This window comes from Hylobates moloch, unplaced genomic scaffold (genome assembly GCF_009828535.3).
Source record: "Hylobates moloch isolate HMO894 unplaced genomic scaffold, HMol_V3 SCAFFOLD_13, whole genome shotgun sequence".
In the NCBI taxonomy this organism is placed as follows: domain Eukaryota; kingdom Metazoa; phylum Chordata; class Mammalia; order Primates; family Hylobatidae; genus Hylobates; species Hylobates moloch.
Genome location: NW_026652288.1, coordinates 45569081 through 45713259, shown reverse-complemented (window position 1 = coordinate 45713259; position 144179 = coordinate 45569081).

The following is a 144179-nucleotide window of genomic DNA, read 5'->3' as shown; positions in this document are numbered from 1 at the left end:
GCCTGACCAACATGACAAAACTGTGTCTCTACTAAAAATACAAAAATTAGTAGGATGTGGTGGCCGGTGCGTGTAATCCCAGCTACTCGGGGGACTAAGGCACAAGAATTGCTTGGACCCAGGAGGTGGAAGTTGTAGTGAGCCGAGATCATGCCACTGCACTCTAACCTGGGTGACATCAAGAGACTCCATTGCAAAAAAAAAAAAAAATCCATTCCAAATGGGAGAAATTGACCACAACAAAGGGGCTGGAGACTCCATGCAAGTCCAAAATCCATCAGGGCAGTAAAGTTACAAAATGATCTCCTTTGACTTCTTGTCTTGCATCCAGGTCACACTGTTGCAAGAGGTAGGTTCTCATGGTCTTGGGCAGCTCTGCTCCTGTGTCTTTGCAGGGTACAGTCTCCTTCCCAGCTGCTTTCACAGGCTGCTGTTGAGTATCTGTGGCTTTTTCAGATGTCCAGTGCAAGCTGTCAGTGGATCTACCATTCTGGGCTCTAGAGGATGGTGGCCCTCTTCTCACAACTCCACTAGACAGTGCCCCAGTGGGGACTCTGCATGGGGGCTCACACCCCACATTTCCCTTCCACACTGCCATAGCAGAGGTTCTCCATGAGGGCCCCGCTCCTGCAGCAAACTTCTGCCTAGACACACAGGCATTTCCACACATACTTTGAAATCTAGGTGGAGGTTCCCAAACCTCTATTTTGACTTCTGTGCACCTGCAGGCTCAATACCATGCAGAAGCTGCCAAGGCTCGGGACTTGCACCCTCTGAAGCTATAGCTCAAACTGTACCATGGACCCTTTAGCCATGGCTGGAGCAGCTGGGACACAGGACACCAAGTCCCCTAGGATGAACACAGCAGGTGGACCCTGGGCCCGGCCCAGGAGACCATATTTTCCTCCTAGGCCTCCAGGCCTTTGATGAGACGGCTGCCGCAAAGGTCTCTGACATGCCCTGGAGACATTTTTCTCATTGTCTTGGTGATTAACATTTGGTTCCTCATTACTTATGCAAATTTCTGCAGCTCCCTTGTGTTTCTCCTCAGAAAATGTTTTTTTCTTTTCTATTGCATCATCAGGCTGCAAATTTTCCCAACTTTCTGCTCTGTTTACTGAATGCCTTTAACAGCCCAAGTCAACTCTTGAATACTTTGCTGCTTAGAAATTTCTTCCACCAGATATCCTAAATAATCTCCCTCAAGTTCAAAGTTTCATAAATCTCTAGGGAAGGGGTAAAATGCCACCAGTTCCTTTGCTAGAACATAGCAAGAGTCACCTTTACCCCAGTTCCCACCAAGTTCCTCATCTCCATCTGCAACCACTTCGGCCTGGATTTTATTGTCTATATCATTATCACCTTTTTGGTCAAAGCCATTCAACAAGTCTCTAGGAAGTTCCAAACATTCCCATATTTTCCTGTCTTCTTCTGATCCCTCCAAACTGTTCCAACCTCTGTTCGTTTTCACACTCCTGATAAAGATATACATGAGACTGGGTAATTTATAAATCAAAAGAGGTTTAATGGACTCACAATTACATATGACTGGGGAGGACTCACAATCATGGTGAGAGGTGAAAGGCACATTTTACATGGTTCCTGACAAGAGAGAATGAGAACCAAGTGAAATGGGTTTCCCCTTATAAAACCATCAGATCTCATGAGATTTACCAAGAGAACAGTATGGGGGAAACCGCTCCCATGATTCAATTATTTCCCACTGGGTCCCTCACACAACACCTAGGAGTTATGGGAGCTGCAATTCAAGATGAGATTTGGGTGGGGACACAGCCAAACCATATCAAATCCCTTTGACCAAGAGGCATCTAACAGATACTTGAACACCTCCTGATAGTAACTTTAGTTCAATGAGCTTGCCCTGTCCTTACATTTCTGGATAGGCCTAGTCTTTAGAATGTTATTATTTCTATCTTTTATTAAACCTGTGTCTCAAAAAGCCATTGTGTGACCCTAGTTCTTTCCTTAATCACACATAATATTAACTAACTGTCTTACCCAATGGACTGGCAACTATTAGTTGGCAGCTATTTTGTCTAATTTCTCCTCAAAATGTTGTTTCTTCTTTGCATAGTAGTAATAGTTAATATTTCTGAGAGCTAAATACATTCCTGACAATATTCTAAATGTTATGCATGGTTTAGTTCATACACTTCTCCAGTGATCCTTCATGTTTAGCACATACTATCAATGTCCTAGGTTAACAGTGAAGCAAGTGGGTATGGAGAAGTGGAATAACCCTTCCTAGCTTCCCTGGGTGGTACGGAGGTAGAGTCAGGATCCAGCCCCAGGCCTTTCTAACTGTTGAGAAAGCATCAATTACTAGTGGGATGCATTGCTACTTAAAATAGTCTCAGCTATGTTGTAGGATTTTCATAATTTGTATTAAATTTCTTGAAATATGCTGTAGTTAATAAAAAGTCCCTCTTAAAATGTAGTATACCAGTAAAGAAACAGTTCTTCAGAAGTGGCCTGATGCCACAGAGTAAAGTGAACCTATTATCTGCCTTGGCAGTTAGGTAGTAGTGCTCTGTAACCTAAGTTTGTACTGCACTTTTTTCTTAAGTAGATTCATTGTGCAGGAGGCTCATTCTGAAAGGATGTTCAAGTGAGAACCCTAGGATCTTATTCTGTAAACTTCTGTCAACAATTGTAGCTTCTATTTTTTAACTTATATAATTGCTTGATTATGTTTTCCATTTATTTTTGAAGCAATATGGAAATTTACATTCATACCTATTAAAGTTTCTGGTGCTGTGGAGAGCTACTGAGATATATTATAATTTGAGGTTTATTCCTCAATGTGTTGGCTGTTTTTCCTGGGAATAGTTAATGTACAAATTTTAGTATTTCATTTACATTTATAATTATACATATTCATTATAAGAAGTTAGGGTATCTTTAAAAATAATTCTGCCTCTGAATTCCCAATACTCTGTGTGTATGGGTATAAACCCACCACATTATTTCTGCATGTTTCCCTTTTTCTATATCAGAGCATCATGTGGCCATTTGTTAGAGGAAATTGTTTCTGGTATCTGACATATTGCCAACTAGTGTTTAGTTTCTAGTTATCAAATATTGCATCTCTTTTGCGTTTTCATAAGTATTTCATAGAGGAAATGAGTAATCTAGTATCAGGTAATATTATATTGTCATCCAACCCACAGAGTGCTAGAAAATATTCACAAACTATGCATCTGACAAAGGACTAATATCCAGAATCCACGAGGAACTCAAACAGAACAGCAAGAAAAAAACAATAATGTCATTGAACTAGGCAAAGGACATAAATAGACAATTATCAAAAGAGGATATACAAACAGTCAACAAAAAAATTAAAAAAAGCTCAACATCACTAATTATCATGTAAATGCAAATGAAAACCACAATGAGATGCCACCTTACTCCTGCAAGAATGGCCATAAAAAAAGTTGTTGTGGATCTGGTGAAAAGGGAACACTTCTACACTGCTGGTGGCAATGTAAACTAATACAACCACTATGAAAAACAGTGTAGAGATTCCTTAAAGAACTAAAAGCAGAATTACTATTTGATCCAGCAGTCCCACTACTGGGTAGCTATGCAAAGGAAAAGAAGGTATTATAGGAAAAAAGACACATGCACATGCATGTTTATAGCAGCACAATTCACAATTGCAAAGATATGGAAGTAACCTAAGTGCCCATCAACCAATGACTGAATAAAGAAAATGTGGTATATATACACCATGGAATATTACTCAGCCATAAAAAGGAATGAAATAATGTCTTTTGCAACAACTTGCATGGAGGCCATTATTCTAAGTGAGGTAACTCAGGAATGGAAAATCAATATTGTATGTTCTCACTTATAAGTGGGAGCTAAGCTATGAGGATACAAAGGCATAGGAATGATATAGTGGGCTTTGGGGGCACAGTCAGGGTAGGAGGAGAGGAAGGTGAGGGATAAAAGACTACGTATTGGGTTCAGTGTACACTACCTAAGTGACAGGTGCACCAAAATCCCAGAAGTCACCACTAAAGAACTTATCCATGTAACCAAAAACCACTTGTACCCCAAAAACTATTGAAATGGAAAATAAAATTAGATTGAAAAAATATTGTCATCTTGATCAGAAACCCTTGCCATTAATAAAAAAGAAACGAAATAGTTGCTAATTTAAGTATAAGCTGGCATAGAGCTGAGTTCTTAGATCTATGGTGTGTATCACTGTAATAGAGCCTTTTCATGGCGGAGTTGTCATTGTTTAGTACAGTAGTTATATCAGCTACTAAGCTATCTTTGGAAACCTGGTGGTAGCAATTACCACAGAGATCTAGATCTAACCCACAGAACTTCAAGTTGTTCACCAAATGCTAGGTCCTTTGGTCAGGTCCGGAGACCAAAAAAATGGGTCATAGTAATGCCTGGGATGATTGAATTATGAGAGAAAGGCTCACAGTAAGTAATCTGTACACACAACTGCCACTGACAGAAGAAAGCAAGTCACTGTCATCTACTGATTAATAACTGTCAGAATTATTGGACACTGGAAATGCACACAGAGTCTTTTTTTTCTTATGGTCATTCAACAAAAGGGGTTAAATAACAATCAAAAGATTCTTCTGGTACATATAAAATCAAAGAGAATATTTAAGGATCTTGGAAAAAACAGAAGTAAAGCATTAACATGGAGATGGTAAGTTTAGTGTACAATCCCTCGTTTGTGATTAAAAAAATACTAAAAAACTCTAAAAATTGAAAAAAAATTAATACCTCATTTAGAAGCAAACTCTGCTCTTACCTGGAAAACTGACTATTTTACTGCAGAAATATGAATATGTTTGATTACATAGCACTCATAGAGATCCTGCTGGGGTTGGTACATAATATATGGTATTTGGACTATTTTGGCCATCTAAAATCTGAAAATACATGATGCTAAATGTATCTAACACTAAAAGATTTTGGAAAAAAGATTATAAACCTCTACTTAAAGTCCTTCAGCTAAGAGTCCTTTTAAGTTAAGAGAACTTGCAGGACTTTTTTTCTACTGTACAGATAACTTTGCCAATGGAAATAGAAAACTCCAAGTTAGTTTGCCAGGGATTTTTCCACTCTGAGTAGTGAATATGTAATACCCAGTTGGACATCTGTTCTCTTTGAATGTTGGTTCTTTGGTTTTCAGTCTGTTTAGATATATTCATATTATATTCAGTGCCTGTGCTAGATATGTCCATTAATAGGCCCATCCTCCACCCTTGTAATCCCTTGCCTAGAAACCATGAGGTGTATATGTGACCCACAGCTGTCCACAGCTAATTGGGCCAGTAGCTGTCAACTGGTCTGAGATGAAAGAGGCAGTGATTTGGCCTGACTCAAAAAGATGAGCTGGGTCTCTCCTTTTCTCTTTGGAATTTAGATGATCAGAAATGATGCCATGAGATATATTAAAGGCCGTGGAGATTGAATCCAGAGGGAGCTAGAGTTATGAGGAGGGAGACATTGTGAGGGGCATTAGAGAGGAGAGCAAGTAACAGTTACGTAGAGAGATATAGTTATTTAATGAGAGAAAAAAAGGAGCCCCAAGAGAAAAATAGATCAATTCATTGGTGGGGCTCTCCTGACTTTGGTACTTTTTCCAGTACCAGTTCTAGTCCCATGTATCTGCATAATTTGTTCCTTTTGATTGCAATAGCTTGAATGAGTCTCCATTCTTTGCAACTGAAAGAGACCTAACAAAAATTGTGGCACAGCTTTAATATACTAACACTGCCTGATTTTGCTTAACTTAGGAGTTAATGTTGCATTAGGAAAAAAATTGGAGCTTATTAATTAGAGTTTTATTTTTAATTGGGGGTAAACCCACAACCTATGGTAAATATTGATTCAATTATTTTACTCTAGGAAGGCAATCTCATTTTCCCATCTAATTTCCAAGTGTCTGAAAATATTATTTGAAGTTATGTGCAGCCATATGTCTGAGATTTAGTTCATGGAACATGTGCGGAAGTGATAAATGCTGATTAAAGTCAGAAAACACCTTTCTCTTTCCCTTTCTGGTGCCTGGATGCTAATGCCAGGGTGACCTCAGAAACCAGAAGATGATGATGTCACTGTCTCCATCAGCCTGGATGTCTGAATAAATGAGTGGAGCAGGGACTTCCCCCACCCCCATGCCTAGAGCTTTCCATATTTGGCTCTCAAGTAAGTGTGAAATCAATGTCTGTTGTGTTTCTTTATTTTATCCATTAGGATGTTAATAAGAAATCTCCTTTAACGTCTAAGTACAGAAAATACTTTCTAATTTTACTATTATCTAGCTTGCATTTCCTTTTGAAAATATACGTGGAAGATGTATCTTCAAAAATTGGATAAATATCCTGCTTAAATATATGCACCTTGCATTCCTTATTTTACTAATTTATTTGTACACCTTTCACAAATAAGATATTTTACTGTTTCCTGTAGAAGTGATTGCAGTTTCTTGAGAAACTTTGTTTATTCACATTTAGGTGTGTGAGTCATTCTAGTATTTAGTTGCTAAGGATATTCAAGAGGAAAGGGATGATTCTTTTCCGTACATAATACATACATGATACCAAAGGTGTGTGAAAGGCTCTGACAGTTCCTAGAGCCTGATAATAACTTTTAAATATCTTATACCATTTTAAAGTTCAGGCTTATGTCATTTTTAGTGATTACAACTAAGGTAGAATAGCCTTACATTTATAGTAAAACTGCTTCTTAAACATACACTTTCAGCCAAGTATGGGGGAGTTATGCCTCTAATCCTAGCACTTTGAGAGGCTGAAAGTGAGGGGATCACTTGAGCTCAGGACTTCAAGGCCATCGTGGGGAACATAGCGAGACTCTGTCTCTACAAAAATTAGCTGGGTATGGTGGCTTGCACCTGTGGTTCCCGCTCCTCAGGCGGCTGAGGTGGGAGGATCACTTGAGCCCAGGAGTCCCAGGCTCCCAGGCTACAGTGAGTTAGGAAAGTGCCACAGCGCTCCAACCTGGGTGACAGAGCAAGACTATGACCAAAAAAAAGTACACTTTTATTCTTTCAATTAAAAATTCGTCCATTGCCTGATAACTGAAAGTTGATTTTGCAAACATACAAGTTAGATTGTGCTTTACTAGGAAAAGGTAGCAAAATTTCAAGAAGTCACCACAAGGACCTGCTGGAGTTTTTCTCCTAAGGGTCTGAGATACTCTGCTGCTTTGTTTCTTGCTTCCCTTCCTGATAAAACACAGTGTTTGGTTGCTATGCTTTACTTCAGCAGCATGTTAGCGTCATACCTTCACAGAAGAGAAAATTCATAGTTTACAATGCATTTTCACTGTGAAACGTATCTGATGGTACAAAACCAATCCTTCTAAACCTTTGGGTCAATTTCCCCGCCAAAAATGTTATTTTAGTTTTACGTAAAGTGAAACCCACATATTACCATGGCTTCTTGTATTTCTCTGACTGCTTTACATTTCACCCCCTGGAAGGGCTTTCCGTGCATCTGAAATACATAGATTTCTCTATGGAATTCCTTTTGAGACCATAAAAAATGTTAAGTGAATTTATTTGTTGAGGATTCCCATCATTAACTTTTCTCTGTTCAGAAAAGTGCCCATTTGTTCCAACTTACTGTCATTTCTCGGGTGTAAACAGGTATTTATCCAAGAACAAACACTTTTCCCAAAATAGAATCAATCTTAGGACCTTAGAAGTCACCTTTTTCAGTATCCATCCAATGATTAAATTCAGCTGTAATATAAGGATGCTTTAAGGCCTTTCTGAGGCAAACCATTTTACCTTTAGACAGTATTATCTGTTACGTGATATGTGGACATTACCAGAGTTGGCCACAGATTTTCTTTAAATATTTAAATTTTCTCATGTCTTAGAGGAAAAAAACTGTAGAAATTAAAATTGCATACACATTTGTGTGAGTCCAAAATAATATTATATATTGCCATATACGTTGTGAGAAAACTTCCTTTTTTGTAGTTTTGCAATATATTCCTATTCAAGAAATTTGATATGTCCAAATTACTCTTTAAAATTGTCTACCTTTCCTCCCTATGTAATGTGGTAAAGCAGCAAGACAGGTATAAAGATCAAAGAGTCTAGAATGAAAGGTAATTTTCTATGCCATTTCTGCTGCTTGCCAACTCTGGAAACTCAGCCTCTCTGAGCCTCAGTTTATCCTCATGTAAATGGTAAGAATAATAACATTAATATAGATCTTCTTTATGTCTCAGGTTAACTGTATGTATCTAGTTGAATTTTGAAATACTTTGTAAAATGTGAAACCACATATTTTCTTTAATTATGTTTATTAAAGAAGCAAATGTATTTCTAAGGTACATACCATGGAATTGATTCACATGAGGCAAAGAAGCATGCTTAGTTGGCCAATATTTTTCACATTGCATATGAGAATGTTGTAACTCATTAAAAATTTATATTGTATTTTTCAAAATCATGTGTAACCTGAGTAACATAGCCATGCTATAATTCATAATATATGAGACATTTAAAATGACCTTCTCGTCTTACATTATTGTCCCAGAAGCTCATTTTGGAATGTGTGGAGACTAGACAAAAACCAATTATTGGACCATGTCAGTTAATTGATTTTATATCTGGTGGGGAGTGCAGGAGATTGGGGTTAGTCATTTTAGGAAAGTGGTAAATGTCACAATTTCTGGGATAAGCAAAGGGAAACACATGTGAACAGTTATTTAAAGAGCTCCATCTCAGCCTTAATTTCCTAGAACTGTAGCTTGAGACAGAACTTATATGCTAAAACTGTATTGGGGCTTATTACCTGTCAAGGCAAAAGCCAGAAAAAACAAAAACAAAAACAAACAAAAAAACAACTACAGAAAAGGGGAATTGAGACAAGAAAGAAGGGAAAACTGAGACATGGTGTTGCATTGCCAAGCTGGCCTCAGCTTCTCAAGAAAACACAATTGGTTCCTGGGTCATACATGAAGCCTCCAGAGAGGAAGAAGGAAAATATACTTGCTTGCTCCTGTTCCTTCTTGTCTGTCATTGGTCGAAGTCTGACCCACAACATGTTAACTCATCTGCACATCTGGGTTATTTGACAAGGATTCTCTGGGCAGCTGTTGAGGAAACCACAGTCTCTGTGGTCGAGAAGATCAGATCTCACCTCTGAGGAGGCTGGGGCTGAAGTGTTGTTAGGAGATGAAGTGGTTGCAGGGGTTGCAGTGGTTGCCAGGGCTTTATGACCACGAGCAGAGCTTGGGTAGTCACTGGGGTTCTCCAGACAACCAGGAAGAAAGCACGCGGCAGAGGCCTGGATGGGAGGTGGAGGTGTCAGTTGGATTTGGTATAAGTCTGCCCTAGCCCACCTGCATGACAAGAATTACACAGTTTGTCTTATTAGATAGGAAAATGCAATAAACTTTCTCAAACCCATATGCCTAACTCAGCTCATCTACTTAGAGGAATTGTAACCTAGGAAGCAAGTAGCTTTTGGTTCCCTACCAACTACATACCATACTTACAAAAAATCATTTATACAAATGACTCTGCATGTTGTAAATGACCAAGATCATTATCATCTAATTGCAATCATTATCATTATCTAATGGTATTTCTGAAAGGGACCACCTGCCCATTTCTAAGCAGATGCACAAGTGATGGATTGATAACTAAATCATTACATTAGGGTACATTTAAATAGATTAAAAATTTGATTTGGAATTAGACCAAGGTATGCCTGCACTACTTTCCTTAATAGAAACATATTTAGAAAAAGACATAATTTTAGGGCTGTTGGAATTTTTAAATAGTTTTTCTAAAAATTTGTTTGTTAAAACTTTTATGTAGCTGAGATGACATAAGAAAATGTATTGCAATAAAAAAACTATGTTAATTTCGACTGGAAAAAGTGGCATACATAGAGACTGAGAAAGTAAATCAAGAAATAGAGCATATTAGCAAATACATTAAAAGTGAAGCTTTACTGTAGGAAAATATTTGCTATCAACACATAGCTGCACTCTGAGGGAGATAAAGATATACTGTATTGAAAGACAAAGAAGGATAAGGACTAGCTAGCTGGATCATTATTGGAAAGTCAACAAACCAAACATTCAGGGGCTAGCCTAATGACATAGCTGCTGACTTGAGAAAAATTAATCCTTCTTTAAAATATTTGATTAAATTGCACAAATGAGAGTCCAACTTAATCAAACCAAATAAATTCTTTCTTGAGCAGCATAAATTACGCTTTTCCTGCCTCGGCGCACATGCTCACAGGCTGTTGACTGGCCGTTTTAGAGTGCAGCACTGCATTTAACTGCTGCGTCATGCCTAATGGAAAATGTACTCAGCAAGAGGGTTATTCCATTGAATTTTGGAAGCAGTTAGGAACACTAATAGCCTCTTATTTTTCAAACATGCTTAATGATATAATGAATATAAAATAATTCCCTCTACAAATCAACATGACCTTTTTATAACAAAAGAGGAACAAAAGGATCCATTACTTTACAGAAATTCTCGTCTACAGCAGATGTTCCATTGAATTCTATCCTCAGGATTCTATAAAAAGTACAGACTGTGAGGTGAAAAAAGGGTTTTTTTCTCTCTCACAAGTTTTAATGTTAAATGAGAGTATGAAAACTAGATGTTCCAAAGAATTGACAGATACTCCATAATAAAAAAACCTTCAAACTCTATAGATATAGAAAACTTAGTAGTAAGTCAATTTTAACATGCACTCTGAAAGCAGTTTTATTAGTAATTTTTAAACAAAAGCCAGGGTTAATATAATTTTCTAATTTATTTATACTCCATGATGAGAAAGCCTCCTATTGTTACAATCTGCTGGATTGTCAAGAACAAAGGAAGACAAACTAAATTTAAAGCAATTTCTCATCAGAAATCTTAAACATTTGAGCAAAACTAATATATGCAGACAACTGGATGGAATTTTCCCATATCAAAATATAGATGACATTTACCATGCATTTGTATATAAGAAAATCTTTAGACACCTAGTGTAACAAATTATCACCATTTGCAAGGAAAATAAGACACTGTGGCATAAAACAAGGGACCAACACTATGAAAACTGATTTGTGCTATAAGCGAGGTATTTGGGATATGAAGTTATCAGATTAATTGGTCCAAATAAAAGTCACAGTAATGATTTTTGGAATTTAGATGATCCTTCAGGCTATTGCTTAGACATTGCTACCTTTCCTACCCATCTTCTGACTTCTGTCACTTCAATACCTTGAACTATACCAGGCTTTAAATTATCTTTGAAGTTACGTGATTTAATCTTTTCTATGAGCTGCAAATCTGCCATATTTGCTTTGACGTGTCCAAAGAGTCATCTTTCTCCTAAAAAGCAAACATAAATTATGATTTTAGGTGAAAGAAGGAGCAAAAGAAGGAATAAAAGGCAGATGAATAAAACTGATTGAGATAATACACATGAGGAAATTAGCACTTTGCAGAAGAGCACATTGGAATGCTCAAAGATGTGAGTTGTTATTATTCATGATTAGATGAAATGAATTCATGCTTCGCAACTTCATTAACTTGTGTTCTAAGAGGCCATTTAAAAAGCATTGTAATAATATTAAATTAAATCTTGTGAATATTTATTAAAGGAATATGTACATTTGAATATACATGTTTGAGTTAAAGTGCATTCACTAAATCACTTTTATTTTTACACCATCAACTGAGAGCTCTCCATGAAAGCTTTTACTCCACGTACTTCATCTCTTCTTCAGGTATTACATCTTCTGCATCATCTTATGCAACCATTCACAGGAAGAACATTGCTACAATGTTTGCATTATCTTTTTGGTTCCACAAGCCAAAAAAAAAACCTTTAAAACCTATGGGTTTGTAAATCCAAGTGGCTTCTGTTAATTCTAATCAATGTATGCATACCATAATCAGAAGATACATGTGTGAAAGAGAAGAAAGTCTATCCTTAGGACACCAGAGAGCAACAATAACAGCAAAATCAATTTAAGCCAGTGAGTTTAAGTATACATACATGTGTGTCTTGGCAGGGGAAATGGGGAGGGAGTATTGTATAGGAGTGTAATCGCACTCATCATAACACATAAAATAAAAGAGAAGCAGCCATTGCATTACCAAACAGAGCAAATGTGCAAGTACCATAGTCATTTGGTTGTCTCTGCAATCTGCAAATCTGATTTGATAACATATATCTAGATTAAATTTTATGTAAATATAATTTTTCTACAAGTTTTTGAGTTCTACTCAAGATACTGTAACAGAATTTCACACTTCATTTAAAAAAAAGCCTTTAAAATATAAAGTGTACATTCAGTCTAGATGCCTATTAAATGTAAGATGCAGAGATGTAGATAGGAGATAGGTAGAGATTTTAGAGAGAGTTTCTGAGAGATTTTTTTTTTTTCCACATTTTAAGCTACTCACTGGGTGACAGTGTCATGTTGAGATTGTCAGTGTTTTGGAAAGGTCATTTTCCAGGTGCTACTGCGCCAGTCCCCTAACTTGTCATAACTGATGTGGTAGTCAGACAGATTTTACCATTTGCTTAAGTGTGTGTTAAATCTTCCATATAATAGGCTGATAGCACCCCGGTTCAAGAGCTTGAGTGTTTGTACTTTTTATTGTTTCTTATCTTTGTGGGCATTTTCTGCTTCCTCAGAGGCTTTTTTTTCCCAAAGTGACTTTTTTTTTTTTTCTTTTTCTTTGGCTTCTTTGACCGTCTTGATAGCATAAAGCTCTTAGTTTGCAATTTATTTCAAGGCCACTGTTGCTACCCTCAGTTACGCCATTTTGTCTGTCTATGTATGTGTGTATGTTTGTTAGAGTGGAGGAGAGGGTGGAGAAGGAGTAGAAATGTGTAACTTATTCTGAAATGAGTTATAGTTTACAAGTATTTTCAAATCTTTGAGAAAATAAATAACTTACAAACTTAATGACCTATTTCATCTATACCTTACCCTCATCTGAACACGTGAGATGGATTTGAAAAGATAAAATACTTCCCCTGACTCTAGAAGAGCAAAAAACTATATGGCACACAACAAACACCTGTCTGATATTGTTGTTGATGACATTTGTCCAGCTAAATAAAGCTTATTTTTTTCAGGCCACGAATATATTTCTCAAATCCTGGAAAAATGAAGAGCAAAAAATAATTCTCTATTCTCCCATCCTCAAAGGCACATGTCTTAAAGTGTAAGTTTTCCTTTAGTGAAAACACAGTAAATGGTATTTCTTGAAAATGATTAGCTGAACAATGTTTGACCATGAAACTATAAGAAAGGTTAAATGTTTTTGTTTGTTTAAGTGATTGATTTAAGAATTTCAGGACACAGTAGGTTGTTTTTGTCATTAAAAAATGTTTCCCAACAAAGCAAGTATGCAAGACTTTAGTTAACTCTTTTTCATATCCACAAACTTCTGTTAAGAAAAGAGTTGGGATACTTTTGTCTATATTTCTCTATTTGAATTCATTTACAACCAGTATTGTCCAAATGTAAGAACAATCTGTTGGCCTACAAGACATCAGACGAATCCTGTAATATTCAATACAAAAAGTTTTTATATTTTTTGAAGCAAAATGTTGCATGCCATGAGATAGAAAGAGACTGTACTTCCAGGACAACTAGCATTCAATTCGATGTCTAGAATTCAGTAAGAATTACATGTATGTTTATTGCAGCACTATTTACAACAGCAAAGTCTTGGAACCAACCCAAATGCCCATCAATGATAGACTGGATAAAGAAAATGTGGCTCACATACACCATGGAATACTATGCAGCCATAAAAAGGAATGAGTTCATGTCCTTTGCGGGGACATGGATGAAGCTGGAAACCATCATCCTCAGCAAACTAACACAGGAACAGAAAACCAAATGCCACATGTTCCCGCTCATAAGTGGGAATTGAGAACACATGGACACAGGTAGGGGAATGTCTCATACTGGGGCCTGTTGGGTGATGCAGGACAAGGGGAGGGAGAGCATTAGGACAAATACCTAACGCATACGGGGCATAAAACCTGGATGATGGGTTGATAAGTGCAGTAAACCACCATGGCCACATGTATACCTATGTAACAAACCTGCACATTCTTCACATGTATCCCAAAACTTAAAGTCAAATGTAAAAAAAAGTAAATGCCTCTAACAAGAAAAAAAAGAATTATGAGTGAGTTATAAACCTTGGTAATGTGTTTTCTGTCCCCAATTCCAGTTTCTTATTATAATGTGCATCCATAGTTCTTATAAGCCTTTTAAAAGAAAGTCCCTATTTTAAAAGTGTAACCTAAAATAGCTCATACCTGAGAAAATGCTTGCTATTGTTTTAAACAAGTAAAGAGAAATGACTCAGCTTATTCTCATTTAGCTAGTATTTTATCCAATAGCTTAAAAATAAAAAAATAATTTTAATAAGATACAGAAAAAGGAGATTTTTTGCCTGAGCGTAATTGGGAACAGAAGAATGGGAAAGCAGAAATAAACAATGCTGAACAAAAGCTAAAGTAGAGAATAGAAGAGGAAAACAAACAGAAAGCTATAGTTCAATTTGGGATTTCATATCACTGTAGAAGAGGTGCATGGCTGCTAAATACCTAAAAATACATGTAATAAAAATGTTTGTTTTTCCATCTGTCCTTGCTCTTCCCTCTCTCTTCATTCATTAAAAATGGAAGACAAACTAGGTAGAAATGCTGCATTACCATGGGGGTCAGCAAAGTCCTGATCATCAAACCTAGCACAGATTGGGGTTATGGGAAGGTTAAGTAGTAAAATGGGAGAAAATTAACTTGTCAGGAAAAGGCTGTGAAGCTGGCTGGTGAAGGTTGTTAGGTCCCTGTGCATGGTTACAGCACACTGACTCAGGTGCACCAAGCAGGGAGAAGGTCACACCCCTTGAGGCTGGATGACAATCGGCCGATTTAGATACTAGCCCTGGGTCATCCTAGTTTTACTAAGTAATATCTCAAACTGGGAGTTGTCTGACAAGGTGTGTATATGAGGATAAATTCCAGTCAAATGCATTCCAGAAACAACTTCTTTTTCTGTTCTGTTAACTGCAGGACATTTGTTTAATTAGATAATGTGCAATGAAATGCAAGAAAATGCCTATTGCTGAATAGTCATGAGAAGAGAAAAAATATTTGCCTTTCTTTTTTAAAACACAGGATGTTAAATTCTCTTTAGTTAAGATGGTAACTTATTTTCATGTTCCATATCTAAATGTATCTCTTTGAAGCACAGAGTAGACTTTTTTAAAGTACAACCTATTAGACTGGCAAAAATGAAGACTTTTACAACATAATATATTTGGTAAGGCTGAGGGAGCTAGGTAGTGTCAAATACTGCTGATGGAAAAGCAAACTGTTACATCACATATGAAACGAAATTTAGCACTACACAGCAAAATTACATGTGAATACAAGATCTCATTTCTAAAAATCTACCCCTAAAATACACTGCAAAAAATACAAAGACAGATAATCATGAAGCTATTCACTGCAGGCTTATTGGTGATAGCAGAAGACTGGAAACAACTCATACGTCCTTAGTAGGGTTCCAGTTGAATAAGCAATGGTACAGTCAAACAAAGGAGCATGCAGTTCTGAAAGAACAGGAGAAATATTTTTATACATTACTGTGCAACTATCTCCAAATTTATTATTAGGTGAAAAAAGCAAAAAGGAGAAGTCATGTATTGTATGCATCTACTAATTTAATAAGGGGGTGAGATTAAAATACACATTTATTTTATCATACTGCAAATAAATCAATATTGAAATACAAAGTTACTGATGGGGAAAGGAGGAGGAAGTGGAAGGGACAGAAATAGAAGTTAGACTTTCCTGAATGTATCTTCTTTTGCAGATTTGATTTTGTCTCTATGTAAATATTTTACATTACTAATTACGTTAAATCTTTAAAATGAAATTCTTAACAAAAAGGAGCAAATGAATCTAACTGCATGGAGGTAGTGACACAACCACACAGGGAAAAGTTATTTCAAGTGACTTTGGGATAACATAGTTTGATTATTTATTCATTATGAGACAGACATACCTGAAAAACAAAACTTTGGGTATAGGAAATTTGGGTATAAAAATTACTTTTATTAATTTTATTGTTGGTATTTATTCTGAGATTATTTGCTACCTTTGTGGAATGGAATATATATTTCATTATGCTGGTATTACTGGGAATTAGTATTTTTAGCATGGGGGAAGGAGACAGGGACACAAGATCAATGAGGTGAGTAAAAACTGTGTAGTTCTGAATTTGCATTTGAAATATCAGAATGAAGGAACTCATACTGCATTTTATCCTAAAAGGAACCAGAGCTTTTAGAGAAACGAAGGATTCTGTTTCTGGAATGAGAAATGTTCAAGATGAGCCTGGAATATCATGCCACGCCAGGAAGTAAAGAGACTTTCAAAACTTGTGGAGTTGTATCAAAAGAACTAAGGTGTAATTTAACGAGTCTTTCACTTGTCAAGATGAATGAATTTATACACGAGTGGAAACAGTAACTGTAATGATTGGAATATATAAAATGTATTAACTTCCATGAATTCATAATAATAATAAAGACAAAATGGATTGGATCAACTTTGTTGGATCCTATAACAATGAATTTTAGCAAAAAGTGACAAAGAAATATATCAAACTGCATTTTCCAAGACAATAGCCACAAGTTCTACCATCTCATGTGATCATACAATGTAAATTTTCATTCTTCCCACTAGGGTGTGTGGTCCGTGCTCCCTCCGTTCAATTTGGTGGACCTGTGATTTTGGTCTGTGATTTCCAAGACTAGGTCATAAAATATGATACAGCTGTTACTCTTAAAAATCAACCACTATGCTGGAGAGTGGAAGTGGACATGTGTAGGTGTTTCAGATGACAAACCCACTTGAAATCTTCCATACAGGTGAGTAAGGATGAGCCTTCAAGATGACTTTGGCCCCAGTCACGGTCTGACTGCAACCATATGAGAAACTCCAAATGTGAATCAACTACCTGAATGCAGAACTGTGAGAGATAATAATAAAATAATTGGTATTGGGTTTTTGTTTGTTTTGTTTTTTGAGATAGGGTCTCCCTCTCTTACCCAGGCTGAAGTGCAGTGAGCAATTATGGCTCACTGTGACTCCCAGGCTCAAGTGGTACTCCCACTTCAGCATCCTGAGTAGCTGGAAGGTACAAGCCACTATGCCTGGCTAATTTTTGTATTTTTTGTAGAGATAGGGTCTTGCTGTGTTACCCAGGCTGTTCTCAAACTCTTGGGCTCAAACAATCTTTCAGCCTCAGCCACTCAAAGTGTTGAGATTATAGACATGAGCCACCACATCTGGCATGGTATTGTTTTAAGGTACTAAGTTTTGGGGTGTGTTAGCCACAGGTAACTGCAATATATTAGGGAAAAATCAAACATTTGTTGTGCTTTTCCTATACAACAAATAAGTGACAAGAAGAAATTTTTAAATCTGTATTTCATCTAATAAATGTAGAAAAATGGTAGAATTTGAATATCATCGTGAATAGATTCAGGCAATGATCACTGCATTAGTCTGTTTTCATGCTACTGTTAAAGATATACTCAAGACTTGGCAATTTATAAAAGGAAGAGGTTTAATTGGACTTACAGTTCCACGTGGCTGGGGAAGCCTCTGAATCTTGGTGGAAGGCAAGGAGGAGCAAGTCCCATCTTACGTGGATGGCAGCAGGCAAAGAGAGAGAGCTTGTGCAGGGTAACTACTCTTTTTAAAACCATCAGATCTCACTATCACAAGAACAGCATGGAAAAGACTTGCCCCCATGATTCAATTACCTCCCACTGGGTCCCTCCCACAACATGTGGGAATTCGAGATGAGATTTTGGTGGGGACACAACCAAATCATATCATTCTGCCTCTGGCCCCTCCCAAATCTCATATCTTCACAGTTCAAAATCAATCACGCCTTCTCAACCGTCCCCTAGAGCCTCAACTAATTTCAGCATTACCTCAAAAGTCCACAGTCCAAAGTCTCATGCAAGACAAGGTAAGTCCCTTCCACCTACGAGTCTGTAAAAGCAAGCTAATTACTTCCTAGATGCAATGGGGGGTACAGGCATTGGATAAATACAGCCACTCCAAATGGGAGAAATTGGACAAAACAAAGGGGGTACAGGCCCCATCCAAGTCCCATATCCATGGGGCAATCAAATCTTAAAGCTACAAAATGATCTATTTTGACTCCGTGTCTCATATCCGGGTCACACTGATGCAAGAGGTGGGTTCCCATGGTCTTGGGCAGCTCCACCCCATGGCTTTGCAGGGTACTGCCTCCCTCCTCCCTCCTGACTGCTTTCATGAGCTGGCATTGAGTGTCTGTAGCTTTTCCAGGCACATGGAGAAGCTGTCAGGGGATCTACAATTCTGGGGTCTGAAGGACTGAAGGCTTTTAACAGCATCCAAGTCATATCTTGAATGCTTTGCTGCATAAAAATTTCTTCCACCAGATACCCTAAAATCATCTTTCTCAAGTTCAAATTTCCACAAATCTCTAGGGTAGTGCAAAATGCCACCAATCTCTTTGCTAAAACATAACAAGAGTCACCTTTGTTCCAGTTCTCAACAAGTTCCTCATCTCCGCCTGAGACCACCTCAGCCTGGATTTCATTGTCTTTATCATTATCAGCATTTTGGTCAAAGCTATTCAACAAGACTCTAGGAAGATCCAACTTTCCCAAGTGTTCCTGTCTTCTTTTGATCCCTCCAAACCTGTTTCAACCTCTGCCTGTTACCCAGTTCCAAAGTTGCTTCCATACTTTTGGGTATCTTTTCAGCAATGCCCCACTCTACTGATAGCAATTTAATGAATTAGTCAGTTTTCACTCTGCTGATTAAGATATACTCGAGATTGGGCAATTCACAAAATAAATAGGTTTAACTGGACATAAAGTTCCACATGGCTGGGGAAGCCTCACAATCATGGCAGAAGGCACAGAAGAGCAAGTCACGTCTTACATGGGTGGCAGCATGCAAAGAGAGAGAGCTTGTACAGGGGAAATCTTCTTTTTAAAACCATCAGATCTCATGAGACTTGTTCACTATCATAAGAACAGCATGGGAAAGACTTGCCCCAGTGATTTAATTACCTCCCACCAGGTCCCTCCCACAACACGTGGGAATTCAAGGTGAGATTTGGGTGGGGATGCAGTCAAACTTTAACATCACAAAAAGAGACAACACAAGGTTACATGGCTCCTGATGGAATTATACATTGCCACCTGTGAAACATCCTATGGGAAATACTGGGGACAGAGCGGCATATTAATTCTGAGACATAATCAGCAAATTTCAGGGCATAAGAAATATTAATAACAAAAGATCTGATCTCTTAAATGAATTTCAAGGGAAGAAAGAGGGAAGAAAACCAGTAGTTTAAAACAGTCATAACCAATTGCAATAGACCTTATTTTTATTCTGATTCAGCAAAATAAGCCTTAAAAATATATGAGATGGAGTATTTGATGATTTAAAGTCATTTTTAGTATTTGAAGAATGGTAATGATATTGTGGTTGTATTACAAAAAGAATCCTTATGTTTGGAAATACATATTGAAATGGTTTGATGTCTAAGATTTGCTGCAGTGTAATCTAGGGCAGGGCAGGAACATAGATGGAGTACAACTGGTCATGTGTTGGTAATGGTGGAAACTGAGTCATGGGCATATGTAGGTGCTTTATATTATTCTTCTTTGATACAAGTTTGAATTTTCTCTCTCTTTTTTTTTCTTTTTTTAATACGGAGTTCCGTTCTTGTCACCCAGGCTGGAGTGCAATGGTGCAATCTCAGCTCACAGCAACCTTTGCCTCCCAGGTTCAAGCAATTCTCCTGCCACTGCCTCCTGAATAGCATGCACCACCATGCCCAGCTAATTTTTTGTATTTTTAATAGAGACGGTGTTTCTGCATGTTGGTCGGACTGGTCTCGCACTCCCGACCTCAGGTGATCCACCTGCCTTGGCCCTCCAAAGTGCTGGGATTACAGGCGTAAGCCACCTTGCCTGGCTTGAATTTTCTCATTATGCAAAATTTAAAATGTGCACTTGAAGTGCTGAATGCTAATCCTGGGTCTGTGATCTCTTGGACAGTCTCTTCATTATCCACATTATGATATGCCCAATTGTTAAACCAGAGTAGGTGAAGTTGGCTATACAAATGCCTAAAGTGATTTCCTACATGGGTAGGGGGGGGACCTCCTAAATATTACATTTCTCCTTCTTCCAGTGATTTCTATCTAATTATAAAACTAAGTTAAGATGAAAAGTCTAGGCATGAAAACAAAATAAAACTAGCAAACAAACGAAAACATTGCTTCAAAACTGAGCAAATTATCAGAAGCAGTATAGTGGGAAGAGTGTATTGCTGGGCTCAGTGAAACAGGATTTTTTTCCAACTAATAAAGTAAGTGACCATAGGCAAGTTATGTAATCCTGTAGCCTCATTTACCTTATTTGTTCAAGTGGACTATTTGTGATACAATGTCTCTAGAATGCAATCCAATCCAGCTCAGCTCAGCTCAGCTTAGTCCAACTCAGCTCAACTCAGTTCAGTCTGGTTTTGTTCTGTTCTATTTTATTTTATAATTTTTTTTGTTTCAAAATACAAATTGCAATAAATAGTTGAGTCCATCCTCCCTAGAAATGGCATTTGCGGGTAGGGGTGTTGGGAGCATTCTTATTCTAAAGAATAATCTCAGGAGGGGCCAGGATGGCCATTTAGAAAGAGATGCGGTCCGTGGTACTCAAGAAGAGAGTGAATTCCACACCTTCAACTGAAATATCCAGGTTCTTGCATTGGGACTGACATAGGCAAACAGCTCAACCCACAGAGAGTGAAGAAAAGCAAGGTATGGCGACAGCACAAGCAGGAGCAGCATGGAGTCGAAGGAACTCCTATCCTCAGCCAAGGGAAGTGATGAGTGATTATATGATCCTGCCCAGGAAACCACACTTCTCCCACGGATCTTTGCAACCAGCAGATAAAGAGATTCCCTCATAAGCCCATGCTACCAGGGTCTTTGGTCAGATACACAGAGCTGTGTGGAGTCCCAGCAGAGCAGCCACTTGGGCACACACAGAGACCCAGGAGTTTAGCATACTCCAGCCCTGGGATTCCCAGCAAGGTGGGAGGCCCACCGGTACATTCTCCTAGGAGGGACACCGAATCTAGCAAGCCAAGGCTGCTGCTTTCAATCAGAGGCCTGCAAATGACCAGTTCGGTTTGAGACTGGGTTAATATTTCTTTTTTTTATGTTTTAGCATCACAAATAAGCAAACCAAGTTCCAGAAACATGGCCAGATCACATTACTAGCAAATCATAGAAGTCAGTCCTTGGTCCTAGAGGGAGGTTTTAAGTCTTCAGGAGCCAATTTAAGAGTATTGTATCCCAGCCAGGGGAGGTGGCCCATGCCTGTAATCCCAGCACTTTGAGAGGCCGAGGCGGGCGGATCACTTGAGGTCAGGAGTTTGAGACCAGCCTGGTCAATATGGTGAAACACCGTCTCTACTAAAAACACAAAAATTAGCCAGCAGTGGTGGTGTGCGCCTGTATTCCCAGCTACTCGGAAGGCTGAGGCAAGAGAATTGCTCGAACCTGGGAGGCAGAGGTTGCAGTGAGCTGAGACCACACCACTGCATTCCAGCCTGGGTGACAAAGCCAGACTCTGCCAACAAAAGAAAAACAAAAAGAGTATCATGTCCCTTTCCCTGAAGCAGATTGAGAAATAAATCAAGTAGTGGCAGATAGAGGAAAAGAGATAATCTTTCTATTGAAAGTTAAATTAGAGCACATGCGCTTGCTAATACTTAATCCCAGCACTGGGCAGATTTGCATGCACAGGACTGGGGCAGGCCTTTCACTCTCATCCCTCCACACTCCACTTCCCTTCATCACCTTCTGTCTAGACTATAGGGCAAACTAAGGAGAAAGCTTGCTCCTGAAAGTAGCTTATGCTCATGATTAAAATAGAGCAGAGGGGATGACCACACCAGGCTTAGCCTTCCCCAGTTTGCCAGTCAGCTTCCTCTAGGGCTGAGTGAGTGAAAGGTCACAGAGAGGATTCCTGATAACTCTAATGTCTCTGCATACACATGGAAGGAAACATCCGGAGTGGGGAAGAATCATTCACCCCTATATTCCCCAGATTAATTTTTCTTTTCACCCATTAAACTCATGCTCAGCCTTCAGAGGAGGAGATGCACAAGTTTCAGGATAATTTTACTCTCATTTTCATGAAGTTGTTCTCCAAATTCCTAAATCAAATTCACTGGATTACCTTGGTATTCCTGGACCACTGTAGAATTTGCCTCTAGAATGCCCTGAAATTGATATGTACATTACATTATGTATATCAACTTTAAGGCCAGTCTCAATCCAAAGTTAAAAATTCATTCTCTGTTTTCTTTCAATTTCCAAATTATGTCCAGCTACATTTTTCAACAGCATGCCAGAGGTTTTTCAATGAGATTTAATGATAAAAAGGAAGAAAGCATTAAATTTCTCTAGTAGCGAGATGCCAACACAATCAGAATATCCTAGATCTGAATATAAAGATTTATAAAGTATTATACAAATCCCAGGACAAAACTGAAGTTCAAAGATGAAATATCTTTTCAAGTTAAAGCCAAAATAAAGTTCAAATAAATTTAAGTTCAGTATCAAATTATTTTCCCCTTTGGAGTTAAACGTTAGAAGTTTAAAATTTATAAATTGTAATTAAGACCTCAAACTATCCTCACAAGTTTATCATTCAGCTTAGTCCTTGTCAGGGCAATTCTGAATGCCTGTATGAAGTTGGTCTTCTTTCAGCAGCTGCCTTCTGAGATGTATATCACAGAAATAGGTGCAATCTCTTCATTTAGGACTTCAAAATTTGTAATGTCAAGTCTCTGATGCACCTGATTTTAAGGAATCCAAAAGATGAATAAGATATAAGAGATTATTATAACATTGACTCCAGGCCTACCAAATTAAAAAAACAATCTCTAGTGCCTATATTAATCATCTCTTGCAAACTATTTTTCCAGAAGCCAGTGTTACCAAAGACCAAAGCAGAGACTCAGTGTTCTCTGAGAAAAGGGGAAAAGGATGCAGATAAATCCAGGCTAGTTGTCTGCAATCCTTAGCCTATACAATTAAATTCCACTGGGATGGATCTTTCCGCAAGAGGCTAATTTAGGCACCACAGATTTGCCTGTCTGGGGTAGGGAGGATCCACCTGAGTATCTTACTTTCTCTCTTAGAGTCATAAAGAGCCACTGCCGTTTTCCCACAAAGTTGAGAAATTTGCATTCTTAAGAGTACCAAATACCAGGTCTTAGCTAAAGTGCCTTTCTGGTCACTCAGAAGTATATTCAAAACCTCCGGATTTCTACTACCTCTAGAACTGGGTAGGGACTGTATGCACTGTCATAGCATCGTCTTTCTTTTAGGAGCAAGTGTTCATTCCTGGGCTACTATTATTGCTGCTATGTCCTTTTATATAAATCATATATAAAAGTTCTCAAAACTTGTTTCCCTGAGAATGTCTCTCATTTTAATTATGATTTTATAATAAAATTATAAATAAAACTAGTGTAGAATCAAAGTGAATTTGTGGACAAGCCTCACAAATCCAAAGCTGATATTGATGTTTTCTCCTTTCTGGGCTTTGAAAATAATTCAAAACATAAAAGCAAGAATAATTTAGGAAGCCTACACAGGCCTGGCACTAACAATTTAAAGGCAGAGCTTCAATAGTACCCTCTGTAAAACTAGAAGAACTCAACACCCTGTCATTCTAAATCAGCAAATATTCTGTCCAACAATGCCTGCAAAGCCTGAAAAGACCTGTAACAACTGAACTTTGCCTTGACCACAACTACTTTCAAAAAGTTGTGTTTGTTCTATATAATGACTGGGTCACCTGTGACTTGCTGAGAGCTTCCTATTTTGTCCCTATTGTTAGGTCCCCAAGGCTACCAATGATTTGACTGAGGCCAGAGTCCTTAATCAAGGCCCACACCCTTTGCCTAAGTCCTGGTATCTAAAAAACCCAGTCATTTACATGTGGACAAAGCTGTTATAACCTATTTTTACCCAATGACATCAAAATATTATGTTCCCAAAGACTTAACATCTCTTCTTTATGTCATAGTATTTAAAAGCTAGTCTCACATGCACACGTATGTTTATTGCAGCACTATTCACAATAGCAAAGACTTGGGACCAACCCAAATGTCCATCAATGATAGAATGGATTAAGAAAATGTGGCACATATACACCATGGAATACTATGCAGCCATAAAAAAGGATGGGTTCATGTACTTTGTAGGGACATGGATGAAGCTAGAAACCATCCTTCTGAGCAAACTATTGCAGGTGTGGAAAACCAAACACCACATGTTCTCACTCATAGGTGGGAAAATTGAACTATGAGAACACTTGGACACAGGGTGGGGAACATCACACACCAGGGCCTGTTGTGGGGTGGGGGAAGGGGGGAGGGATAGCATTAGGAGATATACCTAATGTAAATGATGAGTTAACGGGTGCAGCACACCAACGTGGCACAGGTATACATACGTAACAAACCTGCACGTTGTGCACATGTACCCTAGAACTTAAAGTATAATAATAAAAAAGTAAAAAAAAAATAAAATAAATAAAAACTAGTCTCATATACATCTCAAAAAATAAGACAAAGAAAGGAAAAATAGAATTTCAAAATGCCTAGCCAAAATAGTAAATTCCAAGTCTAGCATTAAATATCTTGGTGGTCCCTCCCAAAGCCTTACCACATGTACATTTGGTCTTGGGTCTCGCTCGTCTGTTTTATTTTTCAGAGCTCCTGGTCCATGCATGAAATGTTGGGGATCTTTAAGGAAGGGAGGGAAATACATAGCATCCCTGTCCCATAGCTAGGTTCTGGATAAATTCAAAAATAAAACAAAGAGACACAGATGAAGTTCAAAAATATCAATTTTATTTTTGGTCAGTGCAAAGTTGGAGACATGCCTTTATATATAAGCAAGTGAGCTTCCTTCATCTTAGAGTTAGACAGAATTACCCACATAGTTACAGATAGGACAGAACTGGCAGCCCTCCTGCCATAGTCAGTTAGAGTGACCAAGAAAGCTTTCTCCCAACTCCCAAGAGGAAGAAGGGCAGAGCTAACCTGAAAATGCTAAATTGGTTCTTTACAAATTTAGCAATTGTATAGTATAAGTCTTTCCCCCGTCCCAGGGAGAATTGAGAAAGGGAATGAAGAGTGTAACACTAATGAACTTTATAACCAAAGAAGGAAAAATTGTAGGGAATAAATATCTCCTCACAACCCCCATCCCTAACAGATCCAAATGCTTGTGATTCCCAAACTTTCTATTATAGAGCAACCATTTTCCAATTCCCAAAGGAAATATTATTGTTTGTGATGTTATTCAGATATATATCTGATATATAAGCAGTTATATTTAAATAGTCTATTATTTCTACTTATGGTATCATGGGCTAAATGTATGTAAAACTACCTACAAGTCTGTCAAAATATGCCTTGTTACTAGACTCAGCTGAGACCATTAAAGTGGTAGTGAAATTCAACAAAACAAAACTGGTCTATATCAAAGTACCTTCACCTTATCCCGAGAATGCCAAGGTGTTAATAATGTTCCCCACAGGGACCAGTGACATTATCACTTTTCTCTTTCCACAGCTTCCAGAATTTTAATAGACGACACCAGTGAGAGGTCATCCATGTGAAAGGCACTTCCCTACAAGTAAGGGGAAATACATATTAATTTTCCTTTTTCGTTCTTTGATGAGACATATTCGTCATACATTTGAGAATGAAAACAAATGAGTGGAAGTTTATTTTTTATGCTGAAATGACCTTCTTCATTTAAATGCTGATGACACTTGGTGGAGCATCCTAATTATACTCGTAGCCAGAAATCAACCACTTGCAACCTTCCTTCTCTGTTTCTTAACAGGGAAAGAAATTATGAGAAATTCATCAGAATGCAGCCAGCAATTATTATTTGACTAAGCCTGTTGATTCTTATTTTTGCCATAGAGGTTCTCTTTCTTATTATTTCAGATCTGTTGCTTATAAAAGGTAATGATTATACAAAAATTATTGGCACTGGGGAGCTGAAGAGCAAATATTGCTAATGAAATAAATAATACATCATTTATTAGAACTGTTCTTTAGGGACTTATACCAATTCTTTACTAGCCTCAACTGCATAATATTTAGCAAACTCTAACAAGTTTCAGGGAGATATATTACCTTGTGACTCAACAAAGTTCCTTAATACACTGCCTATATTAGACAGTATATTAAAAATTAATGGCAGACCAATTTTCTACAATTATACTTTTATCTGGGGAGCAGACTGCCAGGTTTGCACGGTGTTAGTAACTTTTGGCTGTGCATCATTTTTACAATTTCAGTTGACTGAGTTTGCTAATAAATTTTTGTCACACATGGGCATGTTGATAACCACATTTAAATGTGTATAAAACATAAATATTTGAGTATGGATTGAATTTGTCAATGGTGGTAATTTAACAAGGTGACTGTATGGTGAGGATGACACATAGATATACTGCCTATGTGAAGAACTGATTCATATAGCAGCAAAGAGTGATGTTGGAATTCAGTTCTTAAGTGCCAGCTCTTTAAGAGGATAAAAAAGGTGATGGTGAAGAAGGTTGCTGCACCCAAGGTCAAATCTCCTTCCTGAAGAAGTTCACATCTGATGGCTTATCAATGTAGGGATATAGAGACAAGGTCCCCAACTAAGACGGGATAATTATTATATTCAAAATGGTGAAGAAAAAAAACCTTGCCAGCTGAGAATACTTTATCTAGGAAAGTTGTCCTTAAGGAATTAGGTCGAAATAAAAATTTTCTCAGACAAACAAAAGGTGGTGAGTGAAGGGAGTTCATCAACACTAGGCCTGCTTTACTGAAATTGCTAAAGGGAATTCTTTAAGCTGAAACAAAAGGCAGCTAATTAATAAAAAAATATGAAAGTAAAATCTCAAAATGTAATACGTAGTCATACTGAGATTATTTAATACTGTAAAAGTGGTGTTTGAAGAATTTTATCTCTACTATGACAGGTTAAAGATTAAACTATGAAAAACATCTACAGCTACAACAAATAGTTAAATAATACAAATTACCAAAAAAAGGAAAATTTTCACATCAAAATTATAAAATCTGGGGGGTAGAGAATGAGTGTTCATGTGATTAAAGTTACTACTAGCTCAGAGTAGCCTGTTATAAAGACAAAATATTATATGTAAGCCCCTTGATAACCACATATGTTTTTGCAACTGCTATAGGCATTTGCTTTGTGGTTATCATGCACAAAATACAAAACAAAAGGATTCAAAGCTTGCCAGCACAGAAAACCATCAATCCACAAAGGAAGACAGAAAGGGAAAAAGAAATAAGGGACCTATAAAACAACTGAAAACAAATTTCAAAATGGCAGTAGCAAGTCTTTATGTATCAATAATTACCTTGAATATAAACAGATTAAATTCTTTGATCAAAGACATAGAATGACTAAATGAATAAAAAAAATAAGATCCCCTGCCTACAAGAAACTCACTTTATTAGTAAGGACATAGATAGAAAGCAAAGAAACAGAAAAAGGTATTTCACACAAATATAAAACAAAAGAATGCATGGGTACCTATATTTATGTCAAACAAAAAATAATTCAAGTCAAAAATTATAAAAAGAGACAAAGACAGTCATCAATAATAATAAAGCGGTCAGTTAACAAAAAGGACATAACAATTGTAGATATATATGCTCTTGACATCACAATACCTAAATACATAAAGCAGTTAGTAAATAATCTGAGAAGAAAGGTAGACTATGATACAATAACAATACTGGACCCCAATACCCCACTTTCAACAATAGACAGATTATCAAGAAAGAAAATCAATAAGGCAACATTGGATTTGAACAACACTTCAGAACAAATGGAACTAACAGGTATATACAGAACATTCCAGCCAACAACAGCAGAATACACATTCTTCCCAACCACACATGGGGCATTTTCCAAGATGTATCATATGGTGGGCCACAAAACAAGTCTTCACAGTTTTCAGAAAATTGAAATCCTGTCAACCAGTATCTTTTTGGATTGCAATGGCATGGAACTAGAAATCTATAACAGGAGAATTTTGTAAAATTCACAAATATTTGGAAATTAAACTACATGCTTCTAAACAAATTATGGCTCACAAAAAAAATAAAAATGGCAATAAAAAATACCTTGAGACAAACAAAAGTGGAAGCACAACGTACCAAAACTCATGAGATGCAACATAAACATCCCTAGGAGGAAAATTTATAGCATTAAACTCCTAGATCAAGGAAGGACTAAAGACTCAAATAAACAATCTAACATTATATGTAAGGAACTAGAGAAAAAACAACAAACTCAGCCCAAAGTTGGCAGAAGAAATGAAATAACAAAAATCAAAGTAGAAAGAAATGAAAAACAGACTGGAAAAACAATAGAAAAAAATCAACACAACTAGGAGTTGATTTTTGAAAAGATAAAACTGACCTTAGCTAAATCAACTAGGAAAAAAAAGAGAAGACTCAAATAAATAAAATCCTAAATGAAAGTGAGGACATTACATCTAATGTCACAGAAATACAAAACATTATAAGAAACAACTATGAACGGTGATATGCCAAAAAATTTTATAACCTACCAGAAATGGATAAATCCCTAAACACATACAATTTACAAAGACTGAGTCATGAAGAAATGGAAAATCCGAACAGATCAATAATAAGTAAGGAGATTGAATCCATAATAAGAAGTGTCTCATCAAAGAAAAGCCCATGACTGGACAGCTTCACTGCTGTTTTACCAAATATTTAAATAATAAGTAATACCAATTATTCTCAATCTCTTTCAAAAAATTAAAGAAGAGGGAATAGTTCCAAACTCATTTTCTAAGGTCAGCATTACCCTGATACCAAAACCAGACAAGGACACAACAAGAAAAGAAAACTATAAACCAGTATCCCCACTGAATAGAAATGCAAAAATTCTTAATTAAATAATAGCAAACCAATTTTAACAACACATTAAAAGAATCATTCACCATGAGTGAGTGGGATTTATCCCTGGTATTCAAGAATGGTTCAACGTATGTAAAGCAATAAATGTGGTACACCATATTAACAAAATGAAGAATTAGAATGATCGTCTCAATAGATGCAGAAAAATCAATTGACAAAATTCAACATCTTTTTATGGTAACAACTCTCAATAAATTAGATAGAGGAAATGTACTTCAATAAAATGAAGGCCATATATAACAAACTCATGGCTAACAGCATACTTAATAGTGAAAATTTGAAAGCTTTTCTTTTAAGATAAGGAAGAAGGATGGCATCTCACTACTTCTATTGAACTATGTACTGAAAGTCCTAGATAGAGCTATTAATCAAGAAAAAGAATTAAAAATTATACTAATAGGAAAGGAAGAGTGAAATTGTCTCCGTTTGCTGATGACGTGATCTCATATACAGAAAACCCAAAACACTCCACCAAAAAGCTGTTGAAGACTCCACCAAAAACCATTAAAACGGATACATTCAGTAAAAGTGCAAGACACAAAATCAACATACAAAATTAGTGGCATTTCTATGTACTAATAATGAATTATCTAAAAAACTAGGAAAACAATTCCATTTTTGATAATAACAACAAAAAATAAAATACTTAGATGTAAATTTAACCAAGGAGGTGAAAAACCTAGATACTGAAAACTATTAAAAAAAATTGAAAGAAATTGAAGAAAACACAAATAAGTGGAAAAGTTTCCCATGTCTATCGTTTGAAAGAATTAATATTGTTAAAATGTGTATACTACCCAAAGCAATCCACAGATTCAATGTAATCCTTATCAAAATTTCAAATGTATTTTTTCACAAAATTAGGAACAAAAATCTTCAAATTCATATGGAACCACAAAATATCCTGAATAGCCTGAACAACCTTGAGCGAAAAGAACAAAGTTGGAGGCATCACATTCCCTGAATTCAAAACATGTTATGAAGGGATTGTTATCAAAACAACATTGTACTGGCATAAAAGCACACACATTGCCAAGGACAGAAACTCTTAAACTCATGCATTCACAGTCAATAGATTTGCAGCAAAGGTGCCAATAATACACACATGTGAAAAGGAAAATCTCTGATAAATGAAGAAGTTTTCTGAAATGGTATTCAGAAAACTACTTACCAACATGCAGAAGAGTGAAATTGAATATTTATCTCACACTACATACAAAAATCAACTCACAGTGGATTAAAGGCTTAAATATAAGACCTGAAGCCATTAAACTACTGGAAGAAAACACAGGGGGAAAGCTCCATGACATTGGTCTGGGCAATAACTGATTGCCTATGACACTGAAAGCACAGACAATAAAAGCAAAAATAGACAAGTGGGATGACATCAAACTTAAAAGCTACTACACAATGAAGAAAACAATTAACAAAATAGACAACCCACATAATGGGAGAAAATATTTGCAAATAATTTATTGACAGGTGGTTAATATCCAAAACAGCTATTAAATAACCTGATTAAAAATGGGCAAAAGACTTGAATAAACATTTTTAAAAAGAAGACATACAAATGGCCAACAGTACATGACAAAACTCTCAACATCACCAAATCATAAGGAAATGCAAGCTAAAATCATATTCGGATATCACCTCACATCTATTACAATGGCTTTTCTCAGAAAGATGAAGGACAACACAGGTTGGTTAGGAGTCAGAGAAACACTTGTACATTGCTAGTGCAAAAGTAAATTAGCAAAGCCATTATGGATGGTGTTTTCTCTATAAACTAACAATAGAGCTACCATGTGATCCAACAATCCCACTTCTGGGTATACATCCAAAGGAATTGAAAACTGTGTGTCAAAGGGATATCTGCATTCCCATGTTCATTACATTATTCACAATAGTCAATATATGAAATCATCCTAAGTGTCCATCAACAGATGAATGGATTTTAAAATGTGGTACATATACACAATGGAATAATATTCAAGCTCTAAAAACAAGAAAATTCTATCATGTGTAACAACGTGAATGAATCTAGAAGACATTATGCTAGGTGAAATAAGCCAAGCACAGAAAGACAAATAGCACATGATCTCACCTATGTATGAGATCAAAGAATGTTGAACTCATAGAGTAGAGAGTAGAATTACGACTACCAGAGGCAAGGGGGGAGAAGGGGAATGGGGTTTGGGAATGAGAAGTTATTGATGAAAGGGTACAAAGTTTTGACGAACAGGAGGAATAAATTTGAGATCTATTGCACAGGGTGAATATAGTCAGTAATGTACATTTCACAATAACTTAGAGAGTAAATTCCAAATGTCTCACCATAAAAATAAGTGATGAATGTTTAATTAATTAGAATTAATGTTAATTATTCCATATTGTATACATACATCAAAACATCACATTGTACCCCATAAATATATACACTTGTGATTTGTCAAGTTGAAATAATATTTTAAAATATCAATAGCTACAAAATAACAATGTTGTAGTTTTCTCTGTATTAATGTTTATAATTTATTTGAAATTAGCTTTTGTGAATTCTATAATGGAGAAATCTAGATTTAACTCCATATAGATAACCAATTGCTCCTGTAATTCTACTGAATATTTATGTTTCCTCCACTGATTTGAAATGCTAAATCTATTATATTAAAGATATAATATATTAAATCTAAATATATATATTTGAATATAAGAAAAGAAATAATAACTTTTAAGGGCCATCTTGACTCTAGAACTTCCAGTGGGCTCATTTGTGAACTTGATTGGGACTGAATCACAAATCAGTTTATCCGTTTGTCCAATCTTGCTTCCTTTTCCTCCCATCCAGAGGTGCTGATCTCAAGAGCACTCCCTAACTAATGTTCTGCATGCTAATGTCTATATCAATGTCGGCTTCTTGGGGAAGCTAAACTGCAACCGGGTGTCAATACAAAGTTATATTCTGAATCAAATTTTGTACACACACATGCACACGTGCACAACACCTACTCATACATTCATCTGTTGGCTCATGGGGAAGAAAAGAAAGATTTAGGCCTCTCTTATGCATTTTACTGTACCTCTTGAGCAAGAGTAGTGTTGCTATGGATTATCAAATACAGGGATAATTTATTGAGCCCAATCCAGGAGCTTTAGGCCAATACATATGACAATTAATAGTACTGAAAGACAGAAAAGACCAAATTCGCCAGAAGAGTATAAAGAAAATCTGAATAACGTATACTTAACAAAAATATTAAGTTTCTAATTAGAAACTTCTCCACAGACATAGTCCAGATCCAGATGGCTTTCCTGGTAAATTCTAACAAATATGTAAGAACAAAATAATCCCAACCCTACATGAAAGTCTCGAAAAAGTCACAGAGGAGGGAACGCCGCCAACATATTTTATGAAGCTAGAATTATATTGATTCTAAAATTAGACAATAACCCTACATGAAAAAATATTATTTCTTAAAAAATAGGTAATCCTTATCTAAATATTATCAAATTAAACATATGTGCATATAAATATACTTAATTAATATATGTGTTTAATTAAAACACATGTATATGTATATATATTTTTTCATATATATTAATTAATACAAATTAATCCATCTTGACTACTGTCATTTATTCCAGAATTTCTAGGTTAGTTTAACATTGGAAAATTGATCAGTACATTCACCATATTAACAGGATAAAGGATAAATATAAATGATCATGTCAGTAGATGCCCTCTGAAAAACAGATGACTCTATTCAAACCCATTAGTGATAAAAATCTCAACACACCAGGAATAAAGGAATGTCTTAAAACTAATTAAGAGCATCTACAAAAATGCTACAGCTAACGTCGTGCTTAGTAGTAAAAGACTAAATGCTTTTCCATTAACATTGGGAACAAGGCAAGATATCTGCTTTTATCAGTTTTATTTAGCATTTTTCTGGACAGTCTTTACAGTGTAGTAAGACAACAAAGAAAAATAAAAGGCATAAACATTTCTGAGAAAGAAATATAATTTTTCTTATTCAAAATATGGAAATTGGTCTTACATGTGTGTGTTTTAATTTTTTGGGACAGGGTTTCTATTGCCCAGGCTGGACTGCCCCGGCTCAAGCGATCCTCCTACCACAGCCTCGGGAGTAGCTGGGACTACAGGCATGCACGACTATGGCAGATTAGTTTTTTGTATTTTTGTAGAGACGGGGTCTCGGTATGTTACTTCGGATGGTCTTGACAAACTGGACTCAAGTGATCCACCCGCCTCAGCTTAGCAAAGTGCTGGGATTACAGATGTGAGCCACTAATCCTGGCAGCTATTGTTTTAAATATGAGATTTTAATCTTTACCTCTTAACAATTTTGTAGTTTTGAATCTTCATTGAATATCTTCAATTTCTGCCACATTCCTGATTATTTTTTACTTCATTCTTCATCTAATTTTGTTTATTTGGTTGTTTTCCAGCCTTTCTTCCATATCTCTTATTAAACTTTTAAGTTTTTAGTTGAATCGAGCTCTTGTAATTGGTTAACTGATTACAACTGATTGGGACTGAATCACTTGTAATTTAGTTTTCTTGAGAGGTTTTTTTTTGTTTTTTTTTTGTTTTTCAATTTCTTTGAGTTTGGTCAAAGTCTTTTTTATCTATCTTCCTATTTTTTGCCTATTTTGAATCTGAATTTTTGAATTTCTGATTTAGGCATTCATTAAATACCTGCAAATGCATATACAGGTATACTTAGCCCAGGTTCAAGGGCAGGGTTATTTTTTCATCTGCTTTGTGGTTGTTTCCCTTTCAGGAGGGAAGATTTTTCACCAACTGAATTATTTCAATTTTTTAAAAGTTTTTTTTATACAAATAGACTTTTTTTTCTGTTTGTATTTTTTTCTGCACAATTTATGCACCCAAGGGTAAAGGTTTTTTTTTTTTTTTTTTTTTTTTTTGGAAATGGGATGGCATGTTTGGATTTTGCTGTTCTCTTTTGTTTCTGAGACCCTTAATTTCTCCCCTTACTTTCTGCTTTAACTTTATCACCAAATCTTCAAAAGTGCCCTCCAGATCCTATTCACTTCCCTCTTTTCCAGGAAAGTTTCCTTTTCGAATTTGGTACTCCAGATCAGACATACTTTCAAGGTAACTTTTCTATGGCCAGTGCTCAGATAGACCAGGTCCAGGGTCTGTTTTAGAATGTTTGTGTCTATGTTGGGCCTTTGGGTATCTGGATATTATTTGCTCTAGACTCCATCACCCTCTTTTCCATCCAGGCCCTTCACATGCTATCTTATTTCCACAATCTTAGGGAGTGAACTCACAGATATCTTTGCTGGAATATAGGGTTAGCTTCTTTCTTTATATGTAGTTTGAGGATTGTGGCATTCTCTGTGTTCAAGTTATGCCAAATAAGTCAGTTTTGTGTGGTTTCACTTGTTTTTCTTCTTGATTAGTTTGCTTTTGGGAAAAAGTATTGAGAAGCTTTAATCTAAGAAGCTAGCATTATCCTGGGATAACCCAGAAGTACACCCCATTGATTTAGTAAACAATTTCCTATTTATTTATTTATTTATTTATTTATTTATTTATTTACTTATAGAGAGGGTGTCTTGTTCTGTCACCCAGGCTGGAGTACAGTGGTGTCAACTTGGCTCACTGTACCCTCTGCCTTACAGGCTCAAGGGATCCTCCCACCTCAGCCTCCACAGTAGCTAGGACTACAGGCAAGTGCCACCACAGTTGGCTATTTTTAAATTTTTTTGTAGAGATGAGATCTCACTATACTACCCAGGCTGGTCTCAAACTCCTAGACTAAAGAAATCCTCCCACCTTGGCCTCCTAAAATGCTGAGATTACAGTTGGGGTCACCACACCCAGCCCAATTTCCTATTTCTTACATAAGTGTGATTGTTACCTTGTGAAGATAATCATGTAAAATTGCCAGAATAGGGAAAACCTGAAGAGACAGAAAGTAGACCTATGGTAGTCTTGAGCTGGGGCAATGGAGGGATGGGAATTACTCCTGCTGGAGATGGGGTTTCTTTTCTTTTTCTAAAGGAAGAAACTATTTCCCAGAGCAGTTTTAGGTTCACAGCAGAATTGAGAGGAAGGTACAGAGAGTTCTCATAAACTGCCTGCTCCTCATTCATTCCACTTTCCCCACTATCAACGTCCAGCACCAGAGTGATGCATTTATTACAACTGATGAAGTTACACAGACATATCATCATCATCCCAGGCCCACAATTGACATTAGGACTCACTCTCGGTATTGTACATTCTATGATTTTTGATGAATGTGTAATGGCATGTGTCTACCATTATAGTATTATACAAGTGACTTTTACTTCTAAATATCCTCTGTGATCTGCCTGTTAGTTTTCTTTCTGGAGTGAGAAAACTGTTGAAAATTAGACTGTGCTGATTGTTGAACGTCTGTGAATATACCATAAAACAATGAATTGTACCCTTTAAAAGGGTGAACTGTGTAGTATGTGAATTATATCCAGTGAAGCTGTTGAAATATTTTGTGAATATTTTTATCGTTTGGCTGCTTTCATTGTTCACATTTCTGGCTAATTCCCTACTCAGAGTTCCAATTGCCACAAATAATCAACCTTTGACTATTTTGAATCTTTTCATTTTCCCACCTAGTAAATGGGTCCTTGCTTTGCTTGAAAGTTTTTTCCCGTAACCTCTTCCTCTATTGGTTAAGTCATGAGACTAATTCTTCCTCTTTTTTCCCTGATGCAGGTTTGAGAAAGGAAAGAAGGTACTATGGACAAAAAGGCATGCATGTGATAGGCTGAGGTAGAAATTTTGGATAATTTGAAGAGTGGCACCAAGGTTACTATAGGAAATGGAAGGAAAGGGGCTATAATTAAGCATGGCTGTGACTTATGTATCATTTTCATATTATTTGAGAATTGCAAGTATGAATTTGCTTATTTTCAAGTTATTTTAGTTGTAAAACTGTGTTTCTTTAATGATTACTGGACCATTTGTATCACAGCTTCGATATGTTTATAATTTTTGGAGATTTCCTTTAAGAATGGTGGACTTAATGTTTGACCCTCAGCTGAATACTGGGAAAAAAAATTGCTCTAGAGCCAAGCTATTTGTTTTTTTTTTTTCAGTTTTATTAGACAGTTGGAACTGATGTGCAAATGAATAGAGGGCTGTGAAGATGGAGCCAACAGGTTATTAGAATATTGTCAGAACACAAGAGAAACATGTTAGAGACATGGTGCTAATGTCAGAAGCAAAAATCGTAGGAACACTTGCTTTTCTGAAGTGAATGTACCCGCCAGAGAACTACATTCATACAGTGATTTTTTTTGAGTCACAAAGAGAAATTTAAAAAACAAAATTAAAATACTCTCAGGAAGCAGCAAACTTGGCATTTTATTTTTTATTCCAAAATCTATTAACATACACTTTCTTTTAGATGCCTACAGGTGGTTAATACGAGGTATAAAAGAATTAGAAGTCAGCTTCATGATCTTAAACAATTTTCTTAATCTTACTAAATCTTAAGGCTTTTATTTGTAAACTAGAGATTACACTAAAATGTCATGCAGTTATTGGGAGATTTAAATCGGATAATATATCAAAAGCACCTGGCATATAATAGTTGCTAACTGCATTTGCTCCTTCCTCCTTTCCTCTTTATGCGGAATTTCTGCTAAATCTCAAAAAAAGCCGTACATTTACATGTAAATCTTCCTTGGTTGAAAACCACAGGGAAAGATAATTAAGTTTAATCGAAGAGCAGATATAAACACACATTAACAGATGCCCCATTTTATAGTGGCAAAGGCTGACTGCTTTACAAATGCTTGTTATAAAACATGACATTAATCAAGAGGACTAATTTTGGTGCTGATGTGATCTGAAGTGCTTCCACTCTGACTCCACCTAGGGAAAGTAATATCATAAACAGTAGCAACTGGGGCAAATCCCTGTTCTGATCTTACCTGTATTAGCTTTTCTGCCTATGGGAATATGATTAATTTCACTGTGTAACAAAGAGAATAGGATGCTGAGAGAACTTCAAATTTAATTTCTTGATTAGTTAATGTTTCAGCTCTTAGGGTTTTACTTTTATTCAAGTCATTTCTCAAATCAGTCTTTTGCGTGATCTGATCTGGAGCATTCAAATATAAGAAAGCAAAAGCCGTATTTTCAGCACATATTCTCTTAATTCATCAGATAATAAAACTTAATTATATTATAGCATTCTCCACATCATATTGCATTTGGATGTTTACTTGTATATTTGGCCATCCAGACAAATTCCAAGAGGAGATAGATGTTGACACATGATTTCCTCGATGTCTAGAATCAAGCTTGAAATATATGAGGGTCATATATGGAGTCATAGTTGTTCAATATGGCACAAAAATTATCCATAGTTGCTCAATAACATTGTTTGAAAAAAATACTTAGGAAAGTTTTATTTCATATTGATTTATACTTTAAATACTTGGCTGGGCATGGTGGCTTATGCCTGTAATCCCAGAACTTTGGGAGGCTGAGGTACATGGATCACCTGAAGTCAGGAGTTCCAGACCAGCCTGGCCAACATGGTGAAACCTCATCTCTACTAAAAATACAAAAATTAGCCAGGTGTGGTGGTGTACGCCTGTAATCCCAGCTACTTGTGAGGTTGAGGCAGGAGAACTGCTTGAACCCAGGAGGCAGAGGTTGCAGTAAGCTGAGATCCCGCCACTGCATTCCAGCCTGGGCGACAGAGTGAGACTCCATCTCCAAAAAACAAACAAACAAACAAACAAAAAAACTACTCGTCTGACAAAGGGCTAATATCCAGAATCTACAATGAACTCAAACAAATTTACAAGAAAAAAACAACCCCATCAAAAGGTGGGCAAAGGATATGAACAGACACTTCTCAAAAGAAGACATTTATGCAGCCAAAAAACACATGAAAAAATGCTCATCATCACTGGCCATCAGAGAAATGCAAATCAAAACCACAGTGAGATACCATCTCATACCAGTTAGAATGGCCATCATTAAAAAGTCAGGAAACAACAGGTGCTGGAGAGGATGTGGAGAAATAGGAACACTTTTTCACTGTTGGTGGGACTGTAAACTAGTTCAACCATTGTGGAAGTCAGTGTGGCGATTCCTCAGGGATCTAGAACTAGAGATACCATTTTACCCAGCCATCCCATTACTGGGTATATACCCCAAGGATTATAAATCATGCTGCTATAAAGACGCATGCACATGTATGTTTATTGAGGCACTATTCACAATAGCAAAGACTTGGAACCAACCCAAATGTCCAACAATGATAGACTGGATCACCATGATTACTCACCATAGGAAGGTTGATTCATGTCCTCTGTAGGAAATGGACACGAAGGAAACATCACATTCACGGATTTCAGAGGTGGGGGGTAGATATACCTAATGCTAAATGACAAGTTAATGGGTGCAGCACACCAACATGGCACATGTATACATATGTAACAAACATGCATGTTGTGCACATGTACCCTAAAACTTAAAGTATAATACTAATAAAATAAAAAAAAAAACTTAAGTGCCATTTACTTAAGTAAGCATAAGGAATACAAAAAAACAGGAAAGATATTCTGACATAAAGCTTGCATACTAGCTGTGCCCAGAGGACATTATAATATTAAGAGCATAGAATCTAGAAACAGCTCACCTGAGTTTCAAACCCACTTCCCCTATCATAGGAACATTTGCTGTTCTGAAATGAATGTACCAGCCAGAGTGGAGTATGAGCTTGGGCAGATTATCCTACCTCTATTTTTCCTCATATGAAAAATGGGCGTATTAAAAGTAGCCTCCTAAAAAGGTAAGACAGTGCCTACTATGTAGTAAGTGCTAAATTAGAGCTCACTAAATATAGTAAGAAAAAAATAAGCAATTGTAATGAACGGTGGGTTATAAAATGAGGCTTTTGGAGTTTGTAGTAGATGGAATTCTAAGAATAACTCCCAGTGATCCTAATCTCCTCCCCTTAAGTATGAGTGGAGCCTGTTTTTATGATGAGATATCACTGCCCTGGTGATTATGTTATGGTGAAAGGAATTTTTGCATAATTAATTAAGGTTTCTAATCAGTTAATTTTGGATTAAGTAAGAGGGGATAATCTGGAAAACCCAACCTAATTACACAGGCCCTTTAATAGCAGAGTTTTCTCTGGCTGTAGCAAAAGGAGGAAGTTAGAGAGCTTGACAGCTTGAGAAGGGATGGACTTGCAGTTGCTGATTTGAAGGCAGAGCAGGCCACAGGCAGAAGTTCCCTGGCCACTAAGGGTAAGCTCCTGCCTGACAGCCGCTAAGGTAATGGGGACTTCAGTCAAAAAAGTTCAGGCACTGAATTCTGTCAACAACATGAATGAACTTGGAAGCAGATTCTCTGCTGGAACTTCCAGACAAGAGCCCAGCCAGGCCAGTCCACACCTTGACTTACCATGTGAGTCTCTGAAAGGAGAACCCAGTCAAGCCTGCTCAGACTTCTGCCCTGTGGACTGTGAGATAATAAATGAGTGTTATTTTAAGTAGTTGAGTTTGTAGTAACTTGTTACATATCAGCAGAAAAAGAAATAATACAGGATATGATGGAAGCATACAGCACGCTCATCCAACTTCATCTAGGCAGATCCTTAAGTCTTCCTAGAGGCAATTATATGAACCACAGATTTGAAATGATGAGCAAGAGTGAGCAAGGAGAGAGCAGTGGGAGGAAGAACCCAGGATAAGAGATATACAGATGCCTAAATGTGAGAAAAATGCATGCACTGGGGATGGAAACAAGATCATATGACTTCTGAGGTGAGAAGAGTGACAGACTTGCATGCATAGTTTGCCAAATCTAACTGAGCAAGCCGGGAATGGTCTTTTACATTAAATTAGGGCATATACAGTTTATCCTTTATATATTTGTGTGATGTGTATGTACACATATATATATGCAGAAGCAAAAGATGTGTGTGTCACACACACACGCACACGTATCTGTCTTTGGAAAACCATTGAAGGATTTGAATCGCAGGAGAAGAATTTGGTTAGAATTTTCTCATCTTCTTTCCCTGCTGAGAATATCCTATTCACATTTCAAATGCACCCTTTTTTTGTGAAGGTTTTTGTTATACCCAAGGTTCACTTAATGACTTCTTCCTCTGTTATCCCATACTTCTACAGTCTCTCATTCACTGAGCGTACATTGTTTCAGGCATAGTTCTAAGTGCTTTACATATATTAATCCAAGTATTCACCATTATAACCCCATGAAACACGCATACATACCAATCCTCACTCTATTTACACGAATAAAGTGCTGAGTGTGGAAATATTAGGAATGACACAAGTCTTCACAGCAACCTGTGGTAATTCTGTAGATAATAGCCACCTCATCTACATACAGTTATGGCAGATCAGTTAACAAACACGGAGTGCCATTTCATAGCTTATACAGTGCTAATTTCAGAAAAGTTTTGATGAGGCAGTCTAAAAGGAATCACCAGTTAGTATATAATTTCACTCATTAAGTGAATCTGATTTTTTTTAAAAAGTATAATATTTATAAGTTTAATCAAGGTATTGACATGTGAATGTTAGCTCAGAACTCTCCCTCAATAGAACTATACTTTCTCTATTTTCCAATCTCTTCTGAACCTGAAGACATGTTTGCTTATTACCTTAGAGTTTTATTTACATCCAAACTCTCCCTGAAGCTCTTTTGTTTGCTTTTTCCACTGTGAGAATATTTGAGGGTTCTGGTAGTTATTATAGACAGTTCTAATCAAGGCTTCATTGTGCACAATATACACTTGGAAAAATCCACACCTGATTATGCCAAAGCAAGTTGAGGGCTGTTTTTCATTTCACTCAGTTGTGGCATTTTTATTAGGTCCCAGATTGCTTACTTTGCCTTAGACATTTTCTATGTTAATTAAACTCATGATGGTTCCACTGCTTAAATTCTTCCCTTTTAAATAGTTGAATAAAAGAGAAAATGCCTTAGAGTATTTTTGAAACTTTTGTATTTTAGCTGCAATATTAATATGTAATCTCATTTCTTCTTTCTATAATCATTAAAATTCCAGAGAGATAAATATTTGCAGCCCAATTTATAAACTCTTGATTGACAATTGAAAAGTTGCTTTTTGTCAAATAAAAGTGCATCTCTTTAGATGTCAAGAAAATTAGGCACAATACACAAACCTTTTTTGAATATTTCAAAATGATCTCATAAAGGGCCATAATTTTAAAATAAAATTTGGTGTGATGTTGTGTCATTAATATTGACAGGTAAAATTTTACATTTATTTGTAATTAGATGGGTATATTAGGCTCTGCAATAATTTTTTTATATTTAAAAGTAAACACTGATAGTTACAAAACTTTCTTAAAATCCTTGACACCAATTAAAAATTTTTTCCCTTTAGAAATATGACATTGGAGTTTAGAGAGAATACATTTAACATATTGTATTCATTATTAAAACTCTGCCAAGCATCCCTACTCCCTTGCTAAGGACAGCAACTTGTGGCGCCTTCACAGATCTGGAAGTGTTCCTTTTCCTTTTGCTACTATTCCCTTGCAATGTCAGGCTTAGAATAGGATCTAAGTGTCTTGACTCCATGTTTCTAAATCTGAAGACAGAACCATTACATGGCTCTCACATTAATAATTTTTGAGACAAGCAAAGTTGGTTCTACAAATGTAAAGCACGGGGCTGAACACCTGCTGGCCTTGTGTACAATTTTCTAGTGAATCTTAGGTTGACATTTGTGGTACACCAGCCCATAAAATTTGCACCAATAAAGCATTTGGTAAGACTGTCCGTATGTGAAACTGCCTCCTCAGTACTGAGTGACTCTACAAATGAAAAATCATGTAGTGTTTTTGAAATACAAACACCACGTAAGAGTTGATTAGTTTTCACTCCTTTCTCCTCTGCTGAAATCTGTTTGGATAACTAAACTCTCCTTCTCTTAGGTGCAATTTTATACATTGCTTCTAACTTTCTCCCTTTCTTTTATTTGCCAAGATAAAGGCCCTTTTCTTTCAAACCACAGCTCACTATTAGAAAAAATGAATACATTTCCAAAAGAAACAGGGTAGAAAAGCTATTTTTTGTTCTGGAGGCTACAAAGGAAAAGGTTTTGTATTCACCGACTACTGGCTTTAAAAGGTATCTTTTAAATGCATCTCAGTAAATGGGAATTCTGTTTGGCTTGGAAGTGAATACATAAACAAGTAGTGTATGGTTATATATAAAAATACTAAAAGTAACCAAACCTCTGCTAAACAACTCAGAATGAAGAAAAATTTTCCATCATAGTGGCCTTTATTATTCATCTAATCTGCCCATTTTCTATCTTACTTTGAAAGCAGCAAACAGGGATATGTCTTACAGAAATATATTTCTAGAAGTTGAGTATTAAATGATGGTCTGAAGTTCTACTTGTGTACATGGAAAGGACTTAAAAACTTTTATTTGTGTGAAATTGATGAAAAAATGTTGACTGAATGTAGATTATGATCAAGAACTCTGTTAGGAGCTTAGGAAAACACATTATATGTATTGCTTCTGCATTTGAAGAGTTTGGAATCTGCAATAGTAATCTTTTGTAACCTAACAACTTACCATACACGTAGTGGCTTAAAACAACATACAATTATAGTCTCACAGTTTCTGTGAGTCCAGAGTCTAGGCATTACTTAGCTGGGTCCTCTGCTTTGGAATTTTTCACAATACTGCAATCAAGATGTTAGCCAGGGCTGGGTTCTCATTTGAAGATCCACCTGGGGAAGAATCTTCTTCTGAGCTCACATGGTGTTGATGGCAGTCAGTTTCTTGAAAGCTATCAGACTGGGACCTCTGTTTTTTGCTGATTGTTAGCCAGATCCTGTCCTTAGTTTTTTGCTAGGTGGGACTTCCCAACATGTTCATTTTCTGTATAAAGTTATTTAAGTATATATTGCTTATTTGAAGGTATATAAGCTTTGATTATAATTATAATTTTTATTTACATGTCTGTTTCTCTCTCTCTGTCACACACATACACACATACACATCCAAGTATATGCATATGTCTTTATCCTTGTATTTTTTTCTTACCAACTGTGCCTTCCTTAAGGTCTCTGTAGACTACGATATTTTGCATTTTGGGTTTGCAAGTGATTTCTATCTAAGGAGGTTTGTGCATCTACACCTTATGTCATGTGAGCCTCTTCATGTTTGACTCTAGCTTGACTTTCTTAAGAATATCCACAATGAAAAGGTATAACCCAAAGAAAGTAATGGTAAAATTAGGAACTTAAAGGAAATCTCCTAGTTTAACTAGTTGTCCTAGTGTGCTATTAGATTTAAATCATAAAATGCTAGAACTTAGAACTTGTATATGTCTTTTATTTTTCATTTCTATTTTATTCTACAACAATGTTCACTGTAGTCAATCAATTCTTGTCTGCATGGTTAAGTGGGACTTGATGGCTGATTATGAGATACTATACCTAATTTTGCTAGCTAGTGAAGAGTTCTGTTCAGTAATGAGAGTCTTGGAGTTCCTGGGTACATTATCACAGCAGAGAAAAGAGCCAAGAGCCTTATAAAATACAGACCCAAAAAGTGCCACAAGGAACCTCCCTCAAGTTAGCTGGCATTAGATTGTATCAGCTAGAAGGCACTTTTCCCCCCCAATTTACATTATCTCAGGAAGAAGAAAAAATTTTATGCTGAATAAAGTTTTAATTTTTGATGATTCAAGAAATACCATTATTAAAAATGATTCATGAACAGAGTTGTGCCTCCTAAATCTGTGCAATGGAGATGTCAAATTTCCTCACTTTATTAACCATAAATTTGGTATCTGATGAATATTAACAGGCCTTCTTTAATCTAACCATAAAAATATTATTTTTTTCAAAAATGAAATTTGTTTTTTTAAACCATGGAAAGTCCAGGTATAACACAGACCTGTTGAAGAAATCTAGATGACACCAAAACTTCCAAGTGAGAAATTTCAATCAGTAATTTAAATATTTAGTTAACATGATACCAAACATCTGGACATTAGGAAACCTCCAGATGACTGGAAGAAGTATTCATTTTTTATCCATATGTCTTGCTGTTTTGATGACGTACTGATTAACTTTCTTCCCAGCCTACAAATTTGTTTCTTCTATCCTAAAGGAGAACTGAAGGATTGGGTGAGAAAAATTACATTTTTTTTTCTTCGGCTCATTATTAAATTGAACAATGTGAGAGGTTCTGAAGTTTAACAATGTGTGGTTTCCACCATAGTGGATGGGTGTACCTTTAGTAGAGTATTTGACTAGCTTTAACCTGAATGTATAATTTCTCTGCATTCTCCAAATCATCACGAGCTTAATGCAATTTAGTAACCCCAATTCTCCTGCACAGCAGTACATTCCTGTCAGGTTCACACCTCAAGGGAGTTCTCTCTGAGAATGAAGGAGGTGAGCAAAACAAGCACATTCCCAGGTTGTATATATATTTTGAACATCATAGTTTCAAGGGCAATAGGAAAGGCATAAATTACCTAAAAGCATCTGTGACTTTCTATATTTAAGAGCCAAAACCTTATCCATTCAGTCTTATTTTAGTGCTGAAATGTATTTATTTGTGCAGTTTCAAGAACACAATTTATCACTTTTCTTCTGTTGCAGAGTAAGAAAAAAGGCCAATAGATCATCACAGTAAGAGCTGAAACTACTAAATATAGCGATAGAAGCTTTAGTTACTGTTAAGAAAAGTCAGAATAGAAAGAAACAGTGAGAAGTACTATTTTGTATCCTGATTCCTCACAGGTACACTTAAATATTGAGGGTCAGAGATGTGAATCTAAATCTTGTTTCAAATATTTGAAGCATTTTTAAAAGGCAGAAATCTAGTCTGAGAATCGATATGGTTGTGGCAAATTCTACAAAATCTATAATAATCTAATTTCCATGCAGAACATTCTTAATCTGCATAGGACAATATCTAGAAAGTATTATAGAGCATAAACTTTATGAGTGATAAATTTAAAAAAATTAAAAGTCTGCCTCTTACTTTGATTTGTCTTTATGGTAAATGGTAAAAATAGTTTATTTTATGTAAGAAGCTATTGAAAACACCGAGAAAATGTTAAAGTTTGTATGATTTGGTGCTATCTGAGATTTCCAATATAGGATAATAAATGAGTGTTTATATTATTTTTAAAGGACTATGATGGAATACCACTTTTAGAAAGTGGTAATTACCTATGAAATACTATTATGTTTAATTGTTCTGCATTACCCAGCTACTGTTTCCTGACCCTTTGCATATAATTCTTCTCTGTTTCTGTAGGGCATAATGGGATAATTTTATTTTTTTCTTTGTAAGGCTGTAACATAAGCCATTTAATTCAATATAGTTTTGTCAAAATCTGCTGCAGAAAGTGTGCCAGGAGAATGTACTGTCATCGAGAAGTTCCAACCTTAAATATTGGTTTTGCCTCAATTTTTATTCAATCAGAATATTCTTCATATATCATCGGAGGACTTACAATTGGGAAACCCTTTTTATGTTTTTGGTCCAACTTAATAGTTTAGCAAAACATTTTCTAGCTTTATTTTTAAAAAGTATACAGAATAATAATCCTTTCAACAGTACTAAAATTCTTTTGTTCAAGTTTCAAAATCTGGCATGTTTGAGATAATTTTAGGATTTTTGTTTTATAATACTGTATCCTTTTTATCTATATAGTTCATGATTTGATTTTTAATCTCTTAAAATAACTCTATATAAGTATATCTTAAAATAACTAAAGAAAATTAATAAGTGATAATAATACGTTTTCTGAAGAGGGAATACAAATAACAGTAAATATTTTGTAAGTTGCTCAATCTTCTTTAATATTAAAGAGATGCAATTAAAAGTGAGACATCATTTTTTGTTACCTATAGCTTTAGCAAAAATTAAACAAATTAGAGTACTAAATGTTTGCAAGAATGTTGAGAAATAGAAGTACCTAGGTAATTTTAGTGTGAACGTGAATCCACATAACACTTTTGGCATAGAGAGCTATGTATTAAAATGTTGGATATCCATACACTTTAATCTAGGAAATTCACTTATAAAAATTTATTATATTTTAGAATTTTATTCACACAAATACCCCAAAATTATGTATACAAGAATAATTAATACAATAGAAACCAGCAAAAGTCATCTGAGCTTCTATCAACAGAAAAACAGTTAAGATACTGTCCATTGGAGCACTATGCTATTGTGCAGTATATAGATATTTAAAGACATCATATACATTTGTACATGCTCATTTGCACAGTTGGCCACTATTTTGCAAGGTTAAAAATGCAAGTTCCCCAAAGTTAAATATTTATTTTGTGAAAGTATTGCAAAAAGATTTTACATTTTTCTAATTTCTGTTTTATTATTCCTCACTCTTCATGAGATGCTACCTTTTCTTCTCTGACTAGGAGAACTTTTACTTTTGTTTTATAACTTTCTGTTTTATTTGGATTGGGTTTCATAAAATAATTCAAAAACATAAAAGAGGTAGATCAGAATACATATTTTAAACCTTTTATTTTTACCACTAATGACAAGTCAGTATATGGTGTCTTCTGAACACCAGCATAAAGACATTCTGCACACAGTTGAGAAAATAAGAATGAAATCTTGCCTGGAGAAGCAAGTTTGAGAATCATTAGTGTGGGCTTAGATGAAGCCTCCTAAGGTAAATGTGTATACTGAGAAAAGCACACAGACTGAGGGCTATAACATTTAAGCAGTAGATGTAGCAGAGGAGCAGGAAACAGAACCTGACCTTCAATAACTTTTCAACTTATTGAATAAATGAATAAAGAAGTTAACAGGTTTTTACTGAGAACCAGGAAAGATACTTATATGTAATATCAAGAAGGAAGAAATTTTCTAAGGAGTGTCAATCAGTTTAAGTGTTGCAAAGCTAGGTCACCAATGACCTCCACATTGCTTCATTTGTGACCTAACATGGTGGAGGTAGAAACCAGTTTGTGTCAGGTTGAGGAGAAATAAAAAATGAAAAATTGCAGACTGTGAGTTATACATCTTTTAAAATAAATTGGCTTTGAAGGGAAAAATAATAAAGTAGAATGCATAAGGGGTTGTGGGCATAAGAAGTATTTTGTTTAAGACTAATGTTTAGACCTGAGTCACTTAAACAGGAGTGTATTCTGGGATAACATTTGAAAAGAAAAAAAATCTGATAATGACTGAAGGCCTTATCTCTCTAAGACCAAAAAAGAGAAAAGATGGAAAACACCAGGATTCCCAACATTTACGTATTAATGAAGAACAATCCAAATAATAAGATAATATTTTTTCTTCTGTAAAATCTTTTTGCTTATATGTCACCTTCAAGTGTAAAGTTTGTTAATGCTACTTAAGTATAGGTAATTCATGAAGAGTTCTTTTTTTATAAGGAAATGAAAAATTTGTGGTCATATATCCACTGAGAGAAATACTTCCATGCAGCAAATATCATGAAAACATTGTAGTGTAATCTATCAAAAAGATACCTGAATTGCAGGCAAACGTTTTGGTGAGTTTACAATTTTCTGAAAGTTTAAAAGATAATAGTTGGCTGGGTGCAGTGGCTCACGCCTATAATCCCAGCACTTTGGGAAGCCAAGGTGGGCCAAACACTTGAGGTCAGGAGTTCGAGACCAGCCTGGCAAACATGGTGAAACCCCATCTCTACCAAAACATACAGAAAGTAACTGGGTGTAGTGGTGCATGCCTGTGGTTCCAGCTACTCCAGAGGCTGAGGTGGGAGGAACGCTAGAACCTAGGAGATCGAGGCTGCAATGAGCTGAGATTGCGCCACTGCACTCCAGCCTGGGTGACAGAGAGAGATCCCATCTCAAAAAATAAATAAATAAATAAATAAATAATAAAAGTTTAAAATTGTACAAGTTTCTTGAAAGTTTAATAGATAAGATTATCTAGCAATAAATCTGTATTCAATGAAGCTTTAATAAAAAGGAGAGTAGACAACCTTTGTGTGTGCTTAGTTCAAATAAAGTATACATGCTTGAGCTTCAAAGAAAATAAAAAGTAATTATTTTACATTATTTGCACTATGCTTGAAGCAGTGGACTTGAAAGAGGCCAGTCAGCAGAAGCCTGCAGTAGAGGAATACAGGCTTTTTGATTTTATGGCAATGGGTCTATTTTCATGAGATGTGATTTTATGTTAAGAAATGAAATGGTTTGAAATTGATTCTACTGCATGGGAGGAGAGAGGAACATAGCATATGAAGAACACATTTTGCAAATGCTTTCTTTCACCAAAGCCTATGGGAGGGTGAGAGGAGATAATGAACTCTTACCTGAACTCATCTTTCCTTCACTATTTGTAAGATAGAAAATAAAAAATGCAAATGAGAGCAATTTTTCTGCTAGTAACAGCAAGAGGTCATGTTGGGTCAGGTGTTTTATAGAATTGTTAGTCACCATACGTATTTAGGATTGTTCCTTACCTTTTTCTTTCTTCCTGTTAGTGCTATCCTTTCTCCATTTATCTTTTCCTTCTTAAAGATTCCACACGTGAAAAGTGGACTAATGTACCTGGCACCAGGGAAATCAGAAAACTTTTATCAATAAAAATGAAATAGTCCTCTCTTTAACTAATATGATTTATTAGATCTGAAGCTAGATAAACAACTCCTGCTAGAGTTTCCCATGTAGCTCTCTCATTGCTATTGTAATTTATTGAGCTCTCTACTGTACTCTCCTAGTTAATTCTGGTACATTCTCCAACAATTCTGAAAACAACTTAATGCTGCTGTTATGTTTAAGTGTCTGGTGATGTCCATTTTCCTTATGCCTCTTGTAAGGATGTTTGGATTAAGTAGAGAAATGTTACATTATAAAATGGCCACAGTGGACAATAAGATTCTTAAAATTCTTCTTTATAAACCACAAATAAATGGTGGAAGTGGTGAAGAAGAACATTGGTAGAAATTTTATTTATTCTAAATAATACGAACAGGAAAAAAGTTTCTTTTGAAATAACTATAGCAGCTCCTAGTTTCATTATATGACTAATGGCATTGCCTTAACACTGTTGTTAAAAATATATCTTTCTTCAAAATGACAGAGACAAAATTAAATTTGTGTCTTAATAACCCTAGCCTGGTCTAACATTTCATTTAATAACTCCATATAGTGAGATTTAATATTAACAATTCAATGGCACTAACTCAAAATGACATTGTGTCAATTGGTTCTATTTTTAACGACACTGTTTATATGATATTTATGCATATGTTGTCAAGATCAGCACTTGGTAAGTTTTTATTCACTCTTAAAGTCAAGCTGAAGGTCAACCATTTTTGCCCATATTGATTTGTCTACTTCTTGTGCCAAACCTTTTATTAGCTCTATCACAAATTTTGACATTCAATTATATGCTGTGGTTTATTTATCATTAATTAAGAATATGTCCCAATGAGGAATTAAACTATTTAGTATAGTAATCACATAGTAATTTAATTCTCTCAATTACCAACATACTCTGGAAATTCAGCAAAGACTCAGCAAATGCTCAGAGAACTAAAAATATAGGACAGAAGGAAGATTGTCTTATAGACATAGTTTAGACTTTGACTCATGTTGAAAAATCATTTTTCCCAGATTCACAGAAATAAAGAAATTCTAGTATTGGAAATGACTTGAAGTTATATAGTCTAATGTCTCTGGTTGGCAGCGTAACTAAGACGTGGTTGGCTAATCTCTAGTAAGAATGAATTACCACTTCCAAGGCAGTTATGCCTTTTCAGATGGTTCTGACAGCAAGTTTTATTTCAAGCTTAAATTCAGCTCCTTGTAACTTCTACTGACAATATCATCCACTATGGCCATATTCTTGAAAAGAGCTTTTGGGTTCCCATTTGTCTTCTCTTTTCTAGTTTGCTTAATAATTCCTCATATCCCTTCATATATTGGTTAAGATGCTTTTGACTATGAAAAACAGCAAACTCTGACACTAATAAGCTTAAGCAATATGGAAAATTATTATCTCAGATAACAACAAGAGGCAGATGAATTCTAGTGTTGGTTGATTTAGCTACTCAAGGATGGTATCAAACACTCTCATTTTCTTTTCCTTCCTTTCTGTCTCCTATCATCCTTGGTGGTGTCTTCACTATTAGGCTGATAGAAAAATGGCTTCTCACATATCAGACAAGAAAAAGATAGAAAATTATATTTTCTTGTCCATCTTTCTAGAGATTTTTTTCTAGCGTTCTCAGCAGGTTTCATGTCTCATTAGAAAAAAAAAAATTAGGCAACATATCCATGCCTGAAGCAATTCCTGGCAAGAGTGATGAAATTACATATAATTGGTTTAGATAAGTTATCTGGTGTGAAATAGAGTTAACTGCAATTCTATTACACATGGCTACATATGGTTTTTATTTGCTTTTATGTTCTATCTCTTCTTTATGCAGGTGATTACAAACTTATGGATTTTAAACCTTTATATTTTGAAGATTAGCAAGTCACTATTTTATTTTACAACCAAGCTGTACCTAATAGAAAGTCTTGCTGATTCGATGATTAAGGAAAAAAAAAAGGAGGTTCGTTGTGAAATAAAAATGCTGATTTATTTTAAGTAATTTGTACCTACTGTGTCCGGAATTGGTGGGTTCTTGGTCTCACTGACTTCAAGAATGAAGCCGCGGACCCTCACGGTGAGTGTTACAGTTCTTAAAGGCGGCGTGTCCAGAGTTTGTTCCTTCTGATGTTCAGATGTGTTCAGAGTTTCTTCCTTCTGGTGGGTTCGTGGTCTCGCTGGCTCAGGAGTGAAGCTGCAGACCTTCACGGTGAGTGTTACAGCTCTTAAGGCGGCGCATCTGGAGTTGTTCCTTCCTCCCAGTGGGCTCGTTTTCTCGCTGGCTTCAGGAGTGAAGCTGCAGACCTTCACGGTGAGTGTTACAGCTCATAAATGCAGTGTGGACCCAAAGAGTGAGCAGTAGCAAGAGTTATTGCAAAGAGTGAAAGAACAGGCCGGGCGCGGTGGCTCACGCTTGTAATCCCAGCACTTTGGGAGGCCGAGGCGGGCGGATCACGAGGTCAGGAGATCGAGACCACGGTGAAACCCCGTCTCTACTAAAAATACAAAAAAATTAGCCGGGCGTGGTGGCGGGCGCCTGTAGTCCCAGCTACTTGGAGAGGCTGAGGCAGGAGAATGGCGTGAACCCGGGAGGCGGAGCTTGCAGTGAGCCGAGGTTGCGCCACTGCACTCCAGCCTGGGTGACAGAGCGCAAAAAAAAAAAAAAAAAAAAAAAGAGTGAAAGAACAAAGCTTCCACAGTGTGGAAGGGGACAGAGCGGGTTGCCACTGCTGGCTCGGGCAGCCTGCTTTTATTCTCTTTATCTGGCCCCACCCACGTCCTGCTGATTGGTAGAACCGAGTGGTCTGTTTTGACAGGGCGCTGATTGGTGCGTTTACCATCCCTGAGCTAGACATGAAAGTCCTCCACGTCCCCATCAGATCAGTTAGATACAGACTATTGACACAAAGGTTCTCCAAGGCCCCACCAGAGCAGCCAGACACAGAGTGTCGATTGGTGCATCCACAAACCTCGAGCTAGACACAGGGTGCTGATTGGTGTGTTTACAATCCCTGAGCTAGAGATAAAGTTTCTCCACATCTCCATCAGACTCAGGAGCCCAGCTGGCTTCACCCAGTGGATCCCGCACTGGGGCTGCAGGTGGAGCTGCCCGCCAGTCCTGCGCCACGCGCTCACACTCCTCAGCCCTTGGGTGGTTGATGGGACTGGGTGCCTTGGAGCAAGGGGTGGTGCTCGTTGGGGAGGCTCGGGCCGCACAGGAGTCCATGGAGGCGGGGGGAGGCTCAGGCATGGCGGGCTGCAGGTCCTGAGCCCTGCCCCGCAGGAAGGCAGCTAAGGTCGGGTGAGAAATTGAGTGCAGTGCCCGTGGGTCGGCACTGCTGGGGGACCCAGTACACCCTCCGCAGCCGCTGGCCTGGGTGCTAAGCCCCTCACTGCCCAGGGCCGGCAGGGCCGGCCGGCTGCTCCCAATGGGGGGGCCCGCCAAGCCCATGCCCACCCGGAACTCCAGCTGGCTGGCAAGTGCCGCCCTCAGCCCTGGTTCCCGCTCACGCCTCTCCCTGCACACCTCCCTGCAAGCTGAGGGAGCCGGCTCCCACCTTGGGCAGCCCAGAAAGGGGCTCCCACGGTGCAGTGGTGGGCTGAAGGGCTCCTCAAGTGCCACCAAAGTGGGAGCCCAGGCAGAGGAGGCGCCGAGAGCAAGCAAGGGCTGTGAGGACCACCAGCATGCTGTCACCTCTCACTACCTTAGAGTGTATCTTTTTATATTTTGTACTTTGAAAACATTTTAGATTTACATTCAATTTAGTAGATAAAACTCCTACACAATGAGAACCATTTCATATGTTGAAATAAGTTATAATCTTATCTAAAAGTGTAGCTGGTGGTTTTCAAGCAAATATTATAATTTTGTCTCTGTGTTGGGTGACAAATTTTTGTTCTTTTCAAGGTAGCAAATAATGCATTCAGGCTTTTAAAATTTTTTCTTTCTTTCCTATCATGCTTATTTAATGAAAGTAGCAATTTAATATATAATTGGTAAACTAAATAGGCAGGTATTATACTTTTATGCACACAATAATTGTAATGGGATTTACACAATTGCCAAGATAATAGAATCACATTAAACAGGAGCAAAGGAAGACATATGATATTTAAGTTCTTTCCTAATACAGACGGTTGCATACTGAGATAAATTGTCTCAATAAGATATACTAGCTGCATGACAATAATGGAAAATTTCTGATAACACTAGGAGCTCATCGAATACACACACAAACACATTCACTGGAAATCATAAAACCTAAGTAAGAAAAATTATTGAGTTTTTCTTTCATTGCTTAGATAATTACTTAGCTGTCATATAAATATTTAGCAGAGTATACCATTTCAACAGTATACAATATATAATACAGGAAGCATGTTTCTTCTTAACTGTTGGGATAAATTTTTGTTTCATGAATAATTTAATTTATTTATAAAATTACCTTGCACAGAGCACTTCACTGATGGCGACAGGAGACAGACAAATTCTTAGGCAGACAGGGTCGGGTCCCCCAGAAAAACTCAACCTTCAAACCAAAGACAATTTAAAGCCTGAAAACTAAGCTGTCAATCCCAGATAGAGTCCACGACTGAAGCCAGACCTTCTATCCATGTCTTATCCACTCTCTCAACCGGTTCCTTCTGGATGATGCCTTTTAACCAATCAAATGGTGCTTTTTCCAAGAACACCTATGGACCCATCAGCATGCACTTCTCCATTCTAAGGCCATAAAAACCCATACTCAGCCTCACAGAGGGCTACCCACTTTCCTCTTGCAGGGGACAGCGTTCCTTTTGTCACTCAATAAAATTCTTCTCTGTCTTAGTCACTCTCTGGTGTTTGTGTACCTTATTTCTCTTGGTCTTGGGACAAGAACCAGGAACTTACCAAGCTGTGGAAGGTGGGAATGAAAGAGCTGTAATTCTCCCTCCTGCTTGCTGAACTGTGGGAGCAAAAGAGCTGTGATGCTCCTGGCTGTCTCGCCAAGCTGTAGGTGGTGGGAATGAAAGAACTGTAACCCTCCCTCCTGTTTACTGAACTGCGAGAGCAAAAGAGCTATAACACGCCTGGCCGGCTCGCTGAGATGCGGGTGGTGGGAATAAAAAAGCTGTAACCTTCTCTCCCGCTCACCAAACTACAGGAGTAAAAACGTTGCTGGGTGCCACTCCCTCCTGCTCACCGAATTATGGGAGTGAAAAAGTGAAAAGCCACTGGGCACAACTCCCTCCTGCTCGCCTAACTACTGGAGCCACAACATTACTAGGCACCATGGGGCAGGATAAGACCTAGTTCCTAGTCTTCTGATTACATTATTTATAAAACTAATTTTTCTCTCCTGACATTCTACAAAAATACAGAAAATGGATAATAAGCACAGTCCATAAAGACAAATAATTTCAGAGAAGAAACACAACAAACAAGCAATGTAGACCAACTTATGAAAGAAAGAAAACAGAAGGATGAATGGTAAATACCTTAGGTGTTTTTTTATTTTGCTCTGCTAAGGGCTAGTAAGAGAGAAACCAATGAAAATCAACATGTAGAACTGCAGAAAGATTCAGAAAGTGAAGAATCCATATATAGAGATGTGGTATGGATTGGTTGGAAGTGTTTGTGACAAGCTGTCAAAATGGAACTTATTTTCTGCTAAGATCTCAACAGATGAAGAATAAAATAGGAAGTTGGAAAGAATTCTTGCATTCCAAAAGATAAAGCAAACAATGGCACTGACAAGAGTTTTAGCAAAATATCCATCTAATAGATAAAAAAGTATCAAGCATGAAGAGACTGGGACAAAAATCTTTTTGGAGACAATTACAAGAGCACTAGAGAGAGAATGTTGCAACATTTTCCCTTTTCACCCTACATCTCCATGGTTCTGTGGGAAAGAAGGTGGACTTTGTCTCGTACCCCAAGCCTACTGAGAGAACCTTCAGTGGAATTCCATTGAAATCTTGAATTTGATCCCAAGGGCACATGCATTTGAGTTTTACCCATTCCAGAAAAAACTAAAACTTGCTGCACTAAGAATGATGGGAAAGAGAAGTTTCTTTTCTGGGATCTAAATATTTGCTCCCTGGGTGAGCAAGATCCAGCCTCGATCATTTTACAGGGAACCTTAGTCAAGACTGCTTCTTGCTACAGGCAACATAATCTCAGTAGAAAAAGATGCGAATTGTACATACGGATGTAGAAGCTGAAGATTTTGTTTTTATTACCTTTTAGTTGTGTGTGTTTTTTTTAACGTCCAGCCGGAGGAAAGGCACTGGCTTATTGAGGCAAGTGAAGTCAGGCGTTCCCACTGTAGGATCTCTCTAGAACCAACTTCAAGAGGGAATGAATCAGTTTTAAGCATTCTCCAAGCCCAAAGAACAAAAAAGCCTGATGGTAGCAGAGTCTGTTAACTAACACCTTATTACCCCTCTCCACTCTTTCTTCTCTTAGCCCCAACACTGGAGAAATAAAAAATCAGATGGAGTCAGCTGGTGGGAAATAGGAGATGTGCAGGCCTGGGAAAGAGAGAAGCTGAGCAGATGCCTATTTTCCATGTTGGGTGGTTGAGGTCCCTTACTGAAAGGCCACGGGGCTGGGGAAAGAAAAATGCGGCTCTCTCAAGTCAGAAGAAATCTTTTATGATTAAGCTTAATGAACATTTTTATTAGTTAATCAAGATTGTCCTTGGGTCTAAAAGTGACTGAATATTGTTAAAGTTCTGCAATATCCTACATATCTAAAAGAGTATATAAACCATGTGTGACATATCTGTAAATTTAGATAGTAATTATAGAGCAAATGTTGTGTAATCACTATCCAAAATTAAGAAATATAACATGATCAGACCTTAGAAGCAATTTCTTATCTGCATCTTCTCTATCATTGCACTCTGTTACACCAACCCCCCGACATTGGTGGCAGTAATTTTTCTAATTCTCTTTTTAGTTTTACCAGGATTAATTCATTCTTTTTACTGTTGATGGACATTTGAATTGTTTCTAGGTTTTTTTCCTTTTAGAACTGACCTTCCGGTGAACATTTTTTATGCCTCTTTCAATGCACATGCACACTAGTTTCTCTAGGGGTTACATTTGGCATAGAGATTTAGAGTCCTAGGATACACATTTCTCTATCAGAGGTCTCCAATTTAGACTCCCATCACAGTGCACGATAGTTTCTCTTGTCCCATGTGCTCACCAACACTTGTTACTGTCTGAATTGTCAATGTTTGCCAATTTAGTGGGTTAAAAAGGGTATTATCTTGTGGATTTATTTCTTTGATCATCAGTGCAGTTAATCACCTTTTCTTATGTTTTACATTAACCTTTTGGATTTCCTCTTTTCTTATATGCCTGTTCAAATATTTGTTTGTTTTTATTTTAGGCTCTGTCTTTTCCTTGCCAATTTAAAGGAGTTCAGTATGTATTCTGAATACTAGTTTATTTTGTTTATTTTATGTTGTGCAGAAATCTACCTTGTAACTGGCTTTCTGCTCTCTTTGACTTTTGATGAATATAAATTATTTAATTTAATATTTCTTAATTAGACATACGATTCAATTATACATGGAATTAAGCTTAATACATTTCAATGTACCAGTGTTTTTAGTGCTCTGTGTTTCAAGAAATTATCACCTTACCAAGATAATGAAGTTATATTTTATTTTATCTTCAAAATAAAACAAGAGCTTTATAAATTTCCTTTACCCATTTAGGTCATTAATCCTATTGGAATGCATTTTTGTTTATTTTGTGAGATAGAATCCTTTTTCTTTCCTGTTTTTTTTCTTATGGCTAGCTATGCAATTGTCCTGGCACCAATTAATGAAAAACACTGCTTTTCTCTGTTGATCTGCATAATCGCTGCTGTTTTATAACAAGCATCCATAGTGTTGTCTTCCTAGGCTGTATATTCTGTTTCATTAATCTATATAATATCACACTTTAATTAATATAGCTTTACATATGCTTGAAATTTGAAGAAAAATAACCATTTTCTTTTTTATCAATAGCGTCAAGGTTATCCACGACCCTTTATATTTTCATATAAGTCATAGAATTTGTAATATAAGTATAAAATATGTGTAAGTATAATTCTATATATTATAGAATCAGTTTTTCAAGTCCACATTGAAGCATAAAAAAACCTTGCTTTGATTTTCATTTGTATTACAAGTGATCTATTTATCAATTTGAAGAGAATTTACATTTCCTATTACATTTCACATGGAGTCTTCCAATTCATGAAATAAGGCATTCTCTTATTTTCATGTAGATCTGTTTTTTTTTTTTAAATATTATACTTTAGGTTTTAGGGTACATGTGCACAATGTGCAGGTTTGTTACATATGTATCCATGTGCCGTGTTGGTTTGCTGCACCCATTAACTCATCATTTAGCATTAGGTATATCTCCTAATGCTGTCCCTCCCCACTCCCCCCAACGCACAACAGTCCCTGGAGTGTGATGTTCCCCTTCCTGTGTCCATGAGTTCTCATTGTTCAATTCTCACCTATGAGTGAGAACATGCGGTGTTTGGTTTTTTGTCCTTGCGATAGTTTACTGAGAATGATGTAGATCTGTTTTAAGAGTTACTATGGACTGAATTGTGTCCCCTCAATTCATATGTCAAAATCTTAACCCCCTAAGTGACTATATTTGGGGATAAGGCCTTTAGGAGGTAATTAAGGTTAAATAAAGCTATGAAGGTGAGGTCCTAATCCAGAAAGGTTGATGGCCTTATAAGAAGAAAAAAGAAAGATCTCTCTCCCTCTCCCTCTCTTTGCCCATCAGGAGACCACAAAGAAGAGGTGTAGTAAGCACACAGCAAGAATGTGACCACACATAAGCCAAGAGAAGAGGCCTCAGAAAGAAATCTGCCTTGCTGGCACCTTAATCTAGGACTTCCCAGCCTCCAAAAGTGTGAAAAATACTTCAGTATTGTGGTGTTAATGTAAATGACATATACTTAAAAATTCCTTTTTTTTGTTTGTTATGGAAAAATGAAATTGATCTCTATATTTTGATCTTGTATCAATAAACCTTGTTAATCTCTCTTATTAAATGCCAACTACTGATTTATAAATTCTTTTAGAATTTCCTACAGAAACAATGGTATCTATGAATAATGAAAGCTATGGTTTTTTGCAATCTTGATTTTTTTTTTGCCTTAATGTGCAAATAAGGGCCTAATTTAGAAAGTCTGAGGTGGGCTCTCGGAATCTTCATTTCTGACCAATATCCTTGGCTGAATATTGAATGTTTATGAATTTCCAAATCACAGTAATTGGGCTGTAAAGTTCTGATTGGCAGATATTTGTTGATTGACTCACATTGATTGGTTCACCTTTTTTCTTTACAATAATTTCTGAAAAGTTAGATTTATCTCTGGTTCAGCAATGCAACTGGAGGTATCTGGGCCAGGAGGGGCCTCCACTAGGGGACAGAGAGGTGGGTAAGAAACCGTAAACTGGAGATGGGTGGTGACAGTGGAGACTAAGAGTCAGCTTTAAGAACCTAAAGAGCAGAGAGATAGGGAGATCAATGACACAGAGATGAAGATATTTAACAAAATAAATAACAAGAGTTCTTTGCACACTCCAAGCTCACAAGGAGCTATTCTTGAAGCTCTCCTTTGTTTTCTAGGTCAAATATAAACTTCAGCTAATCTGTTAAACCTTCCTCTTTCCCTGAATATCTCCCACACTCAGCTTCTTTAAAAAAAAATGTCAAAGGCCACTCTCAACGTCTTTACTCTTCCACCCGGCACTATAAACTCCATTTACAAAGAATAGTTCAAAGGAGAAACACTTCTTTCGCAAAGGCAAAATGTTTGAAATATAATATGTACATAATAAATGATAGTTAAAGGCCAAGGTAATTTCAGGAGAATAATAGGAATGAAATCATCAAGGAGATAAGAGATATCAACTGAACCGAATTTTAAAACAGGTAGGAATTCAAAATGTAGGAATAAGAAAGCACAGTGTTTATTAGCTAGAGAAGAGGCCGTGTGCAGAGGGCAGTGGACGATGAAGTTTGGGAGTCAGTTTAATCAATTTCAGAGAATCCTAAGACCAAACAAAGGATGAGAATGTAGCCTAGAGAAAGGCAGAGTCCTCTAGGTTTATTTTTGATGGTCAAGTGACACATATGCAACTAAATCTGTCCCTCTTTTGCAGGAAAGAATGAGGAAAGGAAATAATGGAGTAAAAAAAAAACCATTTAGCAAACTATAACTTAAGTACGATGTAAAGAGAACTCAAACTAAAATATCATTAAAAAATAGAACAAAGGAATATGTTTAAAGGAAGTCTAAAAAATTCATCAACATAAAAGTCACTGCTGGAGGAAAAAGTGCCTTCAGATCTTACCTAACACACTTATTTCAAGGAAGGCTCAGATAATAAAATATTCTACAGAATCAGGTCACTAATCAAGAAAGTTTTTTTTTTTTCTTTAGAAAGATTAAAAAAGAAACAGCTAAAGATTTTTGAGATATGTTGTTCTTTTTGGAAAATGTCAGTCCCTGGTTTGTACTCAAGAGGAGTAATTTCAGGAGATTTCTCTGATGTGGTCCTCTAAAATTTTGTCAGGGTGACAATACCTTGTTTATCCCCTGATTAATGTATTACTTTTAAACAACAGCTGGAGATATCTGATGTGTCAGTTCATTTAAATGCTGCCATTTTGCTTTTGTTGGAGATATACAACAATCACCCCCACAGTGCAGTGAGTAAGACTTTGGCAGTTGCTGCTGTACATGTCTGATCAGTCTTCACGCCTTAAGCAGACAAAGAGGGAGGAGGAAAAAAGAAGGAAGAGTTCTTTTTTATCCATATTTTCCAGAGCCCCACTGACAGACTGTGCAATTTCTGATTTATGTTGTGTGAAAAGTGAGCTACAGAATGGCTCACTTCATTTGCAGCATAACGTCTTTGAAAACTGAAAAACAGAAGCATGAGCTCTCAGCAAGTCAGCAACATGGTCTTAAATTTCAGTTGGAATAATCAATTGTTTAAATGTGCAGCAAAAAAAAAAAATATATATATATAGAGAGAGAGAGAGATAATTTCTTATGTTGATAATATTTTACTTTATACATGTGGTTGATTTAGCATATGGTACTCTGGCCTTAAGAATTTATTTCTTCTCTGGACAGTCTTACCTTGGTCAATGTCCCCACCATAGATCTGTTTAGTTGTTAATGTTCAAGGATTTGGAATTCTTGACTCTTTTTCCTACTCATAGCATCTACACCATATATCCCATCTCCCCCAAATTCTCACACTCTTCTGCATCCCATAGATTCTGCTTTATTTTGGCTTTTATTAGCTCTTGTCTAAACAATTTTAATAACCTTTTAACGTGTTTTCAGTCCAGTTTCCCCACAAAAGCCAATTCTTCACAACCACTGATAAGATTTACATGTTCAAAGATGAATGTCATTATTCCACATTTCCTTGGTTAACGTCTTTCAATCTCCACCTTCACTTCCCAGAATTTTTTCTAGGGATGAGTAGAAATAGCATTTATTCACTGTTTTCCAAAACATGGCTTCAGGCTACTTTTCTGACCTCATGATTCTCACAATCACCTACATGGTCTGCTCCCCCTTCCTAAACCTAGAAAATACATTGGATGAGACTCAACATAAATGGTACCTCCTACATGTAACATTCCCATCTTCCCCACATTAAGATTTGATGAGCACTCCCACTCTCTGTTCCTACAGCATTTTAATATATTTCTGTCAGTAGTTTTTATTTCTTTTTTTCTATGATATGACAGTCTTGTCCATTTATAAGACAGATTGTATTTTATTCCAACCTTTCACACCTAATTACCATGAATCACCTTAACAAGAAATCTGGTGCTATCAAAGTGAAAACAAGGAGAAAAACTACTTAAAAAAATTTTTTTTTTATTTTCTCAGGAAGGACCCGTTTATGCTTTATGCTTCTAGTCTTCTGTAAATACCTCAATGTTTTCTATGAATACCCTTCTGTTAAGTATTACCACTGGTTGAAGACTACTGAAATATCCATATTTATACTTTGAGTCCTCAGGAGTTACCAGAAAAGACTAAGCAAGCAACAAAATTGTTAAATGGTTGACTCAAAGCATATTTTTCAAATCTGTTGTTCCTTATAGCTCTGGTTTATCATTATCATAGCACCTGACTGCCACCTTTTATGCATGAGGTGTATTTTACAAATTCCTGCAGAGATCACTGATCCCTTGAGGATTATGTAATGCAGAGCTATCATCTTCTATTCCTTTTAATCACTGTTGTCTACCGACCTACTGACACCTACTAAGCAAAATTTTAGTGCCAGATATCTTTTATTTTCATCCAAGTCTTATCCTCATCCTAGATTAATTCAGTATCTGACTCCTCCTCACTTTGAGTCTTGCACACTTTCAGTTCTACTGGTTTTTATTTCCACTTTACTTTGGGAATCTATATTCAAACCTTGGATACCGACAACACGTAAGAGAAGTCTAACTCAAAATCTTAAACTTTATTCTATGCCTTTAGTCTCCCAATATTTTAACATTCTTAGTTCCTTACACCCTTTACTCACCCCCAATTTTTCTGCTTTCCTGCCTTTTTAAAATTTTCTTAATTAGTCTAGACCCAAAGGTTTCCTTTTTGAACTATTATTTTATCATTACTCTCCAAGTTTTTTATCTCTTCCCTATCATACCTTCTTTATAAAACCACAACCCTGGATTAATACAGCTGTCTGACTTATCTACTCTAGGCAATGGAGGTTTCAACATTTACTGAGTAAAAATTACTGCAACTATGTAATTGGCATGACTACAATTTTGTATTTTCTGTTATCTTCTGTCATGTCTATACTGACAACCCTGTAACAAATCCATAGTCCTTCAATATTCCATTTCCCACAAGAGCTCATGTTCTCTGCTTTTTCTCCCCAGCCCTCCTTATATCTGCATACATTTTTTATTGTAAAAAGACTTTTGAGTCTGTTAGGTGGAAATGCCCTCAGCCTCATGCTTATTATCCTCTTCAGTAAGTATGTCAGTCTTTCAGTTCTTAGCTATTTCCCTTTCCAATTTCAGTGGAAGGAAGATGTCTCCTTCTATCTATGGCTATTTCCTTTTGCTGATCCCTGAAGTTTCTGCCTTTTTATTTTCTTGACTTGTTTATTCATCAGCTTTTCCCTCCTTATCATTAATCTCTTCATATATTTTTCCTTAAAAATACAAAAATGCTCTATGATCATGTCTTCAAAAATACTTTTACATCATCAGTTTCCTTCAGCAACAAAGCAATAAACTTCTTTCTGCTTCACAACTGTCTCTTGAAAAAGTTTTCCCCACTCTCCACATTTTCATCTTGACTCCATGTATCCCCCAAACTACTGCAGTCTAGCTTCTATCTTTATCCATATAGCCTCTATCTTTATGACTCCAACTAAATAATTTTCAATAACAATCTCTTTTTTGCTAAATTCAGTGTAAAATTTTGTACTTTTTTCTTTCTTTACCACTCTAGCATGTGACACTATGGTTCATTTTATTCCTTTTCTTAAGTCTTGCATTGACTGTCTCATTTTCTCTCTCTAAACAATCCTTTTAGTATCTATTTATGCTTCTCTTCTCTTCCACTGTCTTATACATTGGTGTTTTCCAGCATTCTGCCCTTGGCCTCTTCTTTCACTGTCATTGGAATAAGGGAGGAGACCACCTCTCATATTGTCTTATACCCAACTTCTGCCTCCATATTGTCTTATGCCCAATTTCTGACCACCTTACTTAAATAAGACATGCAGACTAGAATAGAGAAAAAAGAATGCAAAGGAATGAACAAAGCCTCCAAGAAATATGGGAGTTCATAACAAAACCAAACCTATAACTGGAGTACCAGAAGGAGATGGGGACAATGGAAACAAGCTGTAAAACACACTTCAGAATATTATCTATGAGAACTTCCCCAATCTAGCAAGACAGGCCAATATGCAAACTCGGGAAATACAGAGAACAACATTAAGATATTCCACAAGAAGATCGACACCAAGACATATAGTCACCTGATTCTCCAAGGTTAAAATGAAGGAAAAACTGTTAAATGCAGCCAGAGAGAAAGGCCAGGTCACCTACAAAGGGAAGCCCATCAGATGAATAGCAGACGACTCAGCAGAAACTCTACAAGCCAGAAGAGACTGGGGGCCAATATTCAACATTCTTGAAGAAAAGAATTTCCAACCTAGAATTTTATATGCAGCCAAACTAAGCTTCATAAGCAAAGGAGAAATAAAGTCCTTTCCAGACAAGCTGATGCTGAGGGATTTCATTACCACCAGACCTGCCTTGCAAGAGCTCCTGAAAGAAACACTAAATATGGAAAGGAAAATCGGTACCAGCCACTGCAAAAACACACCACAATATAAAGACCAATGACACTATGAAGAAACTGCATCAACTAGTGTGCAAAATAACCAAATAGCATCATGAAGGCAGGATCAAATTCACACATAACAATAGTAATCTTAAATGTAAATGGACTAAATGCCCCAATAAAAAGACATACACTGGCAAATTGGATAAGAATTCAAGACCCATTTGTGTTCTGTATTCAGGAGACCCATCTCATGTGCAGAGACACACACAGGCTCAAAATAAAGGGATGGAGGAAATTTTACCAAGCAAATGGAAAGCAAAAAAAAAGGAGGGGTTCCCATCCTAGTCTCTGATAAAACAGACTTTAAACCAACAGAGATTAAAAAAAAAAAATACAAAAAGGGCATTACATAATGGTGAAGGGAAAAATTCAACTAGAAGAGCTAACTATTCTGAAAATATATACACCCAATACTGGAGCATCCAGATTCATAAAACAAGTTCTTAGAGACCTACAAAGAGACTTAGACTCCCATATAATAACACCCCACTATCAGTATTACACATATCAATGAGAGAAAATTAACAAGGATATTCAGAACTTGAACTTGGCTCTGGATCAAGTGGACCTAGTAGACATCTACAGAACTCTCTAACCAAGATCAACAGAATATACGTTCTTCTCAGTGCCACATGGCACTTATTCTAAACTCAACCACATAATTGGAAGTAAAACACTTCTCAGCTAATGCAAAAGAACTGAAATTATAACAGTCTCTCAGGTCACAGTGCAATGAAATTAGAATTCAGGATTAAAAAATTCACTCAAAATGATGCAAATCTATGGAAATTAAACCACCTGGTTTTCAATGACCCTTGGTTAAATAATGAAATTAAGGCAGAAATCAAGAAGTTCTTTGAAAGCATTGAGAACAAAGAGACACCATACCAGAATCTCCAGGACACAGCTAAAGCAGTATTAAGAAGGAAATTTATAGCACTAAGCGCCCACATCAAAAAGCCAGAAAGATCTGAAATTGACACCCTAACATCACAATTAAAATAGCTAGAAAGGCAAGAGCAAACAACTTTAAAAGCTAGCAGAAGACAAGAAAAAACTAAGAACAGAGAAGAATTGAAGAGGATCGAGACACGTAAAACCCTCCAACAAACCAACAAATTCAGGAGCTGGTTTTTTGAAAAAACTAACAAAATAGCTAGACAAATAAAGAAGAAAGAGAAGAATGAAATAAACACAATAAAAAATAAAGGAGATATCACCACTGACCCCACAGATACAAACTACCATCAGAGAATACTATAAACAGTTCTATGCAAATAAACTAGAAAATCTAGAAGAAATGGATAAATTCCTGGATGCATACATCCTACAAAGATTAAACCAGGAAGAAGTTGAATCCCTGAATAGACCAATAAAAAGCTCTGAAATTGGGACAGTAATTAATAGCCTACCAATTAAAAAACGCCCAGGACCAGACAGATTCACAGCTGAATTCTACCAGAAATACAAAGAGGAGCTGGTAGCATTCCTTCTGAAATTATTCCAAACAATTGAAAAGGAGGGACTCCTCTCTAACTCATTTAGGAAGCCAGCATCATTCTGATACCAAAACTGGGAAGAGACACAACAAAACAAGAAAACTTCAGGCCAATATCCTGGATGAACATCCATGCAATCCTCAGTAAAATACTGGCTAACTGAATCCAACAGCACATCAAAAAACTTATCTACAACTATCAAGTCATTTTCATCCCTGAGATGCAAGACTAGCTCAACATACACAAATCAATAGACGTAATCCATCACATTAATAGAACCAAAGAAAAAAACCACGATTATCTCAATAGATGCAGAAAAGGCCTTTGACAAAATTCAACAATGCTTCATGCTAAAAACTCTCAATAAATTAGGTATTGATGGGACGTATCTCAAAATAATAAGAGCTATCTATGACAAACCCACAGCCAATATCATACTGAATGGGCAAAAACTGGAAGCATTCCCTTTGAAAACTGGCACAAGACAGGGATGCCCTCTCTCACCACTCCTATTCAACATAGTGCTGGAAGTTCTGGCCAGGGAAATCAGGCAGGAGAAGGAAATAAAGGGTATTCAATTAGGAAAAGAGGAAGTCAAATTGTCCCTGTTTGCAGATGACATGATTGTATATCTAGAAAACCCCATTGTCTCAGCCCAAAATCTCCTTAAGCTGATTAGCAACTTCAGCAAAGTCTCAGGATACAAAATCAATGTACAAACATCACAAGCATTCTTGTACACCAATCACAGACAGAGAGCCAAATCATGAGTGAACTCCCATTCACAATTGCTTCAAAGAGAATCAAATACCTAGGAATCCAACTTACAAGGGATGCGAAGGACCTCTTCAAGGAGAACTACAAACCACTGCTCAATGAAATAAAAGAGGATACAAACAAATGGAAGAACATTCCATGCTCCTGGGTTGGAAGAATCAATATTGTGAAAATGGCCATACTGCCCAAGGTAATTTATAGATTCAATGCCATCCCCATCAAGCTACCAATGACTTTCTTCACAGAATTGGAAAAAACTACTTTAAAGTTCCTATGGAACCAAAAAAGAGCCCGCGTCACCAAGTCAATCCTAAGCCAAAAGAACAAAGCTGGAGGCATCACGCTACCTGACTTCAAACTATACTACAAGGCTATAGTAACCAAAACAGCATGGTACTGGTACCACAACAGAGACATAGATCAATGGAACAGAACAGAGCCCTCAGAAATAATGCCGCATATCTTCAACTATCTGATCTTTGACAAACCTGACAAAAACAAGAAATGGGGAAAGGATTCCCTATTTAACAAATGGTGCTGGGAAAACTGGCTAGCCATATGTAGAAAGCTGAAACTGGATCCCTTCTTTACACCTTATACAAAAATTAATTCAAGATGGATTAAAAACTTACATGTTAGACCTAAAACCATAAAAACCCTAGAAGAAAACCTAGGCAATACCATTCAGGACATAGGTGTGGGCAAGGACTTCATGTCTAAAACACCAAAAGCAATGGCAACAAAAGCCAAAATTGACAAATGGGATCTCATTAAACTAAAGAGCTTCTGCACAGCAAAAGAAACTACCATCAGAGTGAACAGGCAACCTACAGAATGGGAGAAAATTTTTGCAACCTACTCATCTGACAAAGGGCTAATATCCAGAATCTACTATGAACTCAAACAAATTTACAAGAAAAAAACAAACAACCCCATCAAAACGTGGGCGAAGGACATGAACAGACAATTCTCAAAAGAAGACATTTATGCAGCCAAAAAACACATGAAAAAATGCTCATCATCACTGGCCATCAGAGAAATGCAAATCAAAACCACAATGAGATACCATCTCACACCAGTTAGAATGGCAATCATTAAAAAGTCAGGAAACATCAGGTGCTGGAGAGGATGTGGAGAAATAGGAACACTTTTACACTGTTGGTGGGACTGTAAACTAGTTCAGCCATTGTGGAAGTCAGTGTGGCAATTCCTCAGGGATCTAGAACTAGAAATACCATTTGACCCAGCCATCCCATTCCTGGGTATATACCCAAAGGACTATAAATCATGCTGCTATAAAGACACATGCACACGTATATTTATTGCGGCACTATTCACAATAGCAAAGACTTGGAACCAACCTAAATGTCCAACAATGATAGGCTGGATTAAGAAAATGTGGCACATATACACCATGGAATACTATGCAGCCATAAAAAACGATGAGTTCATGTCCTGTGTAGGGACATGGATGAAACTGGAAAACATCATTCTCAGTAAACTATTGCAAGGACAAAAAACCAAACACCGCATGTTCTCACTCATAGGTGGGAATTGAACAATGAGAACTCATGGACACAGGAAGGGGAACATCACACTCCGGGGACTGTTGTGGGGTGGGGGGAGGGGGGAGGGACAGTATTAGGAGATACACCTAATGCTAAATGATGAGTTAATGGGTGCAGCAAACCAACATGGCACATGGATACATATATAACAAACCTGCACGTTGTGCACATGTACCCTAAAACCTAAAGTATAATAATAAAATAAAATAAAATAAAGAAAAGCACAGGAAAATATGCAGGTGAAGCTCCATCAATGAGACTGTACGTTATTGAAGAAAAACAGATTATGAACATTGCTAAGCAAAGTAGGTTTTTTAAATTTAGCAAATATTTCCAACTTACTTGGTTTATAAAATGTTAAAATCTGGTGAATTTTTGCCCCAGTTTCCATGACGAAGCTTACCTTTGTAACAATTTTTACATGGGTATCAAGAAAGAAACAATAATCATCAGAAATAATTCCCACATTACTTCGCTAGAATTATATCAGCCTAGATATTTGTCTTGAGAGATGTACATAACAAAACAGTGGCCTGTGCTTTACAGAAGAGTAAGTTATTGAAATACAAGAGAGGCCAAGAACGGTGGCTCACGTCTGTAATCCCAGCACTTTGGAAGCCTGAGATGGGCAGATCACTTGCGGCCAGGAATTCAAGCCCTGCCTGGCCAACATGCTGAAACCCCGTCTCTACTAAATAATACAAAAATTAGCTTGGCATGGTGGCACATGCCTGTAATCCCAGATACTCTGGAGGATGAGGCATGGGAATCGCTTGAATTTGGGATGCAGAGGTTGCATTGAGCCGAGATTACACTGCTGCACTCCAGTCTGTACAACAGAGAGAGACTCTGTTAAATAAAAAAAAAAAAAAAAAAAAAAAAGGAAAGAACTACAAGAGAGATTAAGAAAAGATTACAAAAGCTCAGAATGCTCCTACCTTACATTGTAAACAAAATCTTAATTGTGAATAGAACGATCAACTGTTTAAACTTTAAAATTTTTAAATTTTGTAGTGTATTGAGTTCAAAATGTTTCTTTAGTTCTGAAGAGAGTAAACATTTATGTTTGGTCTTTTACAGTGATATGTTCCCTGAATTTAGATGATAAATTCATAAATATATTCTCTTACGTCATTTTGTTCAGAAAAGACACCAAAACAAGGATACAGCTCAAAAGGCAGAATATATTCTCAAAGCATTATACAAAAATCAGTATTAGAGATAAATACTTTATGAAACATGTGAGGAAAAGAGTGGCTATAAATTCTTTCTAGGTTCATAGTTTTCATGCTACAAAGCACTTCACTTGTCAAAATGTCTATTAATTACTTGATATCCCCACACATTTGTCACTGAAAAAAAACCTCTTAATAAATAAATGATAGCAATAACAGCATGCAGTTTGGTGTTTGTTTATTTTATGGAGAAATTTGGCATTCCTTTAATCCTTTAATATTTACAATCGTCCTAAAAGGTGTTATCTCACCCTCAGCACCCACCACTCAGCTTCATCTTAAAACATGCCCACAGGAAAATATAGCTTGAACCACAAGTGGGAGATGGCAGCACTGAGGTGCAAACTTAGGTGTGAGCCCCTTATCCTCCACCTTTTCCTTACAAAATGGGTGAAGAGGCTCGTTGTAGTTTAATAAGATGCCAATGAAGTATATAAGAATATAAGAAGTTCATTTTCTGTTACTATAGCCAAAAGTCTGAGATTGGGTAATTTATAAAGAAAATAAATTTATTTTTTACAGTTCTGGAGGTGGGGAAGTCCAAGAACATGGCTGTGGAATCTGATGAGGGCTTTCCTGCCATGTCATAACACAGCAGAAGGCATCACATGAGAAGAAGGAAAGAGCATACCAACTCCTATCTCTCTTCTTCTTACAGAGCCACCAGTCCCATCTTGGTGGCCCCATCCTGATGACCTTATCTAATTTCTATTACCTCCTAAGGACCCCGCCTCCAAATGTCATGAAAACATAAATTTGTAGATTAAGTTTCCAGCGTGTGAAATTTGGAGGATGCATTCAAACTATAGCAGAAAACAAATATGAATCTATACCAAAGATCAAAGTTTAGCCATTGGGATGATTTCATCATTAATACACAAAAAAGCTTGCTGAGCAACACACTGGAGAACTTCACAGACCACCTGCCATCCCTGGCTCACACTTTGGAAAAAGATAGATGGATGATAGAATTGAAGCATCAAAACTTTCTGAAAACAATTCAGAAACTCAAATTATTTTTCTTATTAAAAGGTTGATGACACTCTTTTTTAGAGTAGAGTGATTCTAGGCATTGAGGTTAGCATTTTATTTAAGAAAACAATAAATCTAATTGATAACCTTAGCTAATTAGATTCCTTCATTGGAAATTTGTAAGAATCCTGCACGTTATTAAAACCCATTAGGCAATTGTTTATTTTGGATCTTTGGAATTGTAGCCACACATACAAAGATGAGCAATAAATAATTATTGAATTATTAAAGATGAATTCAAGCTTAAAATAGATATTATATAATGCTTCTCTTTCAACTTGAGAGAAAGTTTATAATGGAAAAAAATGCATCTGCTATTTAAAGTATAGCTCAATAATTGACTTTGAGAGGTAGATATTATTGTGCAAGTTTTTTCCATAAAGACCTACTCTTTAAGATAAAAAGAATAAGGATAGCATAAGACTTTAATATGCATGTGCATATGGCCATTTCTTTGGCTTAATATTTTATGTGCAATTTTGTAGGTATATTACCACATATTTGTTTTACTTGGCTGTGTATTTAGACCCTGCGTTTCATGTGGTTATCTCACCTGTATCTACATCTTCAATATCATGACAGTCCTGGTATATGAGGATAACAGTGAAATCAATCCCACAGTAACCCCACTGTAATTCTGATGTGCTCATTCTAGACTTTTAGTCTCATTCCCCTCTTGTAACACACTCTTGGATCTTAGAGTCATGCACTCAACTATTTGGTGAAGTTGAGATAGATTCACTTTCTATCCTCACGTATTTCCAATCCTTTGCTTTTTTCATGTGAATTACTGACTGTCTCTAAAGATGGATTTGTTCCCTCACTACCCAGCATCCTTTTTTACTTGCTCAAAATCATTAAACTCAGTGTCTTAAATTTGTAACTGCACAAGCTCTCTTACTCGAATGCTCTGAAAGAACAGTATGAAATCCAAATTCTGCATAATGCACTGAGTATATTAATCAATAATAAAAAGGAAGCAAATAAGAAGGAAGAATATGATCATACAAAGAAGTTTCTATGTCAGACTGGATTAGGAGACAAATTCACTGTAGCTGTCATGGCTGAGTTATAATGTAAACTTATTTAAAAATAAATGGGGTGTTGGATCTTCTGAGAAGCAGCTCTTTTTCAGACTTGGGCAATAACTTCCAAGCAATACTCTTGTTATACAATCTTGAAAAATTTCCCCTCACAAAAGAGATAAAAGTAAAGAGAATGGTCCTTAATGAGGTAGTTTCTGATAATTCAGCTATTTCTGGAGCTATTTGAGAGGAGCTATGCAAGACAACAATTTTTGAAGTGGCTATGTTTCCTGGACAGCATTATCTATAAATGTTCCAACATATTCTCATACTTGAAGGTAAGTAGACATTTTGTAGTTAATATATTTTTGTTAAAAAGAGCTGAAAATAATTTCTGTTGGCTTGGTTATTACTGTCAATTAGTTATGGCATCTGTGAGCAAAATAAAGCCCTCCAGCTGTGTTCCTGTCTTAATTCACAGAATTTGGGAATAGTTTGTATTACATAGCATGTGGAAATCAAGGTAATAGATAGGATTAAGTTTGCTAATCAAGCTGACCTTATAATGGAGAGATCATACTGGGTGATCCAGGTGGATCCAATGTAACTGTAAGAGTCTGTGAAAGTGGAAAAGAGTCACAGAATTCAATGTCAGAGTGATATGAGGTAAGAATCAACTAGCCATTGCTGACTCTGAAAATGGAAGCAGGTCACAGCCAATGAATGTTGATTGCCTCTAGAAGTTGGAAAAGTCAAGTAAAAAGAACTTTAGAGCCTCCAGAAGGAATGCAGCCCTGATGACACCTTGACTTTATCCTGGTAAGACCTGTTTCAGATTTCTGATCTCAACAAGTGTAAGATCGTTAAATATGTGTTGGTTTAAGACAATAAATTTGTGGTTAATTTGCTATAGCAGCAATAGAAAAGTAATACATCTTTTCTTTTAAAATTTAAGTGAGGCTTTTACATTGTTTTACATTGTTGGTGGGAATGTAAACTAGTACAAGCATTATGGAAAACAGTGTGGAGATTCTTTAAAGAACTAAAAGTTGATTTATCATTTTATCCAGCAGTCCCACTCCAGGGGACTTATTTCCCAGAGGAAAGTAAGTCATTATACAAAAAAGATACTTGAACATGCATGTTTATAGCAACCATGGAATACTACTTAATCATAAAAAGTAACAAAATAACGACATTCACATCATTATGTGATTCACATGATGTGATTCACGTCATAGAATTGAAGATCATTCTTCTAAGTGAAGTAACTCACAAATGGAAAAACAAACATCATGTGTTCTCACTCATAAGTGGGAGCTAAGCTATGAGTATGCAAAGGTATAAGAATGATACAATGGACTTTGGGGACTCAGGAGAAAGGGTGGGACGAGGAGAAGGATAAAAGACTACACATTGGGTACAGTGTACACTGTTTGGGGGATGGAAGCATCAAAATCTCAGAAATCACAACTGAAGAACTTATTTGTGTACAAAAGCAAATAAATAAGAAATAAAATAAAATTTAAGTGGGAATTTTTATGTTTTCAGATACCATCTACATTTTGCTCAGAATAAAAATATAATACTTTGTGTTATTCCCACCTCCTCTTCCAGACAGCATAGATAAATGGAAAAAATATCCCTGGATTTCAACTACCTGAGTTTCAATCCTACTCATGCCATAGCATTAAAGCCTGCCAGTGCCTCAGTTATCTTATTTGTAAAATGGAACAATAAGAGGTCTTACTTCATAGGGAGGTAATGAGGATCAAATGAGATAATACATGTAAAGAAAAGTACTTGACAAAAAGCAATTGTTCAGTCAATGGAAATTATTATTATTAACCATATCACAGTAAATCAATTATTCATTTTATCTTTTTAATATGTCCAATATCTGTTCCTGCTTTCCATCCCAAGTGTAGATGCTCATCACTTCTCACTGGGATTATGGAAGCAACAGTCTCCATAGGCTAAAGTACAAGTACCATGGCCCCATTCAAGATTCTCCATGACTTAATAGTTTCTTCCCGTTTTTCATTGTTTCAATTCTGACCAAATCTGTTATTGAGTTTTATGTTCTAGTGATATGGAACTGCTTTACCGCATTTGCTTATGCTCAGTCTTTGCCCACATTCTTTGTTTTACTGTCTTTTACTCATTTTTCAAGGTAATGCTAAACATTTCTCTTCTCATTAGTGATTAATGTTTTCTTAGACTCTTTGAGCATCCCCTATCTCTGTCATAAAGTCCTAGGCAAACCTTACTTAGAGTAACAGGCTGTGCAAATTACTTCCAAAATGCCACAAGGTTACAGCCTCCTTAAACACAGGACAGAGCTTTATTCATTTTTGTAGCTGCAGGATATGGCTGAGTCAGACACAAAGTAGGCCATCTGCATATCCATCTATCTCCATCTATCTATTTTCTTGCTAAATTGAATAAACTCTAACAATTCTAAGTGTTTAACAAGGTTGCATTCTCTTAGATCAGAAGTTTAATATCGAGTGGATTCCCATTCTTTGACAACATAAAGTGACAATTGACTACAGGTGTAGAATAATCCTATTTTTTTTAACCAGGAGAAAAAACATCTTCTAACTTATTTATTAAATATTCTCTTCATCACATTTTATGGAGCAAAAACATTGCTATTGGAAAAATTACTGACACTAGACCAGAAGCAATAATAAAACTTGAGCTATGAAGGATGCTTAAAAAAAAACCCTATAATACACTTTTATTATTTCTTAACTTGCTTTAATCTTAATTAGATAATTTTATTCACTCAAAGAAATTATTTATTGTTGGAAAAATTTCTGCTACAAAATGTATTTGAATACCCTGTTGCCTTCAGTAGATACGTCTACATTTCATCTGTAGTTTTGTGTGTACTGTGTTATTGCTTCTCAGTATGAAGCTTATGTGAACTTTTCATACTGAGTCACTAAAACATATCACAAAAATCATGGTTTGGATTAAAATTCCCTCCTAGCGGCAACCTAGAAACAAATGATGGGGGTATGTTATCAACTAATGAGTGGAAGACACTAGACTCCAACTCTGAGGAGGCAGATGTATGGCAGAGAATTGATGGGATGGTCTGGCAAACAGAAGACACAAACATGTGGATCCTGTGTGAGAACTAGGATGATGATGAGAAAAGTCTGAAATAATACCCTTGAAATGTGTATTTTCCTGAAGCTCATTTTACAGTTTGCTTCCAAACTCTATATGTCCACATCTACGAATATTTCAAGGCAATTGACTCACTTGAATTTTTATGTTTTCTTAAGTTTTCCATGAAAAGAGCTGATCAAATAAAGGTCAATGTGCCAATCAAGTGATAGATGAAACTACTGAGTCAAGAAACTATGGTGTGTGAGGAACTGCTGAAATAGTTTAACAGTTGAACTAAAAATTTGTAATGTAAAGAAAAATATTTGGTGTTGGGAGAGAAAAAAAAAAAACAGTTACTTTTAAATATTGGAAAGACTTCCATACAAAAACAGGATTATATATGTTCTTTGCAGTCCTGGAAGGAGCGCAATTCAGAAACAGGGTTAATTCCTAATAAAAAAAAGCAGTAATAATGAGAAATCTTCAAGATTAGGATTTTTTTAATGCTTATGAGCATTCTGTCACTGGAATTAAGTCAATTCTGAAAGACTGCATGTTAGGAATGCGGTCTAGGCCTTCGTAAACTGTGGGGTATGATGTGCTAAATTATCTCTGTCTATGGCTCTTTATTAAACAAGTATATATCAAGCATCTCCTATGCTCAGCCATCATATTGGGACTACAACTTCATATCAATGAGACCCTGTGCCTACCATCAAAAAGCTTATGTCACCATCTCATATGCTGTATTGAAGGTAGGATGGCTACCATCATAACACCCAGAAAATAACAAGTACTGATGAAGATGTGGAAAAATTGAAACCTTTATGCACTTTTGATGGGAGTATAAAATGGTGCAGCCACTATGAAAAACACTATGGAAGTTCCTCAAAGAATTAAAAATAGAGTTACCATATGATTCAGCAATTTTACTTCTGGATATATATACTCAAATGAATTGAAAACAGATAAAATCATATTCATAGCAGAATTATTCACAAAAGCCAAAAACTGGAAGCAACGCAAGCCTTCATCAACAGATGAATAAACAAAGTGTGAATAAAATGGAAGTTATTCAGCCTTAAAAAGAAAATAAATTTTTAAACATTCTACAATATGAATAAACCTCGAGGATAATCCCATCTCAAAAGGACAAACATTGTATGATTCCAATTATATAAGGTACCTAGAGTATTGAAATTCATAGAGAGAGAAGTAAAATAATGGTTACTGGAGGTTGAGGAGGGAAGAGAAATGGGCAGTTATTATTTAATCGGTACAGAATTTTTGTTTGTAAAGATGAAAACGTTCTGGAGATGGATGATGCTGATGGTTGATTAAGAAGGTAATTGATTAAGATGGTGAAATCTAGGTTATGGGTATTTTACCATAATCTTTTAAAAACCTCATTGTCTAATTGTCCTTTTTGTTCTCAGAGTCTCAGATTCAATCTATATATTCAATGGGAATCCCTTGTGGAAATCTCTTATGATTAAACATTTTAAATACTAAATATTAGCCCCACTCCCATTTCATTGTCTTAGTGGCCAGCAACACTAGCCACACATTTACCCAAACTAGAAATCTAAGAATCGACTCTGACACATTCTTCTCTTTTTCCACATCCATCTCCAAGCAGTACTAAGTCCCATTTTTCTGATCTCTTTAATATGTTTCAAATCTCACACTTCCTTCTATCTCAGCAGCTAATTCCTTGTTCAGGTCACCATAATTTGTTGTGTGAGTTAATGTAGTAACCTTTAATTCAACTCTTTACCTACAGACATATCCCACTTTGATTAATTTTTAACACATAGTCAGAGCAATCTTTATAAAATGAACTTCCCTATTTAAATTTCAATTTCTCCCTAGGGACTTCAGAATAAAGTTGAAATAAAGGATAAAGCCTAAAATCTTAGTATTGCCTATGATGTCTGAACTCTCTGGACTCTTACTAATTTCTCTAATCTCTCTCTGCCTTCATCACTTATGCATTCAATCAAGAAATGTTTATAGAGCACTTTGTATATGAAAAGTAATTTGCTAGTTTATGGGGGTAAATGCTAAATAAAATAGTCTGTGGTTTCACAGAACATATGGTCTAGCATGGGATGCAGACATTAATTTCAAAATTACACATATAAATATATAATACAAAAAGTGATGTGTGCTAGGGAGGAAACACAGAGGATGTGTCCGTGTAAAAAATATATCACATATTCTAGGAGTTTGGAAAGGCCTCCCTCTCCAAGGAGGTGATATTTGAGTTGAGATTTCAAGGTTGAGTATCGGTTTTAAGCACAAAATGAGAAAAAAATTTCAACCAGGGAGAAAAACATATGCTCTCTTTTAAGCAAGATGGAGGATAGAGCGTCTAAGGAACTAAAAACAGTGTGAGTTGAGCACAGAGAATGGAGGTACAAATGGAAGCTGGAGAGCTGGATGGATGGCTAGGATTTGATTTTTGCTCTTCAAGCATTCATCCTCCAGTCATTTTGCTGTCTTCTCCCAGCCTTGTTCTCTCGTGTTTGCTCATTACACATTCTGTGGCTTCTGTTGGGGGTATCATTTCTGAGTCTTTACCACTGTTCATCCTTGAGGGGTCAGTTGAAGTCTCTCCTTGTCTGGGATAGGTGCTGTGCTTGTGTATATCCCTTGAGTTGTGTATAACGCTTCCATAGCATTTTCTGTCCTAAAAAGTCCTATTGTTTATTACTAGAACACTAATGCCTTCAGAGAAGAAACAGTACCATTCATCTTTGTATGTCTAGCACCTAGCATCATTTCTAGTGCAGTTTCATCAACAAATATTTATTGAGCGCTTACTTTGGAAAGGTACTAAAATAGGAATTCTGAGGAATACAAAGTTGTGTAAACACTACCTCGAAGGAACTTGATGTTTATTTCAAAAAATATACAACAAAGAACAGCTAGGTTCATACTTTCCTCAGGCCAAATGTGCACAGAGATGACAGATACAAGAGCATCCTTAGACTAACACTTTGAGGGCAAACATATATTACAGTTTAACAAATACATTACATTGTGCCTTCCAAGAAATCGTGTTCACTTTAAGTACCTTCCAACTCTTTTCTCGTTTTAACACTTCTATATTCGATAGAAACTTAAGAGGAAAGTGATAAATCTACAGAAAAAAAACAAGAAAATATTTAAGAACTTTGTTATGTTAACATTCTGTTCAACCGGGCCAATGCCATCTGTCAGAATATTTAACTAAAATATTATACGTTATCTAATTTCTTACTTTTTATTTTTAGATAATTTTCTTTTTTATTTAGAAGTCGAAGTTGTATGTTTATGGTATAACACATGATGCTTTTATATATGTGTACACTGTGGAATGGCTAAATCAAGCCATTTAACAGAGGCATTACCTCACATACTTATGACGCATGACAGATCTATTCAAATTCTTCCTCCTACCTAATAAAATTTTGTGTCTTTTGATACAGTGTGTGGTTTTAAAAGCTTTCTTCATTTTTAACCATATATTTCTATCTATTTTTTTACATTCTTAAATTTAATCTATTCTACATAAAGCTTACTTTAAATTTATATTAGTTTCCTATCCAGAAGTTGTTGTTAACCCTACAACAACAAAATCAATAAGAACATATCGCAGCAACTTTTGGATGACATTCATTAAGTTTGTTTTTTTTGGATGGGATAGACTTTTGCCATGAATACACTCAGAATCCATTCATAATTAAGGATCTCAAAATTTCGATTTTAGCCTTATTTGAATCTGTTGACACCATCCATTTTTATTCAGTTTCTCTGGATTTGCCTTTATCATGAAAACTCTAGATTCTGTATTTTGCTTGAGTAGGTGCAGAATATATGGTAATGATAGAATCCTGTGGAGCAGAAATGATGTTAGATCTCCAAGTATATTTCTATATTTTCTAGCATATGCTCTAGAGAACATTAGCCAACAAGACAAATTATACAGAAGTGTTCTGTATCTTAATATGTTTTGGAAACACTATCGTAGCTCTTTGTTGGAAAGACAATTTTGTTTTAATTTTAAGGCTCTGGTATGACAATCCAAGAGTAAGTAAATTTATTGGCACGGTCCAAAGATATTTTACCATAGATATTATATTTCCAGCAATATCTACTAAACCATGTGGGTAAATTTTATGGACATTTTGGGAAATGCTAATATGGTAAATTCTTTTCACTTAATATATGAATAAAATAATCTGAATTAGTAATTACATAATACCATCATGAAGGTAGTTACTGGCAGAATAAGGAATAAAATCCAGCTCTTCTTCCTCCAAGTCTTGGTTCATGGTCTTTAAGAAAATGATAGAGAGGTATGTGAGTGCATAAACAATCTGTGGAATTCCTAAAATTACTAAGGCTCTGTAAACAAAACAGATGGCTGAGCTAATGCTGTGAATTAACTAAGCTTATGTTAATATCACATTGGATGATTTAAAAAATATATCAGTGAAAACATTTTCTGTTGACATTTAGGCAAGATAGTAAAATAATCCACCTGTAAGACCACATGAGGTTTGTGGTGCATTTTCAGTTTGGCCAAGTAAGTAACTTGGAATTAGGTTCTAAATGGAAAGATAAATCAAATATAATGCATATAATAAGGCTATATTTCAATAAGATATTTGTCAGGGATTTTTTATTTTACTCGAACAAAATAAAGAGAAATGCTATTGGATTGGTTGTGTAATTTGGTGGATTAGCAACTAACTAAAATATACTACTCTGCTCTGATTTAGCACTTGAGGACAATTTGAAGGAAGATTTTTAATGATCTTTTCTTGATCCATTCCTATTCAGTGATTTTATCAGTAAACAGAAAGAAATTATAAAAATTGCTAATGGCATAAAACTCAAAGAAACTGTGAATTAGACAGAAAGCAGAATGTGGGTTTAAGAATTTTTTGACAGGGTAAAACCTGTCAATGTGTTCAATTTGACATGTTGAATTTCAACAAAAATATATATAGGGTTCTGATGATGAGTAGAAAGTAAAGGAAATAAACCAAATACAATATTCTGCAAGCCCAGGATGGGGAAACACATTCACTGATCTTCAGGTCAAGTTGGAGTAGAAAAATTGTGATGAAAGCCATTTAATGTATGGTCCTCCAAGCTTTTAAGGATTGTGGGAGTTCAGAGGCAAAGGGAAGAGGCAGCACGGTGTAATGAAAAGGAAGTAGCCTTCAGAATGAGGAGTCCAGAGTTTGGGATGCATGTTCAAATCACAGTTCCATGTTTACTAGCTATTTGTTCTTGAACAAGTTTCTTTTATATTCAAAATACAAATATTAGGAACTTCATCCTTGTCATTTGTTTTCATTGTCCTCCTTTCCTATTCTACTTACATCCACCATTTTCTTTACTTCTGCTGTATCCTCACACTTTCTCTTTTCCTTCTTCTTCCATCAACTTTCTCTTTCTCTTACTTTTTATTCTTCCAAGTTTTCTTTCAAAATGTCATTTTCCTGTAAGTTCCACATGAACTTAATCTCATGACCTTCCACTTAGGTGATGTCCAAGAATTCTGGGCCCCGGATAGCAGTTCCATTGCCCTATCATTGCTGTGGCTATGGGGTTACCATTATCTTCTAGAACATTCATACTGATGGATCATAGCCCAGAATTTGCAGTGCCAGAGAATGTTCAGTGGAACAGGTAATCACGAAACGGGCAGAGGAAAGGCCAAATATTCAGATCACTATGAATACTATAATAATCTTCATAATGTTCAGAAAATATTCGTCTATATAATTTTCTAACTAAAATAATCTGTTTTTGAATTTAATTGAATGGTTGTTCAGTAACAATTGAGATTATATGATGCTGTTAATTATTCAATAATAATACATCTTAAAAGTAAAATATGTTCTAAAATGAGAATATCAACATTTCTGGATAAACTTTGTCGTGAAGTTATGTATGTATATGCATGTACACTTGTTAGCTTTCTTCTTTTTTAGGAGATCTGAATTTTCATGCGTATTTTCACAAGTGAGTGTGATCACTGGCTTTCTTTTGAGTGCAACAGTATTTGCATTTTGGTAATAGATTATGTTAGCTTTACAAAATACAATAAGATGTTTTTAGATGCTCCTCAATTCTACAGTAGATAGCATTATATCCACCCCTATCCTAATGCCCAGTACCTATGTTCTAAAGAACATAGAAAGAATATTATCTTCTTTACATTTTTATCTGTGCTCTTTAGAAAGTTTGAAAGAAATCACCTGGACAAAATCCTGGCCTTAGATCCCTAAATCTATTGAACAAAAATCCTTGATAGCTTTTTATGATTCTTCTGTTTTGCCTGGTCTGTTTATATTTGTTGCCTGTCCTTCTCAAATATATTACTTATAAATTATACTTAGAACAATTTTTGATTGAAATTAAAATATGTCTAGCTGTTAGCATAGAACTATGTACAATACTCATATATGCAAATCTTTATATTAATGGTTTTAATCCTGTTTATTTTTTCATTTTTTTGTTGCTTTGAATGTTTCTGAAAAATGTTGCATTGAGTCTTCTATTCACTAGAATTAACACTATTTATATATCCAGCATCTAGATCAATATTGAATGTGGCAGGGGGATCTGGCAAGACGGCCAAATAGGAGCAGCTCTGGTTTGCAGCTCCCAGTAAGACCAAGAAAGTCATTGGTGGGAGAGACAAGTTTATGTTAAAATAAACAGAATATTTCATTATTTCAACTGGGCTGAACAGGTCCTTATTTATAACATATCCTATATTTTAATTTTCTAGTAGATTATCATTTGAAACACGAAAATACAATTTAATTGTATCATAACAAAACAACTCTTCCCAAATTTTGTTTGAAATGTATCGCTTCGTAAAACATCAATAATTGCAAAAACAACAACACAAAAATATGATTGCCAAAGTATTATACTGTTCCCCAACTAGCCTGCTCCTAGTACGAGTTTCTTTTAGTAATGCAACTTCTGAATTGCATCCTTGCTGTCTGATATTTCTATAATTATACGACTAACATAAAGAGTGTTATGCAAATGAAATCATGTGAGATATGAGATAGCAGTGGTACATAAAGTTATTATTTACAATGGGTTTATGGCATGTTTATTACAAATGCCTAATTTTTTCCACACTAACCAAGTAAATAAATCATATCACAGTGGTAGGTTGAGAATTACCAGAATAAAATATTACATTAAGAAAACATCACTCTTAGGAAAATCACAGGTTTATGGTTCACGGCCAAAAAGCGAGGGGCAGGGGGTGGCGGGAGGGAAGCCAACACTAGCATATTTGATCAAGGAAGCCCTGCTCCCTCGTCTCTGATTATCTAAAGTTCATTGTTTCTTGAATTCACTTTTGGCTCCTCTTTGGCAGCTTCTAGTTGCCCTGTCCTTTAGGAATGTGCTCTCTTCTAAGCTGTTGTAGCTCTTCTTGACTTGAATTTTCATTTAAAGACAACTATTCAGTCGAATTTGTACATATTATCTTTTACGGACATCCTGTCCCCGTAAAACTAGTTCTTAAACTCTTGAATTGATTTTCAGGTATTTTTGAGTGCCTAGTACACCATGTGCCAGGCACAGTGCTGAATTTTGGGTTTATATTCGTGCAAATAAACATCCCCACAAAAAGAAAAACTTGTGACCTTATGGAGCTTATATTGGATGGGAGGATCCATAAGTTAATAAAAGATTGCATGAATACAGGCTAGGCAGAGTGGCTTACACCTCTAATCCCAGCACTTTGGGAGAGTGTGGTGGGTGGACTGCCTGAAGCCAGGAGTTCGAAACCAGCCCGGCCAACATGACGAAACCCCATCTCTACTAAGAATACAAAATTTCTCCAGGCATGGTGGCACATGCCTGTAATCCCAGCTACTCGGGAAGCTGAGGGAGGAGAATCACTTTAACCCGGGAGGTGGAGGTTGCAGTGAGCCGAGATTGTGCCATTGCACTCCAGCCTGGGCAACAGAGCAAGTCTCCATCTAAAAAAAAAAAACCTTTAAAATATATCTGTGAGGCTAGGAGGGGTGGCTCACGCTTGTAATCCCAGCACTTTGGGAGGCCGAGGCGGGTGGATCACGAGGTCAGGAGATCGAGACCACGGTGAAACCCCCTCTCTACTAAAAAATACAAAAAAAAAATTAGCCGGGCGTGGTGGCGGGCGCCTGTAGTCCCAGCTACTTGGAGAGGCTGAGGCAGGAGAATGGCGTGAACCCGGGAGGCGGAGCTTGCAGTGAGCCGAGATTGTGCCACTGCACTCCAGCTGGGCGACAGAGTGAGACTCCGTCTCAAAATAAATAAATAAATAAATAAAATATATCTGTGGTAGGTGCTACAGAGATGAAGTACATGGTTATGAAAGCATATCATGGGGGAAATTTAGGAGCCTAGGTAAGTGATAATAGTTCTCCCTAAAGAAAGAAAGGCTGAAAAGGAATCTGAAAGAATGGTAGGATTTAACTACGTAAAGCAAGGCTGGTGATTAGAAAAGAACATTCTAGACACAGGCAGCAGCATATTCAAAGCCTCTATGATGCAATCACAGGATACCAAGTAGAGGGAAATGAAAGTAGAACACTGTGGTTGCAGGGCAGAGAGCAAGGGGACTTGTGAGAGGGGCTTGATGACGAGTTAACCAGGTGCAGCACACCAACATGGCACATGTATACATGTGTAACGAACCTGCATGTTGTGCACATGTACCGTAGAACTCAAAGTATATATTAAAAAAAGAATACAAATCGCACAGGTCATGTTAAAGATGTTACTGTTTATCCTAACAGCACTGGAGAGTCTTTGATGAATTCTAAGCAAATGACACTGTATCCTACAAAATTGATTATGGCTACGGTGTTGATAATGGAATAGTTAGACATGTTATCAGTCAATGTAGAAAGTATTGTCAAGATATGTATCTGATACTTCTTGAGCACCGCCCTTTGTGCATTCTCTCTCACATTTCAGCTCTTTGCATCACTCCAGCTGCAGCTGCTTGGCCCCCCTGCTGTTCTACTCCCTGGAGTCTACCAGTCACTCACCTGGGAGGCCCACTCTTCCCCTGTGGCTGCTACTGAACTGCTGAGTCAATGAACCTCATGTTCTGAGTTTCCAGTTTTTCCTGCTAACTCTGGATTTGTATAAAGTATCATGTCACGGGATGTGAGATCTAGCTTTTCAAGTTGCCACCAAAGGGGCCAGATAATATTGCTCTACTGTTTGGAAGTTAACCCTTTGAGAAGCCACTTTGATTATCAGAAAACAAGTGATAGGAGAAAGCCCGTAAATAAATGTTGTCTCTTTCCTCCTCCCTATGGACAATACCTTGACACATTACCTTTGCATGGTATGTCTAGAGATATCTCATGTGGCTGAGCAACGAGCTGCATCTATTTTGTGGCTCGTGATGATGCAGTGGTCAAAATAATAATGCATGATTTTGCATCACTTCGAATCTTTCCCCCTCTTACTTTGCTGTGTCCTCACTCTCCATGCTTTGGAGGTGGCGCCTCAAAAATTAAACATTAGTACTTAATCTTTGTTTCAGGTTCCAACAGGTGAAGGCAGAAAGCTTTTGTAGCATGTGGATGATGATATCCTGGAATAGAGTGATGAGGCAGAGATGGTGTATTAATTTCCTAGGCCTGCCATAATGAAATATAGAAAACTGGGTGGCTTAAAACAACAGAATTGGCTGGGCACGGTGGCTCACGCCTGTAATCCTGGCACTTTGGGAGGCTGAGGTGGGCGGATCATGAGGTCAGGAGATCGAGACCATCCTGGCTATCACAGTGAAACCCCATCTCTACTAAAAAAATACAAAAAATTAGCCAGGCATGATGGCGGGTGCCTGTAGTCCCTGCTACTTGGGAGGCTGAGGCAGGAGAATGGCGTGAACCCAGGAGGCAGAGCTTGCAGTGAGCCGAGATTGTGCCACTGGACTTCAGCCTGGGTGACAGAGCGAGACTCTGTCTCAAAACAAACAAACAAACAAAAAAACCCAAAAAACCCAGAATTTTATCCTCTCACAATTCTGGAGGCTTGATGTCTGAAATCAAGGTGTTGGTGGTGTTAAGCTCTCTCTGAAGGCCCTAGGGAAGAATCCTACTTTGCCTCTTCCTTGTTTCAAGTGGTTGCCGAAAATCCTTGCTGTCTTCGGCTTGTAGAGGTATTCTTCCAATCTTTGTCGCTGTCTCTAATGGCTTTCCCCTTGGGTGTCTGTGTCCAAGTCTCCTCTTCTTACAAGGATACTAGTTACTGGTTTAAGGACTACCCTAATCACATATGATCTTAACTTGATTACATCTTTAAAGTACCTATTTCCAACTAAGGTTACATTCACAGGTTCTGGGTGGACATACATTTTTGGAAGATACTGTTCAACCTAGCATACATGGAAAGATATTCGGAGTTAAACCAGCAGGACTTGTTAATAGATTCAATACTAGGGATGAGGAAACGGATGGAATCATGGATAACTCTTGATGTCTGGCATGTGTAGTGATGTGATTCGTAAAGATGAGGAACCTTGAAGAAAAATCAGGTTTTAGGATGAAGATCCTGAATTAAATTTTAAGCATGTTGTGTTCAAGTCACTTTGAAAGGGCCTGTATGTCCTACCTCTTGTTATTCTCAAGATTCAGCACATAGCAGGTGCTCAGTAATTATTGATGGATAGCCTAACGATGGTGGCAATAATGACAATGATAAAAAAGCTTAAAATTTTTAGCAATTTTAGCCTCGGCTGTTCCTTTTTCAGTATTGACTGCCAGTGCCAACAAGAGGGAATGATATGGTGCTATTACTATGAATGATGATGAGGATGAAACAATATTTACCATTTATTGAGCACTTATTATATTTTTGACTCCATTAAACACTTTACAAACACTATATACAATCTTTAAACAAGCCAGTTTTTAGATGAGACACATGATGTTCACAGCTATTAAGTAACTTATGCAAGTTCAGATAGACAGAGAGTGTTAGAATATTAAACCTATGCTCGTTTTATTGAAAAGCTTTTCTTCATACTGCTGTATGGCTGGAAATGAGGGTGTATTTGGCAAATTGACAGGTTAATCATCTCCCACCTTCCTGCCAGATAAGTATTACTTTGTTTCTATAATTCAGATGTCCAACACACAGTAAATATGAAACATCTTCCTGAAATGTTTATTATATTTAAAGCGTTAAAACATTAGTTTTATTGCAAAATAAGGAAAGTTATATTAATAGTAAAATAATAATATATTAAGTGAAAAATTTTTAGTTTTTCAGATATAACCTAAAATTTCAAAGAAATTTTAGCCTGGTAGCATGCTGTTTATAGTCACATTTCCAGACACCTGTGAATTCTTTTTCACTCTTATCTATCCTTAACTGTAACTTAGTGAAAAACTAGAAAAGCGTGGTATAACACTTAAGAGTTTCTGGATAGTAAGTCTCATTTGAAAAGTTTTTCAGTGGTTGCATTCATCTTTATTTCTTTGAAGTTTTGAATTAGAAACTTCACTGTTTTTTTTTCTCTTCATATGTACTAGTTTCTCATGTAAAAAGGAGTTAATAAAAACAAATTACATTTTGAACATATTATATTCATATGAATTTTTAATCTTTTTAACACATGTCAATTAAACTGTGTCTTACATCACACTTAATGACTCAAAAACACCAATAAATATTTAAAGATATACACCTAATACAATCAGTCTTTTCTCATTAAGCACTGGAACTCTCATGTTCTTACACAGAAACCATTCGGCCATGCTTAGGTACTACCCATGTTTTGAATTGCTCCCTATTCTTGTATAAGTTTGCAAGGATAGAAGAAAAGTCAGCTGTTTTTTTAATTAAGTAGATACTAATCAAAGCGTGGTAGTAACTGAATGTCTTATTTGATGAAAAACACTTTTCTGCCATAAACAAGGGAAACAGATAATAGTTTATTTAAAAAACACAAATTCTCTTGTTTTGGACTTTGCCTTAGGTAACAAAATATGCTAGCTGTACAACAAATGAACAGAAAAGACACTCATATATGGGTATGTGCACATACACAAATCCAAAAAGAGTAAAATATATACGTCATATAACCAGACTCTTTTGGGCCTCCAAACCAAGTACAAATTGGTCTGCACTTATTTCTTTCTATTATTGCAATCAACAGTCAGAAGGATCTAGTTTAATTTCTTCTCCTTTCTCCATACCTATTAGCACAGTGCCCAATTAATAGTAACTTAATAAATATTTATTGAATACATGAACAAATGGCCTTATATTTTTTTGACCCTGGTCACTCTAACCTACTATTATTTAGGTTTACAATAGTATCTACTTCTATTAAGTCATGTGTAATCATCCTGGCCCACGACATCACTGTAGCACAGTGAAAAGGAGTCTGATTGCTCTCATTTTGAATCTCACGACTGGGAGTGAAAATGTGGACAACTTCACTTACCCTTCTGAAAGCTAGATTTTTTCTTCTGCAACATGGAACTCATAAAATTGTTTTAATTTGTTGAGAGATTATATAACTAAAGTGTGTAAACTATTTTGCACATGATACTCTACAAAGATAAACTCCCTTCACTTCTATGTCCTGCAAAGTCAAATCAGAGGATGAGAAATGACTGATGTAGAAAACCCTTTCATGTTTAGACACACACAGAAAGGGTGTCTTAGATAACAGGAGTCCTTAGATAACACTTTGATAATCACTGCTGCATCAAATAGTTACTAGTTTTACAAAAAGCAAAACAAATAATACTACTTAAGAAACTGCAATGTATAAATAACCTTTTTGTGACAGAAACTTTGACCACACATACAAACTGAAAATCATAAGAATCGGATACATGAAGGTACTGTGCACATACAAGAAACTAATCCAGTACAAATTCAGCGCAATTAAATTAAAAAGGTTATTATAAAAAATACTTTTGAAGTCTGACTTTCCTCAAGTACCAAAAAAAGGAGAAAAAAATAAAAATAAATATTTCTTAAACTCTTCCAAAAAATAGAGCTAGTGGGAATATTTCCAAACACAATTTGTGAGGTCAACATCACCTTGACTAAGCCAAACAAACACAACTCAGGAAAAGTAAGGCCAATATCTATAATGGACATTGATGCAAGAATCCTCAGTAAAATGTTAGTAATAGTTTATCGAAAGGATTACACATCATATTCAAGTGGAATTTATTCCTGGCACGTAAAGCTGGTTTAACGTGTGCAAACCAACGAAAGTGATATTTCACATTAACAGAAGAAAAGATAAAAACCACGTGATCATCTCAATTGACACAGCAAAAGCATTTAACAAAATTCACCATGCTTTCTTGATTAAAACTCTCAACAGTTTAGGTGCAGAAGGAAAATTTCTCGATATAATAAGTCATTTATGAAAAACTCACAGCTAACATTAAAATAAATGGGGAAAACTGAAAGCTTTTCCACTAAGATCTGATACAAGGCAAGTTTACCCAGTCAGGTCATTCTATTCAACATAGTACTGATCATACTAGCAAGAGCAATAGGAGAAGAAAGAAATGAAAGGCATCCAAGTTTGAAAGGAAGAAGTAAAATTAGCTCTATTTGCAGATGACATAATTGCATATATAGAAAACTTCAAAGATTTCACATACATAAAAACAAGAAAATCAACAAAACCAAAAGCTTGTTCTTTTAAAAGATCAACAAAGTTGATAAGACTCTAGTTAGACTAAGAAAAAAAGGCAGAAGGCACAAACCACTAATATCAGAGATAAAAGAGGGGCCCTTACAAAAATCCGTGGACATTAAAGGACAATAAAAGAATATTACAAACAACTCTATACCCACAAATATGATAACAAAGATGAAATGGACCAATTCCTTGAAAGACACTCTATCCAACCTCACACATAAGTAATCTGAATAGGTCTATATTCATTAAGGAAGTTAAATTAATAATTAACAATTTTTTAAACACTAAGCAACAGGTCCAGGTGATATCTGGGTCTTTTTGCTCTGCATATAAATTTTAAAATCAGTTTTTTCTTATCCACAAAACAACTTCCTTGGATTTTGATTGGGATTTCTTTGAATTCACAGATCAATTTGCAAAGAGCTAACATGTAGACAGTATTGAGTCTTCCTACCTATGAACATGGAATATCTCTTAATTTATTTAGTTCTTATTTGATTTATTTGATCAGCATTTTGCAGAGTTTTCCGCTAGCTATAATTAAATACTGTTAATAGTTAATCAACATTAACCTTTTATTTCTTTTAAGACAGAGTCTTGGTCCAGCAAAATCATACCTTACTGTAACGTTGAACTCCTGGGCTCAAACAGTTCTCTTGATTCAGCTTCCCAAGTAGTTATGACTATAAACACATGCCACTATGCTGGACTAACTTAAAAAAATTGTAGAAACAGGGTGTCACTATGTTGCCCAGGCCAGTCTTAAACTCCTGGCATCAAGTGATCTTCCTGCCTTGGGCCTCCCGAGTGCTAGGATGGCAGGCATGAGCTACTGTCTCCAACAGCATTAACTGTTTCTCAATCGTCTGATTTATGATAATTTTGTTCTCATTTTATTATTTTCTTTATAGTATTAATTTTTTTGACTCAATACATTTTTAAAATTATGATTTTGATATCCCATATGGGAAAATCAGATAAGCATTACCATGGAGCTAAGATTTATAGGTAAGGGTATGTATTTTTATAGATTTATATGTATATATATATATAATTAAACAATATAAGAATAAGATGAGAAAAAGATTATATGTCAAAAAGTCAATCATTATCATAAGTAAAAACATACCTAATGTTACAGTTTTTTGTGCATTTTTATTTTAATGTGGACTTTCTTTGAAATTTTTTATTTTTTAACTTTTATTTTAGGTTGAGGGGTACATGTGCAGGTTTGTTATAGGTAAATTGCATGTCACAGGGCCTTGGTGTACAGGTTATTTTATCACCCAGGCAATAAGTATAGTACCCAATAGGTAGTTTTTCGATCCTCACCCTCCTCCCCAACCTCCATCCTCAAGTAAGCCCCAGTGTCTGTTGTTACCTTCTTTGGGTCCGTGTGTACTCAATGTGTCCCCCTTATAAGTGAAAACATGTGGTATTTGGTTTTCTGTTCCTGTGTTAGTTTGCTTAGGGGCCTCCAGCTCCATCCATTATGCCACAAAGGATGTAATTTTGTTCCTTTTTATAGCTGTGTAGTATTCTATGGTGTACATGTACCACTGACACAGAGTAGATGGCAAATAAATATTAGTTTGTATTGTTCACAGATGTGAATATCTTAATTCTGACTGCTACAATGAGTGGATATTTGTTAATTGTTAATGTTGATCGTTAATCAACATTAACATTATTTGTTTTAACCCCATCTAAATTAGGATGCTGCCCATCCTGGGTATATATAAGATAGATAGATAGATAGATAGATAGATAGATAGATAGATAGATAGATAGATAGATATAGATAGATAGATAGACAAATAGATAGATCTTAGCTAGTTGATTTCTGTCTGGATGGCTTTTATAGTATGCTAAACTGTGCTTTTCAATTAATATTTATTGAGTGCTTGTGTTTTATGTCAAGTTTTATTTGTGCACTTCCAGCAATATAAACTAATTTATGGATAATTCTGCAATTATATTTTTTATGTAAAATAGATTTTTTATGTAGGGGACAAGATGCTCCAAGCTTTCCATTTTTCTCTTCAACTTATATGAAACAATAATTGAAGTTGATTACCAACACAGATGGGGGAAATTATATTGATTTCCTAGGGCTGCCATGAGAAAGTATCACAAATTGGGTGGCTTAAAAAAACAGAAATTTATTGTCTGTCCCACAGTTCTGGAGGCTAGAGGTCCATAATCAAGGTGTCAGCAAGATCATACTCTCTCTGAAATCTGAAAAGGAGAATCCTTCCTTGCCTCCCTATCTTTTTGTATTATCCAGCAATTCTTAATATTCCTTGGTGTGTTAATACATTCCTAATTAAGTCTCTGCCTGTGTTGTTACCTGGTTATCTTCCTGTGTGATTTTACACTATCTTCCCTCAGTGCCTATCTGTGTTTTTGTCCAAATTTCTCCTTCTTAGAATGACAGCAATCATACTGGATTAAGCCCCTTCCTAATGGCCTTATCTTAATTGCATCTACAAAGACCCTATTCCTAAATAAGGTCACATTCACAGATACCAGGGGTTAGAACTTCAATATGTCTTTTTGGGGGACACGAATCAAGCCATAACACAAATCCTTTTGCCTTACGCAAAAAAAGCTATAACTATCCCTCCTGTTCAGTAAGCATCTCAGCAGAATAATGGAAAAAACACTTTTATAGAAGAAAACTTCATAATTTCTGTGTAGTCATTCTTCATAGGATTATTGATAATTTGGGGAATATTCCAAACAAAAATATAGCCATGCATGTGTGAAGATATTTGTACAAGAATGTCCATCACAGCATCATATTTTATAATATCAAAAAATCAGAAACACTGTCAAGAGTCATTAATAGGGAGTCGGTTGGCCACATTGAGATTCAACCTTCATAAAGTAAAATACTATTTTTGGTCATTTTAATAAATGAAGTATATTTATTACTAGTGATATGGCAAAAAGAATTATAAATTAATAGCTGAAATACAACGATGGATTTCCAATTACCAGGCAATATGTTATGTGCTTACTGTATCACATTTAATCTTCACAATCATCATATGACATAGATGTTCTACTATCTCCATTTTACAGATAGGCAATAGTTAATAAGATTAAGTAATTTACCCAATTACACCCAGTGCTGAGTGGAGCAGACAGTATTTATATCCAGATAGTCCAATTGCAAATCTCAAGAGCATTGTCCCTATGTTGTTAATGATTGAATAGACGCAACAACACATATTAATTTCAGGAAGCAATCATTTAAGGAATACTTTGTATAGTGTGATTCCACCTTGGGGAAAGGTGTGTGCGTGTGTGCGTGTGTGTGTGCGTGTGTGTGTGCGTGTGTGTGTAAAAGGTGAAAGCATGTACAGTGGGGTAGTCAGAAATGGGGATGGGAACTAAAATTACTGAGTAGCACATACCTAAACAATACCAAAACTTTGCAAAGTATAACAGAAAATGCGATTTAACATCCTTCTATGTCTTACCAGGAAATAAAGAGATGTTCTCAGAAAGGGAAAAGGAAATCTTGAAGGTAAGTTTGCAAAGAACCTGTTTATTTACACACAACTCATTTTTCTACTCTGCAGTCCTGGAATAGTTTCTCCAGCATGATCACCTTGGTGTGTGACAGATCTGCTATCACAATTTGCTTCTACAAAAATTACATTTGTATCTGAACGGGAAGCAGAGAGAGACGTTGAGATGCAGGACTGGTAATAGCTAGCTTAGAATAGCTAAGATAATTTTTTGATCTGCCAGGAGAAAGAATGGTGAGGTAGGGCGGGGGGATGTATTTTTGTGCTATCTCTAATATAGAGAGGGCAGACTTGGAAGGATTTATGGCCCTAGACTCACAGAGAAAATAGTATTCACAACTCAAAGTGCTCATTAAGCTGCTGAAGTAAAAAGGGCTTGGGAACTCCTCACATGAGAAGGCAGCAGGATACTGACAGTAACAGTTGGTGGATGAATGTAAGTATTCAACTACTGGGAAGCAAGTGAATCTTTAAAAGGAGGTTCATGATTAGAGCCCAGCAGTTTTGACACACTGTAATCAAGCTGTAAAGAAACACAGCATAGTAAGGGATAAGCTTGTTGAAAGAGTAAAAACCAAGGACACTCAGGTAGAGCTGAGACATAAGCTTTTGGAAAGAGAAAAACACATTAACCAAACTAATTTCAGGCAGCATTGTTTTTACTTGATTCAACTATTTGAATACATTAAACCTTTTCTTAGGGGACTAAAATGAAACTACCTATGGGAATAAAACAAACAAACAAACAACAACAAAAACCAAGGAGAATCACTCCCACATTGGGGAAAATGAGGTAAATCTTTGTGGAAATATAAGTAATAAAGTATTATTACAGTTAATTTTTAAATACTGGCTAATGAATTGTGCTGTGTTAGGTAAGGTATGTTTATTGTCCAATGATTCAATCTAAATTTCTATTTTTGACAAAGAAATAAAAGTATATTTCTGACTATAGAAATAAAGTCATTCCTATATGGCTGAGCTACTACAATTAAAGTCAACTCAGAATAATCATTAACGCTTATTGAGCTTCCAATGCAACAAGCAATATTCTAAGCACTTTTTAATATCCGTTCATGTAGTACTCACGAGAAGCCAAAGGTAAGAACTATTATTAGCTCCTGTTTGAAGAAAAAATGCTGAGGCACAAGCTATCCAAACAATTTACCCAAGATCACAGAGCTAGTACATATGAGAGCCAAGATTGTGACCTGGGAAGTCTGGCCCCAGAATCTGGGCTCTTAGCACTACATTGCATAGCCCCACGAACTGATAAGGTAATTTACAGAGACTTAAATGTTACTGACACATGCTCATCTCCCTTTAATAGCCACATCCTAGAAACACCTCTAAAATAAACAACTATGGTAGTTTAAACATATGTACACAAATTATTTTCTTCTTTTCCTTTCAAGAGATGGAGCTTATCACATTCTCTAGAGCATGCGGTGGACTTATTTCTTTGTTTCTAATAAAATAGATATAAAGAGAGAAAGTAACCATGTGAGACTTCAGAGACGAAGTCAGAAAAGACAGTGTAGCTTCTGCCTTTCTCTCTCTTGGATCACTTGCCCTAGGGAAAGCCAGATGACAACTTATGATGACACTCAAGTAGGCCATGGAGAGGCTGATGTGTGAGGAAGTAAAGAAGCCTCCTGCCAACCGCCATGTGAGTAAGTAATCTTGGACACAATCTCTACAGCCTCAATCACACCTTCAGATGACTGAGGCCTCTATTAACTTCCTAACTGCAACTTCAAAAGACTGCACTCTGCTAGTCTGTTTCTGAATCCCTGAACCACAGACACTATGAGCTAATGAATATTTATGATTTTCAATCGAGACACATTGTTATGTAGCTACTGGTAACTAAAACACACCTATAAAAATAATATTTTAAAGTCATTAGACATTTTTTAGTTATAAAATGTATAATAAGATAAGATAGGATACCTGTTTATAAACTTAAATCTATAAATTCATACATTTTACTTTACTAAAACAAATCAAGATGCACTGAAAACTAAGAAATATGTGTTGCAGAAAGAGGCACAATAAGCCTTAATTCCCTGTGACTTTCATTATATCTATCTGGAAAATCACTTTTTTTTTTAAGAGCTTTTTGTACTAAGAGGACTACTTTCTAAAAAGTTCCTATTCATTTTAAATGTCCATAGATGCTTGCCTATGCATTCTATTGCTTAGGAAAAGCACTCCATGGAGCCAGTTCCACTTGCTGCCTTGAAAGCAAGAAGACCTTCAGGCTGTAATCCCTCACTGACTTTCTAAGAGACCCTGAGCAGCCCATTTACCCTCTCCGCATCTCCACTTGCTTCCTCTGCAAAATTAGGATGCTAATAAGTGCTGAGCTTCCTTATAGGACTGCTGTAAAGGGTAAGGGATAAAAATTCTTAAAAGGTCTTTGAAAATTTGGCATGTCAGATAAATTTAAAACCAGCTTCTCAGTAAACTTCCTGGTGCTTTGCTTAGCATTGCTCTGGCTAACATGACTTTATATTGTTAAAAAAAGAGAGAGAGCTGAATTTCAAACAACGTGCTGCTTTCCTATAATTTTACTGATTATGGAGCATGTCAATTGAACAAATGTGTTAAAGAGTTCTGCACTTAAATATCATCATCATCATAAGAAACATGATGATGACGTTAAAACAAGCCCATTTCTGTTTCCCTGACGTGTTCGTCTTATTAAGATACTTGTTTGATAGGTGTCAAATTAACACCTATCGAGGTCACTGCTGTGATAAGAGGGTGTTTTGCTGTGAGCAGAATGCCAGGTTATAATCTCTTACTAATTACTCCTAAGGATTATATAACTACCCAGGGCTGTAGTATCTTTCACACTTATCCTGGTTGGCAAATTACTTATCTATGGTGCTAGGAAAGTTCACCTGCTATTGAGCCTAAGGAGACCTTAATTAAAATCAGTTGAGTGTATCTGTGTGTCTTTGACGTTAAAAGAAATACACTCGTGAGTTCCCTTTGGAGACTTTGTCTATGCTGCTTCTCACTACCATTTCAGTCAGTATTGACTTTTCTTGATTTTCAAGGAAGCCTCTTATGCTTTCTTTAGAAGGTCTGTACATAGCAATTTTTCTCTTAGTTAAGAAGCTCAAGAGGTTTGGAAGGAAAAAAATTTTAATGGGTATAAGTATCTTTGGAGGCTTCATCCTAAGCTGTACTTCATTTTTGCATTGACTTTTCTCCTTTCCTTTGAAATATGGCAAATTACCCAGGAGTCCCAGATGTGGCTACTTGTGGGGAGCAAATTTTAGCAGGAACAGAGTGGAAGGGAGGTAACCAGTGACATGGCTCCTGAGGTCATTTGGATAAGATATGATGGATGACATAACTTGTCCTGTATGACAGTTTCCTCAATTTTTTTTTGTATTTTAGGTTTACCTTTTACAAAAGGTCAGAAAATTTGAAAGACATTTATCTCCCTAGAATAAAAGGATTAGATGTCACTTCTTAATGTTTATATGGTATAAAGACTTCATTAGTTTATCCAGAAAATATTTATTGGAGACCTAATAGGTGTTGAGTAATTGTGCTCTGAGTAATTGTGCTCCTATTAGGTGTTGTGCTAATTGCTAGGCATACAGTAGTGAACAAAATAGAAACTTTCCTGGCCCTGATGGTGCCTATATACTTATGGGGGAGATAAACATCAGACAAGAAAACGAACTAATAACTGTAAAATCAATAGTTGTATTTAAGCGTTCTCAAGAAAAACAACAGGTAAAGTAACACAAGGACTCTATTTAAGAATGAGTTATCAACAAAGGCCTCATTAAAGAAGTGATATTTGATATTGAGAGGTGAAGCCAGCTGGACTTCCTGGGTCGAATGAGGACTTGGAGAACTTTTCTGTCTAGCTATAAACGTTTGTAAATGCACCAATCAGCACTCAGTGTCTAGCTAAAGGTTTGTAAACACGCCAATCAGCACTCCATAAAAACGGACCAATCAGCACTCTGTAAAATGGACCAATTAGTGCTCTGTAAAATGGACCAATCAGCAGGATGTGGGCGGGGCCAAATAAGGGGATAAAAGCTGGCCTTAGGAGCCAGCAGCAGCAACCAGCTGGGTTCCCCTTCCACGCCTTGGTAGCTTTGTTCTTTTGCTCTTCACAATAAATCTTGCTGCTGCTCACTCATTGGGTCCGTACTACCTTTATGAGCTGTAACACTCACCACTAGGGTCTGCGGCTTCATTCCTGAAGTCAGTGAGACCATGAACCCACCAGGAGGAACAAACAACTCTGGATGCGCCATGTGTAAGAGCTGTAACACTCAGTGTGAAGGTCTGTGGCTTCACTCCTGAAGTCGGCAAGACCACGAACCCACCGGAAGGAAGAAACTCCAGACACATTTGAACATCTGAAGGAACAAACTCCTGACACACCATCTTTAAGAACTGTAACACTCACCGTGAGGGTCTGTGGCTTCATTCTTAAAGTCAGTGAGACCTATAACCCACCGGAAGGAACCAATTCTGGACACAATATGACCATAAAATGTTAGAAGGAGCAGTCCAGAAAAGGAAACAGCATGTGCAAAAGCTCAACGGTGGGAAGGAACTCAGTGCATTCAAGGAAGAAAAAGTAGACCAGTGAGTCTCGAATAGAGTGAATTCAGGGAAGAAGTGCAAGAAATGAAGATGGAGAGTCAAGACAGACCCAGGTGGTGCAAGGCCTTGTAGGTAATTGATAAGGAACTTGGATTTTTATGTAAAGTGCAATGGGGATTTATTAATATGATCTTATTTGCATTTTGAAGACAATTACTCTGGCTTTCGTTAGAGAGTGGATTTCCTTTTCTTTTCTTTTTTTTTGACGGAGTCTTGCTTTTGTCACCCAGGCTGGAGTGCAGTGGTGGAATCTCGGCTCACTGCAACCTTTGCCTCCTGGGTTCAAGTGATTCGCCTGCCTTAGCCTCCTAAGTAGCTGGGATTACAGGCGACCACCACCACACCAGGCTAATTTTTGTACTTTTAGTAGAGATGGGGTTTTGCCATGTTGGCCAGGCCGGTCTCCAACTCCTCACCTCAGGTGATCTGCCTGCCTCAGCCTCCCAAAGTGCTGGAATTACACGCGTGAGCCACTGTGCCCAGCCGAGAGTAAATTTTTGTAGAAAAAGAATGAAGTTATTGGAGTGGTATAAATAAGATGTGATGATGACTTGTATGAGCATCATGGTAGTGACCATAGATGGAAGAGAACGTACAGCACTTTGGGAGGCCGAGGCGGGCGGATCACGAGGTCAGGAGATCGAGACCACGGTGAAACCCCGTCTCTACTAAAAATACAAAAAATTAGCCGGGCGTGGTGGCGGGCGCCTGTAGTCCCAGCTACTCGGAGAGGCTGAGGCAGGAGAATGGCGTGAACCCGGGAGGCGGAGCTTGCAGTGAGCCGAGATTGCGCCACTGCACTCCAGCCTGGGCGACAGAGCGAGACTCCGTCTCAAAAAAAAAAAAAAAAAAAAAGAAAGAAAGTACATATGTTGGAACAAAATGAGTATACCTGGTATACTTAGTATATAAATACTAGATTTCTGGTTTTTAAAAAATGAATGTTCTGGTTATAAAAACTATAATGGAGGACTGGAGAACAGCTATTGTATATGTGGGGAAGTTAAAGATTACATGTTCGGTTTTACAGATGTTGAGTATTGATGCCTTGGGGGCACTTATGTGGAGATTTCAAAGGCAAATTTGACATATAAGTTTGGAATTCTTGTAAGAAGTTGACAGGAGATGTAAATTTGGATGTCATCTCATAGAGATGCTGTAAAATTTAATGAAAAGTGATGACATCAGGAGGGACATAATACAGAGAAAGAAGTGAAGGAATGCAAAATATAGTTCTGAGAAAATTAAAAATTATGATATTATAAGGAAATTGAAAAATTAGCAAAACAAGCTGAGAAGGAGCCCACAAAGGAAGGAAACAAACTGGGAGAGTGTGGTAATGTAATGAAGAACAAAAGCCTGATTAATTGTGTCCAATACTAAGGTAAATCTTAGCAAAATTAAGCACTAAAAATATCCATTAGATTTTTCAAAACAGCGGGTTTGCCCTTTATTAGAGCTGTTACAGCAGATTTATAGGGAGAGAAGCCATAACAGAAGGTAAAGAACTGAAGAAGGCAGGTGTCAGATTACTCTTCAATACAATTTTGTTTTGAAAAAAAAAAAAGAAGAAAGAAAATAAGAAATTAACTGGAAGGAAATGTGGTGTAGGAAAGTTTTTATAAATAAATTAATATGTAATTATTATAGTTTATTTCTTAATTGTTATTTATTTATTTATTTAAAACAATAATTACTGAGTATGTGCATTATGCCAGGCATTTTTTATAGACAGAAAAACAAATTATTTTCAGACAATTAGAGAGGAAATATGTATGCAATATGCTAAATGTATAAAAAAAGTTACACAATTGGAAATTATTTAAAATGTTTCAGCCATTAAAGTGAGATTCAGCAACAAAATTTTCGTTATACTTTTTAATTTTTAAATAGGTGGCCAGTAGTGTGGGGTACAACTGCTGTACAGTTGAGTAAATAATTACAGCCGTAAAATGTGATTGAATTGACAGTTGGGAAATATTTGGGTAAAAACTTTCCTTGTGGTGATGACAAAAATAAATTAATGATAGAAGAGGAACTGTATACTAGATAACCTCTAAGTCTCTTGATTAATTAATTAATTGATAACTTTCTATGATTTATACCTTAAACACAATTTCCAGGCTCAACATTTTAAGTTATTGGAGAGTAATGATAGGAAAAGTGTTATTTTTATAATTTTTTCTTTGGCATTAGTCTAGGTAACATTTCTCAGAATGGGTGCTGACAGCTTAGTCATAAGCTTTGTGGTCCTGAAGAAATATACTCCTCAATCATAGCTTCCAACTATAATTTCTACTGACCATTTCAGAAATTGTAAATAATTCATATGGAAAATGGTTTCGTGCAATCTATACTAATTATTGGGAAAAAATGTCCCATGCCTTGAGACTTTGAGTCAATAGAATCTTTAATGATTTAATTATGGAAATTTTTGAACATATTCAAAGTAGGGAAAATAGTACAATTAACCACCTGTGCTTGTGATTCAATTTCAACAATGAACAACTCATGGCTATTTGTTCTTTCCATACCTCCAGACTGGCTCACTCACTGCCTCAGCCCAGGGTCCTTTCCCATATAGGGCTTTTAATTGGGCTGATTGAGCATATTCACAGTATGCTGTCTGGCTTCCTCTGTAGCAAATGATGCAGAAGGCCAAAAGGGAAGCTGCAATGCTTTTCAGGACAAAGCCTCGAAGTCACATCCTCACTTCTGTTGTTCCAACCATGATTCAGTGTGGCAAGGGGCTGACTACACAAGAGTGTGAACACTGGGAAGGAAATATCACTGAAGGACAAATTGATGGCTAGCTAACACAGTGTATGTGTTTAAGACAATAACTCCCTTTTTAAAATATAATTGCACATATAACTTAAGACTTTAATATCACCAAATATATACATATAGTTCACATTTTCCCAATTTTTAATGGTTTATTCAAATCATAATTAAAATACAGTCATGCATTGCAATCGGTTGAAATGATTAAGTCTCTTTTAATCTCTCTAATTTTTCTTTCTAAATTATTTGTTAAAGAAAGTGAAATATTTGTTTTACAGAGTTTCCCACTTTCTGGGTTGTGTTGATTTCATCCTGATAGAGCATTTGTTCATTAGAGGCTGGGTAAATGCTTGATTAATTCCTTTCCAATATTCAGAGATCTTTCCTTAGCATCCTACATAAGTCACCAGTAGAATTTTACAAAATTCTATCACAGGCTCCTGGATTTAGGGATATTTGATGTGTTTCAATCCATTTCAGTTATTTTCTTATTAATGATACAAGTATACCATCTTTGGCCAGTAAAAGCCCTTTTAATTGATCCTTGAATCTTTTGCAAGTGACTCCAGTTGTCTTGACAATTTTCTTTTCTTCTAGCATAAAAAAATTTTCTAGGTTTATCTTATATATTAGCTGGCCCAGACATAGAAACAAACATGTCTCTACTAATCCCTAGTTTCTTTTTGTGAGTGTGGTCAACAAATAATGTATTTTTAAAAGCAAATTATGTGTTCATATAGTTATTTGAAATTCAATTTAATATTTAAAGTTTTTTATTTATTTAATTTTATATCAAATTTCATTTTTGGGGGTGAAAGATCTTGGTTCTAACTACAATAACTATACATTAACTATATTAGCGTATTTATTATACATATATACACATATACATAGTTTCAAAGAATAATGCTAATAATAATATGATTATGAAAATAGTATGTTTTTTGCAGTTATTTTTATCCTAGGATCCGTCTGCAAGTATATGCAATCAAATTACTATACATAAAGTCACTTGAGATAAATCCTTGGCATACAGTCATATTAGTTTATTTCATTTTACCTTTGAGTTTTAGGTATTATTTTTATAAATTTGATTTTGTTTTATTATTATAAAACATTTACATGGTTCTAAATGTGTATTCAGAGAAGTTGCCTTCTTCACCTGTTCCCACCTTCCAAATATAGGAATTTTTTTAAAGATTTTGGCTTATCCTTCTATCATTTAAAATACTTGAGAAAAAAGTATATATTTTCTAGATCCTTGAGGAATTGTCACACAGTCTTCCACCATGGTTGAACTAATTTACATCCCACCAACAGTGTAAAAGTGTTCGTATTTCTTCACAATGTCTCCAATATCTGTTGTTTCCTGACTTTTTAATGATCGCCATTCTAACTGGGGTGAGATGGTATCTCATTGTGGTTTTGATTTGCAGTTCTCTGATGACTAGTGATGATAAGCATTTTTTCATATGTCTGCTAGCTGCATAAATGTCATCTTTTGAGAAATACCTGTTCATATCCTTTGCCCACTTTTTGATGGGGTTGTTTTTTTCTTGTAAATTTAAGTTCTTTGTAGATTCTGGATACTAGCCCTTTGTCAGATGGATAGATAGATTGCAAAAATTTTCTCCCATTCTGTACATTGCCTGTTCACGCTGATGATAGTTTCTTTTGCTGTGCAGAAGCTCTTTAGTTTAATTAGATCCCATTTGTCTATTTTGGCTGTTGTTGCCCTTGCTTTTGGTGTTTTAGCCATGAAGTCTTTGCCCATGCCTATGTCCTGAATGGTATTGCCTAGATTTTCTTCTAGGATTTTTATGATGTTAGGTCTTACATTTAAGTCTTTAATCCATCTTGAGTTAATTTTTGTATAAGGTGTAAGGAAGGGATCCAGTTTCAGCTTTCTACATATAGCTAGCCAGTTTTCCCAGCACCATTTATTAAATAGGGAATCCTTTCCCCAGTGCTTGTTTTTGTCAGGTTTGTCAAAGATCAGATGGTTGTAGATGTGTGGTGTTATTTCTGAGGCCTCTATTCTGTTCCATTCGTCTATATCTCTGTTTTGGTACCATTACCATGCTGTTTTGGTTACTGTAGCCTTTTAGTATAGCTTGAAGTCAGGCAGTGTGATGCCTTCAGCTTTGTTCTTTTTGCTTAGTGTTGTCTTGGCTATGTGGGCTCTTTTTTTGTTCCATATGAACTTTAAAGTAGTTTTTTCCAATTCTGTGAAGAAAGTCAGTGGTAGCTTGATGGGGATAGATTGAATCTATAAATTATCTTGGGCAGTATGGCCATTTTCACGATATTGATTCTTCCTATCCATGAGCATGGAATGGTCTTCTATTTGTTTGTGTCCTCTTTTATTTCATTGAGCAGTGGTTTGTAGTTCTCCTTGAAGAGGTCCTTCACGTCCCTTGTAAGTTGGATTCCTAGGTATTTTATTCTCTTTGTAGTAATTGTGAATGGGAGTTCACTCATGATTTGGCTCTCTGTCTATTACTGGTGTATAGGAATGCTTGTGATTTTTGTACATTGATTTTATATCCTGAGACTTTACTGAAGTTGCTTATCAGCTTAAGGAGATATTGGGCTGAGACAATAGCGTTTTCTAAATATACAATCATGTCATCAGCAAACACAGACAATTTGACTTCCTCTTTTCCTAATTGAATACCCTTTATTTCTTTCTCTTGCCTGATTGTCCTAGCCAGAACTTCCAACACTATGTTGAATAGGAGTGGTGAGAGAGGGCATCCTTGTTTTGTGCTGGATTTCAAAGGGAATGCTTTCAGTTTTTTTTCCCATTCAGTATGATATTGGCCGTGGGTTTGTCATAAATAGTTCTTATTATTTTGAGATACATTGCATCAATACCTAGTTTACTGAGAGTTTTTAGCATGAAGGGCTGTTGAATTTTCCAGACCCATCAGTGTGCTGTATTCAGGAGACCCATCTCACATGGAAAGATGCACATAGGCTCAAAAAAAAGGGATGGAGGAAGATCTACCAAGCAAATGGAAAGAAAAAAAAAAAACAGGGGTTGCAATCCGAATCCTAGTCTCTGATAAAGCAGACTTTAAACCAACAAAGATCAAAAGAGACAAAGAAGGCCATTACATAATGGTAAAGGGATCAATTCAACAAGAAGAGCTAACTATCCTAAATATATATGCATCCAATACAGGAGCACCCAGATTCATAAAGCAAGTCCTTAGAGACCTACAAAGAGACTTAGACTCTCACACAATAATAATGGGAGACTTTAACATCCCACTGTCAATATTAGACAGATCAATGAGACAGAAGGTTAACAAGGATATCCAGAACTTGAATTCAGCTCTGGACCAAGCAGACCTAATAGACATCTACAGAAATCTACACCCCAAATCAATAGAATATACATTCATCTCAGCACCACATCACTCTTATTATAAAATGGACCACATAATTGGAAGTAAAACACTCCTCAGCAAATGTAAAAGAACAGAAATCACAACAAACTGTCTCTCAGACCACAGTGCAATCAAATTAGAACTCAGGATTAATAAACTCACTCAAAACCGCACAGCTATATGGAAACTGAACAACCTGCTCCTGAGTGACTACTGGGTAAATAATGAAATGAAGGCAGAAATAAAGATGTTCTTTGAAACCAATGAGAACAAAGACTAATGTACCAGAATCTCTGGGACACATTTAAAGCAGTTTGTAGAGGGAAATTTATAGCACTAAATGTCCACAAGAGAAAGCAGGAAATATCTAAAGTCGACACCCTAACATCACAATTAAAACAACTAGAGAAGCAAGAACAAACAAATTCAAAAGCTAGCAGAAGAGAAGAAATAACTTAGATCAGAGCTGAAGGAGACAGAGACACAAAAAACCTTCAAAAAAATCAATGACTCTAGGAGCTGGTTTTTTGAAAAGATCAACAAAATAGATACACCGCTAGCCAGACTAATAAAGAAGAAAACAGTGAAGAATCAAATAGAAGCAATAAAAAATGGTAAACGGGATATCACCACCGATCCCACAGAAATACAAATGACCATCAGAGAATACTATAAACACCTCTACACAAATAAACTAGAAAACCTAGAAGAAATTGATAAATTCCTGGACACATACACCTTCCCAAGACTAAACCAGGAAGAAGCTGAATCTCTGAATAGACCAATAACAGGTTCCGAAATTGAGGTAATAATTAATAGCCTACCAACCAAAAAAAGTCCAGGACCAGAGAGATTCACAGCTGAATTCTACCAGAAGTACCAAGAGGAACTGGTACCATTCCTTCTGAAACTATTCCGATCAATAGAAAAAGGGGGAATCCTCCCTAACTCATTTTATGAGGCCAGCATCATCCTAATACCAAAGCCTGGCAGAGACACAACAAAAAAAGAGAATTTTAGTCCAGTATCCCTGATGAACATTGATGTGAAAATCCTCAATAAAATACTGGCAAACCAAACCCAGCAGCACATCAAAAAGCTTATCCACCACAATCAAGTCAGCTTCATCCCTGGGATGCAAGGATGGTTCCACATATGCAAATCAATAAACGTAATCCATCACATAAACAGAACCAATGACAAAAACCACATGATTCTCTCAATAGATGCAGAAAAGGCCTTCGACAAAATTAAAACTTTTATTTAAAAAATTTTATCGGCTGGGTGTGGTGGCCCACGCCTGTAATCCCAGCACTTCGGGAGCCCAGGGCAGGCAGATCACAAGGTCAGAAGTTTAAGATTGGATTAGCCAATATGATGAAACCCCATCTCCAATAAAAATACAAAAATGAACTGGGCATGGTGATGTGTGCCTATGGTCCCAGCTACTCAGGAGACTGAGGCACTGGAACCCAGGAGGTGGAGGTTGCAGTGATCTAAGATGGCACCATTGCACTCCAGCCCAGGTGACAGTGCATGACTCCATCTCAAAAAAAAAAAAAATTATCAATATGCCGTGATTGCCCAAGTATCTTTGTGCTAGAGAGGATGTAAAACAATTTTGTAACGGGAACCTTCATAACTTCCAAGGTAGGACTCTCTAACCAGGAATTCAGTCTTGTTATGCTACTCAGTAAAGATAGAGATAGATAGCATTATATCTAGGTGAATTGTCTTCAAGGTCTGTAAACCCGTATTTAACTGGTTACCCAAAATGATATATTCTAGATTAATATGCTCTCCAGTATAATGTTACTGTGCACCAACAGATATTTATTAAAACTGAGCTAAGCAAAGAACCTCTTGGAGAATAGACTGTCCATTAAGTCAGATAATTTAAAACATATTCTTGAAACAAGCTATATCAATAGGAAGCTGAGTGCCATGGGAGCATTTTATAGCTCTCTCTCCTTCCCACAACCTGCCACCTCCCTCTATTGAAGGATGTTTAATAAAACAGCACTATGAAACTTTATTTGAAGGATGTTGTTGAAGGGAACTCTCTTACATTGAGAATAGATGTATGTCTCGTGAGTAACTGGTTCTGTTTTCTTTTATGGACACTGAGAAGTAACAGATCTGGCTTTCTTTGACACCACAGCTGCTGAGAAGCTATTTTGGTAAGCACATTTGCTGAAGTATCAGAGATTGGCCAGGAAAACATGAGGCATTCTGGGTATTCTAAACAGTAAGAATTTTAATACAGAGAATTAGCTAGTGGGGGGCTTGGGCACAAAGCTGTTAGAGTTGGTGACATACAGGAGCTCACCTGGAAGCATTGATAAACCTCAGTAATTGCAGCTTCTAGCCTTATCTGGTTTCTAAAGCAGATGATTCTCAAAATCTTTTCTTCTGCCCAGGTATATTCCTGCAGTGGCCTCCCACGATTGCTAATGGCATTTCCTTCCTTTCTATCTTCCTCATTTCTTATAAGCCAAATCCTACAGGGAAGGGCATCATGGTGATGCTCAGTGGAAAACATACACAGGATGCCTGCAAGTTCTAGGCGACTTGTAAACTCAGTGGTTTATAAAAACACACATGGCAAGAAAATGCCATTAGAAGAATCATCCAAGTCAAATGGAAAGGACCCTGTCTCCAGTGTCTGTCCAACTCTGTATAGGATTAGAATACTCACCACTGATACTCTCCTGGAACATGCGCCTTCTGGTGGAGTTGACCTCACTCACAGAAACAGGTGATCATTAGCACGTTTGCATGACCTAGTTACTTCAATATTTTACTTGTTTTTATATTTTTGATTCTAGCTGTTGCTTGAGTAAATATTTCATATACAGTCCAGAGCTGTGGCTGACCCTCAGCGTTTTAATCCTTTCTAACCTCAGCAACTGTGCTATATTATTCTAACATTGCAGAGCAATATTTTTATTCAATTCTCTACTAGGATTTTTACTGTATGTCTCCAAAACTGTGATTCCTTTTTTTCCTAACACTAAAGAATAAGAGGTTAGACCATGGGGGAAAAAAGTTTTGGTGACTATCCAATTAAAAGTTTAGAACACGACAGGCTCCTTGGCTCAAGCCTGTAATCCCAGCACTTTGGGAGGCCAAGATGGGCAGATCACTTGAAGTCAGGAGTTTGAGATGAGCCTGGCCAACCTGGCAAAACCCTGTCTCTACTACAAACACAAAAATTAGCCAGGAGTTGTGGCAGGCACCTGTAATCCCAGCTACTCAGGAGGTTGAGGCAGGAGAATTGCTTGAACCCGAGAGGTAGAAGTTGCAGTGAGCTGCAGTCACTACATTGCACTCCAGCCTGGGTGACAGAAAGAGACCCCGTCTCAAAAAAAAAAAAAAAAAAAAAAAAAATTACACCAAATTGTGGTGCATACATAGCAAGGACTATCTAATTCTCTTTTGATTTGAAAATTAAGCTGTACTCTTTTATTATGTATCATTGGGAGGCTCCTCATATTCTTTCTGGGACAAAAGTAATATATGTACAAACATAAGCATTTTTCATTTACTTACAAATAAATGGGATCTTATTCTAAGCAAGTGCTGCTTTTTAAGGGATCATTTCAGTTTGCCTTGCTGTGAAAAAGGCAAGAAAAATGTTTTCTTGCTTTTTCCTGAGATAGATTTTTTTTTTTAAATCCCCACCTGGCTAGGTGTGAAGTCCAAGCCAACTGCTTTGTATATTTATTTTCGATTAAAAAGATGTGTCAAAAAAATGACTAGGGTGTTAGCTTTACCTGAGTACTGAGGACTGCAAACTTTGCTGGTTGTACAGGTTTTATGAAACTATTTTAAAAGGGTAGGAAGATGTCCCCAAAGAGCAATAATTGAATGATTTCTTAAGAGACACTCATACAACCCCTTAGGCAGAGTCAGGTAGTGAAACAATGGCAGACCAAGGAGTCAGGAATCCTAATTCTAGGCTTTGTCAGGAGTGGTCTACTCTCTAATCACCCTTGTAATGGTTCATTTGAAAATTATTTAATTATAATACATTCATTTATAGGAATAAAATATACATTATATATACATATATAGGAATAAATATAATACGTTCATTTAATAGGAATAAAATGAGTATGTTTTTATACTATGCTTCTCAAAGAATTCTGGATAGGATAAGCTGTACAATGGAGAGGGTGTATGAGCAGTAAAAACTAATTTGAATTCTGACACTGTCTGATACTAATTGTGACATTGGACAAATTATTTAGCCTGGGGAACCAATTGCATCGTCTAAAACTGATTAAATTTCATATCCTAGTTAGTAATCTACTATAAGATCTACTTTCTAAAGTTGTTTTGAGGATTAAATGAGGTAATGCATTAAAAGAGCTTTGAAAACTGCAAATTCTATACACATCATTCCAGCTCAATAAGTAGCCATGCCAGGAGGCAGAGAGAAACTTAGATGCTTTGCATTGAGAAAGCTTTGAGAATTTATTGACATGCTAACTTGAATTCATGGAATAGGGAAAGCGGCATTCACAGGGTTTCTCCAAGAAAGCAGTTCAGCCTAAATAAGTACCAACGCACAATAGCTTTAGTGCCACTGCCAAAGCAAGGCTGAGCCCAGAAGGCCACCAATCAAGCTCTGTTAGCATTCATTCTCACGACATTCCTAATTTGTTGGGTTGGCTAGACAATGTCTTGAGTATATTGACATATTATAATTAAATTTTATTATATTACCATCCAGGAACAGATAACAAAGCAAATAATTTTATTGTTCTGATTATTAGCACTTTACATTCCCAATGTTAGTAAAAGTCAGAATATGTATATATTTCTCAAGACGTGTGTCTGCATTCAGATAGATAGATAAAGTATATAATTTATCAAATTGGAATTGTCCTATATGCAGTAGACATTACTAATGACAGCAATATCTAGTTATCTTTCCACATGAAAGACTGCACTTTTCAGCCCTTTTGTAGCCAATGAGATGTCACTTTAGGATGGGGGCAGTAAAATATTTACAACTTTTTTAGTCTCTCATTTTCCCCTTCTGAGAAGAGACTTGGTGTTGAGGTGGTCAGCTTTGAACATTGAGATGGGGCATAGAGGTCAGACACTAAAGAGAACTGCCCCGGCCTGCAGTGGACTTTGCATGAGCAAGTAATACATTTGAGTTAGGCCAAATAAGTAAGATTTTGGAGTTGTTATTGCAGCAGAGCGTAGCCTACCTGGATTGATTGATAAATCGATAGTGGGTGTATTGATAAATCGATAATGGGTATATAGTTTATCAAAGTGGAATCAGAATGTTATCTTGTTTTTTCTTAAGCTATATGACAACAATGTTTCCTTGCTGGTTAAAACTTTGTCCCCATAATTTTAATGCTTATTAATTTTACGTATCACAATGTACTGAATAAATCCTGCACATTATATATTTAATTTATTAATGTTGAATATTTCTTAAAAACATATTTAAAAGAAATTCACTTATGTGGAATTGTGCTAATTTATTTTCAACCATCAGTATAGAAAAATTTCTACATCTTTACCCGCTTACCATAACTGTATGATCAGCTTTTTGCAGTTGTTAGCTAAAAATTCATTTGGTGGCTGCTTTAATTTGCATTTTATTAATTTGAAGTGGGTTTGAATATTGAAAAGCATTTTTTAGCCAGTTGTGTATTTTACTAATGAAATTCTTGCCAACTCCCTTAGTCTTAATTTTATGAGATGCATATCTTCTTTTCAATGATTTGCAAAATCTTTATATTAGGGAAATGAATTCACTGTCCATTCAATATATGATTATTTTTGCAAATGGTTTTACCTTTTGATGACCTATGTTTGATTTTGATGACCTATATTTTAAGATCCAGGTTTTTTGGTTTTTTATTTATTTTTTCTTATTTTGGTCCATATTTACCTCTGCGTAATCCCTCTGTTGTATATTCTCATTCCCCAAATTTCCAGTTTTTATAATATTAATAGTAATTATTTCTAAAAGTAATACATCCAATGTAAATTACTATATAATATAAAACAATTTTTAAAGAAATACTCCTTACACCTTGACAATTTGATGATTACATCTCAAGAATAAATTGTAGATAGAGAACCTGGCGAGTGAAAAACCGATAAGATGTCACACTGCACTGGAATATTAGTTCTCTATGCAGAAAACATCACATTTGTTCATATGGCATATATGGCATTCTGTCCTCTCTTGGTCTCTATATACCTTTTTTATGTATTTATTGAACAGTTATATGCCAAGGACTGGTAAGCAGGGATGGCACATATGGTTGTACTTAAAATCCTGATTTTTTAAAATAGTTTTTAAACATAGGGCTTAAGAGAAGTTACCTTGAATGTAGTATATTAATCTGAGGAATAAGTAAATACGTGCCAACTGCTTTTTGCATGAAAGATAATCATGGAAACGTGGAAATTGGGAAAATTTATCATTATTATGCATCTCTCCTTCTCTCTCTGTATGTACACACACACACACAATGACTGTGTATATTCATTTAAGTGTTATTAATTAAGGTACAAATTCAAAGGCGCTCTAATAGAAGTGACACATTTATGAACTTACAACACATTTAAAAATAAATATTTAAAGGCATTTGACTGCTGCAATGAGATACTGTTTCATATCTAGGAGGGCTATAATCAAAAAGTCACATGATGAAAATACTAGGAGATTCAAGGTAGAAATGTAAAATGGTATAGCCACTTTGGAAAAAAATCTTCAGTTCTCCAAAATGTCAAACAGTATTACCATATGGTGCAACAGTTCCACACTTAGGTATACAACCAATGAGATTAGATTCGGTAGTCTCAGTAGAGGTAGTGAAGTCTAAGCTGTGAATTTTGGGAAATAGAAATGACAGCATTCTGAGGTCTTACATCTTACAACTGAGAGGCTGGGGGGAATGACAGTTTTCTTTTGAGTACTCTCAATTCTCTCTGGACCTTTGCACACAGAGGGATCAAGGACTGGGAAGAGTGTTCTTAGTTTGATTTCTTAGGGCTCCTTTATGACCTCTTGAATATCTGGAGAGTCTCTTGTACCATGCCCTCCTTGGGCAGAGTCAATCTTATCTAGAGAGCATAGGGTGCACTCTTTATACTTGCATTTCTTGATTCCCTGGAAGCTATAATAACTCTTTCTATTGATATATAGTAGTTACATATATTTTGGGGGTATACGTGATGTTCCTATACCTGTATATAATGTGTAATGATCAAATGAGGGTAACTGGAATATCCATTGCCTCAAATATTTATCATTTATTTGGGAACATCACAATTAGTTGATTATTAGGTATACAAATAAAATGTGGCCTCCAATACATATAAACCAAAATTGACAGAATTATATGGACAAATGAATCTATCTACAGTTCTCTCATATTTGCTATATCATGCAGAAAAAAAGATTTGAATAATATAATTAATAATAATGAGAAAATTAAAAATAGGACACTTATGCAACAATTAGTGAACAGATACTTTTATCAAGAACATAGTATTTCTGCAAATTAACCATGTACCAAGGCATAAAACAACACAAATTTCAAAGAATTAACATCATACTGATGTGTGTTATTGATTTCTAAGCTAATTACAATGTGGCTATTTGGATGCACATTGTAATTAGTTTAGAAATCAATAACAAACATTATAACAAAAAGAATATATATATATATACATATATATACATATATACATATATATACATATATACATTAATATATACATATTATATTTTAAAAAAATACATATATACATATATAATAGTATATATTATACATATACATATTATATATACATATATATGTATATATATAAATTTAGTAAAGAAAGAAACTTCTAAATAACCAGGCAGGCAAAGAAGAATTTTAACAGAAACTAGAGAGTAGATTTTGGAGAGATGCAGAATAAGCATTAGACAGAAATTCAGTGTCATTGGCTTATAGTTGAGAAGAAAGAAAAGCTGAAGGTCAATGAGTTTAATGTTCTATTTAAGAGGCTGAAGAAAAAATTCACAGAATAAATTTAAAGAAATTCAAAAAATGACAATAATGAAGAAGCATCTAAAACAATGAAATAAAGATATAATAAAGAGCATCAAGAAGGACAGAAGTATGTTGTTTGAAACTAACAAAATAGACAAAAATTGGTAAAAAGAACAAATACAAATGAAATAAATATCGAAGTGGAATATAACCACAGACAATCAGAGATTTTAAAAACAATACCAGAGAACATACCAGTTTAATGGACTGAACCTCTTTAGATATAAGCAGAAATGAATTTCCCATTTTCATACCCTTCTTGTGCAAAGATATAGTAAAAAATATTTTGTTTTCCATTGGAAGAAATCTGTAGCAAAGCTCATAGTTTTTCTAGTGTCTTAGAAAATGAAAAGTCCTTCATTTTGAGTAATAAAAGTCCAGTCCTGGTTAATATCAGTACTCTGAATTGATAAAAGATAAGATTCCCTTCCTCTTCCAATTAAACCTGATTCAGTCTTTAGTAAGTGGTAGTGATAGGAAGGATGGTGGGAGTCTTCTCTCTCCCTGCTCCACCCTTCCCCAACTGACTAGCTGCAGTTTTATTTCTTCTGAGAGGATAGTAAGAATAAAGGGGACTAAGGGAAATGGACAAATGCTTCTATGGCTAATAGTTTGCCTCTTGGTGTGGAAGATCCACTCTTTTTTTCAATAATTTCCATTTTTATTTTAGATTTGAGGGTTAAATGGGCAGGTTTGTTACATGAATATCTTGTGTGATGCTGAAGTTTGGGGTATGGTTGATTCTGTCTTTTGAGTAGTGAGCATAATGTCTAATAGTTAATTTTTCAACCTTTGGCCCCTCCCTCCCCCACCAAGTACCTCCCAATATCTACTGTTGCCATCTTTATGTCCATAAATACTCAGTGTTTAGCTCTCACTTATAAGTGAGAATGTATAGTATTTGTTTTTGTTTCTACATTAATTTGCTTAGGACAATGACCTCCAGCTGCACCCATATTGCTGCAAAGGGTATAATTTTAGTTCTTTTGTATGGCTGCATAGTGTTCCATAGTGTACATGTGCTATATTTTTTTATCCCATCCACCATTAATAGATTCCTAGGTTGATTTCATGTCTTTGCTGTGGTGAATAGTGCTGTGATAAACATATAAGTGCAGTTATCTTTTTGATAGAGCAATTTATTTTTTTGGATATATACCTAGAAATGCAATTGCTGAGCCAAAGTGGTAGTTCTATTTTAAGTTCTTTGAAAAATTGCCAAACTTTTTTCCACAGTGCCTGAATTAAGTTTCATTTCCACCAACAGTGTATAAGCATTCCCTTTTCTCCGCAGCTTCATCAGCATCTATTGCTTTTGGGCTTTTTAGTAATTGCCATTCTGATTGGTGTGAGATGGTGTCTCATTGTGGTTTTGATTTTCATTTCTCTAATGATTAGTGATGTTGACCTTTTTTTTCATGTTTGCTGGCTGCTTGAAATTCTTCCTTTGAGAAATGTCTGTTCATGCCTTTTGCCCACTTTTTAATGGGATTATTTGCTTGACTCCTCCCTAACTCATTTTATGAAGTCAGCATGACCCTCATACCAAAACCTGGCAAAGATACAGAAAAAAAAAAATACAGACCAATATCCCTGAAGAACATAGATGCAAAATCCTCAACAAAATACTAGCAAACCAAATATAGCAGCACATCGAAAAGTTCATTCACCACAAACAAGTAGGCTTTATTTCTGGAATGCAAGGTTGGTTCAACATATGCAAATTAATAAATGTGACTTCTTACGTAATCAGAATTGAAAACAAAAATCATATGATCATCTCAATAGACATGGAAAAAGCTTTTGATAAAATTCAACGTCTCTTCATGATAAAAATCCTTAACAAACTAGGCATTGAAGGAACATACCTGAAAATAAGAAAAGCCATCTATGACAACTCCACAACCAACATTACACTGAATGGGCAAAAATTGGAAGCATTCCTTTTGAGAACTGGAACAAGACAAGGATGCTGAGTCACACCACTCTTATTCAACATAGTACTGGAAGTGCTAGCTAGAACACATAGGCAATAGAGAGAGATAAAAAACCTCCAAGTAAGAAAAGAAAAAGTGAAACTATCTCTCTTTACCAAGAATATAATTCTATACCTAAAAACTCCAAAAGAGTACACCAAATGATTCCTGGAACTGATAAGTGACTTCAGTAATGTTTCAGGATACAAAAACAATGTACAAAATCAGCAGGAATTCTATATACTAAAAACATGCAAATTGAGAGCCAAATTAAGAACACAAGCCCATTAACAATAGGCACACAAATAATAAAATACCTAGGAATACAACTAACCAAGGAGGTGAAATATCTCTACAAAGAGAACTATAAAACACTGCTGAAAGAAATCACAGATGACACAAACAAATGATAAAACATTTCATGTTCATGGATTAGAAGAATCAATATCATTAAATTGGCCATCCTGCCCCAAGCAATCTGCAAATTTAACAGTATTCCTGTTAAACTATGAATGTCATTTTTCACAGAATTAGAAAATGACTATTCTAAATTTCACGTGGAACCAAAAAAGAGCCTGAATATCCAAAGCAATTCTAAGCAAAGAGAATAAAGCCAGAAGCATAACATTACCTGACTTCAGACTATACTATCAGGCTACAATAACCAAAACAGCATGGTAGTGGTACAAAAACATACAATAGACCAATAATACAGAATAGAGAACCCAGAAATAAAGCCACACACCCACAGCCATCTGATCTTCAACAAAGTCACCAAATAAAGAGGAGACTCCCTATTCAATCAATGGTGCTGGGATAGCTACCTGTTCCATATGCAGAAGAATGAAACTAGATGCCTACCACTCATCATACATAAAAGTTAAATTGAAGTGGATTAAAGATCTAAATGTAAGACCTCGAACTGTAAGAATCCTAGAAGAAAACTTAGGAAACACTATTCTGGACATTGGCCTTGGGAAATAATTTAAGACTAAGTCCTCAAAAGCAATTGCAAGAAAAACAAAAATTGACAAGCAGGACCAAATTGACAAATAGGATCTAATTAACCTAAGGAGCTTCTGCACAACAAAAAAAGCTGTCAACGGAGTAAACAGACAACCTACAGAATGGGAGAAAATATTTGCAATCTATGCATCCGTCAAAGCTCTACAATCCAGAATCTACAAGGGAACCAAACAGTTCAACAAGCCAAAAGTGCATGCATTCTTATTTGATCTCTCTCTCATGAGCACTTTTATGACTCCTTCAGAGATCCCCTGTTGGGGGCATCCTCCTTATGGGGGATAACCTGGCCGTGTGGCCAATTATAACTCCACCTCAGTCCTTGAATTTCTAGCTGGGTCACATTGTTTCTTCAGAGGATCCTTTTGGGTTGAGTCCCTTTTAAGATGACTCTTGGATGATTCCCTTCTGTGGACTCTCACTTCCTTGCCCTTTTCTCTCTCTCTCTTTTTTTTTCTCCAGCTTTTTGGAGGCATAATTGGCCTTCTGTTTGAGGAAGAGCATTTGGTATGAAGGTAGCCTTCTCTTTCATTGCTTTGTGGGCTCCAGATTACCTCTTCTCTTTGTTTCTATGAGAATTAAGCACCATTCCCTAAATACTCTCAACTTCAGGAGACACATGTGAACCTTTCTGCATGGCTCTCTTAAAGTTCTCTTCACTCAGCTTACTAAAACAAGGGAAAAGGAAATTGCTTCATTCCCACCCAGAAAAACAGGGGCCTGAAGAGCACATTGCCAAATCTCTCCAAAGACAAGCTTCCTTCAGGCCTTATTAGCTCTTGCTCTTTACACCAAAACAATTTGTCATGAAAAAAAATGCTGGCAATTTCATAGGAGGTAACTTGCTCTAAGTGGAGTACTTCATAGTGATTGTGTTATTTGTCCTGGGGTTTCAGCTAAGGCTGAGACAGGAGTCCCATTTTAACATCCTGTTATATCACAAATAACCTTATGCTAATTAACTTGAAAACTTAGGGAAAAAATGATTATTCATTAGAAAAATATAAAATTATAGAAAACTCAAGAAAAAGTAGAAAAACTGAATAGGCCTAATCATCAAAAAATTAAATTAATATTTACAAATTTAACATATTACCTCAAAAGCCAAACAAACAAAAAATAAAGTGAAAAATATCTAATATCTACATTTTACTATGCATTTTCAAAATTTTAATGGAGGTTCTAACCACTGAAGTAGACAAGAAAAAGAAAATCCTTGAAAATTCAAAAGTAGAAAACGAAGTCATCATTTGAAGACATTTTATTTGTCCTACACAGGAATCCCCAGAGAATGTACAAAAAAAATACTAGCTAGACTGGAGGAATAAATGCTACTGTTCCATATCACTAGGATGACTATAGTTCACAATGACATGTAGTTTCAAATAGCTAGAGAGAATGTTGAACGCTCCCAACACAAAGAAATGACAAGTGTTTGGGATGATGGTTATGCCAATTACCCTGGTCTGATTACTATACATTATATGTATTTAAACATCACTATGTACCCCATGAATATGTACAATTATTAAATTTTTTAAATAAAAAATATTAGCATTTGAGTTTAGCAATATATGGAAATTAATCACCTTCCTATATGTCAGCAAAGATAGTTGAAAATATAACTTAAGAAAGGGTTTTAATGAGTTACAGATAAATATATCAAAATATATGGAAAAATGTATGAAGAATTTTTAAAAATTCTACTGAAACATATTGAAAAGAACCCATATAACTAGATTTATAGAACAGAAGAGATGTCATTTTAAAGATTCAATTCTTTTGTAAAATAGGAGGATAATTGTAAATGAATTCATATAAAAGCTGATGATATGGAACTTTATACCTTAAGATTATCCATATTGGTGTACCATTGGGAGCTTTTCGTATACCACCAGGACTAAACCTACTCCTGTTTTTAGACACTCTTACAGAAACTCTTGCATAGCTATAAAAGGTAGTTATACAAGAGTAATTATAGCAGTATTATTTCTAGTGAAAGATGACAAAATGACTTAACATTAATCAGTACTAAAATAAATGAATTATATGGTAAAATACTATTCAGCAGTGAAAATGAGTTAACTGGAATTATATGTTTCAACGTGTGCATAAGTTTTCTGAACCTAAGTTTGGTCAAAAAAGTCAGGCTGCAGAAAAACATATATAGCGTATAATTATTAATATAAAAACAAGAATACATTTACATATGTGTGTGCATATGTACTTTTAAATAGAAGACATTTATGGTAGTGGTAAATATCAAATAGTAATTATTTCCAGTGTTGGGAGGATGGGAAGGGTGAAAATGATAAAAATTATAGCTATAAATTTTAATAATAACAAAATGTAATGAAAGTTTTACTTTGTTTCAACATAGTGGGGTGCCACATTTCCCCTCACTTTGTAAAATGCAGTACTAGACCCTTTTTATGAGGTACTTCTTTCAGTTTGAAATAGATCCTATTATATATTCCACACATTAGCAAATTTCATAACTTTAAATATCTTCTTCAAAAGTAAGAACAAACAAACAAAAGTCTCTCTGGACCTTGTAAGGTGGAAAAAGTCCCTGCCTCAAATTTAGGAAAAGATAACTCTTTATTTTCAACCCCATGCTATGAATAAACTTCAACAATATTTTCTTTTCTGTTTAAAGATTCATCAAGAGTCATTTGTCAAATAACAATAGAAACATTTTTTAATCTGTGATTTCAATGTTAGACAATTTTTTTCTTTAATTGGTCCCCATCCCCACTATGATTACATGAACCACCAAGAATCAAAGGATGGATTTAGAGTCCCAGACAGCTAAGATATTACAAATAAAATAGAAGAGAGCATTGACAAAAGACAGACAGGCATCTCAGAAGTAGCAGATGAAGATAATTTTTTCTAGTTACCAGGCACCTATTTAAAAGTAACCCCTGAAGGGAAACCGAATTGACTCTATGTTCTTGGCAAAATTAGTATTTTCTGAATGTTTTCTTTTCTTCGCATTTTGAATTTTAATACTGTACCAACGAATAATGGAAAAATCATTTGACAAAGCCAAAGATTGCATTAAATTCTAGTGTGTGTTAATTGGCTTTATTAAAAATTAGCATTTTTGAATTTCTAATTCTCTTCCTAATTTATAAAGCCATTCATTTTATCATGTATTATAATTAAATTTGCATGAGAGTAAATTTTATTTGTCTCTGTTGCTGAAACACATAAGAATTGTCTACACAGCTAATGCAGGATATTTTTATATTTGCATGTTGACAATAAAATATTCATTAATTTAAACATGGCAACAGCAGTACACATGCTGAGTTGTAATTACCATTGCTTAGTAACTGCATGTCACTGAGTGACAATGGGAATTAACTGAATAATTATTACATGTGCTTCTGTTTGAAATATTTTCTCAATGTAGTTCTGATCCCTAGGTGGAAGTTGCCAGTTCAGAAGACATTTGAGCCAAATACTGATTCTGCTTCATAAACCATCAATGTAATCAGCCTAAGACCAACAGCAGTCGACGATTAACCACATAATAATTCGATTATTCCTTCAGTGTCAATACGTTAGAACCAGCATGGAAAGCATTCAGGGAAACTGTTTACCAGACCTGAATTTCTCTAGAGAAATCAAACACTGTACAATTAACTGAAAAAAATGAAATGTTCATGCTCTGGTTTAGTTAGAAATGCAACATATCTGAAGTACTCGCTGCCAGATCCTTTTATTGATTAGCTCTGGTGTTCTCCCAGAGTTCTCTACTGGTTGAGTAAATTTTGCAGCGTACCTTCACCTGTATCATCACTCTGATGTTCCTTATTCTAGAAGCTACAGCCATAAAGAAAATTTACTTTTGCAAAATTAAGTGTTATTTTTGTCTCTCTAAAATCTGATGTTGGTTATGCATTCTAATACCTTCTTCCCATGAATGCAATTGAATTTTGGGTAGTCACTTTATATGACAAAGCATGAGATCAGAAATGCGATTTTTTTTATTATTAAACAAATTGGATTGTATTCATGTGTGGTCATTGGGATGCTCCAGATAGGGTAATGTGCGTAACTTTCCCATGGTCCATTTACACCCAAGTACTAGTGTTGGGACTTTTCCGTTTATGTTACCCCTTCCTTTGATAATCAAAAATCACAGCTTTGTTTGAGGCAGGATGTTAATGAGTGTCCTGATCTCTTGTGATATGGCTTTACCTACAAGGCCAGTTTTCATGGAGACTCAGTACTCTTGGGGCAAGGGTGGTCAACCTTTTTTGAATGAGCCAGGAGTGAAGAACAGGCAGCAATTTATAGAAAGTCTTTGATAAGCAATAATGGAGACCAACTAACATACCTCCCCCAGAAGGCAAAAAATTGAAGGTTTTAAGAAAATAATTTTCAAAACTTGGAAATAAGACCAAAAAATGCCTGTATGTTTTTTAAATGTCATATTGGAGACTAATCTGAGAAGTCTGCCTAGAAGTCATCTGTTATTCAGGGACTTCTAACTTTGCTTGACTTATTATTGTATTTTGATTTGGGCTTAGGCCCCATAAAATCAGATGTTATCTTGGAAAAATAAGAAATTGCAATTGATTTTTGCCCAATAAAGATGCAAATAATTTTTGTCAAGTACATATGTCTGTGGGGGGTGGGAGAGGGGGCAAGAGTTCTAGATTTATTGTCTTTTAAACATTTTTGTACCTAATTTAGATATCTCATTTCCATATCAATTGTTTTAGCTGACTGTGTAAGCATCTATCATCTTTTTTTTTTTTTTTTCCCACTCTGTTGCCAGGCTGGAGTGCCATGGGCACGATCTCGGCTCACTGCAATCTCCGCCTCACAGGTTCAAGCGATTCCCCTGCCTCAGCCTCCCGAGTAGCTGAGACTACAGGCGCACACCAACCACGCCCAGCTAATTTTTTGTATTCTTAGTAGAGACACGATTTCACCATGTTGGGCAGGATGGTCTTGATCTCCTGACCTTGTGATCCACCCGCCTCGGCCTCCCAAAGTGCTGGGATTATGGGCTTGAGCCATCGCGCCGGCCCTAAGCATCGGTCTTTCATAGCCTCTTGAATTTGCTTTGTCTTTAATCATTAATAAATAATTATTGCACACATGCTCATTATGTATTTATGAGAATTTGATTTTTTTTTACAAAAAAATTAATAAAATTATACTTTTAATTAACTCAGCTAGAGTTTGCAAAAGCTGCAGAGTTCCCGTTTGTCTTTCACATGGATTTCCCTAGTGATGACATCTTATGTAACGATAGTGTGTCCAGAATTGGTGGGTTCTTGGTCTCACTGACTTCAAGAATGAAGCCGCGGACCCTCGCGGTGAGTGTTACAGTTCTAAAGGTGGCGTGTCCGGAGTTTGTTCCTTCTGGTGTTCAGATGTGTTCGGAGTTTCTTCCTTCTGGTGGGTTCGTGGTCTCGCTGGCTTCAGGAGTGAAGCTGCAGACCTTCACGGTGAGTGTTACAGCTCACAAATGCAGTGTGGACCCAAAGAGTGAGCAGTAGCAAGATTTATTGCAAAGAAGGAAAGAACAAAGCTTCCACAGCTTCGAAGGGGACCCAAGCGGGTTGACACTGCTGGCTCGGGCAGCCTGCTTTTATTCTCTTATCTGGCCCCACCCACGTCCTGCTGATTGGTAGAGCCGAGTGGTCTGTTTTGACAGGGCGCTGATTGGTGCCTTTACAATCCCTGAGCTAGACGTAAAGGTTCTCCACGTCCCCATCAGAGCAGCTAGATACAGTGTCCATTGGTGCATTCACAGACCCTGAGCTAGACACAGGATGCTGATTGGTGTATTTACAATCCTTGAGCTAGACATAAAGGTTCTCCACATCTCCACCAGACTCAGGAGCCCAGCTGGCTTCACCCGGTGGATCCTGCACCTGGGCTGCAGGTGGAGCTGCCTGCCAGTCCCTCGCCGTGGGCTCGCACTCCTCAGCCCTTAGGTAGTCGGAGACTGGGCGCCGTGGAGCAGGGGGTGGCGCTCTTCCGGGAGGCTCCAGGCGCACAGGAGCCCATGGAGGGGGTGGGAGGCTCAGGCATGGTGGGTTGCAGGTCCCCAGCCCTGCCCCGCGGGAAGGCAGCTAAGGTCCCGTGAGAAATCGAGCGCAGTGCAGGTGGGTTGGCACTGCTGGGGGACCCAGTACACCCTCCGCAGCCGCTGGCCTGGGTGCTAAGTCCCTCATTGCCCGGGGCCGGCAGGGCCCGCCGGCTGCTCTGAGTGGGTGGGGCCGCCGAGTCCACGCCCACCCGGAACTCCAGCCGGCCCGCAAGCGCCGCGCGCAGCCCGGGTTCCCGCTCGCGCCTCTCCCTCCACACCTCTCTGCAAGCTGAGGGAGCCGGCTCCTGCCTTGGCCAGCACAGAAAGGGGCTCCCACAGTGCAGCAGTGGGCTGAAGGGCTCTTCAAGTGCCACCAAAGTGGGAGCCCAGGCAGAGGAGGTGCCGTGAGCGAGTGAGGGCTGTGTACTGCCGGCACGCTGTCACCTCTCAATAGCATGATAATCAAAACCAGAAAAATAGTGTAAGTACAAAAATACTATTAACTAAACTACAGACTATATTCATATTTCAACAGTTTTTTATGGGTACTCTATGCTTGTGTATAGTTGTATGAAATTTAGTCATATGTACATGTTTATATAACTACCACCATAATCAAAATGAGAAATGTTTCCTCACCCTAAGGGAACTCACTCATGCTATCCCTTTATAGTCACACTTCTGTGAAAACCTAATGTCCAGCAACCATTGATTTGTTCTTCATCACTGCAATTTAGTTATTTTGAAAATTTTATATAAATGAAATGTATATATTTTATTCCATAAGTTTTCTTTTGTGATTGGCTTTTTTTTTTTTTTTTGAGACGGTGTCACTGTGTCGCCCAGACTGGAGTACAGTGGTGCAATCTCGCCTCACTACAACCTCCACCTCCTAGGCTCAAGCAAATCTCCTACCTCAACCTTCCAAGTAGCTGGGATTACAGGTGCGCTCCATTACCGCCAATTTTTGTATTTTTAATAGAGACGGAGTTTCACCATGTTGGCCAGGCTGGTCTTCAACTCCTGACCTCAAATGATCCACCTGCCTGGGCCTCCCAAAGTGCTGGGATTACAGGCGTGAGCCACCATGCTCGGCCTGTGATTGACTTTTTTACTCAGTGTAATTCCCTTGGAATTATTCCAAGTTCAGATATCAATAATGCAAGGTTTGTCAGGGAGAGGGAAGGTAAAAGAGAGAGAGTTAGTGGCTTAACAGCAACACAGGTTTATTAAGGAAACCTGTGGAGGAGGACACCGGCACTGGAACCTACCCCCCACTTACAGACTGGGGCAGTTACAGGTCTGGACAGAAGAGGGGGAATTGTTGCAAAATGGGATGGGGCAGTGTGGTTAGCTGCTGATAAGGGAAGAATTTCCTGCAGGCAGGTGATTGGGCCTGGGACCTGCCCAACAGGATGTTTCTCACAGCCTGGGCCCCACTGGAATTTTTCATGCTGGCCAGGGTATACTAAATGGTGGGGTTTACAAAATGGTCAGGTTGGGCTAACAAACAGTATGTTTCTTTTTGTTATTGAGTAGTGTTCAGTTTTGAAAATGAACTATGGCTTGTTTGTCCATTCACTCATTGAAGGATATATGAGTTGTTTCCAGTTTTTGACTATTTCAGATAAAGATGTTATAAATATTTATGTATTCATGTACAGGTATTTGCATGAATATAAGCTTTTATTTCTCTATGCTAAATTCTTAGGAGTAGGATTGCTAGGTTATGCGATAAGTGTATGTGCAATTGTGGTTTTAAGTTGCCTCTAATTAATGGTTAATGATATTGGAAATCGTTTCGTGTACTTATTCTATCTATATATCCTGTTAGGTAAAGTTTCTCATTAACTCTTTTGCCTGTTTTTTAATTAGGTTGTTTGTGTTTTTATGCTTGAGTTTTGAGAATCCTTTATATATTCTGGATATATGGACTATTGAGCCTATCAACCAAGTTTTTAAAGGTTCAGTTGGTTGTATTTTTCACTCCTAAAATCGCCACTTGTTTCTTCTTTGTATCTTCTATATCTTTTATGAGACTTTCTATGTTTTCATTGATTTCAGGGGTATTTATGATATCTTACTTGGGCATTTTTATAACTGTTTTGAAGTTCTTCACAGATAATTCGAGTATCTGTGTTTTGTTGGCATTGCCATCTCTTGTCTTTCCTCATTTGACTGGAGATTTTCCTGGTTCTTGATTTGCTGAGTAATTTTGGATTGTATCTTAGATATTTTGAATATTATACTCTGTGCCACTGGTTGCTGTTTAAATATTTCATTTGAACTGGCAGCATTTAGGTTCAGAATGCACATTCTGGCCAGGTGCAGTGGCTCACTCCTGTAATTCCAGCACTTTGGGAGGCCGAAGCGGGTGGATCACAAGGTCAGGAGTTCAACACCAGCCTGACCAACATGGTGAAACCCCATCTCTACTAAAAATACAAAAATTAGCCGGATGTGGTGGCATGTGCCTGTAATCTCAGCTACTTAGGAGGCTGAGGCAGGAGAATCTCTTGAACCCGGGAGGCGGAGGTTGCAGTGAGCCAAGATCGTGCCATTGCACTCCAGCCTGGGTGACAGAGTGAGACTGTCTCAAGAAAACAAAGCAAAACAAAAAAAGCACATCCTAGCTGGCCTGTGTATTACAAGAGACCAATTTGAAACCTGGGTGGTATTCCATATCACAGTTTTGTTCCCAAAGCTTTTGCCGTTTTGAATCTAGTTGGTTTTACACATGGACCACTTGGGGATGAGCTTAATATTGCATACACAAATTTAAATAATTCTTTCCACCAGCGCCTTTATTATTAGTATTATTTCAATTTTCTTTTGCACTCTAGCTGAGAGAGGGAAGGGTGCCATGTTTCTGACTGTCATTTGTTTTGTTCAGGGCACGAGTAGTCCCCATGTTCCACTCTCTACAAGGCTTTAACTTTTGATTCCAAACAACTTAATTTATATGTCAAAACACTGAATATCCATGGTTTCTCTTTTTGTCTAACAATCCTTCTCCTCAATGCCTTGTGGATGCTTCTGACTGCTTGAAGGCAGGCTCAAAATACACATGGAAGAAAGAAAGTACACATGGATTGATATTTTAAAACTTCATCACATTATATTTCTACAGGCCATTCTTAATTTAGATTGCCAATTAGCTATGAAAATGTATGTTTTTGATTGCTATGCACAGCATTGACTTTCTGTTTGCATTATTGTTGACATATCACCCAGGATGTTTGCTCTAATAAGTACTTGCTGCTTTTCACTCCAAAGCTTTCCCTGGAGTTGGGTTGTGAAGTGTTTAGTTATAAAACTTTAGTAGCTTTACTCAGAAACAATGATGCAATTGAGGATTGCACTCGGATTCAGCATTTGGACACAAATAAGTCACAGATGTGATTAATAAATTAGTGTTTTAGTAGAAAAAAACAAGGATTTCAAGGTTATGCAGACCTGTTTTCAAATCCTAGCTTGGCACTATAAGTTTGAGGAAGGTTATTACTCCCTGAGACCCTGTTTCATCATTTAGGATAAGAGATAACCACAACCAGGAAAGGACTGTGGGCCTAATTAACACTTTATACAAAGAGGCCATTAGGGACACTTCTTGATGCGAGAACTGTCAATTTACTTCTTTACCAGGCACAAAAAGAAGAAAGTGACATTGAGTTGGTAGTAATGGGAAAGCTAAATTTAAAACTTAATATAAAAATTATAATCTAAGAAAGAGAAATATTTCAGACCAAAAGAGACTTTCTAACCCAACTTCTCATTTTACATATAGCAAAACTGAGGCTCCAAGGGGTGAAGAGACTTGTCTGGTGTATTTCATGTGTCCAGAGACAAATCTGAGGCCAGAATTCTAATCTGATCCGTAGGCCAGTAGACCTTAACACCATGGCACAAATATCTCATATAAAACCCTCTAAAATGGAATATATTACACTAATGGATCTTTACAGCAGACCCTAACATACTATAAAATGTAAACAGGACATATAAACTAAAACTCTACTGCATCACTAATTATTATCATTAACTGATATGCTAACCACAAGAAACATTAAACATTTAACAAAAAGCATTGCTTGCTTTAGCACACAGGAGCTGTTGGGGATGAAATAGATGATTCTAGTCATTTGAAAAGGCTATCTTGGGAAATTCAAGTGGATACTTTTTATATTTGTAGACAAATATTCTTATAGCAAAGGAAGCTTAAAAATTATTTCATTGCCGGGCGCAGTGGCTCACGCCTGTAATCTCAGCACTTTGGGAGGCCGAGGTGGGCGGATCACGAGGTCAGGAGATGGAGACCATCCTGGCTAACATGGTGAAACCCCGTCTCTACTAAAAATACAGAAAATTAGCCAGGCGTGGTGGTGGGTGCCTGTAGTCCCAGCTACTCGGGAGGCTGAGGCAAGAGAATGGCGTGAACCTGCGAGGTGGAACTTGGAGAGAGCCAAGATCGCGCCACTGCACTTCAGCCTGGGCGACAGAGTGAGACCCCGTCTCATAAAAATATATATATATATTTCATTGAATATTTATTTATAAACATCATGACTAGGTACGGATGTTTGATTGCATCTTTAGGATTTGGAGAGGAATTGGCAAAAGAAAGTTTTGTAGTATATATCCTGGACTAGCTTGACATTTTACAGAAAATCTTTTTAAATTTCTTCCAACTTATAGAGAATCTGGTACCTCAAACAAATGAGATATCTTTATTTTATTCTTATAGACAAAGATGGAAGAGACATCATACCTACTATCCTTCCTGCTCATTCCTCCCACCCATGTCATAGGAATATACACATTCAATTTTCAGATAATTTTATTATCAGGATGTATGTAACTTTTGGTTAGGATTGTGTTCATGTCTTCTCCTGGAATATGACTTAGTTTTGATCCTAGCTCTTGCCCTGAAGTGGGAGGACACTAAATCTAAAGCTAGATGGGTTATTTATACATGATGACCAAATGTTAACAGTCTCTGTTTCCAGGTCTCTGATTGGGCAATATTTTCCAGCTCTCACCCAAATCATTTTCCATGGATTGGAACAGATCCAATTGCTTCCTAGTCCCTAATCCCAAAGGCTGTCACTTCACTTATGGGAAGAGGCTTGTTTCCCTCTGTTGTTTCCTCCTAAGACCCAGGCAGAAGAGAAAAACCTAGTTTATTGATGTTCCTATAGTTATCTTCATTAAATCAGATTTTTTTGCTTAGATTATATTGACCAGTACAATTGGTACAATTTTACCTTTGTTTCGTGGTTCATATTTGACGCAAAACACCCTTTTGGAACCCTGACATTAGTGGTACTTTCAGCTATGTTTTTCAAAGGGAAGAAAAATCAAAACAATTTTTTTAGAAAAACAGCTTACTTTCCCCTTTTTATTTTCCAAGATTAGATAATCACAAACAAAACCTTAGTTATTCATTCAAATAAAAAAGGCTGTGCATTTGTTTTTATGTTTATTTTTAATTCTCCATGACATTAAACTCTCTTTAAAAAAGTTGATCACTCTGGCCCTCACACCAATGGGCTCCAATGTGACATGTGTTATGTTGTAGCAATTATTTGAATGATGTTTATCAAAAGTCCCAATTTGAATCTCTTTCGCGTTCAGCCTAGCATTGAGGAATACATGGCTATAGCTGGCATTCTTGTAGGTTGGCTGTTCAAAGGCCTTGTTTAGATGAAAACATATATCCTACAAGAGACACATATCCTACAAGAAGAAAAAGTAAAAGTGCACAGTCTGTTTCAAAAGCAGTAGTTTCCTGCTAGAAGGCAAATTTGGGTACAACTTGGTATTGGTCACTCAAGTTGTTCTCCACTTGGCCCTTACAAATTCATGCCTTGATTCTTGGGCAAAAAGGCCAATAATAAAAGAGTAGATGAAAACTAAAAATGCATCTTCTTTAAAACCTGCACAAAATATTGACAGCGTGGAGCATCAGAAATGTTGGTGTCAGCAGTTATAAAGGCAAGGAGGGGTGGTACCATTGTACTGGCAAGCATGAGAAATGGTGCCAGAAGTACAGACAGCTATGCAGGACCTAGATATCTGTCAGTGGCTGTTGAAATGTAGAAATTGGCAGGCACTGGTCCCAGTGGTGGCACCTTCAGTGGCCATCTGCAATAGTATTTCTGGTAGCACCACCAGTGAGCAGCATCAGCGTGTCATATTCAGAAGGCAGGGAACAAGAGACAGGCTGCTTTGAGACAGGCCCTGGATGACGGCCAACAGTGGCAGCAAAGCCTTCTGTGTGCTTTGACTTTATGGTTCAAATTTCTTTTTTGAAGAATAGAGTGATGGTCATTAGAATTAGCTGAGGCAGAATAGGAGGCAAAATGGTAATCTAGAAGGTTGGTTTATGGCAAATTCATTAGGCACTCCTTGGGAAATCTCAACTGTGTGGTAGAATTTGAAGAAAAGTGTTTTTGCTAATAGAAAGTAAGTAAAATCCAGTAAAATTCTAGTTTTGTGACTGCCTCCCCTCCCCCATCCCCCTGCAGGCTGGTGTGATCAGAGAAAAATAGATTGCGTTTGCTCAAATGGTTACTAAATAACTCTTGTTTTCAAGGATAGCTTTAAAGAAAAAAAGAATGTACAAAATGCCACTTGAGAGATGTGTAATTTGAAAAGAAAAAGAATGGTTGTTCTTTTTTGATTTGCTGTTGTTGGGGTAATTTCAGACTATTTTAAAATAGTCACTGGTAAAGTCTCCTAATTCTTTTTTGTGCAGATACTGCTAAATGGGGAAATAAATGTATTGAGTTGTCTGAACTGTGACTTGAGTCCTGTACCCCAAAGACACATACAAGAACATTATATTTTTATTTTCTTTCTTAAAACCCAAATAACTACCTCTTCCATTCTCCAAAGAAGTATGCATCAGGGAGTCTGAATCACATGACAAAAAACGTGTATATGCTTGCTTTTCCAAAAAAGGTAAGAAAATCACCTGAAATCAAAAGACATCTTTCCATAATAAATTCCCCTCAGATATTTTAAGTGTTTACCATCTTGTGGGAGAAAAAAATTTAGAATGAAGTAGGTGACACATTGAAAATGAAGCAGTTCCATTCAGAAACATATACTGCCAACAGGATTTATCATTTTCAACTTTTACCGTGGGAGTTGAGCACAGTATCTTAGTGAATATCTTTCTTTCTCTGCACAAACCCCATTTCTCTGTCCTACAGACAGTATTAGCAGCTCCTGTCTACTGAAGATCAAAAATGAAGATAAAACATCTCTGAAGCAAATAAAATCGATGAATAAAGAAGTTTTGATTTACAGTTCAAATTCAACTTTCCTTGACACATCTAGTGAGATATTCCCAGCTGCATTTCCCCTCTGCAGGGCTTGTTAACTGCTCCTCTGAACTAAGATGCATCTGAAAGTCTGTGTTCTCTCTTTGAAGGGAACATAATAAATACTGACTGGTCATCCTCTTTGTTATATGGTTGCTGAATACAAGTACAGTGGTTTTCATTGGAAAGTGTGAGGATTCTAACCAGGTTCTGAAACCATGAGAGTGACCATGTTTGCAGGGATTTTCTGAAACAAACAAACAAACAAAATCTCTCCATAGCTGCCTAGATATACAGATCAGTCTAGGAAAAACACATATATTCTCTCTCTCTCTCGCAAACACACACACACACATGCACAAAGTGATACGTGTATGTAGACATGTGTAGAGATGATAGATTCAGAGAAGGAACCAGATTGATAGATGTAGAGAGATTAATAACTGAAATGAGACACTCTGTAAAATGAACACATACATCATAAATATTAGGAACTACAAATTTGCATAATTCTAAGGAACACTTGCAATTCTAACATATACCAAAGTATTCACTTATAATCAAAGAAATATTTTTGTGTATACTTGAGGTAATCCAGCAAATGTACCCCACTTTCTCATCTGATCTCACTTGGTGAGAAATAGATAATAGTGAAGCAAATAGCAAAGCACTGTGTCCTTAAACATTTCAGAAGAGTTTGGTGTGTGAGGCTCCCGTGGCAATTATTGTCACCTTTTCTAAAACTGAACCCCAGTGTTAAACAAATCTTTCCTATCCAGCCACAAGCAATGCTGTGTGCTTTAAGCCTCCCTGAGGGAGTGCTCTTGGAACTCTCAGAATCATATTCAGGGTTGCTATATTCAATAACCCAATATGTCCTACTCCATGACATTTCCTTGCAAAGAAATGCAATAAGCATAGTTTTAGTCTTTACTCACCTAAAGCAGCTCTCAAAAGACTGCCCTTGCTAGAGCCTTTTGAAAGGCAATAAGTATGCTTTTTCTATCACAAGACCCCACCCCAATGGCTAACTGCATCAAGAGTGGCCCTAACACAACGATGACCATCTGTACACTCCTTGCTTACTTAATTGTAATTTGTGAGGCTTGGATCAAGACAGATGAGATCAGTGATTTGGAGTTCTGTGAAGAATTTACATGGAGAGACTGAGAAACTGTGCAGTTTAGGTGTGGTGGGTCATCATCATAAAGGATTCCTTGATTTTGAGCAAAGCCCCTGAAGCCAAGATAATTATTAAGAAACTTCAAGAGGGAAGATGGACCTCAGAAAACCAACATGAGATTCTGTTTTCTATACACACGTGGAAATTAAATATAGTTTTATGTTCACTAAAGAATATTGTACTGTTTTTAAGCAAATTAGCAAGTCAAAGAACATAATCCTAAAAAACATATCTGAAATTGATGACATTTAAAAAGTTAGATTTTTAATTTTACGTTAAAATTAATTATATTATTTAACAGAACAATATTAAAAAACTCACCACTCTTCATTGGCCTTTAAATTGAGTCAAATATGTCTCAGATTCTTTAAATGTAAAGAAAAAAAGTGACCTCATTTTTCTTCTTGAGGTATGGATGTTACTTAAGAAGCACTATTAAGGAATCAACTGCAAACCAGAATAATTTAACTTCTTTTTTCAGGCACTGAATTGCCCTTTAAAAATGATAATTGGTGAGTTAAATAAAAATTCATATAAGCTTGCCCTTTACATAGCTGTCTGTCAATATTTGTCAAGTTTTTATGTAATAAAATGTTCTTGGCATTTCTGTAGCATATCATATGCCAATGATTTTCAAAATGTGATAGCTAATTTTATGTAGAGTTTCTTTTTAAAGAAAGACCCTATTAGCTTGAATAATCATCATTATGAACAATAATTGCAGGAACAAAAAAGAAAAAAATTATTTCAAAATTTAGTAAATTAAAAATAAGTGAATATCAGACTTGGTGGGGTAAGAAAATTAGGCTTAATGTATCAAAATTTGGGAAGATGTGTATGATTATAACTTCGATGTTGGGAACATTCTATAAAATATTCATTGATTTTATCAAGCACGTTTTTCAGAAACTCTCTAAAGTTTATGTATCAACAGTTAGGGTTTTAGGTTTATAAATGGAAATATATAGAGAAAAATACATCCTACTTTTTGCTATGATGATTATAAACTATTAGAAGAGCTTTTAAATCCCTAGGTTTTTCTGGGATCTTGGTTTGCATATGACATTTTGATTTTTCTGTACAGATCTTCTAAAATAGTAATTTAGTTTTCTCTCCTTTTTTGTTTAGTATATCCAACAAGGATATTCAGAGATTTCTACCTAATGCTTTTAAAATAAATGACATCCTAAAATTACGCTTACCTAAAGGCAACAAGAACACAATGAGACACAAATGAGAGATTTTGTTTTTAGTTACATATGGGAAATCATTTTTTTAATTATTAAATAAATAATAAGGCTATATTTTATAACTGAGGGATCTGTAAGACAAATTTGCTTTTTAGAGTCTGTAAAATAGAATGATAAATACAACTTTAATCAGAACTCTGTATGTAGGATTATTGTTAAAAACTTTTAACCTAAAACATTAGTTGCTCTTGAGAAAATCATAACATGTATATTCCGCATTTCAAGAAATTTAAAAATACAACCAGATAGATTCATGTATTACAGATTTTTGTATCTATACCAGTAAGTACATCAAGTGGAAACAAAGAGGTTGATAACTTAGAACACACTATATAATCCACAACTTCAATTCACATATATTTCCTTTTATTTTTATGATACTTTTATCATATACATTGACCATCAAAATTTATATTTTAATCAATATTTTAATGTAATCTATTATATTGCCATCTAAAAATTAACATTTTTATCATGGCCTGATTTTTAGTTTACTATTGTCTAATTTGATTTTAATACTGAATTTACAATCACTAGAGAATGAGAACTAGGATGCACATTTAGCATACCTCAAATAGGGTACTATTAGAATACTTAGGTAAAGTACCACTTAAATGTTAATATTGTCTTTCTTATATAGATTACAAAATCCAAACTCCTAATAAAATTTCAAAAATAACTTTATAAAACCAAGAATGATATTTGAAATTGTCACATTGATAGAATGTCATTGATAATGACATATAATAGTCAATATAGTTTAATTGGTGAAACATGCAGTGTTATAAAGAGAAGGCTTTTAGCTTTATGAAGGTTAAGGAATAAATTCCTTGTGGCAGATGTATTGGAAATAATGTCTGATTTGGTAAATTGTTGTTTAAATAACCAGCTGTATCTATTTTTGTAAGTAACTGACAAAGTGACAAGTCTAAGTTAGCCACTTACTTAGAACTGCTACCCACCTGCATACTGGAGGGTACTGTTTGCTTTTGTTAAACAGATGTTTGGATTCACAACATAGCATAATTAAGTAGGCACACACTAAATATTTGTGAGGTTCCAACTGTACTGATTGCTAGACTCCGACTCTTTTAATAATGTTCAATTAAAATGAGCAAATGACTAAAGATATCGCTTCTATTTTCTGGAAGAGATTATAGAGAATTGGAATAATTTATTTTTAAAATGTTTGGTAGAATTCACCAGTGAAACTATCTGGGCCTGATGTTTCTGTTTAGAAAGATTATTAGTAATTGATTCAATTCTCTAATAGATATAGGCCTATTCAGATAATTGATTCCTACCTGTGTGAAGTTTGAGATTGTGTCTTTCAAGGAATTGGTCTGTTTCATCTGAGTCATTGAATTTATGAGCACAGAGCTGTTCAAAAATAGTTCTTTATTATCATTTCAATGTCCATAGATCAGAAATGTCTTCTGTCTCTCACTTCTCACTTTTATTTTGGTTAGCCTGACCAAAGCTAAAGGCTTATCAATTGTTTTGATCTTTGTTTTTCTTCCCCCACAACCCCTACCCCAGACGGAATGGTGCTCTGTCGCCCAGGCTGGAACACAGTGGCGAGATCTTGGCTGACTGCCACCTCCGCCTCCCAGGTTCAAAGCGATTCTCCTGCCTCAGCCTCCCCAGTAGCTGGGATTAAATGCATCTGCCACCATACCTGGCTAATTTTTGTATTCTTAGTAGAGACCGGGTTTCACCATGTTGGCCAAGCTGGTCTCAAACTCTTGACCTCATGATCCACCTGCCTTAGCCTCCCAAGGTGCTGGGATTCAGGCGTGAGCCACTGCACCCAGCCCTGTTTTGATCTTTTTGAAATGACAGCTTTTGGTTTTATTGTTGTTGTTTTTTTTCCTGTTGATTTCTTGTGTTCAATTTTACTTAATTCTGCGCTAATAATTTTTTTTTCTGTTTACCTTGGATCTAATTTGTCCTTGTTTTTCCTAGTTTCCTAAAATGATAGCTTAAATTATTTATTTTTGATCTTTTTTCTTTTTGAATATATGCAGTCAATGCTGTAAATTTCTTTCTAAACACTACTTTCACTGCATCCCACAGATTCTGATAAGCTGTGTTTTTATCTTAATTTACTTCAAAATTTGTTTAAATTTCTCTTGGGACTTCTTCCACCCAGGTGCTATACTGGAATTATTTAATCTCCAAGTTATTTGAGATTTTTCGGGTATCCTTCCATCATTCAGTTCTAGTTTACTTCCATTTGGTTCCACTCCCTTCCACCTTGAATTGTTTCAGTGGAATCCCTGTCCTTGCTCCTACAGAGGTAAAGAGTAATCCCACTCCCCAGCTTTTTAAAATATTTTCTCTATTTTGATTTTCTGCAGTTTGAATATGATTTGCCTAGAGGTATTTTGTTTTTGTATTTATTCTGCTTGGTGTTCTATGAGCTTCCTGGATCTGTGATTTGGTGTTTATCATTAACTTTTAGAAATTCTCAGTCATTATCGCTTCAAATACTTCTTTTCCTTTATCACTTTCTTCTCCTTCTGATATTCCTATTACAGGTATGTTACACGTTTGCAATTGTCTCATAGCTCTTAAATTTTCTATTCTGTCTTATTCATTCTTTTTCATTTTGTATTTCAGTTTTGGAAGTTCCTATTGGCATTTCTTTGAGTCACTGATTCTTTTCTTGGCTTTATCAAGTCTACTGGTGAGCCATCAAAGATGGTCTTTATTTTTCTTATAGTGTTTTTGATTTATAGCATTCTTTTTTGATTCTTAGTTTCCATATTTCTTCTTAAATTACCCATGTGTTCTTGCATGTTGTTCACTTTTCCCATTAGAGGCCTTAGCATATTAATGTCATTAAACAAATAATTAAACAAACAACAAAAACAATAAGCTCCTAAGGGTGAGATTTGGAAGGTAGATATCAGTATCCAGGGTGTTATAATAGTGTTACTAATCTGTCCAAGTTTTAACAAAAAAATTATAAGACATGCAAAGAAACAAGAAAGTGTGATCTATATACAGGAAGAAGAACAGAAAAAATAAACTGTCTATGAGATTCCAGCTGAAGATTTAATAGACTAAGACTTGAAAGCAGCCATCATAAATATGTTTCAATAACTAAAGTAAACATGCTTAAAGAAGTTAGAAAAGGTATAGTGACAATGTGATTGTAAATTAGTGCTGCAGCTTTTGAAAACGGCTTGGCAGTTCCTTAATAAATACATAATAAACATTAAGTTTCCATATGACCCAAAAACTCCATCCTACATATATACCAAGAGAAATGGAAATGTGTCCAGACAAAAATTTGTACATGAATGTTCAAAGCAACTTTATTTATATTTGCCAAAAATGGAAATAACTCAAATGTTCACCAAATGATGAATGAATACATAAAATATATATTTATATAATATAAAAATATAATAATATATTTATATAGGGTATTCAGCAATTATAAGCTGAATGACTGGTACAATTAATTACTAATACATAAGTCAACATAAATGAACTTTGAAAAAGCTATGTCAGTGAAAGAAGCCAGGCATAAAAGACAGCATATTTTTTTATTCCATTTATATGAAGTGCCCAGAATAGGTAAATCTATAGAAACAGAAAGTATATTATCTTTTAATTAGGGCTGGGGGTAGAGATATCAGGGAGAAACTGGGAATAATTGCTAAAAGGTAGAGGATTTCTCTTTGAGTCATTAGAAATGTTCTAAAATTGATTGTGTGATGGTCACACAGTTCTGTGACTATACTAAATACCACTTAAATGTATACTTTAAATGGGTAAATTGTATGAAATGTGAACTGTATCTCAATGAAACTGTTACAAAGAAGGAGATCAAGAACATGAGTTAACAAGAAAGTAAGAGAGAGAAAGAAAGAGAGAGAGAAATGAAAGAACTAGAATTTAACCTGCTTTTATGGAGACACCCAACTCTGAGTATATTATTTTCTCTTTAGTGAAGAAAACCTAACAAACTCCCTAAGCTTTAGCTTTCCCTTTAGTAAGGTGAATATAACCAGTGTCTGAGGCATGAGCCCTTGTCCAGGAAATACAGCTTCAAAACCACTACTTATTTTACACTTAGGCAAGGTGTATAAAGGATAACTAACTTTTCCTGGGTGTTGTGTATAGATATGTGGTTCATGGGTTTGTACGCATATCAAGCGATAACGAAGAGAGGCAAGCAGGAGGCAGTGAATGCAGCCAATGTCAATGGAAGCATTGCTTACCAGCATAAAGTGGCGAAATATAAAGTATTTTCCAGGTTAGGCTGATAAGAAATAGGTTTAAAAAGTCAGACATATCTAAACTGTTGGCCCCGAAAAGAGTGTTTCATGGGGAAGTGAAATATTTTTCAGGATGATAAAATAACTAACTCTATGATAGTTACATGTGCCTAATCCTTAAGATAATTCCTCCTTTGACTAGAGGGATAATTTAATTCTAGCTTCTGAATTTACATTGTTTATTAATAAAATTCAGTTGCCATTGTCTCTTGAAATTAAGAAAGAAAAGACAGTTCGAATGTCCTAACCCATTTTCTGTTGCTACTCGAAGGGCCTACCCAAGATTTCCATTTGTTCGAAAGGCCTTCTTTTTTTAGAATTCTGTTTCTAAGTTTATGTTTTCTCTGAACTATCCATTTTACTTGTATCTCATCGTCCTTGACTATCATTTTTCCTCTGTTTTCACTTATATAAACCTAGAATTTATTCTCTTTATAAGGTTCTCTAGCCACACATACTCACAAACACTGGAACAAATTTCATGCAAAGCACTTGTGGCAAGAGTAGATTTCACTAATGGCTTGAGGAAAATGGTGAGGTTTTATATCATGAAATTACTCATCCCTTTTTCCCCTCTAGACTCTCTGATGACAACCCACATTTTCCTCTTCGCTAGTCCCCACCCTTAGGTACCCTTGAAGATAGCAAATCACCTTATTATGCAGAGCAATTTAGTTCTCCGAATGCTTGGCGAGACTGTGCATAATTTCACATATCCAAAGACTCAGTGCCTTTGCTGAAACAATCCATATCCATATCCATATCCATATCCATATCCAAAGACTCAATGCCTTTGCTATTTATGTCCATTCTTTCCTTTCAGTAGGAAAAGCTGGCAGAGGCTTTGACATTTCACTTTTCCTATTCTCTCATCTCAGTCAGTCTCTGAATAAAAGGGAGTAGTATAGAGATTTATTTTCCCTTTAAAATACTTTATTTAAAATATGTTATTTCTTTATAAGAATGAAGTGGTCATAACCAGTTGGATTTTTAAATATTTTCTTATTTGATATAAATATCTAACTTTTTTTTTCAAATTCCTTCTGTAATTAAGGCCAAACTTTTTCATCAATGTTTACAAACTTTATCAGAGGTGAAAATTATTCCAAAATATGTGCCACTACATTAAGTAGTGAGTAATAAATCAGTTGTAGAAATGTAACATGTGGAGTAGTGCTGATAATTCTTGTTCTGAGAATTATGCATTTCCCCTTTTTGAAATTCACTGCACATGCATACACACACAGTGCATAGGAGTCCAGAGGGCTTCTAAACTATTTTAAAATGGAAAAATATTTACATAGATTGTCACTAAAATCATTAATTCGTGCCACCAGTTTTCACTGACATGTTTACTAACAGGTAAGGAGAATCTTACAGGCACACAGACATTTCTGTGATGGGGATTTTCGAGGGAAGGGCTGGCTGGCAAAAGCAGAAGGAACACTGTGAGTGTGGAAGATGTGAAGAACAGAAAATGAGTATCATGTATGGAAAAGAGGATGGACTGGAGTGCTATAATTTTCCTGTATCCTTTGGCTTTCGCCTCATCACATACTTTGCTCTATCTTCCTTGCTGCACTTCTCTCTTTCCTCAAGCATCTTCTGTTTACTCCCACCACGAGATCTTTGCACATGCTGGTCTTTCTAACTAGACCACCCAGTTACCACTTCAATTATCTCTCCTCCAACCCTTCACCACCTTACACCCCACATTTCCACTAACTTTTAGTATGTTTACAATCTCAGTTGAATTATCTCTTAATCAGAGATGTATTTCATTCATTCTATCTAGATTAGGCCTCCCATCATGTATTTCCTTTTTTTTTTTTAATGTTCACCACTGCTGACTTAGGTTACCACAAGACTTGTCTGTATAAATATTATTGAATAAATGAATTCAGAGGAAAAAAGAACATGGGAACAGGTTACAGATGAAAACCTTCATTGTGCTGTGGTTAAGGACTAAGCCTTAATGATGGTGTTTTTCTTAAAAAATGAAACATATTTATAAAGTGCAAAGAAGTTCACTCTAACCCTCCATCCATCTTGGTCAGAATGTGCTCTACTGGTTTTGTACTGTGTAAATTTTGAAGAAACTCTCTCACATACCATCTGTTCATGCCTTCAACAGTTGATCCATCAATCCCTGTATCAGGGCAGACCATAACAATTTTTTAAAAAAATTTTATAACAAATTGTTATAGTATTCCTCATTATATGAATCTTGAGACTATGTTGTTAAAGGAATGTTAAAAGGAAAAATGTGTCCATGTTAACGAAAGATGTTAACTTATTTTAAATAGAGTTGTTATTTGAAAATAATTATTGTGCATGGAGCATTAAGGTACTAACAGAAGCTTTGCCCATATTGATTATGTGTCATCATCCGTCTTGTCAACATTTTTAACATAACTTGACACTTGTAATTTGACAATGCTATAAACATTATTTGAAGTGAGATGATGAGAATATACACAGTTCTAGAGGTTCTTTGATGGTTTTATGCTGACTGAATGCATTAACAACTAAATTATTCTCATTTAGAATGCATTGATTTTCTGTCTTTAGGGTACTCTAATTATCTTCAAGATAAGAGACAAGCAGATCTACTTTCAAACTGAATGCACACCTCTTCACAGTTTGGGCTGCTTTTGAATGCTACCTTCTCAAACCAATATCTTCATTTTAACTCTGGGGGATGTAAATCAAACACATCAAGCAGTTGTAAGTGTAATGAGTTATCTCCACAAAGGAACTGCATTTTGAAGTTGGAGTAAGCCACTCTTGACATTTAAAAAGCAATTCAGTGGATACATATCAAATAAAAGGAAGGAACTCTGAAATAGGAGTTTTATTGCATATTTTTCTTTTTTTAAAATTTTTTAAATTTAATTTTTTTAAATTTAAGTTCTAGGGTACATGTGCCAATGTGCAGGTTTGTTACATATGTATACACGTGCCATGTTGATGTGCTGCACCCATTAACTTGTCATTTACATTAGGTGTATCTCCTAATGCTATCCCTCCCTCCTCCCCCAACCCTATGACAGGCCCCGGTGTGTGATGTTCCCCACCCTGTGTCCAAGTGTTCTCATTGTTCATTTCTCACCTATGAGTGAGAACATGTGGTGTTTGGTTTTCTGTCCTTGTGATAGTTTACTGAGAATGATGGTTTCCAGCTTCATCCATGTCCCTGCAAAGGACATGAACTCATCATTTTTTATGGCTGCATAGTATTCCATAGTGTATATGTGCCACATTTTTTTAATCCAGTCTATCATTGATGGACATTTGTGTTGGTTCCAAGTCTTTGCTATTGTGAATAGTGCTGTAATAAACATATGTGTGCATGTGTCTTTATAGTAGCATGATTTATAATCCTTTGGGTATATACCCAGTAATGGGATGGCTGGGTCAAATGATATTTCTAGTTCTAGATCCTTGAGGAATTGCCTCACTGTCTTCCACAACGATTGAACTAGCTTACCGCTTGCCTGGTAAGTTTTTAATTTCTATGTTCCAAAATCCTCCATCTTCACTCACATTATCAGGAATGTTCACATATTAGAAGAGCTCTGTGGAATTTCTCTCTTCTGTTTTCAATTCCTGTTCTTCCCTCTCTGACTTAATTGTGACACTTGAACTTGCTCCTTGGCCTCATTAAATGATCCTTTTTCGATTCTTTCACCACTTGTTGCATTAGCCCCTTCTGAATTTTATTTGCTTTCCTCACTTGTGGGACCCCATAGTCAATCTTGACAGTAACTACTTCAAGCATCCCTCTGCCTTGTTGGTCTTTGCTCTGCCTCCAGCTGTATGCAACCATAACTTAGAAATGCTGGCATCCACCTTCTCCACTTTCAGGTTCTGGAACAGCACTGGGAAAATCATGACCCACTGAGAATTGCTTCCTTTACCAGTTCATCTCATCTCAACTCTTGTTGCTCAGTTGCCACTTACTCATCTTTCATTAAATCTTGTAACATTTACACAATTTTTTAATACAAATTAAGTTAGACTGTCAACTACAATTCTTATAGCTTCCCCTGTATTTAGTAGATTGTTTTCATTTTTTTAGCCAACAGAGTTCACAAATCTCTAAGGTGAAGTACTTTATCTTCCCTAAATGATTTTATTTCCCTTACCTCCTAAAATGGTGGAGGAAAGCATGGCTTGGTCTTCTTCCTAAGACTTATCTTTTCAATTATCATTTTTGTTTACATGATTTCTTATCTCCTCTGAAACTTTGCTTATTTAATTACCTTCTTTTTTGAGCATTAAATATTTCTCTACTACTTCCTTTCTTGTATTCATAAACCAACTTTCTCCAATGACTTAACAAATTAGAAGCTCTCCCTTGACCCCACAATCATGTCAGGCTCTCCTCTCTCTATTTTAACCATTTTTTCTTAAAGATGTTATATTGTTCCATCAGGTTGTTTATTCAATTTGATCACATCTCTTTTATCTTTTTAAATATAGTATTTTCTTTATTGAGTTGTTTGGTTTTCATCTTTCCTGCTTTCTTCCAGGTAGAATCTTCCGCAGAAAGGCAAGTACTTTATTTAACTTGCTCTCATGTTTCTTTGATCACTTATCATCTGTTTTCCTTTCCTTCTTCTTGTCTTCATGTTCTTTAAGTAATTGTAAATGTCCCCTCTCCCCACCAAAACTGATTGCCATTTGTCCACATACAGTTTTGCAGAATGCTGTCAACGCGTTTCCCATGTGAGTGCCTTCTCCAAAAGTAATACCAGTGTAGGTTCTCAAATTACACATTTTTAAGGTCTTGTATGCCTGAGAATATTCTTCACATGCCCTTATAATTTAATGACTGATGGACTGGACAAACATTATGTTTGAAGTTTTTACTTTTTATTAATATTTTTTAAAATTACTTCATTATCGTGGATCCTCTATTGTTGTTAAACAGTATGCAATGGAGCTACTTATTATTTTTCGTGGGCAATCTCTTCTTACTTTCTGTGAGTTTTTAGAAATTATTTCTTTTTGATATTCTTAAATTTAAAATTAATATATTTAAGTTTCAGTTTGTCCATTTTCCCTTCGGTTCCTACTCTACATATGCTAAGAATTATTTCATTCCGAAGTATTTTTTTAGCTTTTTTGAGGCGTAAATAAGAAATAAAATGTACATACTCAAGGAGCTCAACGTAGTGTGTTTTGTTGTACATATACACTGTGAAATGATTAACACAATTCAGCTAATTAACATATCCATCACCTCACAAAGCTGCCTTTTTGTGTGTAATGAGAAACTTACTCTATTAGTAAATTTCAAGTATACAATACAGTATTATAAACTATAGCGACCTGCCGCACAGCCTGTCTCCAGAACTTATCCATCTTATAAACACAAGTTTGTAGCCTTTGACCAACATCTTTTGCTACTCTCCATTTCCTGATCCTTGGTAACTACCCTTCTACTCTCTGTTTATATAAGTGTAACATTTTTAGATTCTACGTATAAGTGCAATTATATAAATTTGTCTTTCTGTGTCTTACATATTTCACTTAGCATAATGTCCTCCAGGTTCATCCTTGATGTTGTAAATGACAAGATTTCCTTCTTTTGTATGAGTCAATAATATTTGTGTGCACGAGTACATACATATCACACACATGCACACACACATCACATTTTCTTTATCCAGTCATAATGCTGCAATAAACGTGATAGTGCACATATCTCATCAAGATAGTAATTTTATTTCCTTTGGATATATACCCAAAGATAAATACTGGATCATATGGCAGTTCTGATTTTTTGAGGAACCTATTAATTCTTTCGTTTTTCTGAATTCTGTAAACTGGTAAATGTTTTATTTCTTTTTCTCTTGGACTTCAGATGCATGATTTGATTTAATCATAACCTGGACTCATGACACATCATCATCGTTGGTCCATGCATGCCCTTTCTCTCTTATTTGTGTAGTTAATAGTATAATTACTAAGTATGAGTGTAGAATTCATCACAACACCTAAAGCACTTCTAATAACTTACATACTTACACCCCCACATGTACTCTTTCTCTGGCTTTTATGACCTGAATGCTCCACCCCCAACCCCAATCAAGTAATAAATAAATACATAAATAAATAATATGTATTTTTTTGAGACAGAGTCTTGCTATGTTGCCCAGACTGGAGTGCTATGGCAATCAGTATTGTAGTTGTTGTGTTTATCATATGCTTTCTTTTTTAATTATATTCTTATATATGCCAGCAATAAATGATTTATCAAACTTATTTTTATAAGATATGTAGTAATACATGTTCTTTTTCTTGTGGTTTCTTCATTAAGACATCGTTTAAGTTATGAAGATAACACAAGTCACTTATTCATTCTGATGTTGATGACTACTTAAATTGCTTCAACTTATGTGTTACTACGAACAGTGGTGCTGGGAACATTCTTGTTCAAGTTTACTGGTACACATATAAGAGTTTCTCTTAAAAATATGTTTAGTCATTGAAGTAATGGCTTGTAGGGTATTGACATGTTAGACTTTAAAAGATAATTTCAAAAAGTTTTCCAATATGATTGGACCAATTATTAGAAATATGTTAGAGTTAGCCATAGATACATGTCTGTTATAAATTTAAGGATTTACATTTTTACAATAAGGTGCTTATAAATAAACACATCAAGGTCTTTATTTACTTTCCTCAAATTATTATTCATTATGTGGAGTGTGTCTTTTTCTTCTTGGTCATGTATGTTTTCTCTTCTGTGAAATGTTTTTGCTTAATTTTATGTTTTGCCCAGTTTTCTAATTTATCTTTTGCTACATTGCTTTTTAAAAATTTGTCTAACATTTTAATTTTAAATGAGGTAAATTTATTAATTATTTTATTAACATAATCTTTTCTAAAAAGTTTTAAATTTCTGCCTTTGAAATGTAAGATATTAATCCATTTAGAGTTTAATTTTGTGATGGTATAAAGTAGGAATTTATTTTCTTTTTCTTTCCTATATAAATAACTAATAGTTCAGGTATACAATACAGTATTGTTAAATAGTATTATGTGTTAAATAATCCCACTCCAAAGTTTACCTTGCCACACCCCCTCTGTCATCTGTCAAGTTGCATATAGATATGATCTGCCTTTCGTCTTTCACGCCTAATTGCAAGTGTCAGTTTGTCTATCACTGTGTCAATAACATGTGCTTTTAAGAACTATCACTTTACAATAAGACCTTGTCTATATTGTAGGACAACGCTTTCTTCTTTCCCTTTTCCTCCTTCTTCACTTCTTGGGAAACTAGTACAAATTTAAAGTTAGCTTACCACGTCCCATCTATAATACTATTGGAATTTAAATTAACATTCTATCAATTTGAGAAAGTTGAGGAAAGTGGCATTTTAAAGATATTCTTTTTCACCGGGTGCGGTGGCTCACGCCTGTAATCCTAGCACTTTGGGAGGCCAAGGAGGGTGGATCACGAGGTCAGGAGATCGAGACCATCCTGGTTAACGTGGTGAAACCCCGCCTCTACTAAAAATACAAAAAATTAGCTGGGCGTGGTGGCTGGCACCTGTAGTCCCAGCTACTCAGGAGGCTGAGGCAGGAGAATGGTGTGAACCCGGGAGGCGGAGCTTGCAGTGAGCCAAGATCATGCCACTGCACTCCAGACTGGGCGACAGAGCAAGGCTCTGTCTCAAAAAAAAAATAAAAATGAAAATAAATATTCTCTTTCTGTATATAAATGTGGGTTACCTCCCCCATTTGTTTAATGCCCTTCAATAAGGCCAATTTTCTGTTTGGCCTTAAGCAGTAAAGGATTCTTAATGCTCAGCCAATTGGTATAGAATGCACTGCACTTGGAAGACACTTTGACCCTATAAAACTATTGCAAACAGCCAGAAGATAAGCTAAAACCATGAGGGCAAGTTTCAAGTTTTACCTAGAGAACAAAAGCAAACTCTTTTGTTATGGTGCTTAGGAGCACTGCTGATTTTACTTTTAGGGAGGGTATGTTTAGAAAACATCAATATAGATTTTAAAATAGCCCTCATTTATTCACTGTAATATAGGACGGTGGCAGCATGTGTAATTAAAATACACAGATGTGTTAGGACTCTTGAATTCATGAAACTCACATAAATCTATTTCTGATACAGAAATATAATCCTGGAGTCTCAGGAGCAGCCACAGATGCAACATGCTGCCATCAGCTGCAGCATTCTGCCACTTAACATTACCCAATGACAATTACCAAAGATCATTATTTCCCATCACCTTCTACACCAGAACATCTACCAGAGTTAACAAATAGCTAAACTGACTACATTGAAATTATCCTTCTGTTCTTCCCTAACCTTCTTTATTTGGAACAATTAAATATTCTAAAAATGGGAAGCAAAATGGAAACAATTCGAGAATTGGATTGGAAAGGCAACTCTTTGGTTTAAGGTATTAAAGTTTCTTTAGCTGAATCACTGAGAAAACCAACAATTTAGGCAATGGATTCCATAATTTCCCCAAATGTATAGGAATGTTTTGTAAACTGTAGTAAAACCATATTTTTTATTTTTCCAGAGAGAAACAAAAGTCGACCATCTAATTATTACCTCCATATATGAGGTACAAGTTACTGACATGCAGTACACCTTCCTAAATTCCATCTGTAAATTCTACCTAACCTTTAAGACCCAAGTAAATGCAATATTAAGCTTTTCTATTTGCCAAAACAAAATATGATTTCTTTCCTCCCCTACTCCCCATGCTACCTTATACCTATTATGACACCGAACCATATTTTTCATGGCATGGAGGACAATACTTTCACTAAATCTTAAAAACTTTAAATATTTGTAAAATATTTTATCTGCTCCTATCATAATTTTTGAAATGTCTCATTTCGTATCTACTGTTAAGCTACCTAAGGGAAGAAAAAATAGTGGAAATATTTTTTCAAGAACGGCAATTTTGTAGGATACACCATTGAAATGTGATATTTGTCTCATGGGAGAATATTCAATAAATATTTGTTTAGTCTGTTAAATAGCAACGTAAAATCAGAAAGCAATCAGTTGACTTTTTCATGTGGCAAAATGTGATGAGTTGCATATTTCTGTTTAAGACTTGGGTCACTGGAATGTGGATTATTGGCGGATGGAATAGGCCAAGCTAAGGATAAGCACCAACTGATTAGGGCCAGTTGGAACTGGACACTGTGCTATAGCAAGCCCAGTCTATTTATATTGGCTTCATGCAACCCGTTTAGAAGAGCTACAGGTAGCCACCAAACCATATTTTTCATGGCATAGATGACAATACTTTCACTAAATCTTAAAAACTCTAAATATTTATTAAACTTTATCAACTTATAAAATTTTAAATATTTTAAACCTTAAAATATTTATAAAACTTTATCGATTTATATAACTATCAATCAAAAACATTGTAGCATTTTAATCTAAATATGGAAAAAATATCTGAAGTAATAATGGAGAGCTAATGTATTACAAAAGGCTGGACCTAGTTGACTGAGGTATATAAGTAGTTCTTTTAAAAAATTAATTTTCATATGTTCCTTAATTTAAAAAAAACACAGAAACGTTTAGAAAGGATTTCCAGAAAATAACATATTGCTGGTTTGGAGAAAATGAGCACCTGGGATAATAAGGCCATTTTTGTAAATCTATTGAATAAATGCACATGTGAGCCGTAACAGATTACCTTAGACGCCTGCTACTGGTCATCCTGTTTCTTTGTTTTTTTTTTTCTTATATTTTACTTTAAATTCTGGGATACATGTGCAGAATATGCAGATTTGTTACCTAGGTATACATGTGCCATGATGGTTTCCTGCACCTATCAACCCATCATCTAGGTTTTAAGCCCCGCATGTATCAGGAATTTGTCCTAATGCTCTCCCTCCCCTTGTGCGCCCCCTACAGGCCCCGATATGTGATGTTTCCCTGCCTGTGTCCGTGCGTTATTGTTCAACTCCCACTTAGGAGTGAGAATATGCGGTGTTTGGTTTTCTGTTCTTGTGTTAGTTTGCTGAGGATGATGGCTTCCAGCTTCATCCATGTCCCTGTAAAGGACATGAACTCATTCTTTTTTATGGCTGCATAGTATTGCATGGTGTATATGTGCCCATTTTCTTTATCCAGTTTTTCACTGATGGGCATGTGGGTTGGTTCCAAGTTTTTGCTGTTGTAAATAGTGCTGCAATAAACATATGTGTGCATGTGTCTGTATAGTAGAATGATTTATAATCATTTAAGTATATACCCCAGTAAAGGGATTGCTGGGTCAAATGGTATTTCTGGTTCTAGACCCTTGAGGAATCACCACACTGTCTTCCACGATGGTTGAACTAATTTACACTCCCATCAACAGTGTAAAATTGTTCCTATTTCTCCACATCCTGACCAGCATCTGTTGTTTCCTATGCTTTTAATGATCGCCATTCTAACTGGTGTGAGATGGTATCTCATTGTGGTTTTGATTTGCTCTCTAATGACCAGTGATGATGAGCTTTTTTTCATATATTTGTTGTGCACATAAATGTCTTCCTTTGAGAAGTGTCTGTTCATATCCTTTGCACACTTTTTGATGAGTTTTTTTCTTGTAAATTTGTTTAAGTTCCTTGTAGATTCTGGATGTTAGACCTTTGTCAGATGGATAGATTGCAAAAGTTTTCTCCCATTCTGTAGGTTGCCTGTTCACTCTGATGATAGTTTCTTTTGCTGTGCAGAAGCTCTTTAGTTTAATTAGATCCCATTTATCAGTTTTGGATTTTGTTGCAATTGCTTTTGGTGTTTGGTCATGAAGCCTTTGCCCATGCCTATGTCCTGAATGGTATTGCCTAGGTTTTCTTCTAGGGTTTTTATGGTTTGGGGTTTTACATGTAAGTCTTTAATCCATCTTGAGTCAAATTCTGGGATTCTTGTGCAGAATATGCAGGTTTTTTACATAGGTATACATGTGCCATTGTGGTTTGCTGCACCTGTCAACCCATCATCTAGGTTTTAAGCCCCGTGTGTATTTTTGTATAACGTGCAAGGAAGGGGTCCAGTTTCAGCTTTCTGCATATGGCTTTCCCAGCACCGTTTATTAAATAGTGAATTCCTTTCCCCATTGCTTGTTTTTGTCAGGTTTGTCAAAGATCAGATGGCTGTAGATGTATGGTGTTATTTCTGAGGTCTCTATTCTGTTCCATTGGTCTATATATCTGTTTTGGTACCAGTACCATTCTGTTTTGGTTACTGTAGCTTTGTAGTATAGTTTGAAGTCAGGTGGCATGATGCTTCAAGCTTTGTTCTTTTTGCTTAGGTTTGTCTTGGC